This window comes from Coregonus lavaretus (genome assembly GCF_964263955.1).
Source record: "Coregonus lavaretus genome assembly, chromosome: 18".
Classification (NCBI taxonomy): Eukaryota; Metazoa; Chordata; class Actinopteri; order Salmoniformes; family Salmonidae; genus Coregonus; species Coregonus lavaretus.
In genome coordinates, this window is record NC_140005.1 from 17,201,529 (window position 1) to 17,332,049 (window position 130,521).

At 44.0% G+C, this 130,521-nt stretch overlaps 2 protein-coding genes and 2 pseudogenes across 7 annotated transcripts in view; 1 reads left to right on the plus strand and 3 right to left on the minus strand.

The window, feature by feature from the left end:
- Nucleotides 1–1,421, minus strand: part of LOC311145336 (monocarboxylate transporter 10-like) — a 5,511-nt pseudogene extending 4,090 nt beyond the window's left edge. Inside the window, exons 1-4 of the transcript in view lie at nucleotides 1,238–1,421; nucleotides 839–1,051; nucleotides 695–698; nucleotides 471–610 (exon numbers count right to left, since the gene is read on the minus strand). The product of the transcript in view is annotated as a monocarboxylate transporter 10-like (transcript). The remainder of the gene's footprint in view (nucleotides 1–470; nucleotides 611–694; nucleotides 699–838; nucleotides 1,052–1,237) is intronic.
- A 1,356-nt stretch (nucleotides 1,422–2,777) lies between these two features.
- Nucleotides 2,778–5,641, plus strand: lgals8b (galectin 8b; the record flags this gene model as incomplete). Its single annotated transcript, XM_084181821.1, has 8 exons — nucleotides 2,778–2,816; nucleotides 3,180–3,268; nucleotides 3,926–4,136; nucleotides 4,365–4,484; nucleotides 4,585–4,620; nucleotides 4,742–4,830; nucleotides 5,132–5,297; nucleotides 5,427–5,641. The coding sequence occupies 8 exons, from the start codon at nucleotides 2,778–2,780 to the stop codon at nucleotides 5,574–5,576; spliced, it is 900 nt and encodes a 299-aa protein (XP_084037947.1). The 3' UTR covers nucleotides 5,577–5,641.
- A 2,890-nt stretch (nucleotides 5,642–8,531) lies between these two features.
- Nucleotides 8,532–113,312, minus strand: LOC311146058 (palmitoyltransferase ZDHHC14-like). 4 transcript variants are annotated; one of them, XM_084182522.1, is made up of 10 exons: nucleotides 113,187–113,312; nucleotides 111,649–111,958; nucleotides 61,345–61,505; nucleotides 36,756–36,911; nucleotides 28,952–29,089; nucleotides 27,741–27,789; nucleotides 24,231–24,333; nucleotides 23,477–23,586; nucleotides 20,303–20,405; nucleotides 8,532–9,670 (listed from the first exon to the last, which is right to left on the minus strand). In XM_084182522.1, exons 2-10 carry the CDS (start codon nucleotides 111,891–111,893, stop codon nucleotides 9,281–9,283), a joined length of 1,455 nt encoding a protein of 484 aa, XP_084038648.1. In that variant the 5' UTR covers nucleotides 111,894–111,958; nucleotides 113,187–113,312; the 3' UTR covers nucleotides 8,532–9,280. The 4 variants fall into 4 exon arrangements, with proteins under 4 accessions (XP_084038648.1, XP_084038646.1, XP_084038647.1 ...); XM_084182520.1 differs by having other exon boundaries at nucleotides 8,532–9,715; XM_084182521.1 differs by having other exon boundaries at nucleotides 112,832–113,312.
- A 9,303-nt stretch (nucleotides 113,313–122,615) lies between these two features.
- LOC311145337 (AT-rich interactive domain-containing protein 1B-like) overlaps nucleotides 122,616–130,521 on the minus strand; it is a 91,155-nt pseudogene continuing 83,249 nt past the window's right edge. The window contains exons 5-12 of the transcript in view: nucleotides 129,516–129,659; nucleotides 127,310–127,488; nucleotides 126,400–126,526; nucleotides 126,169–126,288; nucleotides 125,991–126,066; nucleotides 125,032–125,857; nucleotides 124,771–124,901; nucleotides 122,616–124,544 (exon numbers count right to left, since the gene is read on the minus strand). The product of the transcript in view is annotated as an AT-rich interactive domain-containing protein 1B-like (transcript). The remainder of the gene's footprint in view (nucleotides 124,545–124,770; nucleotides 124,902–125,031; nucleotides 125,858–125,990; nucleotides 126,067–126,168; nucleotides 126,289–126,399; nucleotides 126,527–127,309; nucleotides 127,489–129,515; nucleotides 129,660–130,521) is intronic.

Below are 130,521 nucleotides of genomic sequence, written 5' to 3' on the forward strand. Positions count from 1 at the left end.
ATTAAGTCTGGAAAATGTCCCTGAATTATAATATAATAATAATAATATGCCATTTAGCAGACGCTTTTATCCAAAGCGACTTACAGTCATGCGTGCATACATTTTTTTTTTTGTGTATGGGTGGTCCCGGGGATCGAACCCACTACCTTGGCGTTACAAGCGCCGTGCTCTACCAGCTGAGCTTGTCCTTGTTTTACTATCGTTGTGAAGACTTCTCATCCCCAGTAAAACCAAAAACACACACATACAGGTATCTATCTATTTACTGAATGTATCCTGTACAGGTAGTACTAAGGGTATTTGTTGTCAGATTGTTACATCACAATAGCATCCCTTCCCTCTTTTTTAACCTAAACTACATTCACTCATCTTTGGGGTAAAGAATGAGTCAAATTACAGAATGTTTCCAAACTATAATGTCGTACTGTTGCAACTGAGCCTTCAGTTGTTTACATCAGTATGTAACTTACCAAGTGGACATATGGAATGAAGAATCCAAATTTACACAGTCCATTGGCTGCAACCCAGATCAGAAAGACTGTCTTTCCACAGGCCAAGGTCCACAACAAACTTCTTCAAGGGAGAGTTCTTCAAATTATCCACCACACTTCTGGTGACACTTTTCAAACACATTTGGAATTTAAATCACTCATAGCCCATCAGCAGCACATACAGTAGCTTTTGAATATATCACGTTTCTGTTTGAAAGGGTACACAAGGGTGCGCTCAGTCATGATGGGGTAAATGGTCCCATTACTGTATGCTCATCATTTTACATGGGGACCTGCAATGTAATAAAGAAATTAAAACTGTTGTGGGTCTGAACGTCCTGCAGTACCTTTGGGGTTGAGTGGCAGATAGGTGAAGCCGGTGATGACACAGATAATCATGAGGCCTGAGAACACTTGGAGACTCTGCCTCCAGCCCAGGGTGTCGATGAGGTACAGATGGAGCCGGGTCTGGACCAGGGCCCCTGCTGCTCCTCCTGACATCACTATCCCTGTGGCCAGGGAACGCTTGGAGGTGAAGTACTGGCTCACCATGATCATACCTGCCCCACAGGAGGAGGAGGGAGATGGAGGTGAGACGATGTGTTAGCTGTCCTGGCCTTGTGAATACAACAATGACCTTCCCTCTAATAAGCTACAATATGAACTAGAAAAGTTATGGATGGAAGTGTCAGTGAATCCATAGTGTAACTAACTGCTAGCTAATGTCCTCCCTCCCCTGTACCAACCTGGGGTGAAGGCAAAGCTGGAGCCCACTCCAGTGAGGAAGCTGTGTGTGAAGAACAGCGATCCTAGATTGGGTGCATAGGACGAGTACACTATGGAGATCATGATGATGAGGGATCCTAGAATGGAGATCTCTCTGGCCCCGTACCTGACTGACAGCTTCCCAGACAGGGGCCCACAGATCATGATGAAGCCGTAGCTGATGGAGCCAACCCATGCTACAGGCCAGCAGAGAGTGGGTCATAAGGTTAGGTAGCTAGCCGGTTTCAATGTATCTACTCTATAGCATGTGTAGGTCATTCATGCAGTTTGATAACTACTTGTTTATTACAGGTTTATCACCATTTACACATATCATGATCACAAAATCACTTTTGTAATACAAAATAGTTGTAATGTGTAGTTATAACAGTTGAGTTTACAGTGTAATGTTGCATTTTTTCAGTCTGAAAAACAGTTATTAACGGTATGTGACGCTTAGTGTAACTTGCCTGTTTTAGAACTTGTCTCCCCAAACTCATTGAGACTGATGAGCTACACTCCGAAGGAGTTGTGGTATCCCAGTACCAGGACATTATAGAGGAACGATGATAAGACAATCACCCATCCCCATCCTCCGGTCGGGGGAGGGCTTGATAGGTGGAGGTCTACGATGCTCGGGTTCCTCGGAGTAAAACCTCCTGAAGGGAATGGCAGTCCGGAAGATGTGCATCTTGATGCACAAAATACACGGACCTAGGGTGCTGCCCAGCTTGCCGTGTTCGAAGAGACCTCTCGGGCGCTAAATAAAGGTGGCTAGGCCGACATGCCTAGGAACATTTACGTTCCTAGCTACATGCACGTTTCACCCAGTTCTGTTTGACATCACAATTGCCATACAGGTGTTGCCCACGTAACTTACGCACTGAAGGCCACTGGTCCGTTCATTCTAAATGTCTAATTCTATGCCATAGAGATCCTTTTAAATTACATTCGAATTCCTAATTCTATGTTCTATGCACAGGCCACTACCAGCTCAACTTTTGTTTGAACTTCATATCCATTGACTAAAAGACTAATGGGCTGCATTGTAATACATTCGGATATTTATTTTCAGGAATTGATTTCCATTTTTCTTATCAATTGCAAATCGACTTTTTTTTATTTTTTTTTTATGGTTTTCCAGACATAGAAGCTGTTTAGTTTATATTTTTTGTGTATTTTTTTGGTGGTGTTTATTTTATTGTACCTCTTTTTACGACTATTGCTGTACAGATGTTGATGATGTGTGTTCAGCAATTTAATTGGTCTCCAGTCCATTTAATCTGACGTTATTTTGAATACAGTAGTGGCAGATGTCATCGCGAATAGGATGGATCACATGGTTACGCATAGTGCGTGTGTGACGTAGTAGGTTAATGGCTAGAAGATGAAGAGAAGATGTCTACTGCCATCCGAATATAGCAGAAAATAAAAACATCGACCCAATTCGTTCTACACTCCTTGTAATCATTTAGCGGTCTAGGCTACAACCACTGCATGGTATTGTTGCATAACGGCACAATGGCTGTGGCAAATGCGAAACAAACGGTCCTAAATCCGGTAAGAGGCTTTTTACTAGACTACCCCTATTATACTCACATCTTCACAGCGAGACTCTCCCTTTCTCTACTAACGTTATAGGAATAAAAACATATTAGTATACCACATGCATGTTGTTGTCTTCAATAGGTCTATGTGCAGTTATGGCCTTTATCGTCTGTCGTTATGCAGTCATTTCGTTGTATAATTGTTGGGCCGAAATGCTGTTGGCATGTTTAACGATTTTATAGGATCTGGTGTTTCAATAATGGGATATAAGATATTGATAAATAATGCTATAGGCCACACACACGGCGGATATGATTTGATTATGTTTGCCTACATATTTTGTCTTTATTAAGCCCATCTGACCCCTCCATCCAGGTGATTCCATTCACTGGGGCCATACCTGGGGGCCTACACCCTGGGGAGATGGTCCTTATCCAGGGCACTGTTCACAATGATGCTGACAGGTATGTGATAATGATAATGGGCGGCAGGTAGCTTAGTGGTTAAGAGCGTAGTGCCAGTAACCGAAAGGTCACTGGTTCAAACCCAGAGCCGACTAGGTGAAAAATCTGTCGGTGTGCCCTTGAGCAAGGCACTTAACCCTAATTGCTCCTGTAAGTCGCTCTGGATAAGAGCGTCTGCTAAATGACTAAAATTTAATTTAAATTTGTTGTTTTCAACCCTATCCCTAGCTTCATGTCCACATCCTGGTTGAATCCTAACCCTCAACCACAACCTTAACCCTAGCTTAATGTCCACATATCAGTTCAACCCTAACCCTAGCTTCATGTCCACATCTCGCTTCAGCCCAAACCCTCAACCACAACCCTAACCCTAGCTTCATGTCTGCATCCCGGTTCAACCCTAACCCTAGCTTCATGTTCACACCCTGGCTCAACTAGAAATAATATGTTTACCCAACAAACAAATACATCAGTTCAACCCACTCAAAAATAATAATTTTACCCAGCAAAGAAATATGTTTAGCTAACAAAAAATATCAGTTCAACAAAAAAATGTGTTTAGTGTGACTTCAGTCAGAGACCCTGACTCAAGTCCCCACCTCAGCCTTAAGACATTTAGAAACTCTTCTCTATTACATACCAATGTGGTAACTGCAGGTTCCAGATGGACCTATCCTGTGGCACCAGCACTAAACCTCGTGCGGACATCGCCCTCCACTTCAACCCCCGTTTTAAGGGATCGCTGTGCGTTGTTTGTAACTCCCTGGTGCAGGAGAGTTGGGGCAGGGAGGAGACCCTTCAGAAGCTGCCCTACAGACAGGGAGCAGCCTTCGAGACTATCATCCTGGTCCATGATGATGTCTTTAAGGCAAGTGGACCAATGTCTGGGAGTTACCTTATTTACCGTACCCATGTTTAAGGTGACCTAACCAGGAAATTAGGCCACATACAGGAAAAACTCCCTATCCTACATTTGCTTGCACATTCACTACTGTTGAGTCAAAAGAAGCTAGTATAGTCATGCAAAAGTCAAGCAACTCTAATGTAATGGATTTTTGTGATCCTGTGTGAATGCTGTTCTCCTTTGTACCTGCAGGTGGCAGTAAATGGTTCTCATTTGTTAGAATACAAGCACAGAATCCCACTGGACAGGATTGACACATTTTCTATATCTGGGAAAGTCAAGGTGCGCGCCATTGGCTTCATACCAAACTCAGTAAGTACCCCCTCCAATACGCTTACTATAAGTCCATAGAATAGATCATGTTTTCAGCTCGCTCTATAATGAATGTCTTCATTATTATTTTCTCCTGTAGGCAATATACTCAATCTCAGGTGAATCAGGTGACCTGGTGAGTTGTGTGTTATATTTGCCATAAACTATAAAGGATAGATCTATATTAGGCAACATGACCAATTGCATCAATATGTTGATAAGTGTACAGACATGGCCTATATCGGATGCATTTTCAGAGTCTCCCTTACAAAGGCAGTCTACTGAAAGGGGTGAGTCCAGGACAGCACATCACAATCAAGGGACAGGTCAGCATGTACCCACACAGGTAAGCAATTGGACAGTACTGAGTATTTAAACCATGTTCCAAGAAACTAGACAGTGTACCTTTTGAGGGAGTGTGTACTGCCCAATGCCCACTATCCATGACATCACAGGAGGCTGCTGGAATGGAGCAAATGTAATGGCATCAAACACATGGAAACCATGTGTTAAATACCATTCCACTAATTCCGCTCCAGTCATTACCATGAGCCCGGCCATCCCAATTAAGGTGCCACCAACCTCCTGTGCATGACAATGTAGAATAACCTGCATCATTGTTTTTCTGATGAACCTCTGTCTGGCAGCTTCACTGTGAACCTCCGCAACAACAGCAGTGAGAACATCGCTCTGCACCTGAACCCCCGGATGAAGTCGGCCATGTTCATCAGGAACTCCTACCTGAGTGAGTCCTGGGGACCAGAGGAAAGGGAGCTTCCCTTCTTCCCCTTCTCACCTGGGGAGTACTTTGAGGTATGCTTACTTTGTTCAGCTGGATGCTGTTTCTAAATAAGCGGTTCTCACACCATCTGCACATCGTGTTACCTGTATTATTGGAACTCTTACTAGTCTTTTTCACTGCAAGTACTCTCTCTGCCCCAGATGCTGATCCTCTGCCAGCCCCACCAGTTCAAGCTGGCGGTGAATGGCTCTCACCTGTTGGACTACAGGCACCGGGTGCAGGACCTGAGCACCATCAACCAGCTGGAGATCATGGGTGACCTAGAGCTGATGGATGTCAAGCTGTGGTGACCCATGACAGAGGCAAAGCTAGGCTACGCCCCAATGGGCTAAGCTAAGCCATATTCTGGATGACAGGCCCGTTTACAACTCCCCCACCCTGGGCAGTGAGCAGTGCTTGAGCCGGCTGGTGTTGAACTGGCCTGATTGTGGGCTCCAATGTCTGAGCCATGAGGTTTACAGCTGAGGTAGCCTTGGATCTGTTCGAGTGGATCCACAGGATTTTACAGTCAATATACTTGTATGCACTATCTGGTGCAATGTGTAAGGGAATCTGGTATGTGTAATGACAGGAGTATTATAGAAACAGCCTTGTTTACACCTTGCTCTAACCTGTGGGTTTTGTGATCTGATCAATATGATCCAATCACTATTTTATCAAGGTTTGTCATGTCTACACATGGTATTAAAATGTGTCTCTTATCCGTCCACTGGGTCCGCATTGTGACCGGATTTCCTGGTCCCTCCCTTAATTCTTTCAAATTAATTAATTAATTTTAAGACTATTATTAATGCCATAAGTCAATGGCGCTACCTGTCAATGATTTAGAGGCTGGTATGATGATGATGATGATTTAAATGGTTTGACCCTCCAGATCTGTTTACAATTGCTTGTCTGACTACCTCTGGAGGTGCGGGAAGATATGATCACAATGTGTCTTTTAATCAGCTACATCAGTCTAAAAATGTGGGCACAATCAAGACAAATGTTAGCACCAGGTATAAACGGGGCTATAAACTCATTGGTGGAAGGCCATAAAATGTCCATTTACATTGACCCTGATTTGGAAGGGCTCTACTAAAATATATCTTGGAGCTGCACTATTTTTCATCATAAAATTAAATGCTTAAGCCTAATCACTAAAATAATCCATAATAATTCTCATTCATCCATCTCAGGTTTTTCAGTGCTGAAACAAATTATAGGATGGTTACAGTTGTTGCTTAACACTCAGAATATATTTCTCAGGAATATGAAAACCCTGACCATATTTAATGTTCTGTACCTGAGGGAACATGTGGCTATTTATTTACCCTCTGTAGGATATGTGCTTCAAATATCATCCAATAGATGGTTTAAAGAGCATACATTAGAAAGGCAATATGACCTGAAAGGTTACATCACAAGGTCAAATACTCTTTCATGTGAAATCGCAGAAATGGCCAAATCAAGTTGACTAAGCTCACCCACCATATGACCTAGGGTAGGCTTCAATCTGTATCTCCGAAGTATCGCGGAAGATCCGAGATATAGCTTGATTGAAATGCAAAGGCAACGTTCATGGAGACTGCATTGGAAATGACGTTTACATTTTAACACGCTCTTCCGCGATAGGGATTAAATCCAGCCCCTAGTCTAGTGCACTTCAATCCAAGCACAACTACAATACAGGGTAAAACTAATTAAACTGGTTGGTGATGGTTCCAATGAAAATAATAAGGGCTGGATTCAATCTGTATCGCGGAAGATCCAAGTTAAAATGTAAAGGTCATTTCCGATTGAGCCGACATATGCAGCGTTTACCGTGAATGCAGTCTCAACGAACACGAGAACATTGCCTTTAAATTTTAAATCGAGCTATAACGTGGATCTTCCGCGATACTTCTGTGATACGGATTGAATCCAGCCCTAAATGTGTGCTAATCAATTAGTGTTGTATGTATGACTGTATGGCGAATCTTTTCTTGCTTGGCCAAAAGTCCAGCGCTATAGCGCGCTTGTAATTTAAAGGTAATTTCCGATTGAGTAGACATATGCAGCGTTTACCGTGAACGTAGTCTCCGCTAACGTGGGAACATTGCCTTTACATTTCAATCGCGCTATAGCGCTGAACTTCGGCGATACGGATTGGATTGAGCCCTAACCATTTGAGAGCTGGTAATTCCTGCCACCTCTATGCACGTTCTTTCAGTCAAGCATTTCACCCATTTTCAGCCTTATTATTTAGTTAATCAATTCTGTTTCACTGCTGAGATGTCATGCTAGTGATGCCTACTGTTTCCTTCTGCTGTAACCTACATTATATGAAGAATCTACTGTATGTAATGCATTATAAATAGTTAATGTGCTTTTAAATAAATGTATGATGATTGGGTTAATTTTTCTATTTGTTCATCTGTCTAGCAGGTCCTCATTTACCTGTGATATCTATGCACATTTATCACCGCTACGTAGGTGCTTTTCTCCTCTTCAACTAGCCAGATGGAGCTATAAGGTAAGCGGTACAAACGACAGCAGTCAACTGGCCCATTTTTCACACTCAAAACATGCAGAAGAAAAGGCACTAGTATAAGCAGAGAGATGTATAGCTCCTTTTCCCATCCGAAAGGCGGTACCCTACGCAGGACAATGTTCCCAAATGGAATCAAGGTTCGAAATGATTATGTTTTAGTCAAATATATCCGTTTAGGCTTCTTGCGTTCAATTTGCAGTCAAATTATACATTTTTGTATTATGTTCCGGCCCCCCGACTATCTGCTCAAGAAGAAATTGGTGTAATGTGATGCTTTCCCGATGAGCAGTGGTTTCCTATGGAGTTTGCTTTGCTACATAAAAAAATCCACGTAGCTTGGGGAAATGCAATTCGTTCTGAAGTAAGCCTATACCACAAGTCACTTCTTGACGTTAGCGTACACAAAGAGGTGAGTATGTCTGCTGGTGACAGAGGGCCCTTGTTTTCCTCTGTATCTCTATGATGCTGTGGCTGGAGGTCCCAAGGCCTCAGAACCCTGATGAATGGACCATTACAGGACCCTTGACCAGGACTCACCCTAAGTACATCATGTAGAATGATTTTATACTGATTTTGTGCTGTTGAATCGTTTGTGTTATTCTCATTTAGCTACACTTACCAAAGGCACTCGTCACAAGGCTACCATTAAATACCTACCGAAGGATGTGTGACGTGATAACGCATTGCTTTCAACTGGTCACCTTGAGGCTTGGCTTCAACAGATAGAATCTAGTTCCTTAAAAATATGTGATTTTATTAATATATCCACAGGAAATATAACTTGAGGAAAAGAAATTACCTTGGTATGGCACAACAATACAGAATCTTATTAACATGTAACTTAAAGAAATGTATGAATTAAATGATATGATATGCAACATGATGACAACTCTTGTTTGGTGATTGACTGTAAACCAGAATCTCATCAGATAGAAAGGCAAAGACCCTGTCCATCAGTGATCAACAAGCCATAGTCTGTTGTACAAAAAAGAAATGGCAGACCTGTGATTCACCACAGAAATAAAGCAGCTTTTCTTTAACATGTTAGGAATAACTGTCACAACACAACCTCTTTTCCCCTTTAAATAGCTGACACACAGCCATACTGTACATACATCCACCACTCCTTTCCTTTGTGTGTCCCCCTCCCAGGACAGTAGACTATGCTTCAGTCGAAGACAGGAGCACAGGACAAGCACAAGTCCCCTGGGCCCTTCACCGGCAACAACCCCCGCTATGATGCAGTTTGGCAAGTCGTTGGCTTAGGAGAGAAGGTCCCAGTTCAGTTCAGTTCAGTTCTGCTCTCAGCAGCCAAATAATACCACAGTCTTTTAGAGGCTCAAGTCCTGTGATTTTAAATGAAGGAGAGGATATTGGTTACAGGCATTTAGGGTTGAGACGACCCACTGTTTGGCACAGGTGTGGATGGAGGAACTGGGGGGAGTGTTTTAGGGATGGACGGATATTTGAGTGAACTCCCTGTCAGACAGAGCTGAGTTTGACCAGGCCTCTGACAGAGTCCTCGTGTAGAGAGTCCTGGCTGGCTGGGTTGTAGAAGCCCTGAATAGTGTGGCTGTGTCCCAGCGGGCTGCCACAGGGGAGCATGCCCGGTGGCGAGGGGGCTTCCTCGGGCGTGAGGAAATGGTGGTGGCCGCCGTCCGTGTGGTGGTGGTGGAGCGCTTCGCTGTGGTCGTTCCGGAGGGGCAGCATGCCATTGTCACAGCTGAGGTTGGGGGTGGAGCTGGGGGGTGTAGGCTGGCCCCCCAGCGGCAGGGCTCCAGAGCAGGGACCGCCTAACGATGTCCTGCCCGGTAGAGAGGCCTTGTCTGTGAGGATGACCGGCTCACTCTGCATCAGGGGCGTGGCGGCAGCCTGCAAAACGAATTTGGTGCTCTGAATGCACTGGTCTTGATCACACTGAGACAGGATAAATGGAGAAGGGTCGGAAAGGAGGAAGAGAGAAAGAGAAGGAGAGATATGGAGGAAGAGAGAGATGGAGGAAGAGAGAAAGAAGGAGAGAGATGGCGGAAGAGAGAAAGAAGGAGACAGATGAGGAAGAGAGAAAGAAGGAGAGAGATGGAGGAAGAGAGAAAGAAGGAGAGAGATGGAGGAAGAGAGAAAGAAGGAGAGAGATGGCGGAAGAGAGAAAGAAGGAGAGAGATGGCGGAAGAGAGAAAGAAGGAGAGAGATGGCAGAAGAGAGAAAGAAGGAGAGAGATGGCGGAAGAGAGAAAGAAGGAGAGAGATGGCGGAAGAGAGAAAGAAGGAGAGAGATGGCGGAAGAGAGAAAGAAGGAGAGAGATGGCGGAAGAGAGAAGGAAGGAGAGAGATGGCAGAAGAGAGAAAGAAGGAGAGAGATGGCGGAAGAGAGAAAGAAGGAGAGAGATGGCAGAAGAGAGAAAGAAGGAGAGAGATGGCGGAAGAGAGAAAGAAGGAGAGAGATGGCGGAAGAGAGAAAGAAGGAGAGAGATGGCGGAAGAGAGAAGGAAGGAGAGAGATGGCAGAAGAGAGAAAGAAGGAGAGAGATGGCGGAAGAGAGAAGGAAGGAGAGAGATGGCAGAAGAGAGAAAGAAGGAGAGAGATGGCGGAAGAGTGAAAGAAGGAGAGAGATGGCGGAAGAGAGAAAGAAGGAGAGAGATGGCGGAAGAGAGAAAGAAGGAGAGAGATGGCGGAAGAGAGAAGGAAGGAGAGAGATGGCAGAAGAGAGAAAGAAGGAGAGAGATGGCGGAAGAGAGAAGGAAGGAGAGAGATGGCAGAAGAGAGAAAGAAGGAGAGAGATGGCGGAAGAGAGAAAGAAGGAGAGAGATGGCAGAAGAGAGAAAGAAGGAGAGAGATGGCGGAAGAGAGAAGGAAGGAGAGAGATGGCAGAAGAGAGAAAGAAGGAGAGAGATGGCGGAAGAGAGAAAGAAGGAGAGAGATGGCGGAAGAGAAAGAAGGAGTAGAGATGGAGGAAGAGAGTGACAGTGAGAGTAGGGAGAGTAATAAGACGTGAGACAGAGGGAGATGTGGGGATAGAAGAAGAAGAAAAACAGATGAGAAAGGAGGAGCAAAAGGTTAACATGAGGAGTATAGTGAATGAAATAGAGAGAAGAGAAAAAGAGAAAAGATCTTGTTAGTAACCTTGTTAGAATGCACAGTAATCCAACACCAGAGAAAAACACACTAGGGCTGACCCCACTTAGTCGACTGGTCGATAGGCTGTTGGTCGACAGAGTTCTTTAGTCGAGCAGTAGCAAAACATTTTTTTATGTTATGGTGCACAAGACACCTGTCTGATTGGCACCAGTCAGAGTGGACTGATCCATTGCGGAGGCCGTGGGGATGGCACAGTCCATCACTAAGACATGCTACTGAAATTGTATATGGTTATATTATGTACAAACAATGGTGCAACACTAATAATAATGTAACAAATGCATTTTCTCCCACGTTGGATATATCAGTGCACTGTTGAATTGGCTCATTTTCCTAGACCATGTTGCTATGTGCATAATAGTAAAGTTCATTCATCATATTGGTGTTGAGAACAACGAGGCGGAGGCAGCAGCGGAGTGAGGAGACGAGAAAACAGCTCTTTCCTTAATAGTCTAAGAAAAGTGAGGAGAGAGGAAACCAACTTAATTAGGTCTATAATCAATAGCCTAACTGTTAAATGTGCCTGACTTTATGAATCATCCATATATATCTACAGAAATAAGACAGATCCTGCTTCTGTTGCGTGTTTGAGTGTTTGTTTAATAGCCTACTGATTCTGTGAGCTCCAAACCTCACGCAGCCACAACATGTCAGATAAAGCAATTTCTCAAATGTGGCTGTTTTTAATCTTTGCTATGCTGTAATAAAGGGCTCTCTGGTATTTACACTGTTCCAAAAGGTCCGAAAAATTATATTGTAATCTAAAAGCACTTGTTTGTCACACATAATGCGCAGCTCTCACTCCTATACCCTTCTTTTTCTTCATCTCCTACGATTGATCATCATTATAATAATAAGTAATGTCATTATCATTAGTAAGCTTAGTACAGCAGCCTTGAGCTGTAGGCCTAGAGTGCATCCTGTTTAGCGGTCTTAATACCTTAACTTACTTAGGCCTGTATTTCAATATATAGGCTACTGTATCAATCAATCATTCTTACGTTCGTTCATGTCATCACACAGCATACGAGTCATTCATGTTTTGAAATGCAATCAAGCATTTTAGTTTTAAAATGAAATAAAGCGACCCCTGAATAATTAGCGTTAACCATAAATAAACCGTTCCTTGTCGGCAATTACATTCACGAATGCAAACAAATGTTTTTTGTCTTTGCTGTAATAAAGGCTATACAAACTTAGAACAGACTCTCTGGTACGATTCTAATTTATGTAGTGTTGTTTACATTGTTCTAAACGGTCAGATGTTTATTTTATTTTAATCTAACAGCACCTGTTTGGCACACATAATATGCACTCAGCGCTATCTCCTTACCTTCTTTTTCTTGATCTCCAGTAGTTTCCACATCTAAATCAAATTTATTCCACACATTGATTTCCACTTTCCCTCCTGAGCAACCAGTAAACATTCCCCCGTTTCGAGTTTATTTTTCTTGTCCTCTGCATCCATTTTGCGGTCATGTGTTACGTTTTATTTTTTTAAGGGGTGGATTAGCTTTAATATTGCAGATAGATTGTGGGTTCTGTCAATGTAATTGTCTGCATCCTTTCCAATCCCCCATATATATATTTTTAAAAAGATTTCTTCCTTTATTATTTTACCCTAATCCTACCACTCCTCCCCTAAGTGGAGAAAAATAATGGTCAACATTACTTAGGCTTCTACTTACAGCTTATACATACTATATACATTTTACGGACACTGTATATTTTACATCAGTTATCTTTTTTTATTTGTGTTTATTTGTTTTTAGTCCCACCCTTCAGCTACCCTCAACCCCTCCCATCTATCTCTGAAAACCATCCAGTTTTGATTTCTAATTGCCATATTTTTCAACTGTGCTGTAATATTTCACAAAAGTACTGAACCTTTCTATTCTCATAGCTTCTACAGATTGTAAATTAAAGATTAATATTTTTACTAAAAGTATTATATTATTGATTGATTGACTATGGCTTTTCAAGTCACCCAGGAGTGCTATTTGCAGAGTTAGTTCCATGTAAATGTTGCAATTCTTCAGCCCTTCCTGAACCTGTGACCAAAAACAAGTTACATATGGGCAGTACCAAAATAAGTGATCTAATGATTCTGTCTCTTTGCAGCAAAATCTGCAGAGCTGGGATGGTTGTATCTCCCATATACATAACATTATATTGGTTGCATAATGTTGTATAATAATGTAAATTGAAAAACAATGTTTTGAATCCGGCGTTCTGTGTATCAGTTCATAAACCATGTGATATGGAATCGGCACATCGAAAAATACATATTTCAAACTATTTTGCAACCTGTATGGTGCAGCTGTCAATTTCTTTGTCCTTCAATTAAACTGATGTGATTATAACTAATTTATTGATGTGATTATGATAGGCTATAGGTCAGGCCCCATTAGTCACATAAAGAGAACAAGGATTGAGGGAATAGGGAATGTTTTTCCTAAACAAATGAGGGATTTCGGTAACAGAACTTTTCAGTCAGAAATGGCTGTAATTATGTTGCAGCTTCAGCAACACGGACAGCACGATAAACACTGTTGATGTTCTGTGGCGGTCACTGCAGCAGGCAGGAGAGAGGGGCAACGGTTGCTAGTCACAGAGGCACTCGCTGTCTGAGCCTGGCCCGGCACAATCAAATCAACTGCGGTCGGAATCTCTCTAGGGTCACTTGTGTGTCTTAATTATTTCATCAAACAGTGTGCTTAAAGCATCAGACAAGCTCAGTGCCTATAGTTGTTTTTATTAAAACACATAGGGCAGGGTTCCCCAACTGGCAGCGGTTTTATTTGCCCCCAACATTTTTGTTGTTGTCGGGGACAGCCCTAAAATACACAGTATTCAATGTGACTCAAATGCATAGTGAAGTCAATACATGGAGTTGAAACAGTAGGCCATTAAGTCAGCTAATGATTTAGCTCTGTATCTCTGTAACCTAAATAGTGTCCATGTAAATCAAACATCTAAATGGACTGGGAATCAGCCAGCAGTGCACTGTTGTTTTAGCCATTGAACTAAATGAGTCCTTGTCTAGCCTATCTAATAATAAGGACCCTGGGCCTAAACACCTCCCTCTGCAACTGGATCCTGGACTTCCTGACGGGCCGCCCCCAGGTGGTGAGGGTAGGCAACAACACATCTGCCACACTGATCCTCAACACGGCGGGCCTCTCAGGGGTGCGTGCTTAGTCCCCTCCTGTACCCCCTGTTCACCCACGACTGCGTGGCCAAGCACGACTCCAGCACCATCATTAAGTTTGCCGACAACACAACGGTGGTAGTCCTGATCACAGACAACGATGAGACAGCCTATAGGGAGGAGGTCAGAGACCTGGCAGTGTGGCGTCAGGACAACAACCTCTCCCTCAACGTAAGTAAGACAAAAAGGAGCTGATCGTGGACTACAGGAAACGGAGGGCCGAACACCCCCATTCACATCGCAAAACTGAAGGCAGGCAGAGTGCACTCAGACAGACAGAGACACAGAGAGAGAGAGCGAGAGACATTTTGATTTGAAAGTGATAGAAGGTCATCTGTCCCTCACATCTCAATCATCTGTCTGACTAAGCATAAACTAGGTTAAGAGTGTTTGTTTTAACTTAACAAGTTTATTTGATCACTTTCATATCAGTCAATCTCCTTTTATGAGCTTGGCTTCTTTTATAGCCACTCAGACAACTTAACCCCTGGACTGAAACTGTTTTGCTAGCCAGTACAGTAGCTAGATAGTAGTTCTGCTCCTAGAAGCCTGGCACGGGAGGCTATTCTCACATGGCAGGCTCCTAGTCTCTTCTTTGAAGCATAGCTACTGAAGGAGAATGCTCCAGCCAGTAGGCATCATCTGTATAGGAGGCAGAGATCTGAGCGCTCACTGACAGAGCCCTTATTGTCTCCAATACTGTCTGTCTGCTGGTACCAGCCAGGCCTGGCGACAAAGACACTTTTCAAAGAGCATTATACACAGGGATGAGAACATTAACAGCCAGGGCACCGGCCCCACCCCACCCCACCAGACAAACAGACATTGGGAGAGAAGAGAGACGCTGGAATCTACAGTACATTAACCTATTGGAAAACCATGGATACCGGTAGCTGAGAAAGCGTCACACTGTATTTGCCTCTTAGACCGACAGGAGCAAGGTCCATTTGGAGAGATCCTTTAACGTGGGCTATATTTCATCATGATTAGTTTAGCCCCAATGTCAGCTAGTTAAGATCGAAAGCTTCTCTTTGACAAATGCACAAATGAGCTCCACGATCCCATCACTTTTCCAAATCTAATAATAAGGGCCAGCTTTGGCAAAGTTGCACTCCTTAGGTTACTTTCTAAAAGCATTTATAAAAAGTTTTAGCTCCATACTGCCCTTTGGAAAAAGAGGCATTATTTACTAATGAGCTTTGACTATCTCCTTGGCTGTAATTACTTTAGAGGCTGGGGAGGGTGAGTTGCTGGACAAGGTTGGGTCTGGGACTGCTGCCCACTGTTCTGCCCAGTTGTGTGTGAAGGAACAGGGGGGAGAAGAGCCAGCTATTTCCCAAAGCACTGGCTGTCATTACCCATGTTGGCATGCTGCTCTGTGCTAGGAGCCTGTGAGGTATTGAAGTTGAGCTCTGAATTTTAGCCCTGGTCATGAACCGGTCATGGTCAGCAAACTACAGGAAGAGCAGCTGGCACAGCGCTAGGGAGAGAAGAAACACAACTAACCAACCCTGGCCTAGCCTAGCCTGAACGAAGCCCTGCATGTCTGCTCTTGATCTGCCTGACTGACTGACTGCATGACAATCTGACGCACATTTAGGATATATCTTAAGTGATTCAGGCAATTAAATGATGACAGCTGTCTAAACATTGATTCATTCTAGGGCTCTTCAAGCTAGATTATTAGTTTGACACATAGGTGAGAAGCATTCTATTAGTCATTTGTTTAATGAATTAACAATCACATGCCAAGTAGACACCACAGAGATACTGAGAGAAAGTGAAAGTCTGAAATGAGTTGTGTGTGTCATCATCCATTACTCGACAAGAAATGATCAAGTTGAAACAGCAGTCCATAAAATTCCTGAGTCTATATTTGTACCGCTCTGTAGTCTAAAAATAGCTGCCAGCTACAACAGAAAAGGAGAAAAAACATTACAAAATGAGATAAAGATGTGCTGGTAAGAAATAGAGAGAAAATGGACAGCGAGAGGAAGAACAAAGCTGATGGTGTTTTAACTAGAGGCCATGGCCACTGTTCTAGATGCCACGTCGCCCACAGATACTGTTCTCCCACGGTTCTCTCAGTCACTTCCTGACTGGGGCCTAATGTGACGGATGGTGTAATATGACATGACGTTATCCTTGTAATCTGTTGCAATGGTGAAGAAGCTTCTCTAGATCAGCCTACAATGGCTTTACAAAACAGATACATTGAAAAAACAGCAATACTCTACTGTACAGTACTGTCTTGTCCACACTCGATGATTATTAGTTCCCAATTTGCCTACGTACATTGACAGACTGCCTTTCACTATTACAAATCAAATCAAAGTTTATTGGTCATGTACAGTCGTGGTCAAAAGTTTTGAGAATGACACAAGTATTGTCTTCACAAAGTTTGCTGCTTCAGTGTTTTTAGATATTTTTGTCAGATGTTACTATGGTATACTGAAGTATAATTACAAGCATTCCATAAGTGTCAAAGGCTTTTATTGACAATTACATTAAGTTTATGCAAAGAGTCAATATTTGCAGTGTTGACCCTTCTTTTTCAAGACCTCTGCAATCCGCCCTGGCATGCTGTCAATTATCTTCTGGGCCACATCCTGACTGATGGCAGCCCATTCTTGCATAATCAATGCTTGGAGTTTGTCAGAATTTGTGGGTTTTTGTTTGTCCACCCGCCTCTTGAGGATTGACCACAAGTTCTCAATGGGATTAAAGTCTGGGGAGTTTCCTGGCCATGGACCCAACATTTCGATGTTTTGTTCCCCGAGCCACTTAGTTATCACTTTTGCCTTATGGCAAGGTGCTCCATCATGCATTTTCCATCACCAAACTGTTCTTGGATGGTTGGGAGAAGTTGCTCTCGGAGGATGTGTTGGTACCATTCTTTATTTTGGTCTGGAGACATGCTTGGCCAGTCCATCACCTTTACCCTCAGCTTCTTTAGCAAGGCAGTGGTCGTCTTGGAGGTGTGTTTGGGGTCGTTATCATGTTGGAATACTGCCCTGCGGCCCAGTCTCCGAAGGGAGGGGATCATGCTCTGCTTCAGCATGTCACAGTACATGTTGGCATTCATGGTTCCCTCAATGAACTGTAGCTTCCCAGTGCCGGCAGCACTCATGCAGCCCCAGACCATGACACTCCCACCACCATGCTTGACTGTAGGCAAGACACACTTGTCTTTGTACTCCTCACCTGCTTGCCGCCACACACACTTGACACCATCTAAACCAAATAAGTTTATCTTGGTCTCATCAGACCACAGGACATGGTTCCAGTAATCCATGTCCTTAGTCTGCTTGTCTTCAGCAAACTGTTTGCGGGCTTTCTTGTGCATCATCTTTAGAAGAGGCTTCCTTCTGGGACGACAGCCATGCAGACCAAGTTGATGCAGTGTGCGGCGTATGGTCTGAGCACTGACAGGCTGACCCCCCACCCCTTCAACCTCTGCAGCAATGCTGGCAGCACTCATATGTCTATTTCCCAAATACAACCTCTGGATGACGCTGAGCACGTGCACTCAACTTCTTTGGTCGACCATGGCGAGGCCTGTTCAGAGTGGAACCTGTCCTGTTAAACCGCTGTATGTTCTTGGCCACCGTGCTGCAGCTCAGTTTCAGGGTCTTGGCAATCTTCTTATAGCCCAGGCCATCTTTATGTAGAGCAACAATTCTTTTTTTCAGATCCTCAGAGAGTTCTTTGCCATGAGGTGCCATGTTGACCTTCCAGTGACCAGTATGAGGGAGTGTGAGAGCGATGACACCAAATTTAACACACCTGCTCCCCATTCACACCTGAGACCTTGTAACACTAACGAGTCACATGACACCGGGGAGGGAAAATGGCTAATTGGGCCCAATTTGGACATTTTCACTTAGGGGTGTACTCACTTTTGTTGCCAGCGGTTTAGACATTAATGGCTGTGTGTTGAGTTATTTTGAGGGGACAGCAAATTTACACTGTTATACAAGCTGTAGACTCACTACTTTAAATTGTAGCAAAGTGTAATTTCTTCAGTGTTGTCACATGAAAAGATATACTCAAATATTTACAAAAACTTGAGGGGTGTACTCACTTTTGTGAGATACTGTACATGGGACAGCAGAGTTGGCTGTGTGTGAGTGCGAGTGTGTTTGTGAGTACAGGAGTATGTGTCTGTATGAGGTGTGTGTGTGTGTGTGTGAGCTTGTGTGTGTTTTGTGTGAGTGAGTCTATCTTTGTCTCGTACTACAGGAGATGGCGTGATGGCTGTTCAACAGTATGATGGCCTGGAGATAGAAGCTGTCTTTCGGTATTTACATGACGACCAACTATGATTCAACGGTGCTATATTTCAATGGAAATTATTTATCTTGTTTAGTCAAGCAAACACATGCACATTCTCTTAAGTTGGTGACTAAATATAGATTTAGTTAGTGGCGACACATTTCAATGGTTCCCTGTGAAAATTAATAACTGTAGTATGTTACACATAACAATAACAACTGGTCCTAACAGATGGACTCTATTTCTACATGTGATAAAGCGATGGAATGTCAAACCTGTCTCCCAGCCAGCACAACCAGCTCAAGTATTCAACAGTTCCAGATGGCCATGACACATCTTTAGAACAACTCACTAAAACCAGAGCTACCATCCGGGACACTGGATTATTCTAACAGCCTATTGGATGAAAGTTCTGAGGAGTGTAGCGAGTAGTGACTGTTCATTAGAATGTAGGAGAAGGGAAACCGTCCTCTTTCTTCCATTCCCTGCAGGACTGGTGGGGTGAGGTTGACATTTACACTTCCACTCCCTTTGTTCTGAGACACTCCAACACCAATTACACTGTCTGCTGACAGGGCATTGTTTAAGTCAGACTCACTCCACCAGGGTACTGTAGGACCCTTCTCTCTAAAATAGCATTTATTCTCATTTCCTCTCCCCATGTCTGTTACTGTCTCTCTCCCCTGTCATCCCTTTCTTGCCATCTATCCATCAATCTGTTTTTGCCATGCCAAAACCTCCCAGCACAAGAGTTAGATTGTCAGCATGTCCAGTCAGTCTGCCTGATAAACTTGTGGGAAGCAGAGGGGGAAAGAGAGTGCACTGCACGAGCACAACACACGTCCCTCCCTAGGGATCTCAGAGATGTCAGAGAGGGGGAGAGTGTGACGAGGGGGGGGAGCCAAGGAGTCACACAGCATGAGCACGGTCCATAATGACATTGCATGTCGCGCACACACACCAACACCCACCCACCCAGCCCCTCCTCCCTGCAGCTGACCTATTTCCCAGCCATAATGCCAAATCACTGAGCACCATGGGTAAAATCTGTGTGAATAATAACAGAAACAATCCACTATTTGGAATCCCAGCAGTTGACTTGTTCCAATCTGTTGACCAGATATGGAAATGAGATTGGCAAAATAGATTTGGCTTTTTAGATTGAGAGGAGCTGGAGGGAGAGAATGAGAGATCAACAGCCTTGTCAGTTGGCTTGCTAGCTTGGGATGAGGGGAGCAGTGGTATTTATTCATCAATCCTAACTGGGGGAAAAGAAAGAGAGAGAGCGAGAGAGAGACTCTAAACCTACTCTGCCCTTGACCCCATCGCGTGGAAACAGGGCCATGGTCCAACTCTAAATCAATTACCAATGTTGATGATTGCAATAATACACCATGATGCTGCTGGTCATCATAATTCCCCAGAGTTTGATTGGGATAGTTTATCTATCTAGATGGCAAGGCAGACAGTAGAGCCGTTTGTTTACAGATGAAAAAAAGAGCAGGATATAAGACAACAGCTAGACAATCAGGCTACTATGAGAGGAGAGCTGGAGAAGCTGGCACTGCCACACAATCAGGGCCTGGCACAGCAACCGCTGCCATACCCTTTCCTGGGTTTTTCAGGTTGAGTCAGCCAAAGATGATCACTGTGCAGCCACCCTCCACTCAAGGCCCGGAATGGCTGACCCAATGATATCACTGTTCAACATGCTTGATCTTTCATAAGGAACCTATAGCTATCTAATCTTCAAGAGGCCAAGTGATATATGGTAATAAAGGCAATACATAAGCCATATTAAGATGGTGGGTGTGGTTTGGTTTGGTTTGCACTGACATGGTCATAAGTAGGTTTGGAAAAGACACAGAGTGGAGAATGGCTCACCATGTGGCTCTGTGATTGGGTGGATCCATACATGGTGATGCCATTGGTTGGCGGGGTGGGCTGCGGCGTGTCTGATTGGACAAAGCCTCTTCTGTCGATGAGACTGAGGAGAGAGAGAGAGAAATATCTGAGAAAACCATTCAATAATATCAGAATATTTTAGATCCCTTCCTCGACAAGTGAATAGGGCTACAGCCCAAGTCTATTTCAATTCTGTACTTTGAGGCAAGGCAGACACTTGTGAATTTGCAGAGATTTGTGAATGAAATACTTTGCTTTCCTTGCAGACATCCTTACACAATGTAACTCAATGTTTATTTTTATTTTTTAGTCATTTAGCAGACACTCTTATCCAGAGCGACTTACAGTTAGTGAGTGCATACATTTTTCATACTGGCCCCCCGTGGGATGTTAAGAGGATACAGAATACAGATGAAATTAGATGACTTTCTGAGAGTCAATACTGTGAGTGAATAGGAGGGCCAAAAGAACCACACAGAGAAACCCACTAAAGGAGCGTTGTATCTAATGTTTCACTCTGTATGCAGGCTCTCCTCTTGGTATTCAATCATTGAGGTCATACAACGATCAGCGGAGTGAATCATTATCTCTGTTCTATCATTACCATTGCTGGGCTGGCACATGGCTGGTTAGACATGAACCTGCTGAGGTTAAGCAAGATGATTGTCTTATAGTGTGTGTGTGTGTGTATATTTTTGTGTGGCTGAGCACGTACAGTAGCAATCAAAGGTTTGGACACACCTACTCATTCAAGGGTTTTTCTTTATTTTTACATTGTAGAATAATATTGAAAACATCAAAACTATGACATGTAGTAACCAAAAAAGTGTTAAACAAATCTAAATATATTTTATACTTGAGATTCTTTAAAGTAGCCACCCTTTGCCTTGATGACAGCTTTATACACTCTTGGCATTCTCTCAACCAGCTTCACCTGGAATGCTTTTCCAACAGTCTTGAAGGAGTTCCCACATATGCTGAGCACTTGTTGGCTGCTTTTCCTTCACTCTGCCGTCCGACTCATCCCAAACCATCTCAATTCGACCATGAAGGCCTGATTCACACAGTCCCCTCTGAACAGTTGATGTTAAGATGTGTCTGTTAATTGAACTCTGTGAAGCATTTATTTGGGCTGCAATTTCTGAGGCTGGTAACTCTAATGAACTTATCCTCTGCAGCAGAGGTAACTCTGGGTCTTCCATTCCTGTGGCGGTCCTCATGAGAGCCAGTTTCATCATAGCGCTTGATGGTTTTTGCGACTGCACTTGAAGAAACGTTCAAAGTTCTTGACATTTTCCGGATTGACTGAACATCATGTCTAAAGTAATGGACTGTCGTTTCTCTTTGTTTATTTGAGCTGTTCTTGCCATAATATGGACTTGGTCTTTTAGCAAATAGGGCTATGTTCTGTATACCCCCCCCCCCCCCCCCTACCTTGTCACAACACAACTGATTGGCTCAAACGCATTAAGGAAAGAAATTCCACAAATTAACTTTTAAGGCGGCACACCTGTTAATTGAAATGCATTCCAGGTGAGTACCTCATGAAGCTGGATGAGAGAATGCCAAGAGTGTGCAAAGCTGTCATCAAGGCAAAGGGTGGCTATTTGAAGAATCTCAAGCATAAAATATATTTTGATTTGTTTAACACTTTTTTGGTTATTTCATAGTTTTGATGTCTTCACTATTATTCTACAATGTAAAACATTTTTAAAATAAAGAAAAACCCTTGAATGAGTAGGTGTGTCCAAACTTTTGACTGGTAGTGTATGTGTCTAAGGATGCATGTGTGTTTGTATAAGGGGGTGTGTGGGTATGTGTAAGCACATAGAGAGACTAAGTCACGGGCTAACCGTGTAAGGCAACATCCATTAATCAACATGGAGGGGCTGTGTGTTGATATGAAACAGTAACAGCTCAGCTCTAATGGAATGTGTGTGTGTGCAGGGTAATCAGTAACAGAGAGCCTGTTGACTCAGAGCTAGCTAGTCTCTTACAGAAATTCACCAGACAGGCAGGTGGAGGTGGAATTGTGAAAACTGAAGACAAATAGAATGTACACACACACAGCTGCCCCCCTCCCTTGCCCACCACCTGCCCAGTGAGTACTGTCCCTTGCCACCCAGTAGAGTCATTACCAGTGAGTAATGATGTGGGCAGTGGAGGCTGAGTTGGGACTGTTACACAGAGTGCAGGCAAACACACTGACAGGCCCAGAGCTAAAAGCTTTTTTAATTTCTCTCCACTGTTTATCCCCCGGTTCCCCCTGGCCCTGTACATATGTTTTACCTAGAAGAGACTGTCTTGCCTCACTGTTAATAACCTGCTACAGACGCACTGTACCATGCCTTTAGGCGTGTCCCAAATGGCATCCTATTCACTATAGAGCCCTATGGGCCCTAGTCAAAATAAGTGCACTACATAGGGAATAGGGTGCTATTTGGGACACAACTTAGAGTTAAACCACCCGGTCAAGCCACAGAGGAGGTTCTGCATGTCGTGTTGTCTCGTCAGAGATGGGAAACCTGGGCTGTAAAGATAAGGGGAGATAGAGACTGAGTAAGTGTGAAGAACCAGAGCCTTCACCACAGAGAGTGTGTAGATTGTGAGGGGAGGCACTTAGGGTGTTGGGAGAGAGACAGAATGAGACCATAGGTCGTAACAGTCATGGAATGGGGTTTCAACTATGAGTTATACACACAGTGAGGTAATCCAAATGAAAAGGTTACATTGATGATGTGTCTGAATGCAAATTCTGTCGAGAAGGAAGTGTTGGATAAGACCAGCTAATAAGCAACCAATGGCTATGATTCTATAGATACAATGACTATGTGCATAGTTTGAGAGGTGCTGGAATCCTTTGTACTATCAGAGGTCTGAATGAGAAAAGCTGCATGCAGATGATTTCACAGCAGCAGCTCTCTAGAGACATCAAGATGAGCTCTGTGTGACAGACCTATTTTAGCTTTCTGACAATGCAGCAAATTACAGTCACGGGAAAAACAGTTTTCTCCTAGAATGAGAAGAACTATTGGATTTGAGATTTCTCTATGACAGAGGATGATTGCGTGCCATATGTTACATTCTGAGTAACTCCAAATATACAGAGCCAGATAATGTCAGACTCACATGCAAACACAGGCCTGTCCTTACCTGGGTGGTAGGGGTCCACACAGCGCTGCACAGCAGTTGGTGAAAATGTTTCCGTGGCTGTAGGGGTTATAATTGTCTTTCCCTTTTTTAGACGACCACAACCCTTTTATCTGAAACAGAAAAAGCCACAGTCAGAGCAGTAAACGAGGGGTTAAAAACATATTTGTATTTAAAAGGGAAGATCAATTTTCTCAGACTTTTGTCCGGGGGAACATTCGGTTCCTTCTGTATGTGTGTCTGTAATGTCCCAGGCAGCTCTACAGTGGTGAGTGATGAGGCAAACTGCCTGGAAATAAATGAGATCAGACTCAGATCTGGCTGTCTTCCACTAAACTCAACCATCCACTAGAGGAAAAACACAAACTGCTGCCTGGGTTTAGTAGTGTCTGTGTAATCTGGTAGGAGACAGGAGAAGGCTGGGGGTTTAGTAGTGTCTGTGTAATCTGGTAGGAGACAGGAGAAGGCTGGGGGTTTAGTAGTGTCTGTGTAATCTGGTAGGAGACAGGAGAAGGCTGGGGGTTTAGTAGTGTCTGTGTAATCTGGTAGGAGACGGGAGAAGGCTGGGGGTTTAGTAGTGTCTGTGTAATCTGGTAGGAGACAGGAGAAGGATGGGAGTACGGATGAACCCTGCAGGTACTGGATGTCTTACACATGAGAACTTCAGCAATTTAAGAGAAATCCAGTTAAACACTTACCAATCCTCTTAACTCGTGAAGCAGAGAGAGAGTGTGTGTGTGTGTGTACATGTACTCACATCTTCGTTTGTGGTCTGGTTGGAGCTGATCAGGTATGTGTGGAACCCAGACAGCCCCACTATGGACCAGATAGAGAAGAAACACACCACCACCTCCAGCACAGTGACCAAAGGGTTAAGGAAAATCTGACACACACACAGTCAATATGCTACAGCTCAGTAACAGGTGCATGGTATTGAAACAAGTTTGCTTCAAACCCTCTCCTTGCCCCAACCTGGGCTCGAACCAGGGACCCTCTGAACACACGAAGCATCATTACCTATCACTCATGCAAGGGGTAAATATACTTCAAGGTCTCAGAGCGAGTGACATCACCAATTGAAACGCTACAGGCGCGCACAGCTAACTAGCTAGCCATTTCACACCGGTTACGCTCTCTTATTGACAGACAGAGACAAACACACATCCGCTCTCCCTCCCTCACATACACACATCAAACACACAGAGCAGAGGAAAGGACATGTATACACATAGTACTAACAGCAGTAATGCCTGTCCTTTCTCTAGCTAGCCTGGCCCTCTGTTCATTTGGTAGTACAGCGGAACAGTGGTCTCAAAGAACAGGAGCAGCAGGATCGGAATCGGGATCAGAATCAGGAGCAGCGGCAGATCAGTGTTAGGGCTGGGCGATATGGCCAAAAGATGGCAGTATTTTTTTCACATTTCTGACGATATTTTATGTTTTTTGAATAATAAGTCCTAAATTTGCTTTATAAGTGGTGCGTGATCCTAGGGTGGCAACACATATATTAAGTGATTTTGATGGGTCTTTCTCCATAGTTTTTTTTATACTGTTCAACTAACTTAAACCAACAATTTCTGCATTTTCATCCATTTCTGCATTTCCTGAACTCATTTGAGATAATTTCCACACTGCCACGTAGGGCTGCGTGATATGGGCAAAAAAATCTAGGCCTTGTGTTTTTATTATTTTTGTTTGATTGTATTTTACCCACTTTTTCTCCCCAATTTCGATCTCCCCAAGGTCGAGTCATGCGTCCTCCGAAACATGACCCGCCAAACCGCGCTTCTTAACACCCGCCCGCTTAACCCGGAAGCCAGCCGCATCAATGTGTCGGAGGAAACACTGTTCAACTGACGACCGAGCCAAGTAAAGCCCCCCCAGCCAAACCCTCCCCTAACCTGGACGACGCTGGGCTAATTGTGCGCTGCCCTATGGGACTCCCGATCACAGACGGTTGTGATACAGCCCGGGATCGAACCCGGGTCTGTAGTGACACCTCTAGCACTGCAATGCAGAGCCTTAGACCGCTGCGCCACTCGGGAGGCCCTAGGCCTTATTTTTTACCAAATGTTGCAATTGCGATATGACTCACAATTTAGATCAAAACACTTGGGTGAACTATTGGAATCATGGAAATAGAATGCTTATTCCAATTCTATAGTTAGAATATAATAGTGGGCACTTTGAATACAGTGTTTGACATGACACCAAATGAAAATGCCAGGGAGGAGTAATTGTGACAGGTTAGGAACCAAAGTGTTGGTCAGTGTTTCCTAGGGGTCCCTATAATATTTGGCTACATTAAATGTTCTCTTAGCTACTTTATGGTTTCCCGGACACAGATTAAGCCTAGTCTACTCTATGTAGCTAACATATTCATATAGCTTTATGTAGCTAACATATTCATATAGCTTTATGTAGCTAACATATTCATGCTATGCCTATTCCTCTTTGATTTAGAAGATACTATTGCACAAACACAATGCTGATTTAGGCCTACACCATTACTGCTATCAGGCTGTATAGCTAGCTACGTTTACTCTGACTCAGAACATTTATTAGCTAGCCAGCTAAATAGCGTTAGCGGCTAACGTGATTCAGCCACAACTTGCTAAGAAAAGACAAACTGTTTGCAGATGTAAGAAACACAAACTAATAGTGTAATTATAGAACGCTTGTGAATTTATATTAAGAAGCAAAGAAACAGCATCGTTGTCATCAACATTGCTGCATTGATCATGCAGACTGAACGCAAGTGTCTCGTGGTTGAGCAACAACAAATGCGCTCCTTGAGTGACAGGGGGCAGGACTAGGTCTGTGTGGAAAGCGGCATGGAGAGAGAGAGAGAGAGAGAGAGAGAGATGACTCAAGTAGCGGAGTAAACTTTAAATGGACGTTACAAACGGTGTATCACATTTAACAAACTAAACATTCAAATACCGTTATAGAAGGTAAAGTAAAAAACCAAAATCGGTCTGTGCATCTATACCGGTATATTGTAAAATAGGGTATACTGCCCAGCCCTAATCCGAGTGAGAGGAGTTATGCAAAAGTGCTTCCCCTGGACTGCTGCTACTACTGTCATTCTGTCCTGACTCCTGAGCCAGCCTTGCATACACACACAGCCACATACAGAGACACCAGAATATATACACTAAAAGAAAAGAGACAACACACACGTACACACCACACACACACACAAACGTACACACACACGGGCAGGACAGAGTTAATCCAACTACTGTCTCCTCCATGATGACTTTCTGCCCCCTCTGCGGTCTCTCAAGGACAAGCAAAGGATGTCATCATTCACATACAGGAGACTGGTGAGATAGATGTTATCAGACCTCATTCCCCTGCCTGCCTTTTTAAAGCGCTGTGATGCTGTACAACATTGGGCTGCTGTGTTATCAGCTGAACCTGCCACGTGGTTCCTCACCAGAGGGCCTGACGTGCTTCTTATCTCCCTGAGAGAGGAGAGAGCAGCAGCTGCAGCATGCCTACAGACAAATGAAGCCCTACAGTCAGAGATACAGACACTCACACATCAAGCAGCCTGGCTGGCAGATTATAGATTACCCTAGGGCCGGGCCGTTGAAATGGAGAATACAGTCTACAGTTGTCTGGGAGATGAGGGGTGACTAGCGACACAGTTCTATGTTGAGGATTTGCACTTTTGTTGCTGAAAACTGAAAAGCATTCTAATAAATAAAAAATAAATCTATTGTAATAACTATTTGATCTGTGCAGAAAAAAATGCCTGGCCGTAAAATAAAAGCAAAACTACTGTTCCTCTGCAGTTGTGCAGAGACTATGGGTTGGCTAGCAGCTAGCTTCTAGTAGACGTTTGAATAGTAGTGGCCACAGGGTCAGCCACAGGGTCAGCCACAGGGTCAGCCACAGGGTCAGCCTCTTCACCCCAGGCAGCTGTCAACCTCTCGGAGGACACAACAAGACAAATCCTGCTGTTTGGAACACAACACCACTGAGAGAGGGAGGGAGGGAGGGAGGGAGGGAGGGAGGGAGGGAGGGAGGGAGATAGGATTGAGAGAGAGAGATACTGTACAGAGAGATAGAGACAATTTAGATGGAGAGGGAGGGAGGGAGCCACATAGAGGCCAAGTTGAGACAGCATTCATGCACAGCAGAGCTGAGGAACAGAACAGGTCACAGCATGGAAGAGGCAGGGACTGGTAGGAGAAGGGAGAAGAGGAGAGAGGAAACACACAACTTGCATCCATCACACCATTGTGAGAAAGGATATCTGGCAGGAGTGTCTTTGAGTGCGTTGAGGAACCCTTCTCGATGGGATCCTGCAGTGAGAGACAAGAGGAGAGAGTTTAATAACAGTTAAACATTCTAAAGAATCTAAAACTTCAATCAGAAATAAACCTTTAGACTGAGTGAGGTGAAAGGTCAGCTGCAGAGCTTGGCTTTGAATGGAGCTAAGCCAGATGTACTGTAGGCTGCTAGGGGATCGAGCCCAATACCTTCAAAGCTGACAACATACAACAATACCAGTTGGAAGGTCAAAATACCATGGCACCTACAATATATCTGACACTATGTTAGGGAGTGAGAGCCCTTCTCAAAAAGAGACAACATCGTTAGTCTACAGCGAAATGTTTTGACTAATAGGCTAGGATTATGAGAGCAGCAGAAGGGAACCTGTCTGTATTGGCACCCAAGATGATGATAAGCCTTCAGAGTATAAAGTGGCTTCCAGCTCTCCCTGTGCTGTGTATAGGCCTACACAGAATAATGCAGGGCGGATTGGATATCATACACCATAAACACTTAGTAGCTTTTCTATTCAGTCAGCAAGTTTATGCTGAAGCTGAGCAAGACAGAGCGCACCCACTTTAATTGCCATTCCATTTTAACTGCCATCTGGGATACAGGATAGAGAGAGTGGAGGAGAAGGAGCACAATCCAATACGGCCGTCTTGCCTAATTCAGTCACCAGAGACATTGATCTCTGTGCTGCTCGTCTCATCCATAACAGTGACAGGTGTTTCTCGCTAGGTGCCCTTCACAGCTACTCTGAGAGGACTACTGTAATTATATGGGCTGTACAGGAGAGATGCTCGTTAACCTTGTTATAGTGACGTGGGCCGACTCAATCTAACACTTTGTAAACAGAGCAGACTTCTCTTCAGAAGGAGACTAGAATGTATATTTCGCCCACAAAGTCAAATTCAAGAGAAGGATACAAAAGGAGATCAACTGAAGAGAGAATTCTTTGTTGGTTCATTTGTGACTTTCGTTCTTTTCTCCATTTGTTTTCCCAGTTCAGCAGTCATCCATCCACTCTCCCTCACCCACACACAGACTCTACTATCTGCTCACTCTGGGGGGGATGGTAAGGAGCCAGAATACTGCTGGGCTTCACAACGCCCGCCCACTTAGAGCCTGCTGGCTAGCTGCTCTGACACAACCAGAACCAGGAGGAAGAGGTGTATATGGGTTACTTACGTAAGATGACATGTGTGATGACGAAGGCGAAGATGAAGATTGTGAGGAAGGAAAGGGAGAGGATGAACATGTAGAAGAAACGGTAGTTCCTCTTCCCAACACAGTTCCCCACCCAGGGACAGTGGTGGTCAAAACGCTCTGCGGAGGGAGAGAGAGAGAGAAACTCGCATTAAAGACACATTAAGCAAGCGCAATGATGCTTGGGAGAGAGAGATACACAGCGAGAAAGGGGGAGGGTGCAGAGAAAAGGGGAGGGTGCAGAGAGAGAGAGAGAGAGAGAGAGAGAGAGCGAGAGAGAGGGAGGGAGAGAGAGAGAGAGAGAGATGGAGAGGGATGAGAGAGAGAGGGAGGAGAGAGAGAGAGGGAGGAGAGGGAGAGAGAGAGAGAGAGAGAGACAGACATAGACAGAGACAGAGACAGAGAGAATGACAGAGACAGAAAGAATAAGCTGTAGCTGGAATTTTTATATTGAGCGTACTAGAGCTTTGAGACACTGCCTACCCGCCAGCGAGAGGAAGCTGGCTACAGTCAGGTAAAAACGCTGGTAGAGGCATTACATTTACATTTTAGTCATTTAGCAGACGCTCTTATCCAGAGCGACTTACAGTTAGTGAGTGCATACATAATTTTTTTACTTTTCATACTGGCCCCCCGTGGGAATCGAACCCACAACCCTGGCGTTGCAAACAACATGCTCTACTAACTGAGCTACATCCCTGCCGGCCATTCCCTCCCCTACCCTGGACGACGCTGGGCCAATTGTGCGCCGCCCCATGGGTCTCCCGGTCGCGGCCGGCTACAACAGAGCCTGGATGCCTCTGAAATACAGCAGTGCATTCAAAGACACACAGTATGTAAGCCACACCCACACACAGTTCACTGTTTCCACCTTGATAGCAAATTAAAGGTTGCTATTTTTAGGTAAAGTGCCTGTCCCTGGGGTGGGTGGGTAGGCGGGCGCGCGCACACACACACACAGCAGTGTGCCTTCTTGGTACCTTAACCACACTCTTACCTAAACCACCCTGGCAGAATGTGAACTGTGATTATAATGGAAATTATCCATATTCCACATTACATCTAAATTACAGGAAGTGAGCCTTCCCTTTGAGCCCTGGCATGATTAGCTACTGTTTCAGACTGCTGCTGCTGTCTATTCAGTAGGTCTGTGAATGAGTGGTACTGTGGGCACATGGATAATAGCATCCTGAGAGACCTCCATTAGGGACTTGTGTGACTGTGTGAGGACTTGGAGCTGACAGGAGGCAAATGACCACTATAGTAGAGTCAAGTGTGCCAGTACTGTTACCATGTAGACTGCTTCAGACACCACTCAGTACTGTTACCAGGCAGATTGCTTCAGACACCACTCAGTACTGTTACCAGGCAGATTGCTTCAGACACCACTCAGTACTGTTACCATGTAGACTGCTTCAGACACCACTCAGTACTGTTACCAGGCAGATTGCTTCAGACACCACTCAGTACTGTTACCATGTAGACTGCTTCAGACACCACTCAGTACTGTTACCATGTAGATTGCTTCAGACACCACTCAGTACTGTTACCATGTAGACTGCTTCAGACACCACTCAGTACTGTTACCAGGCAGATTGCTTCAGACACCACTCAGTACTGTTACCATGTAGACTGCTTCAGACACCACTCAGTACTGTTACCAGGCAGATTGCTTCAGACACCACTCAGTACTGTTACCAGGCAGATTGCTTCAGACACCACTCAGTACTGTTACCATGTAGACTGCTTCAGACACCACTCAGTACTGTTACCAGGCAGATTGCTTCAGACACCACTCAGTACTGTTACCAGGCAGAATGCTTCAGACACCACTCAGTACTGTTACCATGTAGACTGCTTCAGACACCACTCAGTACTGTTACCAGGCAGATTGCTTCAGACACCACTCAGTACTGTTACCAGGCAGATTGCTTCAGACACCACTCAGTACTGTTACCATGTAGACTGCTTCAGACACCACTCAGTACTGTTACCAGGCAGATTGCTTCAGACACCACTCAGTACTGTTACCAGGCAGATTGCTTCAGACACCCCTCAGTACTGTTACCATGTAGACTGCTTCAGACACCACTCAGTACTGTTACCAGGCAGATCGCTTCAGACACCACTCAGTACTGTTACCAGGCAGATTGCTTCAGACACCACTCAGTACTGTTACCAGGCAGATTGCTTCAGACACCACTCAGTACTGTTACCAGGCAGATTGCTTCAGACACCACTCAGTACTGTTACCATGTAGACTGCTTCAGACACCACTCTTTCAATATAAATAAAAGACTGAGAAGGGCAAAAAATAAATGGTGGCTTTGATGTTTGGTGATGAGGCTGTGTGTGTGCGCACACAAGCGTGTGTCTGTGTGCACGTCTGTGTGTGTGTGTTATGAATCTCACAAAGCCAGATTTCAGTCTCAGAGAACCTAATGTCAGGATTCAGTTCTGGCAACATGCCTCCAAGATATGCCTGGGCATGCATGAATACAATACAATACAATACAATACAATACAAGGTGCATTTCGGAGCTTAGCTTTAAAATGTTGTGAAAACAATCGATATTTGGAACACTATCGAAATACACAGCTTTGGGATATTTGCCATTTAAATCTCCATGCTAGGAGCTATGTCAAGATAATCAAGAATGTGCATGCTGTATGATGGAGCTGGGAGAGGAGCTTAAGGAAGAGAAAAGTAAACAGAGAATGTTATGAGTAGGGCTGTGACCGTCATGGAATTTTGGATGAAGGTTATTTTTCAGCCAAATGACTGCGATCACCGTTCTAATCGTTTGAATAGCAAAAAACAAACAAAAAAACAAGCACATTTTATCCTCTTCTCAGCTCTTCTCCGCTCCTGACTACATGTGCTGCTGCAGGGAGACGCGCTGCCTAGGCAAAGAGTCCATGACACGGAAGGGATGATATGGAGGAGAGGAGATAAGGAGTTGGCAGGGCGGAGGTGTATGTTTCATGATGAACTACTCATGGTGTGATTGTGGTAACGTACATGAACTCAAGTCCTTTTGTTCTCCCGATTTGGAATACCAAATGCCGACAGCATTACCTCCCGAGAGAATTCTCTTCGGTCATCGTCACGGTCGTGTATATTCCCCCTCAAGCAGACACCACGATGGCTCTCAAGAAACTACACTGGACTTTGTCCAAACTGGAAAACACATTTATTGTAGCTGGGGACTTTGATAAAGCAAATCTGAGGGAAAAACTACCAAAGTTTTATCAACACATCGCCTGCGCTACTCACTCATCGAGGACTCTTGACCATTGCTACTCCCCCTTCCGGGACGGCTACAAGGCCCTCCTCCGCCCTCCCTTCGGCAAATCAGATTACGCCTCCATTCTGCTCCTCCCTTCCTATAGGCAGAAACTTAAAACAGGATGTTCCTGTGGTAAGGAAATTCAATCAATCTTTATTATTATTAGCTCTCGTTCTCCATGGCTGACGTGAGTAAGACATTTAAGCGTATTAACCCTAGCAATGTTGCTGGCCCAGACAGCATCCCTAGCCGCGTCCTCAGAGCATGTGCAGACCAGCTGGCTGTAGTGTTCACAGTCATATTCAATCTCTCCCTATCCCAGTCTGTTGTCCCCACTTGCTTCAAAATGTCCACCATTGTTCTTGTACTCAAGAAAGCGAAAGGTAACTGAACTAAATGTCTATTGCCCCGTAGGACTCACTTCTGTCATCATGAAGTGCTTCGAGAGGCTTGTTAAGGATCCTATCACCTTACCTGACACCCACTAGCGGTTGAGAAAAGCCCTTGGCCAGTCACAGAATCTCAGACAAGCCAGACAGCGAGAAGCCTAGAGAGAGCATGCTCACTGCTCATCTGGAAGAGAGAAGCAAATCCTCCTGCTTCTTCCTCCACTGCTTCAGGGAGTGGCCTGTTATTCCACTACAAAAAGATAGGGAGAAAGGGACAGACAGGCTGCACTGCAGGGGGGGAATGAGGGTGTAGAAAGGGAGATGGAGGAGGATGGGAGAAAGATGTTCAGTGAAAACAATGTCCCTCCTCTGAGTGTTGTAAAAGCTCCAATCTCCCCACAACAGAACACACCTGGGGGGGGGGGAGTGATTCAGAGCGAGTTATGAAACAGGGGGGGGGGGCTCCAGATTTCATAATAACAGTTGGGTCATCCATCTTTCTCTGCTCTGCTAGGCGTTAATGAGCCCATAAATCCCTAGCCATATGGGGTCTCAGGAAAAGAACAGGAGAACACAACAAGAGGGAGGCTGTGTCTCTGTGGAGGCTGAGCAGTGATCACTGAGTCTCAGGAGGGAGGAACGGCTGGAAGGCGCATGCTTCATCTGTCGAACACCATAGAAGTAGATACATCTTAACATTCCTATGGAGGAATGTTACTCCCCATGACATGACATGACATAGCTTTTAGCTACGTGTATACAGTGGGGGAAAAAAGTATTTAGTCAGCCACCAATTGTGAAAGTTCTCCCACTTAAAAAGATGAGAGAGGCCTGTAATTTTCGTCATAGGTACACGTCAACTATGACAGACAAAATGAGAAAAAAAAATCCAGGAAATCACATTGTAGGATTTTTAATGAATTTATTTGCAAATTATGGTGGAAAATAAGTATTTGGTCACCTACAAACAAGCAAGATTTCTGGCTCTCACAGACCTGTAACTTCTTCTTTAAGAGGCTCCTCTGTCCTCCACTCGTTACCTGTATTAATGGCACCTGTTTGAACTTGTTATCAGTATAAAAGACACCTGTCCACAACCTCAAACAGTCACACTCCAAACTCCACTATGGCCAAGACCAAAGAGCTGTCAAAGCACACCAGAAACAAAATTGTAGACCTGCAACAGGCTGGGAAGACTGAATCTGCAATAGGTAAGCAGCTTGGTTTGAAGAAATCAACTGTGGGAGCAATTATTAGGAAATGGAAGACATACAAGACCACTGATAATCTCCCTCGATCTGGGGCTCCACGCAAGATCTCACCCCGTGGGGTCAAAATGATCACAAGACCTAGTGAATGACCTGCAGAGAGCTGGGACCAAAGTAACAAAGCCTACCATCAGTAACACACTACGCCGCCAGGGACTCAAATCCTGCAGTGCCAGACGTGTCCCCCTGCTTAAGCCAGTACATGTCCAGGCCCGTCTGAAGTTTGCTAGAGTGCATTTGGATGATCCAGAAGAGGATTGGGAGAATGTCATATGGTCAGATGAAACCAAAATATAACTTTTTGGTAAAAACTCAACTTGTCGTGTTTGGAGGACAAAGAATGCTGAGTTGCATCCAAAGAACACCATACCTACTGTGGAGCATGGGGGTGGAAACATCATGCTTTGGGGCTGTTTTTCTGCAAAGGGACCAGGACGACTGATCCGTGTAAAGGAAAGAATGAATGGGGCCATGTATCGTGAGATTTTGAGTGAAAACCTCCTTCCATCAGCAAGGGCATTGAAGATGAAACGTGGCTGGGTCTTTCAGCATGACAATGATCCCAAACACACCGCCCGGGCAACGAAGGAGTGGCTTCGTAAGAAGCATTTCAAGGTCCTGGAGTGGCCTAGCCAGTCTCCAGATCTCAACCCCATAGAAAATCTTTGGAGGGAGTTGAAAGTCCGTGTTGCCCAGCGACAGCCCCAAAACATCACTGCTCTAGAGGAGATCTGCATGGAGGAATGGGCCAAAATACCAGCAACAGTGTGTGAAAACCTTGTGAAGACTTACAGAAAATGTTTGACCTGTGTCATTGCCAACAAAGGGTATATAACAAAGTATTGAGAAACTTTTGTTATTGACCAAATACTTATTTTCCACCATAATTTGCAAATAAATTCATAAAAAATCCTACAATGTGATTTTCTGGATTTTTTTCTCTCATTTTGTCTGTCATAGTTGACGTGTACCTATGATGAAAATTACAGGCCTCTCTCATCTTTTTAAGTGGGAGAACTTGCACAATTGGTGGCTGACTAAATACTTTTTTCCCCCACTGTATACAGAGCACACAAACATGCAGAAAACAAACAAACGGAGACATAGGCAAACACATTTGCACACACAGGAGTACATACATAAAGTGAGGGAAAAAAGTATTTGATCCCCTGCTGATTTTGTACGTTTGCCCATTGACAAAGACATGATCAGTCTATAATTGTAATGGTAGGTTTATTTGAACAGTGAGAGACAGAATAACAACAAAAAAATCCAGAAAAACGCATGTCAAAAATGTTATGAATGTATTTGCATTTTAATGAGGGAAATAAGTATTTGACCCCTCTGCAAAACATGACTTAGTACTTGGTGGCAAAACCCTTGTTGGCAATCACAGAGGTCAGACGTTTCTTGTAGTTGGCCACCAGGTTTGCACACATCTCAGGAGGGATTTTGTCCCACTCCTCTTTGCAGATCTTCTCCAAGTCATTAAGGTTTCGAGCCTGACGTTTGGCTACTCGAACCTTCAGCTCCCTCCACAGATTTTCTATGGGATTAAGGTCTGGAGAGTGGCTAGGCCACTCCAGGACCTTAATATGCTTCTTCTTGAGCCACTCCTTTGTTGCCTTGGCCGTGTGTTTTGGGTCATTGTCATGCTGGAATACCCATCCACAACCCATTTTCAATGCCCTGGCTGAGGGAAGGAGGATCTCACCCAAGATTTGACGGTCCATGGCGCCGTCCATCGTCCCTTTGATGCGGTGAAGTTGTCCTGTCCCCTTAGCAGAAAAACACCCCCAAAGCATAATGTTTCCACCTCTATGTTTGACGGTGGGGATGGTGTTCTTGGGGTCATAGGCAGCATTACTTCTCCTCCAAACACGGCGAGTTGAGTTGATGCCAAAGAGCTCGATTTTGGTCTCATCTGACCACAACACTTTCACCCAGTTCTCCTCTGAATCATTCAAATGTTCATTGGCAAACGTCAGACGGGCCTGTATATGTGCTTTCTTGAGCAGGGGGACCTTGCGGGCGCTGCAGGATTTCAGTCCTTCACGGCGTAGTGTGTTACCAATTGTTATCTTGGTGACTATGGTCCCAGCTGCCTTGAGATCATTGACAAGATCCTCCCGCGTAGTTCTGGGCTGATTCCTCACCATTCTCATGATCATTGCAACTCCACGAGGTGAGATCTTGCAAGGAGCCCCAGGCCAGGGGAGATTGACAGTTCTTTTGTGTTTCTTCTATTTGCGAATAATCGCACCAACTGTTGTCACCTTCTCACCAAGCTGCTTGGCGATGGTCTTGTAGCCCATTCCAGCCTTGTGTAGGTCTACAATCTTGTCCCTGACATCCTTGGAGAGCTCTTTGGTCTTGGCCATGGTGGAGAGTTTGGAATCTGATTGATTGATTGCTTCTGTGGACAAGTGTCTTTTATACAGGTAACAAGTTGAGATTAGGAGCCCTCCCTTTAAGAATGTGCTCCTAATCTCAGCTCGTTACCTGTATAAAAGACACCTGGGAGCCAGAAATCTTTCTGATTGAGAGGGGGACAAATAATTATTTCCCTCATTAAAATGCAAATCAATTTATAACATTTTTGACATGCGTTTTTCTGGATTTTTTTGTTGTTATTCTGTCTCTCACTGTTCAAATAAACCTACCATTACAATTATAGACTGATCATTTCTTTGTCAGTGGGCAAACGTACAAAATCAGCAGGGGATCAAATATAATATAAATATAATCAAAAATAATTTCCCTCACTGTACATACATACACCCACTTCACCTTCAGTCCGCCCACCCTCCCAGCATGTGTGGCCCACACAGTGACTCACCGACACAGTTGTCACAAAGGCTGCAGTGAGAGGCACGCGGTGGTCTGAAGATCTTACAGGTGAAGCAGTACTTGAGCTTGACCGTCTGCCCATTGATGACCACCTCTTTCGTCCTGGGGGGCGGCCGGTACCCCGAACTGGAGCCCTTGGCTACGTCTGTCAGGGAGAATCATTAGACTTAATCATCGGGAAATTAAATTGCAGTCTGCTACTTTTGACAAACAATACACTTCAACCCTCATTCATTGTCATGCTATTGAAGAGTAGACTAGTTCCAACATATATACGGTATGGGAGGAGGGTACTACAGTCCTGCACAAAGCTGGCACTGTAGAGCGTTACAGGGTCTCCGTCCATACAAGCCTCTACAGGATCCAAAGTCAAGTCAAAATGGAACTGTCACAATAAACTAGACCTATTTGTTAGTAGTGTACTGGTCATGTGAACAGTAGAATGAAAAGCCTTTTAAAATGTTGGTTCATTACTAAATTCATGTCTGGCTCTGAAAGCAGAAAGAGAATCAGAACTGTTCAGCACCTGCTCTCCTGACGTCACACTGTGACTCATCTATTCTGACCTGCTCAGAACAACATGCACTTCACTCTGCACTCCGCTCACTGTAAATGTCTCAGCTGGAGGAAACCCAATTTGGCAAGTCACAGGTTATTTTCTCAGCAGAAATAAATAAAATAAAATCCCTCATAGTGGTAAATGTAGTAAAACGGCGTTGCAGCAGGGAGGATGATCACGATGAGAGAAATTGCTGTGTGGATGATTATGTAAAAATGATGATGTAGGTAGGGTATTCACCCATAAAATGATTATTTCATTCAAATGTATTGATTCAATAGAGAATTGCATCAGAAAAACAATAGTCCAAACCCTATGTCTCTACCATATATGGTTCAAAGGTTAGACAATTTACTTGATTTACTAGATGAATTTAGCATGTTTAGAGTGAATGGAATTTCATCACAGGCATGATCAAAAAGTGGTCACTGCTCAATAGAACTCTGTGGCGCTGCTCCGCGGCAGAACGGCGCTTACTTCGAATGACAACTGACAAGCTAACTAATGGCTGCAGGTTTCTGAGTGAAAACATGGGCTTTTACTAAATGAAATCCGCAGAATACAAAACACATTTATTTACACATTTCAATATCAACCCTCCGCGAAGACAATCTGTTCCTATTGTTTATTTCAAGTATTTTCCTTTAAATCGCCATAGAAACACCCCCTCAATGTAGATTGATCACCAATAAAACCAATGAAAGCCAAGGATCTGGAGATGAAAATGACGTGGGTATCAAGTTGATTTTGATTGGTCCAACATGCGGAAACACCTCCAAATGGTACCACCTCCCAAAGCCAAATATGGAAGAGATACAACCAAGAGAGGCGTGGTCTAAACTAGCAATGGTCACAGCGAATTAACGTTATTTCATCAACACTGTCAAATACAAGTACAGTTGAAGTCGGAAGTTTACGTACACCATAGCCAAATACATTTAAACTCAGTTTTTCACAATTCCTGACATTTAATCCTAGTAAAAATTCATTGTCTTAGGTCAGTTAGGATCACCACTTTATTTTAAGAATGTGAAATGTCAGAATAATAGTAGAGAGAATGATTTATTTCAGCTTTTATTTCTTTCATCACATTCCCAGTGGGTCAGAAGTTTACATACACTCAATTAGTATTTGGTAGTATTGCCTTTAAATTGTTTAACTTGGGTCAAACGTTTCGGGTAGCCTTCGACAAGCTTCCCACAATAAGTTGGGTGAATTTTGGCTCATTCCTCCTGACAGAGCTGGTGTAACTGAGTCAGGTTTGTAGGCCTCCTTGCTCGCACACGCTTTTTCTATAGGATTGAGGTCAGGGCTTTGTGATGGCCACTCCAATACCTTGACTTTGTTGTCCTTAAACCATTTTGCCACAACTTTGGAAGTATGCTTGGGGTCATTGTCCATTTGGAAGACCCATTTGCGACCAAGCTTTAACTTCCTGACTGATGTCTTGAGATGTTGCTTCAATATATCCACATAATTTTCCTTCCTCATGATGCCATCTATTTTGTGAAGTGCACCAGTCCCTCCTGCAGCAAAGCACCCCCACAGCATGATGCTGCCACCCCTGTGCTTCACGGTTGGGATGGTGTTCTTCGGCTTGCAAGCCACCCCCTTTATCGTCCAAACATAACGATGGTCATTATGGCCAAAAAGTTATATTTTTGTTACATCAGACCAGAGGACATTTCTCCAAAAAGTACGATCTTTGTCCCCATGTGCAGTTGCAAACCGTAGTCTGGCTTTTTTATGGCGGTTTTGGAGCAGTGGTTTCTTCCTTGCTGAGCGGCCTTTCAGGTTATGTCGATATAGGACTAGTTTTACTGTGGATATAGATACTTTCGTACCTGTTTCCTCCAGCATCTTCACAAGGTCCTTTGCTGTTGTTCTGGGATTGATTTGCACTTTTCGCACCAAAATACGTTCATCTCTAGGAGACAGAACGCATCTCCTTCCTGAGCGGTATGACGGCTGCGTGGTCCCATGGTGTTCATACTTGCGTACTATTGTTTGTACAGATGAACGTGGTACCTTCAGGCATTTGGATATTGCTCCCAAGGATAGTTTGTTAACAAGAAATTTGTGGAGTGGTTGAAAAACGAGCTTTAATGACTCCAACCTAAGTGTATGTAAACTTCCGACTTCAACTGTATATTAAGGTTATAATACTGTAGAGAACAATCTAATGATTATTTCTATGTGATATATAATGACATTGGGCAAAGAAAACAAAGTTTTGACATTAATTTCATAGCTCCCTCTTGAATTGCCCAGTTTTTCTCTACATTCTAGAGCAGTGAGTGAACGCCCTATATGATCATTTGAAAAGCACAAAAGGTATAACTGCGATGCTTGTTTCTGTAGCCCTCTCTCGTGTGGGAGTGTGTGTGGGAAAGTGTGTGTGTGGGTGGATCATTGCGTGCCTCTAAGCACAGTGGCCGAGCTGGAGTGGTGTGTGTGCACAACTCAACAGGAGCACTCTTTTCAGCCCATGTTCAACGTGATCAATGCACTCCCTCCATCTTCTCCTCTCCTCCTGTGTACAGAATGAGAGATAGTCAACCAGGAGGTGAGTGAATGAGTGGGAGGAGAATTAGCAACTCTAAATCCGTCAAAGAGCTTCCAACAGAGAGTAGAAAGGTCAGGTGATGTTGCTGAACTGAACTGCATGCTATTCATACTGCGTAGAACAGTAACACATACTGTAATGTACTGTGCTCAATAGAGACCCATCATCATTATTCTATTTTCATTGTATTGACGTCTATGAAAACATCATGTCCATAAATGCCATTCAAGGCCATCAAGCCGCCTCTAAAATGTGAAGCGTCACAGCATAAGGACTGTATAAAAATCACATCTAGCCTCACATACATTAAACAGCACCCTAGTTCTCCATTATATGTCTTTCAAGCACTACGACACCGTCTGTGATGAACAGCTAATGAAATGTTCATGGACTGACTGGGCATGGAGCCCAGACTACTGCTGCTGCTTCTTACAAACATAACTCACTCATTTCACTCAGCTAGACCACCAAAAAAAAAAAAAATCTATACAGTTACATACTGTAATATCATTTTTGGACGATATTATAGAGATATGACTTTTTTTGCTACTGTAGGTAGCGTTAGCTAGCGCTAGTCGGCTGTACCTGCGCCAAAATTCCAGTATTTTTATCCTATAGCTTGTTCTCCATCTTTTTAAAAATAGTGAACCAAAATGTTTTCAGAGAAAACTCATTTTCTCATGCTCTCGTCTCTCTGCAGCAGACATATAGTGAGCAATCCTTGGGCAGGCCGCCTAAGCGCTTTTTCGGGTCGCTTAGTCCAAATGGTGTAAAAAATATATGTTTTATAATATAATCTTTCAGAACTAACAATCACCAAAATAAAAGCTAGACAAGTCAGGGAGAATTGAAAATTCCAAAAACAATGAATTTGCGGTATTCATTTTGTTATGCTTGAGCAAAGGACCACAGCATTATCCGTGGCAAAATGCATAGAATTGCAAGAAACTGGCTTTAAAATTGCAAAATGTTCTCTTAGCTCCATTGAATAATATGTAGAATCGCAGGAAATTAGCGTTAAAACTGCAACATTTTCTCTCAGCTGCATGGCAAAATGTGTACAATTTTAAGGAAATTAGCTTTAAAACCGATGGCTGACCGCGCTCATTGCCAAGCCCCAATCCACGTCCCCTGCCTCGCCCACCACCTAAGCCCCTTTTTGAGCCAGAAATAACCCTGGTTTGGAACGTCAAAATTGCAATAAAACCGCAGTATCTAATCGCAATACATATCGTATCGACACCTAAGTATCGCGATAATATCATTTTGTGAAGTCCCTGGCAATTCCCAACCCTAACCACCAGCATCAACTGTAAAGCACTGTCTAGCTAAAACTGTATCAACATGTACTGTAAGCTGAACGATTAATAGACAAAGGAGGAATAACATTGAGTGTAGCCTAATCCTTTTCTATTGTACTATTGACTGTGAAATAAACATTCACCTACTTCTCTCTCTCTTGTCTAAAATATCAAATCTAACGCACAAACACACCCAGGCAAATACTGAAAGCTCTAAATGTCTGGATCTCAATAGCTAGTGAGGTTAAAGGCCATGCTGATTTATGATCAGTGCTGGGTGTGTTTGTGCTGATCTATGATCAGTTTTTCCTTTTACATAGATCATAATAAATATAATTATGGACAGATCCTAGATCCACACTCCTACTCTGAGAGGCTTTGTGGATAGGGCCCAGGGCACCTGTATCCTCATGCATCATTTGGAGCCAGATCTGCTGACAGCAGATAGGCTAAACAAGTTGAACCACCTTTACAAGGAAAGAATCCCAACTAATTTCTCTAAATTTCTGTGAAAACAAGCCTCTACATCAGCCAATGATGTGCTCCTTCTCCGCTCTCAGCCACAACTTCTAGTTTATGTTCACACTTCAGACACCTCCAGGAGGAAACGGGATGTCAAATTAGCTTTTCTGCTGACTGGGAGTGTTTGTATAAGGTGTGATCATGCCAGAACATTTAATATTTCACAGATTGGATCTAGTAGTTTTTCTGTCCGAGACAGAGAGGATGGAGTTGGAAGGAGGAGGGTAGTGATAAAAGGGGTTGATGAGGGAGGGCAGTGGTACAGCTTAACCAGCACACAGAGAGGCAGAGACTGAAGGAGGATTCAATGTCGGCCAAAGCATCCAGCCAGCCCCATCTCGACGGGGTATAACGAGAATGTAATTGCTATCCTGCAGGGATAGGGAGGTGATGGGGAGAGGATGAGAACAGGGCATTAGCAGATGGACCTTCACTCACAGACAACACAAAAGAACACTGACCGCAGGTTTAATAAGACCCCTTTATTCAAGAAAGACTCTGGACTTAAACTATGAACAAAGAGAAGGGTAGCCTGTACAGACAAGTGCTTACTTCTGATTTCTGAAAGTCAAGTCGACATCACAAACAAGTAATGGGATAATAATAAGTGATATTTGTGATCTCGATTTTCCCCCATTACTTTCACACCCCTGGGGAGCAAAATATGAATAACCAGCCAAACATTCCAGACCCCATTTTATCTTGACAAGCCCTGGAGTTGTGTGCCCTTAGAGCAGTTGGCGTCAATTTTAAATCATCACATTAGAGGCTGCTTTAAAGGAGACTTCACATGAATGTGCCATTTACATCACTGCAGATATGAGAAAGGGGACAAGTAGAAGAAGCTCTGTTATTTATTACTATTGAGGAGCATCCATCCTCTGTACAGGACAGACAGGACTTCCCAGGCAGATGCTGTTGGTTCCTGTACGTCTGCATGACGAGAGGTAATGAGGCCCATGAGCCGCACAGGGGGACTAGGAGAGCACAGCCAGACACACTATCCCTGAGTAAGCACTCACTCTGCCTCTCAGATACAGGCATACTGTACAGTGGTCTGTGAGAGAGAGAGAGTGTGTGTGTGTGTCCAGTATGCAGAGGCGAACAGTAGACAGGGGCCTTCGGTAACAGCAGAGGCCAACCCAGGCCACTAATTGCACTTATGGTTTCCTTTCTCTCTTTGTCTGGTCCCATTGGGTAAATTCAGCTGGCTGTAATTAATATCCCAGCAGCAGCATTAGAAGCAGCAGGTCTATTCATGGGCCATGCGGCCACATCCAAAAGACCTCATCAGAGCCCTTCTATCTCCCCGTCAGGAGGACTAATCATAATCCTCAAGACAGGCCAACAAAAACTCTGAGAGAGACCAGAGAGACAGGAAACCATCTCCCAGAGGAAGCCTTCACTGGCTGGACATAAAGGGAGTGAATACACATTAAAATGCAGAAATAGGCTATCGAACTGGAGAAAAATATTATGTAAGGTGGGTTTTATTAAAATGGTGTGTGTGTGGTATGTGTGCTGGTTGCATAACATAACTCCTGTCCTGGATAGAGGCTTCGGCAGGCATTTAAACTGTTAGTTGAAGGAAACTTTCCTCTTCAGTGGGTAACAAAGAGCAGGTTTCCTAATGGTGATAACACTGAGCATTTACTATGACACACACACTCTCACAAACATTCACTTCCTATCGCCGCAGGCACACACCCTTGCTACTTCCCCTCGTAACTCTGGGCCACAGATTGCTGTGTGTGTGCGTGCGTGTCAACCACTAATATCCAACCGCCATTGTAACATTAAAAGGATAAGATGTGCTTTTAGCGATTACAGTTCAAAAAGGAATACAATTAAACAAGATTAACTTTACTGAAGTGGAAATACAGCTCTGTAACGTAGGGCTGAGTTATTTTTGTGTAAAAGGGTTTCTTTCTGGACTGTTTTGAAACCATTACTCAGCCCCAAGATGACAGTCTGTCCTAAAGGGTTCAGTGAGCTTTCTGATATTCCATTCCACCCTGTTTTGCTTAGTTTTAACAATGAAAAACTGTGAAGGATTTTTCAGTTCAGTACATTTCTGGGGAACTGGTTTTGATTTGTTCCCAGAGAAGAGTATCGGGTTTAAGGACGTGACGAGGGGTAAGGGAAAGGGAGTGTCTAGCCCACAGAGACCATCAATCTAGGCTTTAGCCAGAAGAACACCTCGCTTCTCTTCCAACTCCTCTCAGAGGACATAACTTTTAGGCCTATATTCCTCCTCATTCCCTTTCTCAACATTATAGGCCTACAGCCTAACTGATCTCAAATTACAGGATTGGTGAAAGTATTATGGTGGAGACCTATCCAAGTCTGTCAGATTAAAGAAATCCTTACGCAGGGGTTAGGGGTTAGGGATAGTGCACAGTTAAAGTATTCCCTATTCAACCAGGGCCACTGTGTGGTGTGTAATAAAGGTAGGCCTATGTGTACTGATACGGTGGTGCTGGTGCTCGGGTGGAAACAGCATAGTATGGTTCCAGCTTACTGTAGTAATTGGGTAATGGAGTGGGAATGGGATGAGAGTCAATAGCCATGGTGTGGACCTGGCAGTAACATTCTGCGAGTACAGAGTTCATCGACGTACACACTGGATAGGGAGGGGTGAGAGACAGAGATAGTAACAATCAATTCAATATGGTTGTTCAGCTAATTAATATGATTATCAAAACATACGCTAATTAATAAACTATACTGGGCACACCCCAAACCCTCTCATTCCCCCCCAAAAATATCATGCAAGTGGGTGTGTTTAGGGGGGCGCGACAGTGCATTTTTATATGATGAGGCAAGCAGCCTGAATACCAACTGTAACAAGGACATAACCGCTCACATACAATTTGTCCGTCAACTATGACAGACAAATTGAGAAAAAAAATCCAGAAAATCACATTGTAGGATTTTTAATGAATTTATTTGCAAATTATGGTGGAAAATAAGTATTTGGTCACCTACAAACAAGCAAGATTTCTGGCTCTCACAGACCTGTAACTTCTTCTTTAAGAGGCTCCTCTGTCCTCCACTCGTTACCTGTATTAATGGCACCTGTTTGAACTTGTTATCAGTATAAAAGACACCTGTCCACAACCTCAAACAGTCACACTCCAAACTCCACTATGGCCAAGACCAAAGAGCTGTCAAAGGACACCAGAAACAAAATTGTAGACCTGCACCAGGCTGGGAAGACTGAATCTGCAATATGTAAGCAGCTTGGTTTGAAGAAATCAACTGTGGGAGCAATTATTAGGAAATGGAAGACATACAAGACCACTGATAATCTCCCTCGATCTGGGGCTCCACGCAAGATCTCACCCCGTGGGGTCAAAATGATCACAAGAACGGTGAGCAAAAATCCCAGAACCACACGGGGGGACCTAGTGAATGACCTGCAGAGAGCTAGGACCAAAGTAACAAAGCCTACCATCAGTAACACACTACGCCGCCAGGGACTCAAATCCTGCAGTGCCAGACGTGTCCCCCTGCTTAAGCCAGTACATGTCCAGGCCCGTCTGAAGTTTGCTAGAGTGCATTTGGATGATCCAGAAGAGGATTGGGAGAATGTCATATGGTCAGATGAAACCAAAATAGAACTTTTTGGTAAAAACTCAACTCGTCGTGTTTGGAGGACAAAGAATGCTGAATTGCATCCAAAGAACACCATACCTACTGTGACGCATGGGGGTGGAAACATCATGCTTTGGGGCTGTTTTTCTGCAAAGTGACCAGGACGACTGATCCGTGTAAAGGAAAGAATGAATGGGGCCATGTATCGTGAGATTTTGAGTGAAAACCTCCTTCCATCAGCAAGGGCATTGAAGATGAAACGTGGCTGGGTCTTTCAGCATGACAATGATCCCAAACACACCGCCCGGGCAACGAAGGAGTGGCTTCGTAAGAAGCATTTCAAAAGGTCCTGGAGTGGCCTAGCCAGTCTCTAGATCTCAACCCCATAGAAAATCTTTGGAGGGAGTTGAAAGTCTGTGTTGCCCAGCGACAGCCCCAAAACATCACTGCTCTAGAGGAGATCTGCATGGAGGAATGGGCCAAAATACCAGCAACAGTGTGTGAAAACCTTGTGAAGACTTACAGAAAACATTTGACCTGTCTAATTGCCAACAAAGGGTATATAACAAAGTATTAAGAAACTTGTTATTGACCAAATACTTATTTTCCACCATAATTTGCAAATAAATTCATTAAAAATCCTACAATGTGATTTTCTAGATTTTTTTTTCTCATTTTGTCTGTCATAGTTGACGTGTACCTATGATGAAAATTACAGGCCTCTCTCATCTTTTTAAGTGGGAGAACTTGCACAATTGGTGGCTTTTTTCCCCCACTGTATACACACAAACATATAAATATACATACATACACACCACACACAAAAATGTGGGGCTCAAAAGCCCTGAATGACGGCTCGCCACTGCTTCCTACCTAAGCAGTCAGACTTCTCCTTCCATTACAAGGACATTATGAACATACTGTTTGATGTTAGCACATATGGAGATGTACAGACAACGTGTGAAGACATCAAGTGTGAGACATCAAGTGTGAAGCCACATGATGTAAAGAACACATGGTAACCCCTGGCAACGGCACACTGGAGAATTCTGACAGTAAATTAAAAAGAAATCCTGGTTGAATTCTGAATCCACATTCCACCATGGGGGAAGTCAGTCTGTGGATAATGTGACACACTGCTATATCCTACCTCTGCATAACGCACTGAAGCTGAGAGGAAAGAGACTGCTGTGGATGACAGAGAGCTCCTACCATTCACACACACCTTTATCAGCACCTCTCACTCTCTCCATCTCTCTTCCCTGTTCTCCCTGAGCATCTCTCTCTCTCTCTCCTCTCGCTCTTTACCTTTCTCCCTGTGAGAGTTAATAACCTCCGAGTGCCTTAGAGAGGAGAGAGGAGCTACAACGGATTAATGGAGGGTGGCTGTAAAGAGCTCCACAAGCCCACTTACACTAACAGATCGGATCAAGCGGAGGGCTTTAGAACCCACTTCATTCTCACACTCTGCTCCAACCGGCCATTGTTCAGGTTCAAACAATGGAGCCAATGTATCAATTAGTGTTGGGGGGGAGGGGGGGGGGGGGGGGGGATAGATAGTTACATATCGTGATATTCTTTTGGATTATATAATATTAATACTTTGACTCCAAGTATCGGTAGCATTAGCTAGCTCTAGTCGGCTGTTCCTGCGCAAAATGGTATTTTTCATCCTATAACTTGTTCTCCATTTTAAATAGTGAGCAAACATGTTTTCAGCAGTTTTATTTCCATTACTGATCAAAACTCATTTTCTCATGGCTCTCTCTTGTCCCTCTGCAGCAGACATAATAGTGAGCAATATGTTTAGAACATCAAATCGTAATAAAATCGCAGTATTGAAACATATAGAATCGTGAGAAACGCAATACATATCTGCACCTAACTATCATGATAATATGGTATTGTGAGGTACCTGCCAATTCCCAGCCCCAGTATCAATGTGACAGTAGTGTAGGGGAATACAGTAACGTAGGCTGTGTTTTAGAGCTATGCTGATCAGATGTGAAGTGAGATTACCACTCATTCGGTAAAGGTTTGAGGCAGTCTTGCTGTTGAGAAAGTTTGTGTTGAGTCCGTGTGTGTGGCAAGCAGTTCCTCACTCTGGTTTAGTGAGACAGGTTCTATGTCCTCACTCTGGTTCAGTGAGACAGGTTCTATGTCCTCACTCTGGTTCAGTGAGACAGGTTCTATGTCCTCACTCTGGTTCAGTGAGACAGGTTCTATGTCCTCACTCTGGTTCAGTGAGACAGGTTCTATGTCCTCACTCTGGTTCAGTGAGACAGGTTCTATGTCCTCACTCTGGTTCAGTGAGACAGGTTCTATGTCCTCACTCTGGTTCAGTGAGACAGGTTCTATGTCCTCACTCTGGTTCAGTGAGACAGGTTCTATGTCCTCACTCTGGTTCAGTGAGACAGGTTCCCTGTCCTCACTCTGTAAATGAGGCAGTCTTTCTTGGCTGTTACTCAACTCTCTCCCTCTCCTCCTCTACCAGAGCAGCTATCAGTCAATCAGACTCTGGAACCGTATCTAGCCACAAAATACTAACTAAAATGTTGCCAATATTATGCAGGAGCAAAGAGAAGAGGTTCGTCATCGAGAGTTTTCTATTCCATATTCTAGTATAACTTGTATCTTGATAGAAACCTGGGTGTCAGTCAAACACAAACAGCACTGTATAAATCAAATCATGCCCAGTCACAACATGTGGAGGAAACCATTTACATTTTAGTCATTTAGCAGACGCTCTTATCCAGAGCGACTTACAGTTAGTGAATACATATCTTTTTATACTGGCCCCCCGTGGGAATCGAACCCACAACCCTAACTGAGCTACATCCCTGCCGGCCATTCCCTCCCCTACCCTGGACGACGCTGGGCCAATTGTGCGCCGCCCATGAGTCTCCCGGTCGCGGCCGGCTGCGACAGAGCCTGGATTCGAACCAGGATCTCTAGTGGCACAGTTAGCACTGCGACGCAGTGCCTTAGACCACTGCGCCACATTTGGAGTGCATCCTCTGAGGACTAAAGACATGTATGACAGGCAGACAAGAGTACAGCGGTGACACTATGACACAGGTTCCACTGCTCTGGCTCTCCTCCACTCTGCCTGTAACAGGATGGTCTGTCTGCCAGCGTGGGCAGCAGGAGAATAGAGGGATAGAAGGGTGGGAGGATGGAGAATGATGGAGAAGAGAGCTGTGAACTATAAGTAGAGCCCGCCTGCTTGAATGCATTTCAAATCAAATCACATTTTATTTGTCACATACACGTGTTTAGCAGATGTTATTGCGGGTGCAGCGAAATGCTTGTGCTTCTAGTTCCGATAGTGCAGTAATATCTAACAATTTCACAACATATACCCAATACACACAAATCTAAGTAAGGAATGGAATTTAAGAATATATACATATATGGACTAAGATACAGTAGAATTTTATAGAATACAGTATATACATATGAGATGAGTAGTGCAAGATATGTAAACATTATTAAAGTGACTAGTGTTCCATTTCTTAAAGTGGCCAGTGATTTCAATAGGCAGCAGCAGCCTCTAATTTGAGAGACTGCTAGTGATGGCTAATTAACAGTCAGATGGCCTTGAGATAGAAGCTGTTTTTCATTCTCTCGGTCCCAGCTTTGATGCACCTGTACTGATCTTGCCTTCTGGATGATAACGGGGTGAACAGGCAGTGGCTCGGGTGGTTGATGTCCTTGATTATCTTTTTGGCCTTCCTGTGACATCAGGTGCTGTAGGTGTCCTGGAGGGTGGGTAGAGTTCCCCCGGTAATGCGTTCGGCAGACCGCACCACCCTCTGGAGAGCCCTGCAGTTGCGGGCGGTGCAGTTGCCGTACCAAGCGGTGATACAGCCCGACAGGATGCTCTCAATCTGTAAAAGTTTGTGAGGGTTTTAGGTGCCAAGCCAAATTTCTTCAGCCTCCTGAGGTTGAAGAGGCTCTGTTGCGCCATCTTCTCCACACTGTCTGCGTGGGTGGACCATTTCAGTTTCTCAACAACACACAGCATGCACTCAGACGCACATACACACGCACAAACAATCACAAGCATGGATTATTTGATATCTCAGCAGCATTGATGGAAACCCTCTAAATAATCATATAGTGCACCCAATAAAAGCATTAAATGTCAGTGCATCCTCATCCTCAGCATATTAATCTCCATCATACACACAGTATCCATCTCCTCTGCAGGGAGAGGAGCAGGAGTTTAGCATGGCCATTGGCTTTAGAAACATCCGCTGACATTTACTGGCTAGCCTATAACTCGGTCTCTGGCACGCACAGCAGAAGAGACCGGAAGGGAAGAGAAATATCCTGCCTGGTTCCGGTAATGAGAGCCTTTGGAGTTGGCATGCTTCCGCCTGGAGGATGCCAGTCTCTCAGTCTCTGCAGCGTTGCCACGTCTGACCAGGGCCTGCACTGCTAACCATGGCAGACAGACAGAACATGATGCATGGAAAGACAAGCTGCAGTAACAACAGTGGTGATCAATATAACAGCGGAGGCTGACTGTGCTGAAGAGTTCCCGTTACAATGCTATTCCTCAGTTCACAGTCACACACAGAGCAGGGACAGGACAGGTGCCCATTGATTTACACAGCAGGCTTTATCCACTGAGCCCTTTCCTCAAGAGAAAGTTGAGGACAGAACAGAACAGGACAGAAAACGCAACACTTCCTGTAATTGGACACACTGCATCCCAGACATAGGGCAGCATTGAAGAGGCACCTTGTTCTGTCCCATTCAGTATGTAGTTTCACAACATATCAATACCAGAGGTGAACTTGAGCCCTGTACCACTTTGAATAGAAGACAACACCATTACTTATTAATGAGGGTGCTGGGAATAAAATAACCTCCAGTTCAGTTGCGGTCAAACATTACTTCACCATGTGATCTTGTCTAATTTAGCCTGACTGACTGTCATCTTTCCAAGGAGTAAGGAAGAACTTACAGCACACGCTCTGATAACAACATAAGCTAAACAACATAACACAAGCACTTGAGCCGCAATCAACAGCCTGATCAACTCTATGCGAAGGAGACGTGCTGTGCTGCATGAGGCAATGGTGGTCACACCAGATACTGACTGATTTTATGATCCAAGCCCCTGCCTTTTTTTTTATGTATCTGTGCCCAACAGATGCATATCTTTATTGCCAGTCATGTGAAATCCATAGATTAGGGCCTAATGAATTTATTTCAATTGACTGATTTTATTATATATATATATATATATATATTTTTATTTTTTATTTTTTTACCTTTATTTAACTAGGCAAGTCAGTTAAGAACAAATTCTTATTTACAATGACGGCCTACACCGGCCAAACCCGGACAACGCTGGGCAAATTGTGCGCCGCCCTATGGGACTCCCAATCACGGCCAGTTGTGATACAGCCTGGAATCGAACCAGGGGGTCTGTAGTGACGTCTCAAGCATTGAGATGCAGTGCCTTAGACCGCTGCGCCACTCGGGAGCTGTAACTCAGTAAAATATTTGACATAGTTGCATGTTGCATTTATATTTTTATTCAGTGTATTTACCATGCTTGTTTCCATGTTTATATATATATATATATATTGCTATTGAGGACTGATTCTCAATTTACTGGCATGGTTAAATAAATAAATGAAATATATGGCTGATGTGGCTGTTTCTATCACATTACCTTGAACAGGTTCAACGGATCACATTTTGTTTTCCTCCTTTATTCTATTTCACCTTTTGACGGCCTGTCTCCCAGCATTGCTGTTCCCCCGTGGAGTGTGTGTATGGTTCTTGACAGAGCAGAGTGTAATGTGTGATAGATCGCACTTCAGGGACCTGATAATCACATCACCCTCTATCGCCTATCAGCTGGCCACCGCAGGACACCCTTCACACGGACACAGGGAGCCCTCACACCCCCCTCCTCTCCCTATCTCTTTCCTCCTTTCCAAGACCTCAGTATCTGTCTCTCTTTAATTCATTCTTTCTTTGCCGTGTTTCCTTCTGCAAATTGCAACTGACCACAGAGCCATAATATAAACAAAGTGGAACACAGCATGCAGAAACTATAAGCTAAATTCCTTCCTCCTCTCACACCATGAAGGGCACTGAGGCAGGGAAATACCCCGCTTTCAAATCAATAAAAAAATGCTTTATTGACATGGGAAACATGTTTACATTGTCAAAGCAAATGGAATAAACAATAAAAGGGAACTAAACAAGGAAAATAAACAAAATCAGTAAACATTACACTCATAAGTTTTACAAGAATATCGACATTTCAAATGTTCTATTATTGACTATGTACAGTGTTGTAACAATGTGCAAATGGTTGAAGTATGAAAGGGAAAATAAACAGATAAATAAGTTGTATTTACAATGTTGTTTGTGCTCCACATGGTATTTCACCTAACCGATATGGGAGTTTATCAATGTTTGATTTGTTTTAAAATTCTTTGTGGGTCTGTGTGATCTGTGGGAAATAATGTGTCCCTAATGTGGTTATACATTTGGCAGGAGGTTAGGAAGTGTAGCTCAGTGAGCACTTAGCCTGTCTTCTATTGAGAGCCAGGTCTGCCTGTGGCGGCCTCTCTCAATAGCAATGCTATTGGTTGCTCTGTTTTTTTGTTGATTATTTTCAGTGTATCAAATAGTTATCTTATCCCTTTTTTATAATTTGGTTGGGTCTAAATGTGTTTCGGTCCTGGGGACCAGCTGGCTGAGGGGACTCTTCTCTAGGTTAATCTCTCTGTAGGTGAGGGCCTTGTGGTGGCATGTGTGGGCATCACTTCCTTTAGGTGGCTGTAGAATTTAACAGCTCTTTTCTGGATTTTGATTCTGGATTTTGATAACTAGCGGGTATAGTCATAATGCATTGTTTGGGGTTTTGCGTTGTACACCAAGTATATTTTTGCAGAATTCTGAATGCAGTCTCTCAATTGGGTGTTTGTTCCATTTTGTGAATTCTTGGTTGCTGAGTGGACCCCAGAACTCACAACCATAGAGGGCAATGGGTTCGATAACTGACTTAAGTATTTTTAGCCAGATCCTAATTGTGATGTTGAGTTTTATGTTCCTTTTGATGGCATAGAAGGCCCTTCTTGCCTCGTCTCTTAGATCGTGGTCCTCTGTAGCTCAGCTGGTAGAGCACGGCGCTTGTAACGCCAAGGTAGTGGGTTCAATCCCCGGGACCACCCATGCACAAAAAAAAATAAAAATGTATGCACGCATGACTGTAAGTCGCTTTGGATAAAAGCGTCTGCTAAATGGCATATTATTATTATTATTATTATCGTTCACAGCCTTGTGGCAGTTACCTGTGTTGTTGATGTTTAGGCCGAGGTAGGTATATTTTTTTGTGTGCTCTAGGGCAACGGTGTCTAGATGGAATTTGTATTTGTGGTCCTGGCAACTGGACCTTTCTTGGAACACCATTATTTTTGTCTTACTGAAATTCACTGTCAAGGCCCAAGTCTGACAGAATCTGTGCAGAAGATCTAGGTGCTGCTATAGGCACTCTTTAGTTGGGGAAAGAAGCACCAGATCATCAGCAAACAGTAGACATTTGATTTCTGAGTCCAGTAGGGTGAGGCCGGGTGCTGCAGACTGTTCTAGTGCCCTTGCCAATTCATTTATATGTGACCCACCACCTGGATTCGCTCCTATGTAGCAACATTTGAAATTGTGTTTTTTACATTGGATAAAAGTAGAGACTCCAAGCTAGAAAGTGGTATATCATACACTGCAGTTGAGGAACAATGGAAAAGTAATTCTGTTTTGAAAGTTGATAAACTTGAGAAAATGGCCCTTGAATGTGTTGGTACACCTACTGGAGAGCTCCTCTTTGTCTACACCCATTCAGCATCGTTCATACCCTCTTAAGTCTTAGCCCCACCCATATCTTTAAGGATTCACGTGAGGCCATGTGCTAAACAGAGTGAGTAGTATTGTAAAGAACCAAAGATTTCAAGACTAAAAGTGGTAAAAGTAGTAGCCTGCAATAAGGAAAAACTCCAAGTAAAAATACACCATCTAGTCCTTGGCCTATATCCTAATCTGACTTTGGTGCAAGTCATGTTGTTCTTCACATTACCGTCTTTGATTTTATTTGATATAGTGTGTGTTTACCAAATTTTATTTGTCACATGCACAGGATACAAAAGGTGTAAACGGTACAGTGAAATGGTTACTTGCATAATAGAAATATCAAAAACAGAAAGTGTCCAGATACAAATATTTTATGACGCTTACCCAGATACACTTTTCTAAATTGATGGGTCATGTGAAATAAATGCTATAACCACCCACCCAGACACATCTAGCTAAGTGGATTGGTCACTGTTGTCTATACATTTACACATGTTCATGAAATACAATTAATGGCTGTAATCATCCCCAGACACACCTGTATAACTTGATGGGTCATGTAGTCATCTGGCAAAGTGTAGTCTTTTGTTTAGACATGTAGCTAAACAATGAACCGACAGTCCCACTCCTCTTCAATGGCTGTGCGAAGTTGCTGGATATTGGCGGGAACTGGAACGCGCTGTCGTACACGTCAATCCAGAGCATCTCAAAACATGCTCAATGGGTGACAAGTCTGGTGATTATGCAGGCCATGGAAGAACTGGGACATTTTCAGCTTCCAGGAATTGTGTACAGATCTTTGCAACATGGGGCTGTGCATTACCATGCTGAAACATGAGGTGATGGCGGTGGATTAATGGCATGACAATGGGCCTCAGGATGTCGTCACGGTATCGCTGTGCATTCAAACTGCCATTGATAAAATGCAATTGTGTTCATTGTTCGTAGCTTATGCCTGCCCATTCATTTACATTTTACATTATTTAGCAGACGCTCTTATCCAGAGCGACTTACAGGAGCAATTAGGGTTAAGTGCCTTGCTCAAGGGCACATCGACAGATTTTTCACCTAGTTGGCTCGGGGATTAGAACCAGCGACCTTTCGGTTACTGGCACAACGCTCTTAACCACTAAGCTACCTGCCACCCCATAACCAACACCACGGGGCACTCTGGTCACAACGTTGACATCAGCAAACCGCTCGCCCACACAACGCCATACACGTTTGTCTGCGGTTATGAGGCCGGTCGGACGTACTGAAAAAATTTATGGTAGAGAAATGAACATTAAATTCTCTAGCAACAGCTCTGGTGGACATACCTGAGGTCAGCATGCCAAATGTACACGCCCTCAAAACTTGAGACATCTCTGGCATTGTGTTGGGTGACAAAACTGCACATTTTAGAGTGGCCTTTTATTGTCCCCAGCACAGGGTGCACCTGTGTAATGATCTTGCTGTTTAATCAGATTCTTGATATGCCACACCTGTCAGGTGGATGGATTCTCTTGACAAAGGAGAAATGCTCACTGACAGGGAGGTAAATCAAATGTGTGAGAAATATGCTTTGTGTGTATGGAACATTTCTGGGATCTTTTGTTTCAGCTCATGAAACATAGGACCAACACTTTACATGTTGATTTATATTTTTGTTCAGTGTAGGTTGAATGTTAGCTAACATTAGGCTATAACTAGCAAAACTAGCAAATGGGTTTCTGATTCGAATAATATTACTACACAGATCATACATGTAACGTTAGCTAGCGAGCCAGCAAGCTAACGTTTGCTAACTAGCAAACAGTACGCTTTAACTTGCAATGAAAACAACTTTGACAAAATTAGAAACGCATAATATTTGAAAATGTAGCTAGACCCTTACCCGTATACGTGGATGAACGCTTCACGGCAGACTGGAACCATTTAACTCTGTTTTGTTTGTATCTACATTGTTTGGCCAGCATTGTGTCAAGTCGCTCTGGTTCACACTGACCGTGGCGTGTACAGAAGGTAGCCCATCACAACTGATTTGTCGATAACACCTACTAAATTCAGGGCATCAATGTTGTTGAGAAAAGTAGCAAAACTTTTGCAGTTCTCGATGGCTAACGTTCTATCTTTCAAAAAAGCTGCGGTAGAAAGGATTATCAACACATACTTGCCCATTTTAACTGCACACTTGTTTTTCGTGTACATTGAATATATAATGTAATATGCTTTCACCCCAACACCACTTTCCATCAATTTGTATAGCAGACCCTCAAGCCAAATTGAGTCAAAAGCTTTTTTGAAATCAACAAAGCATGCGTTTTGTTTGTTTGTCAATAAGGGTGTACAAGGTGTATATGTGGTTTGTCGTACGGTATTTAGGTATGAAGCCAATTTGACATTTGCTCAGGACATTGTTTTCACTGAGGAAATGTTGGAGTCTGCGGTTGATGATACTGCAGAGGACTTTTCCAAGATTGCTGCTGACGCATATTCCACGTTAATTATTGAGGTCAAATTTGTCTCCACTTTTGTGGATTGGGGTGATCAGACCTTGATTCCAAATATTAGGGAAGATGCCAGAGCTGAAGATAATGTTTAAGAGTTTAAGAATAGCAAATTTGAATGTGTGGTCTGTATATTTTATCATTTTGTTTAGTATACCATCAACACCACAGGCCTTTTTGGGTTGCAGGCTTTGTATTTTGTCCTGTAGCTCATCCAATGTAATTGGAGAATCCAGTGGGTTCTGGTAGTCTTTAATAACTGATTCTAGGTTTTGTAAATTAGCATGTATATGTTTTTGCTCTTGGTTCTTTGTTATATGGCCGAAAAGATTGGAGAAGTGGTTTATCAATACATCTCCATTTTGGATAGATAACTCTTCATGTTGTTTGTTTAGTGTGTTCTAATTTCCCAGAAGTGATATGATTCTATGAATTCATCAAAATCAATTAGCTGTTTTCTGTCATGCTGTTCTTCCTTTTTCTTAGTGCTTTTCTGTGTTGTGTTCATGTTTCACTATAGTGAAGGCATTGGATAGGTTTCTCAATTTCTTAGGTTTTTGCATTTTTAATCAAACCATTTTTCATTGTTAGTTGTCTTAGGTTTTCTGCTGGAATTAAGATTTGATATATTAGCTGATAGTTCAAATATATTGTTCAGGCTTTCCTACTGCTACATTTACACATTCACTATTGCAGGAAAACATTTTGTCCAGGAAATTGTCTAGGAGGGATTGGATTTGTTTTTGGTCAATTGTTTTTTGGTAGGTTTCTACACTACCCTCCTTCAAGCTATAGCATTTCTTAATAGTTTGCAGTTTGTTCGGCTTCGATGCCTCATGATTGATTATTGCTGCGTTCAAGTAGATTGTGATTTTGCTGTGATCTTATAGAGGTGTCAGTGGGCTGACTGAACGCTCTGAGAGACTCTGGGTTGAGGTCGGTGATAAAGTAGTTTACAGTACTACTGCTAAGAGATGAGCTATAGGTGTACCTACCGTAGGAGTCCCCTCAAAGCCTACCATGGAATATGTACATACCCAGCGTGCGAGAGAGCTGCAGGAGTTGTGACCCGTTTTTGTTGGTTGTGTTGTTGTATGTCTAGGGGGGCATAGCTCTCTTTTTCTCTGTCCCTCTGTGACCCAGTCCCTCCACTATTCCAGAGGAACCAGATCCATGACTCAATATGCCTATATTTAGTCATTCACTCACCCCAACACCAGACCTGGTCCTTTGAACCCACGGCTCATTACCTTCAACAACACTAGCTTTCAAATGGAATCAAACTGATCAAAATCAACTTAAAAGAAACATAACCAAAATATGGTGAACAATAACAGCTTTTGGGTGTGATACTGTGTTTTCTCGTTATCTTTCATAGGCCTGGGAGTATGTTTCAAACATCAACACTGCTAGACAACGTAAGCTTGTAAATAAAAAAACACACATACATTTGAGTTGGAGTGGTGGCTGTATCAGCCCATTTAGAGACTGGCTGCCAGACTCTGGCATTTTCCCACAACATATTAACCCAGGCAGGGAGGGAGATGATGACAGTGAGCCTCTAGTCTGTCTCGGCACAGTTACAGCTCTGTTAACACTGACAGTTAAAAACCATCATCAGCTTTATAACACCATACACTGTAAAGGAAGAGACTATTTCATACCAGCAGCAGAGTGGGCTGTGGAATGCTAATCAATCCAGTGAAAAAGAACAGACATAACACACCATGTTATGTCAACACTGCATACACACATGTTCTCATAATGCTGTGAAGCACAGAGAGAGAGATCAAGAGAGAGAGAGAGAGCTCCACTAATGAGAGAATACGAGGCTTGCTCCTCCTCAGAGACTTGCAGTCAGTGTGTGTGTGTGGTTATGTAAGGATGCTTCACTACTGGAGGAGAGGACAGCATGGCTGTCTTGGCTGAGGAGGGACAGGAGCAGTACAACAGTCTGGAAATGTGAGGAATGAGCCCTGACGTACGTGTGTGTGTGTGTTTGATGGAAAGGGAGATGGAAGAGTTGGTGAACGACAGAGATTAATGTAATATAGTGACAGAAAGAAAGATAGAGGGGAAAGATGGATCGAGAAATATAAAGATTGAGTGAAGACGGAGAGATAAAACAAAGAAACAGAGAGAGAGAGAGTCCAGAGCAGAGGATCTGGATTAGGATAAGAGCTAACAGATGTGCTCTAATGCATCTGCATGTCATCCAGCCATGCCTAGAGCATTACAGGGAGGGAGGGAGGGGGGAGGAGAGCGAGAACCAGAGAGTCGCAGAGAGATGGCATTTAAAAAGGGGCAATCAGCAGTTGCTACAGCCATTTCTAGACTTATAAATTAATTACATTTACTCTTTGATTATTTTATATTTACTCAAGAATATAACTTATAAATGCCTCATGATCTCAGTTGAACTGTCCTACCCCATCAGAACCCAAAATATAAGCTTATTTTACTCCAATGTTTGCAAACAAAGTAAATGTTAACAAACACTGTATAGCCTCAAAACATAGTCAAAACTATCATTTTGATATCATGGATGGTCAGTCCTTGCATCCATAGCGGTCTATGAATTTGAGAGTGAATACATTTCTCCAGCCCAATCCCTCAGCTTTTTAACAAAACAGTGGCAGTGAATGCGCTTTGTTATTGTTTAAATAGCTGATTGGACCTTTAACAGGGATTTTTCATCTCTCCTCACTATCAGAAAAACCAGTGACCTTTTTCTGTCAGTAGGTTGAACCTGGCATTCCTGAAAAAGGAGCTATAGCCAGTAACCCGAGGGCCTGAGGTGGTTGTATGGGTAGCGTTAGTCAGGACTGCAGCTCTAACAAACTTGAGGAATGCTCTGTACTTGGGCTGGATGGGTATAGCGTGGCCCAACATGCTCCTAAAATCATCATTGTGCAATAGCTGGATCCAGAGGTTTCTATCAAGAAAAGGTAAATAGAAAGTTCTGGCTGGATCTAGCCAGCAGCAAATCAATGCTTGGTACACCAATACAGATATACACTTGAATCTGAGCATGAGGCAATTTGTTTGGACGCTGACAATGGCAGACATGGGCATGGTAGTGGTAGGTGCTCCTGGGATAGACTACAGCGCTGACAGAGCCACTGCGCTGAAAGATCATGGGAAATGTAGTTTTGAAGAGGTGTAATGGGTTCACAAGTTCCCACAGCAGATGCAGGGCAGAGTTCATCCAGAGTGCATCCTCTGATGCCAGGTGGTCATTATTCATTCAGCATCAAGCCCTTATCCACACACGCAAGACAGACACTGACACAGAAAAACACATGTTGACATTAACTGAAGGAGGGGCAAGTGTGTTACCTCCCCTCCCTCCCAAAGCTTTTAAGTCTTCAAACAAGATTAATACAAACATCACAGGGCCGGCAGTCAGAGAGGCAGAAGAACAACTCCTGAATCAGAGTCCCAGAATAAGAGCATAATACACTGTGTATACAAAACATTAAGAACACCTTCCTAATATTGAGTTGCACCCACTTTTTCCCTCAGAACAGCCTCAATTCGTTGGAGCATGGACTCTACAAGGTGTCGAAAGCATTGCACAGGGATGCTGGCCCATGTTGACTCCAATGCTTCCCACAGTTGTGTCAAGTTGGCTGGATGTCCTTTGGGTGGAGGAAACTGTTGCGCGTGAAAAAACCAGCAGCGTTGCAGTACACAAACCGGTGCGCCTGGCACCTACTGGCACCTAAATATTTTGTCACCTTCTGAATGGCACACATACACAATCAATTGTCTCAAGGTTTAAAAATCCTTCTTTAACCTGTCTCCTCCCCTTCATCTACACTGTTTGAAGTGGATTTAACAAGTGACATCAATAAGGGATTATAGCTTTCACTGGTCAGTATGTTATGGAAAGAGCAGGTGTTCTTAATGTTTTGTACACTCAGTGTATATAAGGAGTTAATGTATATAGACTATCATATAAGAAATTCACAGGAGGAAAGTACAGTAGCTAGGTTCCACCAGAAGCTGCTGAACATGAGTCTATCAACAGTGAGAGAAAGGATATAGGCCTATCCTTCCAAATGTATTTATTGTCTTAAAGTTGATCACGTCTCGTGTCAAAGGTGAGGTCTCAATGAAAGATGGAGAGCAGAGCGAGGAGGTTTGACTTTGTGTCTGCTCTCTTATCTCTCTCACACAGTTGTGACTCTGGAGATGTCAGAGGAGTAGGGGAGTTCCTCCTGGCTCAGCCCACAGCAGCAGAAGAGGCATCAGACTGTCAGAAGCTTGCTCCATAGTGAGATATGATGACCTGTGACCTGCCAGGGGCCAACCGGCACACCACCCGAGGGGGAGAGGCATCAGTCACACAGCTAACAACATGACCACTGGTCAAGGCATAGCAGATGGAGGTCAGGGAGAGAGGGAGGGTGGAAGGAGAGAGGGAAGGGGGTGAGACAGTGAAAGATATGGAGAGGACATGAGAGAAGGTGGGAAGGAGGCAGGGAAGAAGAGGGAGGAAAAGAAGGACGTGTGCGAGACACGTGTGGGAAGGAGTAGGGATGTGACAAATGGAATATTTTTCATAACGTTTAAACTGCCATTTTTTAAAATCGGTTCTGTTAAAACCGTTAAAAATTCATAAAATTCCACGTGTTTGGGTCTCAAGGTGAGTCCATTTCAGATGGTTAAGCATTGCACCTGTACTACCCATTACTGTACCTTAATTCCACCTCACAATGTTTACATTTCCTCATTTTGTAATGCCATACAGGACTTTGCTGCTGTCGCTTGCCTTTCTCTGCCATTTTTCCAACTGTTAACGACGATGACGTAGTGGTGGAGAGTCGACTCCAAAATAATTGATTCCTCAACTCCTTGCACATCGACTCCCGGTGTTAACTCCCATTTTTGAGTGTCAAGATCCGATTCAGTATTTTGGGGATGGAGGAGACTGATTAGTTGCTGCACTTCCGAGAACACAAACACTTGCATCTTTCATAGCGAGCTAGCGAGGGAGGGACGGAGAGAGAGGAGAGGGGCACAGTATAGGCAGGTCAGCCACCAGTCATACAGAATCAGAACTGTGCACTAGGCCTATCTATCGGCAATCAACAGCAATGGAATTCTGTACCTCGCAATTTCTTGGCTTGCAATATCACGCAACAAGGCCTATCATCAATGAATAGGCTTTTGAGATGAGCGAGATCTGCGAACGTGCACGGGTTTGCGTCACGCTGTTCACAGCGTGGTAGCCAGGGCACTAAAACAGAGAGGTTGAGCTTCGCGCTTCAACGCTCTTAGTTGTTTCTGAAATTTAACCACTATGCCAGGGCTATTAAAAACTCTTACCCTACGAGGTCCAGAGCCTGCTGGGTTTCTGTTCTACCTGATAATAATGAATTGCAAGCACCTGGTGTTCCAAATCTAAATCAGTCCCTGATTAGAGGGGAACAATTATCAAATGCAGTGGAACTGGCTTCGAGGTCCAGAGTTGCGTTTGAGGGCACTATGCTGTTTACTTTTTTAAAACGTAGGTTAGGGATTTTTCTTAACGTTAAGGATCCCAATTTCGTTTAAATGTTTTAACTTTCACACCCCTAGGAGTGAGTGTTTGTGAGACAGGGATGATTGTGAAGGAGGGAGAAATACAGTACATGGAGCTAATAGGGAGGTCTTCTTACCGATCTGTCTCTCCAGGTCTGCAGCCTCGTCAGGTGTTGCTCGGGGCAGGACCCCCGGGTCACTGAAGCTGGTCCTGAAGAGAGTCCCCAGCACAAAGACAAACAGCACACCCCCTATCACTGGGATGGCTGGGGTGAGCTGCACCGACAGGAAGGGACAGCTAAGGGAGAGAGGAGAGAGAGGCAGAGTTAGACTCATACAGATCTTCAGTGTATGCAAGTACTGAAGTATTCAAAGCAGGCTGCACTAAGTCAAACACTTGACCATCATGAGAATCGGTGGCACGTGTTTGTAGGCCAAGAAAGTGTAGGTTCGGAAGTGGGTATGGGTGAGCAGAAGTGAGGCATTCTGTTACTGTAAGTCGGACACTTACTATGAAAAACTGTACTATAGAGTTGAGCCTTGCTCACAAAGTTCTCTACCACACCAGGCATGATGTGACCACTGTAGGCCAGGAATATAAGGAAGAGGGACTGCACCTGATCAGACTGGTAAACCGTTCATAATGTCACATATGTGTCAAAATGTCATTAACAAAACACTCAACATTGAACTGTGCCCAAATTCACAACATAGAGGGAGAGGTGATCCTAAACATGCATTATTGTCTCTCAGAGAGGATTGATTGCTGTGAGGAGGCAAGATGACATGGAACAGGGCACAGAGAGGTGAGGGGGCACCATTATTATATTAGTATGATGTTCAACAGCAGGAGGGGAAATGCCTGCAACGGGAGGACAAGCATTACTGCCTTTCACAGAGCACTTACGCTACTTACACTCTCATTCATTGATTGTGGTTTGAAAGTCAATGCCAAGCAAAATCCCATTCGATCATAAAGGCCACGCTATGGCCTCTAAAATGCAGTGATAGGTTGCTGAGAGTGGTAAGTGGGTGAGAGGTAGCATACATCCCTGTGTGTGTGTGTGGACAGAGGTGAGACGAGAGGTAAAACTATCTATAGTCACGTTTTACATCAGTCTTAGTTCGCACTATGTGAGAACCTGAAAACATGGCATGCTAGGAAAGACTAGGTAATAGGGGTGTAGATAACATGTCACTCATGTGCAAGGTTCTACGTGGTCTAAATAACTCAACTGGCTAGTTTGCCTGTCTGTAAAGAACAGGGTGGCCTCTACGTTCATCCTACTGCTCTGATTGGATAGAGTGAAGTTGTATTTCTCCATCCACTCGCTTAATAATTTATCCCGATCACTTTTCCTCCATGTTTTTGGTCTGATAATATAGATTGCTGCTGCCTGCTGCTATGATAAACCACACGGCGAGGACGTTTGCTATTAAGCTATAAATGTGTATAATAAGCGGGGCAAGTGTAAAACTAAAAGATGAAAACGCTGAGTGACAGCCAACTTGTCTGCCCGCTGCAAGTTGAGGGAGGACACAGAAACACACACACACCTCCACGCACTGCTTCTAATCTGCAGCTTTTTTGCAGTGAGGTATTTTGCCAACATCAATTTAGGCATATTAAAACATGTTTTTTTTCTCCGATAACGAATATAATCTGATCTGACTTCAAACTGTCAATTTCCGGATACGATTACGAGTATGGCCATGTCAGCACAACCCTACTAGGTAAGCAAAGATATTGTGAATCAGGGAGCTGTGGTGGTTGACTATTCAGCAGAAGCATGTTCCTTCCAGGCGGATGTAGGTCATCCTGAATGTATAACCATCACCCTTCTCCAGATGGCAACACCTTGGGAGACCGCTGTGCTGCAGAGCCAGGGTGGAAGCCAGGGACAGAGGGTGGGAGCCAGCACTCCCACCAACCTGGCCACACTATTATAAGCCTGCCATTCTTTGGTGCTTGAGTGGAGGATGGGAGTCCAAAGCTGAAGCTAAGGATCCACCAATGTTCAAACAATGGCTGGTAAAAAAGTAACCATCTCAGCTTTCAGATGATCTCACGTCGACTAGCCAAAATGAATACAGCCAAAACTATACAAAAAATGTGGCCAGGATGTGAGAGGTGGGTATTGATCGCCAGATTGGGGGTGTGACTGACAGAATCTTCCGATCCACTGGCTGTTCTTCTCCTTGTGTGTATCAGGTGTTTGTATCAGGTGTCTGCATGTGCCTGGCTTGCTGGCCTGCCCCGCCCCCAGGGCACACCCTGGTCCATACCCATCCCAAGTTCCCATCCCTCAGTAGGGCTGCTGCCAGGCCAGCTGGAGGACAGTACATCCTGTAGGCCTTATTAATACCACGACTGGGCAGCAGTTGCTGCCTCCAGCTGGCTAACATGCCAAATCGCCTAATTGGGACCTGCTATAGAAAGTGATAGTGAAACAGCGAGAGTAGCTCCTGTTTCACCAAGGTCCCTGAGCAGCAGAGAAAAATGAGATCCCACAGAAAGCGAGGGTAAAAGTAGAGCCATGTGGATGAAACAGGGTGGTAGTGTCCTCTGTCCTGCTGTCAGGGACATCAGCTAGGGTCTACTTTGCACAATGATGGGATAATAGCAGGGCTGGCTGGACTAATATCCCACGGTTCCTGTTCTGCCAGAGATGGACTGAATGTGATCTGCTGTGTGCTTGGAAATTGTGTGTGTGAGTTACAGACCAGTGGCAGGTCATAGTGAAAATCTTTCTACAGCTCATCCAAGGGTGAGCATACCAACTCACTGACATCAACACCCTCTCTGACACAGTCTGGAGATCAAATCAAATCACATTTTATTTGTCACATACATGTGTTTAGCAGATGTTATTGCGAGTGTAGCGAAATGCATGTGCTTCTAGCTCCGACAGTGCAGTAATATCTAACAAGTAATATCTAACAATTCCACAACATATACCCAATACACACAAATCTAAATAAGGAATGGAATTTAAGAATATATACATATGGACAAGCAATGACAGAGCGGCATGGACTAAGATACAGTAGAATATTATAGAATACAGTATATACATATGAGATGAGTAGTGCAAGATATGTAAACATTATTAAAGTGACTAGTGTTCCATTTCTTAAAGTGGCCAGTGATTTCAATAGGCAGCAGCAGCCTCTAATGTGCTATGATGGCTAATTAACAGTCTGATGGCCTTGAGATAGAAGCTGTTTTTCATTCTCTCGGTCCCAGCTTTGATGCACCTGTACTGATCTCGCCTTCTGGATGATAGCGGGGTGAACAGGCAGTGGCTCAGGTGGTTGATGTCCTTGATAATCTTTTTGGCCTTCCTGTGACATCGGGTGCTGTAGATGTCCTGGAGGGCGGGTAGTTTGCCCCCGGTAATGCGTTCGGCAGACCGCACCACCCTCTGGAGAGCCCTGCGGTTGCGGGTGGTGCAGTTGCCGTACCAGGCGGTGATACAGCCCGACAGGATGCTCTCAATTGTGCATCTGTAAAAGTTTGTGAGGGTTTTAGGTGCCAAGCCAAATTTCTTCAGCCTCCTGAGGTTGAAGAGGCTCTGTTGCGCCTTCTTCACCACACTGTCTGCGTGGGTGGACCATTTCAGTTTGTCAGTGATGTGTACGCCAAGGAACTTGAATCTTTCCACCTTCTCCACTGCGGTCCCATCAATGTGGATAGTGGGGTGCACCCTCTGCTGTTTCCTGAAGTCCACGGTAATCTCCTTTGTTTTGTGGTGTAGCAATGGAGTTGCAGAGAGACGGTGACTATGAATGCAGACAACCCATTACATGATGAAGCTCTCATTCCCATGAGTTAGTACAGACCCAGCGGATCCCCCTCCACCTCTGTCTGTTGAGAGATCATGTCGTTCTGAACACAGCTGTCCCTGTGGGGAGAGATTACAGTGAGGGAGATGTACTCCAGAGGCCTGCTCCTTCCCTGCCTGACGATGTAATCCATTACCAGGCCAAATCCCCCGAGCCAAGCTCGAGTCCTGCTAGAGCTGGAGCTTTAGATCTATAGCCCATCACCACCATGACCCTGCAGTTTAGCAGGCCTGAGTGGAACTAAGGGTCATTCACTCTGACATGTTTACATGTTTACATGTTAGTCATTTAGCAGACGCTCTTATCCAGAGCGACTTACAGTTAGTGATTACATCTTTTTTTTATACTGGCCCCCCGTGGGAATCGAACCCACAACCCTGGCGTTGCAAACGCCATGCCTTAGACCACTGCGCCACTCAGGAGATAATAGTAGTCCAATAGTGTGTCCATCAATCCAGTGCCGTTGTCAGCTTTTAATTATGGAAACCGCTAAGCAAGTTGGAATGAAACTACAGTTTCTGCTGTTATCATATGGATGGTACAGATACCTGTGGACCCTACCTGCTCCCTCTGTGGGAGGGTTAACCCAGGCTAGGATGAGCAGAGTGATTGTTCCTTTCTGCTCTTGATGCATCCAGGGCTTGTTAAACAGTAGAGATCCCTGCACTGAGAGCTAATCTCCACAGCCTTGGAGAGAAACAAAGGTCAAATTGCTGTTGTATTGTCATGGTGGAGCGCCAGAAAGGAACAGAATGTATGTACTATTTATATGTGGCTTTTTTGGCTTGATTGCAGGAGGGGAAATAACAAAAAGACACCCAACCGATTCAGCCCACTTATCCAGGGTCCAACACACAGCCCATACAAAACCATGAGACAACTACTGTAGGTAGGCGGTCTGGTTTTCACATAGCTGAACAGATAAGTGGATCAAACAAAGTCAAAATCAATTGTGTCATATTAAAAAGTGAGCTTTAGTTCTCAGCGCATCAAGAAAACAACAGACAACCAGAGGCCACACTAAGCTTATACTGTTATTGTTTTGGGATAGGCTATTATCACTACTGATGTAGGATTTTAATTTGATCATTCTTTTGTTGCTGATAATTTTCCTGCACCGCAGGAAATGCAGATGAGCTTCATGATTTACATAAATTCACTGAAAACACTCAATAACACAAGGTTATATTAATAACATTATTGCACTTTTTATGTAGCCAAATTTTGGCCAGCTAATCGCTACAGGATTATTTTGCTGCGACAATACTGGTCAAATTAAGATTCTAGATATGTAGTAGTACACCAGAGTGGGCAGAATAATACATCTCACAGATGACCTGAATCTCTGGTCCCTACCGCCAGTACTTCTCCTTGCTCTGGAGAGCTCACACAGTAATGGAGGGTGATAAAGCATTCTGACCCATAAGCACTCGTGTGTTTATCCCTGTCAATGCAGGCCAGATGCAAGGCTTGCTGATTGATTCAATTTACAACACACAGCAGGCTGGAGAGGCCTAATCCCTGCCTGTTTTGCTCCAGCTAAAGTGAAGGGAACCCCACAGGACCTGCTGTGACATGAAATCCATTCAAGGTGAGCTGGTCTCATCTGTAGGGAATAGACAAGGTTTAACGGTTCAACGCCTTAGAAAGAGACAGGTGCCTGAAAATGTAAGACATGAAGAGCTAAGGGAATCACGACGAGCAGTAAAACATGGTAGGCCTAATTGTTTGAAAAGCACTAGGTTACACTACTGACCAAAGCGGTTTGACACAAGAAAAAAACCCAATCCAAATGCATTGAGTGGAAAGGTTTTAGGGGCAGTCTCTCAAGCCCTACACTGTGAGTCCATTTAGCCAGAAAAAGCAGACAGAGACATGACAAATCTCTAGGAAATAAAAATGAATGTCCAATGTCATTACTGGAGCTCTTTTCTTCTACCCATTCAGTCTGATTGATCACACATCACATTGATGAATCCAGCAATTACCAGAGCTGAGAAATCACTAAGAATGTGAAGCGCTTTACAAGGCTCAGGTGAGGAAATATCTCCACAGCCCATCTCTGCGAAGCAAGGTTGGCGTAGCTTTCAAGTAGTCTGTGTCTCATCCTAAGAATTTGAAAGCATTTCTGCTCTGTGCTTTTCATGTCAAAGTGTTCATGATGTTCTGACCCAAGGACAGCCAGAGGGTAATTAGTAAAGCTTTTACAGACTGTAGGCTATGTTGGCCAGGGAAACCACCGCATAAAACCCTTGGACAGTTTGTTTGTTCTTTGATGACTTGTTTTAATTCCAAACCACTTAAGCCTGTCACGTATCCTAAAATATAACTCATTAACATGACATCATGGTTGAGGGAGGGAGGCAAGCCTGCTTTGGCTCGAGTGTTTAGAATGTCGAGGTAACAATTGATGCCAACTGCATGAAAATAATTGTATCTTCTTTAGCATAGCCTAACATGCTGGTTAGGTGTTTTAACCACTTGTGGATGGAGTGATCAAACATTGACTTTCTATTTTAAGTTTTGTCAAGCTTTTATGAAAGTACACAAAAAATATAACACACACAACATGCAACAATTTCAAAGGTTTTACTGAGTTACAGTTCATATAAGGAAATCAGTCCATTGAAATAAATTCATTAGGCCCTAATCTATAGATTTCCCATGACTGGGAATACAGATATGCATCTGTTGGTCACAGATACCTTTAAAAATTGGTAGGGGCTTGGATCAGAAAACCATATTAGTATCTGGTGTGACCACCATTTGCCTCATGCAGCGCGACATCTCCTTTGCATAGAGTTGATCAGGCTGTTGATTGTGGCCTCTGGAAGGTTGGCCCACTCCTCTTCAATGGTTGTGCGAAGTTGCTGGATATTCTTTGTCCTCCAAACACGACGAGTTGAGTTTTTACCAAAAAGTTCTATTTTGGTTTCATCTGACCATATGACATTCTCCCAATCCTATTCTGGATCATCCAAATGCACTCTAGCAAACTTCAGACGGGCCTGGACATGTACTGGCTTAAGCAGGGGGACACGTCTGGCACTGCAGGATTTGAGTCCCTGGCGGCGTAGTGTGTTACTGATGGTAGGCTTTGTTACTTTGGTCCCAGCTCTCTGCAGGTCATTCACTAGGTCCCCCTGTGTGGTTCTGGGATTTTTGCTCACCGTTCTTGTGATCATTTTGACCCCACGGGGTGAGATCTTGCATGGAGCCCCAGATCGAGGGAGATTATCAGTGGTCTTGTATGTCTTCCATTTACTAATAATTGCTCCCACAGTTGATTTCTTCAAACCAAGCTGCTTACCTATTGCAGATTCAGTCTTCCCAGCCTGGTGCAGGTCTACAATTTTGTTTCTGGTGTCCTTTGACAGCTCTTTGGTCTTAGCCATAGTGGAGTTTGGAGTGTGACTGTTTGAGGTTGTGGACAGGTGTCTTTTATACTGATAACAACTTCAAACAGGTAGGTGCCATTAATACAGGTAACAAGTGGAGGACAGAGGAGCCTCTTAAAGAAGAAGTTACAGGTCTGTGAGAGCCAGAAATCTTGCTTGTTTGTAGGTGACCAAATACTTATTTCCACCATAATTTGCAAATAAATTCATTAAAAATCCTACAATGTGATTTTCTGGATTTTTTTTCCTCATTTTGTCTGTCATAGTTGACTTGTACCTATGATGAAAATTACAGGCCTCTCTCATCTTTTTAAGTGGGAGAACTTGCACAATTGGTGGCTGACTAAATACTTCCCCCCCCCCCCCCCCCCCCCCCACTGTATACCCCGGGTATGGTACAGAAACGGTATGAAGATATGGATACCGCCCAACCCTAGCACAAAACACATCATCCAATATCTCACCCCATGAACGCCCTCCTGACTGTGTAGACTAAATGCTAAGTTTACTGACAGACAGTAAAGGAGTGTGCTTCCCTAGAGTGTATGATGAAATTCATTCCAACAAACCAAGTTAAAGGGAAGTCCGTGAATTCAGCTTTAGCTTTGATATCGAAATTGTAGCAGCAAACAAGATGGAAGTAATTACAGCGTAGGGAGACAATTTGTCTCTTGGCATAACTTTCCTCTTAGTTTTCAAGACATGTTTTTTATGTGGTTTAGCACAAAGGGAATTGAGTTACTTTTTCCCTGCCACATGTCATTACACAGAAATCTGATAAACATTACAGCAGTCTGACGATCATCGACTGAGTTGTTTTGTGTATTTGTGCATGACTTAATGTATGATGTTGCCTAAGGGTAATATTCCAGCACCCCACCCAGTTTACGTTCCGTACAGTGATCAGGTTCTCAGAGCAGGCTGTTTTAGCCCATGTTGAAAGGTTTAGACTGAAATCTAAACATGTCTGTATAACTCTCTCACTGAGCTGCTTCTAATATTGTTCTAAGTCTGCACTGGTCCAGGATATTTCAAACACAAGAACAATGATCACGATAAAGGTCCACTGTCTCATGCAAACTAGGCATACTGAATTTGGATTCTCATACCAAGAATAAAGAAAATAATATCCAAGTAGCCCAAAGTTCCTGTATTTCTCTACATGAGCGCTCTGGGAATAGAAATAAAACATTTCCAACCGTGGGACAATGTTCTGCCCTGCATGAAGTTATGACTGACAAATCAAAACAGAGAATACAAAAATAAACAAACTAGGTCACTTATCAAATTCTGTGCAGGAAAGGGTGAACTTGTTTCTTGGCCTGTGAGATCAGTGTGTGCAGAGGTCAGTGATAGCAAAAAATCATGAGTGAAGCAGTTGGTCCATTTTGACCAGAGCAGCAAAACTCTTTCCTCTTCTAGGGCTTGCTCACGACACATTCCAGTAGTGTGACATCTCCAATAGGAGGCTATTGTAGGGTAGAGTCCTGCATCAGGTTAGATACCCACGGTTCCCTGCGGTTGACCCGCCCCGCCCAAAATAAAACATTGATAAAATAAAATCAGCTGGCGGGTGGAATTAAAACATTTCAACCCGTGAGCCGGCTCGCGGTTCAGAACAATTATTTTGCGGGTCGTAAATGTTTTAAAATAAATATATTTTTTGACAAACCCAAGAGCTAGTTGAATTGTGTTGCGAAAACCATTAGGCTATGTGAGCAGTGAGGCAGACATAACCTAGGCTACCAGCCATGCAGCAAGAGAGCGGAACAGGGAACTGTCCATTAGTAGGCCTATTGTGTGGAGCTGAAACATCAACATTTGTCCACATGCAGATAAATATTCCCACCCGCCACGCGACAATACATTGCCAAGTAAATTTTCCCTGACTCCTAGCTCAGGCGAAACAGAATAAATAAAAAGAACGTTTATGATGGTGAAATACACTATCATGGAAAGTCAAATCCCCGGTTCGGAACGAATTTGGAGGACAACAACCCGGTAGATGTTTACACAGCCTGGAGAAGCGCAAGCAGGTACAGTGAGGGAAAAAGGTATTTGATCCCCTGCTGATTTTGTACGTTTGCCCACTGACAAAGAAATGATCAGTCTATAATTTTAATGGTAGGTTTATTTGAACAGTGAGAGACAGAATAACAACAACAAAATCCAGAAAAACGCATGTCAAAAATGTTATGAATTTATTTGCATTTTAATGAGGGAAATAAGTATTTGACCCCCTCTCAATCAGAAAGATTTCTGGCTCCCTGGTGTCTTTTATACAGGTAACGAGCTGAGATTAGGAGCACACTCTTAAAGGGAGTGCTCCTAATCTCAGCTTGTTACCTGTACAAAAGACACCTGTCCACAGAAGCAATCAATCAATCAGATTCCAAACTCTCCACCATGGCCAAGACCAAAGAGCTCTCCAAGGATGTCAGGGACAAGATTGTAGACCTACACAAGGCTGGAATGGGCTACAAGACCATCGCCAAGCAGCTTGGTGAGAAGGTGACAACAGTTGGTGTGATTATTTGCAAATGGAAGAAACACAAAATAACTGTCAATCTCCCTCGGCCTGGGGCTCCATGCAAGATCTCACCTCGTGGAGTTGCAATGATCATGAGAACGGTGAGGAATCAGCCCAGAACTACACGGGAGGATCTTGTCAATGATCTCAAGGAGGCTGGGACCATAGTCACCAAGAAAACAATTGGTAACACACTACGCCGTGAAGGACTGAAATCCTGCAGCGCCCGCAAGGTCCCCCTGCTCAAGAAAGCACATATACAGGCCCGTCTGAAGTTTGCCAATGAACATCTGAATGATTCAGAGGAGAACTGGGTGAAAGTGTTGTGGTCAGATGAGACCAAAATGGAGCTCTTTGGCATCAACTCAACTCGCCGTGATTGGAGGAGGAGGAATGCTGCCTATGACCCCAAGAACACCATCCCCACCGCCAAACATGGAGGTGGAAACATTATGCTTTGGGGGTGTTTTTCTGCTAAGGGGACAGAACAACTTCACCGCATCAAAAGGACGATGGACGGCGCCATGTAGGAGTGGCTCAAGAAGAAGCACATTAAGGTCCTGGAGTGGCCTAGCCAGTCTCCAGACCTTAATCCCATAGAAAATCTGGAGGGAGCTGAAGGTTCGAGTTGCCAAACGTCAGGCTCGAAACCTTAATGACTTGGAGAAGATCTGCAAAGAGGAGTGGGACAAAATCCCTCCTGAGATGTGTGCAAACCTGGTGGCCAACTACAAGAAACGTCTGACCTCTGTGATTGCCAACAAGGTTTTTTTATTTATTTTTACATGCGTTTTTCTGGATTTTTTTGTTATTATTCTGTCTCTCACTGTTCAAATAAACCTACCATTAAAATTATAGACTGATCATGTCTTTGTCAGTGGGCAAACGTACAAAATCAGCAGGGGATCAAATACTTTTTTCCCCTCACTGTATTTGTTTACAATATTTCAGTGAATTATCAGTTAATTATTTCATTAATTCAGGCTTTCATTCATTTAGACTATACAGCGGTCATATCATGTTTAAACCTGTGCAGCTGATAAACCTTTGAGTAGCTATTAGCCTACTAAATAAATGTAAGCTACTTTTGCAGCCTATAGCCTATTCGATTCTGGAAATTGATTATTTAAGTTTCAATTAAACTACTTGACCATCTAAACAATATTGAATGTAAAGGTATTGTTTTGTTATGTCGGCTATAGGCTTTCATTAGGTAAGAAGGCTTTTTTTCCAAAGCAATTTGAGTTGTCAATGTGCCGCATCGTGAAAATAAAACAGGCCTATCGTTCTTAATTCATGGCATGGTTTCCTTTCATCCAAATGTTGAATAGACATGCAGACAAATTCATTCATGCAGGGAATGGAATTAGCCTAATAGCCTACTACTCTGGATTTCTAAAAATAATTACATACATTTATGTTATTTGTCGGGTCATGGATCGGCTCTCGGAACAACTATGCAGGTGGGTCGGGTTGCGAAGAAAAATCTGTCCTGATGTCGGATATCGGGTGGGGCTCGGAATTGTTGTGGCCAGCGCGGGGTGGGTGCGGCTCCAAAAAACTGACCCGTGCAGGACTCTACTGTAGGGTAAGACAGGGGTGGGTGACACAGTAGATGTCCCACTGGGTTGAACGATGGCAGTGTAGACAGGACAGGTCCCCTAGAGACAACTAAATGCTCATTCAGGCTGAGAGATTGGGTCCAGAGAACACTCACTAGTCATGTAGCCTAGTACATGGTCGTCACTAGTTACCACAGCCAAAGTCATAAACCCCACCTATTTCTTCAATTGATATTCTTAAAATGTGATTTAACCCTAAACCCTAACCACACTGCTAACCTTATGCCTTACCGTACCCTTAAATGAAGACCAAAAACTACATTTTTGTTTTCATAGTTTCTACGATATCGCCAATTTTGACTTTGTGGATGTGCTATCTAGTAGAAACCCTAGTACATGCATGTGTGCATGTGTGATAACAGTCCTCTTTGACATAATAATAATAATAATAATAATATGCCATTTAGCAGACGCTTTTATCCAAAGCGACTTACAGTCATGCGTGCATACATTTTTTTTTTTTGTGTATGGGTGGTCCCGGGGATCGAACCCACTACCTTAGCGTTCCAAGCGCCGTGCTCTACCAGCTGAGCTACACATGTTTGTGTAACCACTTGTGTGACCTATTATACAACTTGATTGACTATTTTACAGCACTGTTATTTATAAATTGACAGTCTGTGGCAGAATACAATATCGCTGACTGAATGGAGCATATGGACTTTAATTGTCAAATGGAGAATGGCGCTGTTGTCGAGGTAACAAAGACTGGTCATACACATGCTTCACGTGCTGAAGTCATAAAGAGACAACAGTGCACTGGCATTTGCAGACAATGCTGGTCTTGACATTTCAGTCTTGTTATTGTTTTCATTGTGTAGAGACCGTCCATCCCCTCACCAGCATGTCTCCAATTAGAACACATCTATGGTGGAATAGCACAGTGTTTGCAACTATGGTGACCCAGAAGGTTAGTCCATGTTGGCATTGTCTACCAAGCATACCGATGACTCAGTCCGGGAGTAGGGCTGATGACTCAGTCCGGGAGTAGGGCTGATGACTCAGTCCGGGAGTAGGGCTGATGACTCAGTCCGGGAGTAGGGCTGATGACTCAGTCCGGGAGTAGGGCTGATGACTCAGTCCGGGAGTAGGGCTGATGACTCAGTCCGGGAGTAGGGCTGATGACTCAGTCCGGGAGTAGGGCTGATGACTCAGTCCGGGAGTAGGGCTGATGACTCAGTCCGGGAGTAGGGCTGATGACTCAGTCCGGGAGAAGGGCTGATGACTCAGTCCGGGAGAAGGGCTGATGACTCAGTCCGGGAGAAGGGCTGATGACTCAGTCCGGGAGAAGGGCTGATGACTCAGTCCGGGAGTAGGGCTGATGACTCAGTCCGGGAGTAGGGCTGATGACTCAGTCCGGGAGTAGGGCTGATGACTCAGTCCGGGAGTAGGGCTGATGACTCAGTCCGGGAGTAGGGCTGATGACTCAGTCCGGGAGTAGGGCTGATGACTCAGTCCGGGAGTAGGGCTGATGACTCAGTCCGGGAGTAGGGCTGATGACTCAGTCCGGGAGTAGGGCTGATGACTCAGTCCGGGAGTAGGGCTGATGACTCAGTCCGGGAGTAGGGCTGATGACTCAGTCCGGGAGTAGGGCTGATGACTCAGTCCGGGAGTAGGGCTGTGGCGGTCATTACATTTTGTCAGCCGGTTATTGTCATGCAAAAGACTGCTGGTCTCACGGTAATTGACCGTTAATTATCAAACACGTGTAGTATCTCCAGGCCTACAAGCCGCTGATGCGCACCTTTGCAACATCTACATTTTTTAAAAGTCTAATAAATCAATTGAATATACACCATCACAATAAATGCATTATTTATTTTAGGCAGGTCTAAAGAAACATTATGATATGAAGAAAATGTATTTCAGAAGAACAGAATATGAGTTGGCCTACTGTATGTTATCTGGCTATGCACCATGCCATAGGCAGTAGGCTTGTTCGTTTAACAGATAAGATACACTTATAAGTTCCATGCCATTATTTTATATTATATGATTTTATAGTAAGAAGAATATAACTGAACTTAGCTGAATAAAATCAAAACAATATTTTTCCCATTCCGGAGTGAGTGCTATGTGGCTATGTCGAGCGTGAAGGTGATCATTTGAAAAACAGGTCCTATACGATAGTTGTGAATGATACAAACCTTAGAATATCTTAGAAATCAAAACATATATGGGCTGCATGATGCGACTATAGGCTATTGATGAGAAAGTAGCAAAAAAGATTGCGCTCTGTTCCTTGCCTCAGGCTGCACAGCTGTTCTTTCATCAAGTGATCGTATTTTCACCCATCAGACTATTCTCAATTTAATCTTGTCTTTACTAATATGTAACATTTGTTTAGAATTACCCATTATCAAATGAGCAAGAACAGGGGCAGGGGAAAAAATACGTCCTCTGTATGCACTCGAACAGCGAATGGAAGCCGGGTGCTTTCCCGCCGGTCTGTTTTTTAATGCTGCCTGGCAGGCTACATCGGTTTTAAAGCGGACCATGTGCTTAATATGAACAGCTGAGAAATAAATATAAAAACACTTATTTCACTCCAGGCGTTAACCACTTTTTGAGGAGCATGCTCTCGCTGCGCGACAGGTGATATTCCGTCCAAACTCTTTATGCCGTGGGCTCTCCAACCTTGTTCCTGCAGCTACCCAGTGCTTACTTTGGGAAACCAAGTGAAATCTGTTCGGGAACATCAATACTAAAATGTTTTTCGCAACAAAACATTTCACTAAACAGTTGACTGCCCGTCTGCGCGCTCAAGAAAGGAATAAAGGAGAGAGAGGAGGAGATGGAAACGCATGGTGGTGAGATATTCTGTATAGCTAAAGTTAAAGTCACCAAATTAATTATGAAAATAAAAAATCCCTATTACTAGGCTATTCAAAATCGCCCCGCATAATCAAGGAACCAACTGCATCGCCTAGGGCTATACGTTCTCTCCCAGACTCGTGGATAGACATTTTGGAGCATAGCATAAGGTAACCAGTCCATCCTCAAAGGCGATTACTCAAATTTGTTTCATTTTGGAGTATAGGTTGGACCAATTATGTACCAAAGACATCTTCAATCAGTTTTGTTTTATGTTTTGCTGCCATGCGTAATATGTGGTAGGCTATGTATTGTATAGTGGCACAATCATTTTAATTCCGTATTTTTTTTTGGGGGGGGGCGTATGCATAAGCTCTAATATGTGTATGGGTGTTTTGAATTAATAATCACTGTAGAAAGCTGTCCATTTCGTTGCGTTAGGCTTTGAAACAACATCCACAACAACCATGTTTTACACTCAGTTTCAACCTGCTTTTGAACTTCTTTCTTCAAATTGATCACAGTGAGGTGAGTTTTAAAAGCATGATACTGTTTATACGTTTTTGATGTGATTTTCGATAGCATTTGCATTGATGTCAAAGTGGTTAGAGGGACAATAGAGACCTGAGTACCAGGCCATTAGGACCTGATGGTCGTTAGCGAGTTGGGTTCTACCAACGCATGTCCAGACTACATAACAGGAGATTACCGCAACTCAACAGTCACATGGAATTATGCTGCGGTCATGACTCATGACTGCCGGTGTGGTGGTAATACGGTCACTGCAACAGCCCTATCCGGTACTGCAGTTGTAAAAACTAACAAAAAACAGATTCAAGGAATTGCCGCATAGCTAGGCCACCCAATCACCCAAAATAACACAAAGAGTTCAGTCTAAACCTGCAATCTTATTGCCCAGAGTAACTCAAGGCAGTGTCACTAAATCCTTTGCCCACCCTTCCAAGTACTTAAGAGAGACCTCACAAAAGTGAAACAACAACGATTTCAGGCATCATTAAATCGGGTTTCAGGAGATCTGATCGCAAACTGTGGCGGGGTCAGACCCGGTGCCTTCTGACAGTCTTTGGACGGGTTGTTAACTGGAGTCTGATTCCAGGGAATGATGTTCCACATCTCCCTCCATGCATGGTGCACCAAGCCTCAGGTATGTTTCGTACATTTTTTCAATGTTTTAGCACTAGTTTTCCGCCTCCCTCGGCTTTAGGGTCAAACTGCCTTCTCACACACACACACACACACACGGACGCACTGACACACCGACACACACACTGACGCACCGACACACACACACACACTGACGCACCGACACACACACACACACTGACGCACACCGACACACACACACTGACGCACCAACACACACACACTGACACACACACCCCTGGAGTTTATCCATTGGGTATTATAGCACTGACCTACTTTATCAGGAGGGAAATATTCCATCCCAGAAATGATTGGTCTCCAATGAACAGCATACCAGTAGAACAATTACACCCACAGAGCCCTCTCAGCTTGCACATGTTCTCCAGCTCTTTCTCCGATCGCTCCACTCAACTCCCTCAGAGCCCACTGCGAGTGCTGGTAGCTGGTGAGGCGAACCAATGCTGAATCTGGAGGCTTAGCCTAATTGTTATGGAGACCTTTCTTTCTCTTTTCTATGCATGAGGAAAGCCCATTCACATAATTCTGAGATTGACAACCAAAGAGGCTATCCAGAGTTAACTAGTTAGGGCAGAGGATTTGGGCTTGTCAATTCACTGCGACTGTGGCTTGAATTATAGCTGTGGGCTGTCAAATTAGTGAAAGGGAGTAGAGGGTTTTAACGATAACAGTGTGGGAATACACTGGCTTTAGAGGAATGTTTCATCCATGACAAAAAAATAACATTTAATCACAAACCAACTGAGGGGTCCCGAAAAATGACATCACCATCTAAACTTACATTTGCACAGAGGAAATTGGCTGCTTTTGAATAGCAGAGTCAATTAAAAGTTCATGACAGTTCACTGTAGGAATGCAGGAAGGGAGCACATCATGTGACTAACTTCCTAATATGATAGATGACAAAAACATTTTTGGGCTGTACGCAACAGAAGCTAAACACAGCCTTAATAGAATTTCACTGGCAGATTTGATTAAATATTTTTCTCATTGTCCCAAAAATGTTTAGTCCTAATTTAAGAGGGATTTAGAAAGATAATTGAACTTCAGGCTAATCAACTAATGATCTGAAACTCAAAATACAGTATGTTAGACAGCCCATAATCAAAGGATGTCAATATGACTGTGAATGATACACTGAAACATTAGTGAGAAATAATTATGTGCAGGCTTAACGCAAACTGTACAAAACCATATGTTACACTAAAGCCTAATGCAAGTTAGCCTACTGCTCATTGAATTTGACAGCTCAACACTTGAGCAGAGCTCACAGGCTTGAATGGGATGGAGGATGATGTGGGTTAGGATTATGCACTGCTGCGTACCATATGGGGAGAGTTTATTTGAGTTTCAGAGCTTGCCACCACTTTCAATTTTAAAAGCTTCAGACGTAAACATGCATTTACATTCCATGTGTGACATCTTGACTCCATCGTATGTTTACCACAAGCAGACTGTTTCCTGCCTTTCACCAGAGGAACCTCCACGTCTGGTGCCATCATGTTGAAACGCTGAAGTTCTACAGAAGTGACATCAACCCATCAGTCAAAAACCCCAACACTGCTTCAGACCAGCCTATGGCCTAGATAGACAGTTCAACACTCCTTGTCTAGGCTAATGGTATGCATAACACTAAGTCTCAACTCAATCTTCCAGTTTTAACTGACTGTCAACATCACATAAACACAAATTATACTATAGGTACACATCACCCCTCTGCAATATAAACAAACAGTTGGGTAATGAATCAAAGGACACAAACAAAATGAATGAACTTGGTCCTCATTACTATAACTGACGAATTGAACACAGCGCTGTGAGCTTAGCGGTTTGAGCCAAGAGGTCAAAGGCCAACAAAACACCAGAGATGCTTGAATCTGAGCCAGGTCCACTTCCCCTCCTCCAACCGACACTACAGTCTACAGACATTTAACATTCATTTGTGCTGTTTTCAGTAGGAAGCAATACCGTTCTGAAACAGGAAGAGGAAGCCAATTAACAGTCAATCAGGGTTCTGTTTGAGCACAGTCTCTTGGAAATACTCTGAACGTGAGCCAGGAGTGTCAGTTCAACAGTTATAGACCCTGGAGAGTAAGTTCATTATCACCAGGGGCATCTCGCGCAATATCTTTTACCTCAGTGAGGTGCCTCAAGGTCTTCCCACTCATTTTGGCTCCAGCTTAGAACAATCGCAACAATAACCAGACCCAGGTTACGGTTATGACGTCCTCCCACATGTCCCCTATACATTATCTACCCCTTTCTCACAGATCTTAAATGGAAGGCTCCCATTTTACCAGTGTACCTACATTGTCCAGCAGACTAATGACAATTATCGCCTACGCTCACAGGACTGCATCTCCTTGACGGTGCCTAAAGCATAATGTCCACCAGATGCGTCAAACTCTTGCCGCACTAGACTGTGGTGCGTTTAATATTTTCAACTTGTGCGTTGCTTAACCGTGCGGTGGTACAAACAGAAGTTCATAAACAGTCAAGCCTGTTAGCTAACTACAAAGCTAACCACTGCTATATACGGTTGAAGTCGGAAGTTTACATACACTTAGGTTGGAGTCATTAAAACTTGTTTTTCAACCACTCCACAAATTTCTTGTTAACAAACTATAGTTTTGGCAAGTCGGTTAGGACATCTACTTTGTGCATGACAGAAGTAATTTTTCCAACAATTGTTTACATTCAGTTTATTTCACTTATAATTCTCTGTATCACAATTCCAGTGGGTCAGAAGTTTACATACACTAAGTTGACTGTGCCTTTAAACAGCTTGGAAAATTCCAGAAAATGATGTCATGGCTTTAGAAGCTTCTGATAGGCTAATTGACATCATTTGAGTCAATTGCAGGTGTACCTGTGGATGTATTTCAAGGCCTACCTTCAAACTCAGTGCCTCTTTGCTTGACATCATGGGAAAATCAAAATAAATCAGACAAGACCTCAGAAAGAAAATTGTAGACCTCCACAAGTCTGGTTCATCCTTTCAGCAGTTCAGCAATTTCCAAACACCTGAAGGTACCACGTTCATCTGTACAAATAATAGTACACAAGTATAAACACCATGGAACCACGCAGTCGTCATACCGCTCAGGAAGGAGATAAGTTCTGTCTCCTAGAGATGAACGTACTTTGGTGTGAAAAGGGCAACTCAATCCCAGAACAACAGCAAAGGACCTTGAGAAGATGCTGGAGGAAACAGGTACAAAAGTATCTATATCCACAGTAAAAACAAGTCCTATATCGATATAACCTGAAAGGCCGCTCAGCAAGGAAGAAGCCACTGCTCCAAAACCACCATAAAAAAGCCAGACTACAGTTTGCAACTGCACATGGGGACAAAGATCGTACCTTTTGGAGAAATGTCCTCTGGTCTGATGAAACAAAAATAGAACTGTTTGGCCATAATGATCATCGTTATGTTTGGAGGAAAAAGGGGGTGCTTGCAAGCCGAAGAACACCATCCTAACCGTGAGGCACGGGCTGGCAGCATCATGCTGTGGGGGTGCTTTGCTGCAGGAGGGGCTGGTGCACTTCACAAAATAGATGGCATCATGAGGAAGGAAAATTATGTGGATATATTGAATCAACATCTCAAGACATCAGTCAGGAAGTTAAAGCTTGGTCGCAAATGGGTCTTCCAAATGGACAATGACCCCAAGCATACTTCCAAAGTTGTGGCAAAATGGCTTACGGACAACAAAGTCAAGGTATTGGTGTGGCCATCACAAAGCCCTGACCTCAATCCTATAGAAAATGTGTGGGCAGAACTGAAAAAGCATGTGCAAGCAAGGAGGCCTACAAACCTGACTCAGTTACACCAGCTCTGTCAGGAGTAATGGGCCAAAATTCACCCAACTTATTGTAGGAAGCTTGTGGAAGGCATTTCACATTCTTAAATAAAGTGGTGATCCTAACTGACATAAGACAGGGAATGTTTACTAGGATTAAATGTCAGGAATTGTGGACAAACTGAGTTTAAATGTAGTTGGCTAAGTTGTATGTAAACTTCTGACTTCAACTGTAGCATACCTAAGAAATTGCCAGCACCTAGCTCCCACTTCCCAGCTAATTATTTCACATTCAACTGACCAGGTAATCCAATCGTATTGGCAATGTGTCTCCCTGCAGCATTTTTAGCATGGAGGTCCCAGCAGTAATCGGCACTTTGGTCAAACAAGGCAGGGAACCCAGAGACAGCGAAAACGACCTTCTCCATGCTGCAAACCATTCTCCAGGCTTGCAAAGCACATGTACGTCAAGTATGGAAAATGCGGACGAGACATCTGGCAAAAACATACAGCAAAACTCATGCGCATCTGGTGGACACACGGCGTAAGGCCCGTACAGAGCTAGATAGAAAAGTGTACATGGAACGAGCTACAAAAAGGACTTAAACTACAGGAGCTCGTCTCCTTCAATTATTTTAGTTCGATTTTACCCTATGGTGAAAAATGATTTAGGGGGTTGTCAATCTTTTGACCCCTACACTAGTAACCAAAAGGTTGCTGGTTCGAATACCAGAGTAGACAAGGTGAAAAATCTGTCGATGTGCTCGAGCAAGGCACTTAACCCTAATATGCTCCGGGGCGCCGTACTATGGCAGACCGTGTAAAACAACACATTTCACTGCACCTGTATGTGACAATACAAAAAAATGTTTTTCTGTTGAACCACTCCTCCCCAAAACCAATATGCCTGTTCAATGTGTGTAAAGTGATGTTTTTAAACTGTAGTGCTTTGTGTTTTATGTTGTAAATGTTTGAAACTTTGTGTGCTACTATTTTGGCCAGGTCTCTCTTGCAAAATAGATAAAGTATTTCATCTTCCCAGCAGCTTGTTGTGAGGAGATGTGGCGATGCACTTTCACAGTTGCCTAGTGCCTACGTTTCATCCCTTCAAGTCACTAGAACCCCCCCCCCCCCCCCAGCACGAGGAGCATCCATCTCTAAAGCCGAGTAGCATCTTAAGAATGGGGGGGGATGACAAAATGTGCATAAGTGGGAAGCTATGCATAACTGCTTGCATGAGAAGAGAGTTGATGCTTCCCTTTAGAAGTGTTTGTTTTGTGAGAGGTGAAGGCAGACGATGTAGTGCAAGAGAAGCTGCTATGTGAAAGATAGCTAAAGCACTGAATGCTGCATTTGCAGGACAGAATGAAAATGATTAAGCAGGCTAGTTAGCTATTAAGCAAGTTAATAAAAAACATTGCTGAAAGGTCCATTAATTACTCTGAGAGTAGCCCATTAAAACCGCAGCCTTAGTGGCCTTTAGCACAGGGTATTCATTACTTTTTAATCTATAGCCTATGGATTCAGAGCTTTGTCAGCGTTATGTTTAATTGCATTCTCGTTGCACTTAATTGCATCTACACAAGGGCAGGGCATGAACCTACCCTGGCTGAAATAATTTGTCTGTCAAGCACAGTGAAAGCAGTTATGTATTAGTTGTCATGTCCTCATGTTGTTTCTCACATTACTTGGGCATGATGTGCTCCCAGCGGAGCAAAATCAAAGCTTTGCAGAGCAGAAGTGTGTGTGCATGTGCACACGCGTGTGAAAATCCTTCCAAATGTGTTAGTATAAGCCGCCGACACATGCAATGCACTCAATTACCCCCATCCAAGTGAATGGACATGGGTAGAATGAGAAGGCTGTGTGACACACATTGGGGACCAGAGGTCAGTGAAAGGCTGGGGGTGTTGGGATGAGAAGGAACACTGAACTTGATTCCTGCCTGGTTGGACTGAGCATAGCTGACAGATCTGACAGAGTAGCCTCTCGCAATGCACAGGAAAGAGACAGAAACAGGAAAGGAAAGTGCGTGACAAGGAGTGACCTGCGAGAAACGATCTAATGTCCTAAAAAGGGAAATGTTTGGTAAACACACAGATGTGACTGGATGATCTTTAGCATAGCTTAGGTTAGTATTCTACCTCCCTTCGTCCTGGTTCAATTATCAGTTATGCAATGCAGGTAAGTGTGTCAATAAAGTCCAGCTTATGAAATGTACAGTAATGGAAAGCAATTTCAACTCTTCTACGGTTGGGGATGTAGTGAAAGGCAGGTTATTGTGTATGTTGTGGTTTCTTGCTGATTCCATGTGAGACTTGATGTAGGCCTAGAACAAACCCCCCTCTTCAGAAAAGCTTTCAACAAGGCCTTAGTCTCAGGAAAGCGTGTGCTTTATTGTCAGGAAAGTGTGTGTGTAATGCAGGTGTGGTTGTTCCGCTCCAAGCTGCTGCCTTCAGGAGGTTCAGCCAAACTTTTTCCACAATTCACCAGCATTAGGCTGCCACCGATGACTGACTTACCGGTTAAAGGAGTTCTGCCTTTGTATAGTCCTCCAAAAAACATATTACCTTCTCTCTAAGCACTGGGCAGAACTAATAAGATACATAAAGAGGATGCATCTTATGTAATACTGTAATAAAAAATACAATTTCCAACATTCTTTCCTGGGGGAATTTTGACCTGCAGTATTCTTTGAAGGAGTCCGTTACACTAATTTACTACTAATGCTTTGCCTGGGGTGTTCAATTAGGTATAGCCAATCTGCAAACAGTCTCTGAAAAGGAGAAGTTCACAGTTTTAGCTTTGGACAAAGAGCTATATTACATAAATGCAGCAAATGTTGTCAGACTCAATAATTGAAAGGCTATATCAAATGAAAGTCGAGTTGAATCCTATTCCACACCCCACTGAGTTACCGTGCCATCCTGTCAGAGCTAAATGACTGCTACCTGCCCAGTCACAGGCAGGCCATGCAAATGAGAGAGCATGATGATTCACTACAGGGTTGGATAGCTGCAACAGCTGCTCTACGGGATCATTTGCATAATGACAGAGCACTTCAGCATGATGAGAAAACAGAACTTAAACAAATTAGCATGCCCTGGCATTAATGCTGATGCGGGGGTGGAGAGTAGCGTTATGATCAGAAGCTCCACTGGTGGTGTGATCACGTAGAGATGTTATTTGCGTTGGTTTCTAATGCCCTGCTATGATGGGGACTGAAAACTGTGATCTAGGCCCACCTGTTTTGTACAGCTCTGAGCTCAGACTGTAATGGAAGTGGTAGAGGTGGTACAAGCAGATAAGGCTCTCTTATTTGTGGATGGCAACTTAAAACCACACTCGTAGTAGCACTGCCTGCCATTGAAAAAGGCTTGTCAAGAGGGAGCTATGATGAAGATTTAGTTGTCCTTACCTCTCCTTTCCTCAAGGCAATGTTTCTGTCCCACTCTCCTCTATCTCAAGTGGAGACTCAAAGAACTTAGTGCTGATGGCAAAATCTCTTTCCTGTTGCCTCCCCTACTTCACAGCAAAGCTTACTCACTATTCGAAAACTGCTGAGCTTTTAGTCAATCCTAATCGCATGCTTTAAAGCGGTTTATGAAGGCCAGTCAGCGAGGCAGGCACTGAGGCACATACTCTGGGAATGTCCCCCCCCTCCACATGGACTCACTCCTCAGACACAGCAGAGAGCTGCAGCTGTTAGGAGCCAGGATGCAGAGCTGGATTAGATTATGGTAAGGAGAGCTTGGGGGTGTGTGAGTGGACAAGACTCCCACATAAAAACCACACTGCACACACTCACCATAACACAACGGGTTAAACATTTCCATTATATTTACACTGAACAAAAATATAAAAACGCAACATGCAACAATTTCAATGAATTTACTGAGTTACAGTTCATAGAAGGAAATCTCAGAAGCTCCCACAGCTGAAGAAGACGGATGTGGAGGTCCTGGGCTGGTATGGTTACACGTGGTCTGCCAAATGTACAGCCAAATTCTCTAAAACGACGTTGGAGGCAGCTTATGGTACAGAAATTAACATTACATTCTCTAGGAACAGCTCTGGTGGACCTTCCTACAGTCAGTATGCCAATTGCACACTCCCTCAAAACTTGAGACATCTGTGGCATTGTGTTGTGTGACAAAACTGCACATTTTAGAGTGGCCTTTTAGTGTCCCCAGTACAAGGTGCACCTGTGTAATGAGCATGCTGTTTAATCAGCTTCTTGATATGTCACACCTGTCAGGTGGATGGATTATCTTGGCAAAGGAGAAATGCTCACTAACAGGGATGTAAACACATTTCTGCATAAAACATGTCTGGGATCTTTTATTTCAGCTCATGAAACATGGGACCAACACTCTACTGTGTCTTGCATGATTCTCAGAGTGAAATAAAGCAGCAGTTATAATAGCAACCATACTTGTCTGAGCAGCATAAACTACACACACAGAGAGACAGAGAGACAGGGAGCGAGCGAGCGAGCAATGTTCCTCGTGTTCTCCAGTCGCTGAATATCGCCTGCTGTCTCTGCTGATTTGCTACACGTCCTGACACAATCTGCATCGAAACTTGCAGCGCCTTTTTCATTTGTCCACATTTCTTAGCTCAAAAGACAATCCACCATCCATCAACGCTGGCACAGACACACACACACACACACTCAAACGCAGGCACACACAGCTCCAACCACAGACTTGCTGCCCTTTAATAACTAAGCTTATATTCAGTGTAGATTAGACAAAGATCATAGACACAGATCATCTCCTTGCACAACAGAAAATGCTGTGGAACTAGGCCTATAGTACTTTCTAAAGAAAATGAACTATAGTTGCTCAAAAGTACTACTTTTTCTGGGTAAAACTTTAACAAAACAAGGGGAAACGGGGGACATGTGCAAGTTGTAACAACAGGACACATGGGAGTCTGGGAGAGAGCAACAGAACAGAATAATAAATAGATCGGAGTCTGCCTTTCACTAAGAGGGCTTACCATACATGCATAGCTGAGCATCTCTCTGAGATGGGGACAATAAAGAGGGATGAGGAAGATATCTGCTTTTCCTGCTGCCTTGTATCCGTCTCCATCCCAGGCTTTACTGCTTCATAACTACATCTCTGCTTTCTCTCCCCAGCTCTCCACATGAGACCAACTGAAAGAAAGTCTGGAGAAAGCAGAGGAACAATGGCTGATCTCACCAGGACCTCTAATCAGAGTTCAAGGCCAGTGTTAGAATGACAGTCAAGTCCCTGCTGTTGGGCAAGAAGAGGAATTCCTGGTAATTACACTCATGTCCTGCTCTGATCATTAGAGAAGTCCTGTTAGGGACAACACACCATCTTGATACAGTGTTTATGAAGTAGACCGAGGAATGAGGGCTTAGCGTTATGACAGCCAGGCAGGCATCAATAGGGATTAGGCTAGAAGTTTACCACAATGCCTTGGGCTCGGCTGAGACTGGCAGAGGGTGAAAGGTAGGAAATACACTGCAAATCTAAAACACATTAGAGTTGAGGACAGCAGTTGAGTACTGTACTGACTAGCACCCTGTCTGATAGATAGCTGGTTCCTCTCAGCTGAACAGAGGGGACAGAGAGGACAGCCAGGAGGACTCCAATGGCCTGAGGGGCTGGAGAGAGACAACAGTACGGAGCTCTCTGTATATGAGCTCTGTCGTCCTCCGGTGTTCCTGTGAACTGAAACCTGCAGTCATAACAAACATAGGCAGCAGGCGACACAGAGAGGGGGCTGTGGTTCCACTGTGTACGCAGGCAGGCAGGCAGGAAATGATGCCCTGAGGGGTGTCTATCACCAGGAAGCAGCTGGTATCCTCCAGGTGTGTGGATGGTGGTCCTTGTGTGGGGACCAGGCTATGCCGCTTGCATCTACAGTATACTGAACAAAAAAATAAACGAACATGTAAAGTGTTGGTCCCATGTTTCATGAGCTGAAATAAAAGATCCCCGAAATGTTCCATTCAGACAAAAACCTTATTTCGCTCAAATGTTGTGCACAAATTTGTTTACATCCCTGTAGTCCTTTGCCAAGAGAGTTTTCATCTATATTTTTTGTAGCCGTCTATTTACCACCACAAACCGATGCTGGCACTTAGACCGCACTCAACGAGCTGTATAAGGCCATAAGCAAACAAGAAAATGCTCAAACAGAACCAGCGCTCCTAGTGGCCGGGGACTTTAATGCAGGGAAACTTAAATCCGATTTACATTTCTACCAGCATGTCACATGTGCAACCAGAGGGAAAAAAAACTCTAAACCACCTTTACTCCACACACAGAGACGCATGCAAAGCTCTCCCTCGCCCTCCATTTGGCAAATCTGACCATAATTATATCCTCCTGATTCCTGCTTACAAGCAAAAACTAAAGCAGGAAGTACCAGTGACTCGCTCAATATGGAAGTGGTCAGATGAAGTGGATGCTACGCTACAGGACTGTTTTTCTAGCACAGACTGGAATATGTTCCGGGATTCATCCAATGGCTTGAGGAGTATACCACCTCAGTCACCGGCTTCATCAATAAGTGCATCTACGACGACGTCCCCACAGTGACCGTACGAACATATCTCAACCAGAAGCCATGGATTACAGGCAACATCCACACCGAGCTAAAGGCTAGAGCTGCCGCTTTCAAGGAGCGGGACACTAATCCGGACACTTGTAAGAAATCCCGCTATAACCTCAGACGAACCATCAAACAGGCAAAGTGTCAATACAGGACTAAGATTGAATCCTACTACACTGACTGACACTCGTCGGATGTGGCAGGGCTTACAAACTATCACAGACTACAAAGGGAAACCCAGCCGCGAGCTGCCCAGTGACGCGAGCCTACCAGACGGGCTAAATTACTTCTATGCGCGCTTCGAGGCAAGCAACACTGAAGCATGCATGAGAGCGCCAGCTGTTCAGGACGACTGTGTGATCACACTCTCCGTAGCTGATGTGAGCAATACCTATAAAAATGTCAACATTCACAAGGCTGCGGGGCCAGACGGATTACCAGGACGTGTACTCAGAGCATGCGCGGACCAACTGGCAAATGTCTTCACTGACATTTTAAACTTCTCCCTGACAGAATCTGTAATACATACATGTTTAAAGCAGACCACCATAGTCCCTGTGCCCAAGAAAGCAAAGGTAAACTGCCTAAATGACTACCGCCCCGAAGCACTAACGTCGGTAGCCATGAAGTGCTTTGAAAGGCTGGTCATGGCTCACATCAACACCATCATCCAGGAAACGCAAGACCCACTCCAATTCGCATACCGCCCCAACAGATCCACAGATGACGCAATCTCTATTGCACTCCACACGGCCCTTCCCCACCTGGTCAAAAGGAACACCTATGTGAGAATGCTGTTAATTGACTACAGCTCAGCATTCAACACCATAGTGCCCCACAAATCTCATCACTAAGCTAAGGACCCTGGGACTAAACACCTCGCTCTGCAACTGGATCCTGGACTTCCTGACGGGCCGCCCCCAGGTGGTAAGGGTAGGCAACAACACAGCCACGCTGATTCTCAAAACGGGGACCGCTCAGGGGTGTGTGCTTAGTCCCCTACTGTACTCCCTGTTCACCCACGACTGTGTGGCCAAACACGACTCCAATACCATCATTAAGTTTGCTGACAACACAACAGTGGTAGGCCTGATCACCGACAACGATGAGACAGCCTATAGGGAGGAGGTCAGAGACCTAGCAGAGCGGTGACAGAACAACAACCTCTGCCTTAACGTGAGCAAGACAAAAAGAGATGATCGTGACCTACAGGAAAAGGAGGGCCGAACACGCCCCCATTCACATCGACGGGGCTGTAATAGAGCAGGTAGAGAGTTTCAAGTTCCTTGGTGTCCACATCACCAACAAACTATCCAAACACACCAAGAAAGTCATGAAGATGGCACGGCAACGCACTTTTCCCCCACAGGAGACTGAAAAGATTTGGCATGGGTCCCCAGATTCTCAAAAAGTTCTACAGCTTCCCCATCGACAGCATCCTGACTGGTTGCATCACCGTGTGGTTTGGCAACTACTCGGCATCCGACCGTAAGGCGCTACAGAGGGTAGTGCGTACAGCCCAGTACATCACTGGGGCCAAGCTTCCTGCCATCCAGGACCTCTATACTAGGTGTCAGAGTAAGGGCCAAAAAATTGTCAAAGACTCCAGTCACCCAAGTCATAGACTCTTCTCTCTGCTACCGCAAGGCAAGCGGTACCGGAGCGCCAAGTCTAGGTCCAAAAGGCTCCTTAACAGCTTCTACCCCCAAGCCATAAGACTGCTGAACAATTAGTAAATGGCCACCCGGACTTACACTGCTGCTACTAGCTGTTTATTATCTATGCATAGTCACTTTACCCCTACCTACATGCAGTGGCGACCCGTCATTCATGGCAGGTGTGGCAGATCCCCACCTGTTTTGAGCCCCACCTGTTCAGCTAAGACATTTTTTTAAATAATAATTGTTGCCTGTTTTGAATGTTATTTTGTCATTAATACGTGTCACATATCAGTTAAAAAGAAAAAAAAGAAATCTAGTTAATAAAGCCACATACAAACAAACAGTCTCTTTTTTGCTTTCTTGAGTAAGGCAGCTCCAAAATGCAGGTGTTTCAGCCTAGCTCAGTGCTTTCTGTGGTGGTGGGGCAGCCAACGGAAAATACGGAGCGTAAGAGTTGGCAATGTTCTCTAGTTGCGCCGTGATTGGCTCAGTGTTCTGTCACTCATGGGGACACTACGTCACCACTAAATCTACGGGTAGAGGTAGAAAATTCAAGTCCCTTGGGTGCTGCCATAGAATTACATTAGAAGTGCCCATCCAAGAAGGCTGAAGGTCATTGTCCACAGATAAAATTATGTCAAATCACATATCTACCATAGCTTTGACTGGACTGAACATGTCAATGTCATACTTTCAAAATCTTAGCTAGCAAGCTAGACAAGCAGTCATCATCATGAATCACGTCGACAATCTACTGGCAAAACCTTTTCAATCCTTGTCATATGAAGATAAATTATAGATAAAACGTATCTGTGCTCAACGGCCTTTGGACATAAACATTACACAACAAGTTGGAAATCGCAAATTCAACAATGAGTGGTTTGGAAGGAATCAGTGGCTACCTGCAAGCATTGCAAAGCAATCACTAGCCTGCTATTCAGTGGAGTGAGTGTGTGGTCCAAGTCTGGGTATAAGGGTCTCTTTTCCAAGCTTAAAAAGGATAAACGTTCAACACCATGGGCCAGAAAAGGTTGAATACATTGGCCATGCTGTCAATCCAGCATGACTTCTGCCCATTGAAAACATCACATCTCAGACTTCAGTGAGTTCAAGACAACTGGGAACTCTGAAAAAAAAAAAATCAAAGTCGGGAACTCAGCCCTCTTTCTAGAGCTCCGACCTGAAGATCACTGACGTCATGATTCAACCTTATTGTTCCCAGTTGTCTTGAAACCACCATAAATCCAGAGAATGCCAGACTTTGATGACAAAGTTTGATTACAAATTGTGCCCACAAGAAGGACTACCGTGCCACCTTCCTGTTCAAGTGAGCACAGCACAACAAGGCGAGTCCAAAAATGTATTGTATACTGCTGCATAAATGATGTAATATACCAGGGAGATATGTATACTGTAGCTAAGAAAGTAATACTAAGTGTATGTTTTGTAGTAAGCTGTTAGTAGCCCATGTGCCTCACCCTAATAATTTGGTCCCTTTTCCCCCTCATAACTTAGCCTACTGTTCTGACTTGGTGGTGCACATGTAGCCAATAGCTTGTTTTAGAGAAATATAATCATCGATATATTGTAAGAGCTTTCATTGTCTGCTTATATGCCCCCTTGTACATTTCAAAAGTGCTGAACAAATAGTTACATTGACTACGTCCGTCCTAGCTCACTCATTGTCTTAATCGAAATCACGATTGCCTCTTATCCGCTCGTCGTCCCCTTATGCCATAGTTTGTACATCTCAATTGTCAGTAGAAACCACATTTGTTGAAGCTAGTCAGCCATATCAGCTATGTTTTTTTTTTAAAGGCAGTAAATGAGGCTGAATGAACTGCTTCGCTGCCAGACAAGGCTCTGCTAATAGCCAGGTGTAGCAGTGGGAAGGATTTACATTTACTCCATGGTGCTGAAAAGAAAGTTCTGCTTTTGGGACAACTTTATGTAGGCCCTAACCGTTTGTGGGCACCGTTTGTCACCGTTATAGTGCAATTCATGTATTGTTTAGTGTTGTGTAGTGACTTTCCTGGCATGTATAAAAAATAAATAATTGTTGACTTTTTCCCACCAAGATTTACATGTTAAAATCGCCACTGCCTACATGTAGAAATTACCTCGACTAACCTGTACCCCCACACATTGACTCGGTACCTCACGTATATAGTCTTGTTTTTATTATTTTGTGTTACTTTTTATTTAATTTTTTACTTTATTTTTTACTTTAGTTTATTTAGTAAATATTTTCTTAACTATGTCTTTAACTGAATTGTTGGTTAAGGGCTTGTAAGTAAGCATTTAACGGTGTTGTATTCGGCGCATGTGACCAACAAAATTTCATTTGATTTGAAGATAATCCATCCACCTGACAGGTGTGGCACCTTGTGCTTGGGACAATAAAAGGCCACTAAAATGTGCAGTTGTGTCACAAGATGTCTCAAGTTGAGGGAACGTGCAGTTGGCATGGTGACTTCAGGAATGTCCACCAGAGATGTTGCCAGAGAATTTAATGTTAATTTCTCTACCATAAGCCAATGTTGTTTTAGAGAATTTAGCAGTACATCCAACCGGCCTCCCAAACGCAGACCACGTGTATGGCGTTGTGTGGGAGAGCAGTTTGCTGATATCAACATTGTGAACAGAGTGCCCTATGGTGGCGGTGGGGTTATGGTATTGGCAGGCGTAAGCTACGGACAACAAACACAATTGCATTTTATCGATAGCAATTTGAATGCACAGAGATACCGTGACGAGATCCTGAGGCAAATTGTGAGGGCCATTTTTTGTAATGGTATCTGTGACCAACAGATGATATCTGTATTACCAATCATGTGAAATCCATAGATTAATGAATTTATTTCAATTGACTGATTTCCTTATATGAACTGTAACCTCAGTAAAATGTTTGAAATTGTTGCAGGTTGCGTTTATATTTTTGTTCAGTACATACACACACACACACACACACACACATACATACATAAATACATACATACATACACACGCACACACACTACCGTTCAAAAGTTTGGGCATCCCGGAGTCGCCGCTTCACTGTTGACGTTGAGACTGGTGTTTTGCGGGTACTATTTAATGAAGGACCTGTTTCTCAAACTAGACACTAATGTATTTGTCCTCTTGCTCAGTTGTGCACCGGGGCCTCCCACTCTTTCTATTCTGGTTAGAGCCAGTTTGCGCTGTTCTGTGAAAGCAGTAGTACACAGCGTCGTACGAGATATTCAGTCACATGGAATAGCCTTCATTTCTCAGAACAAGAATAGACTGACGAGTTTCAGAAGAAAGTTATTTGTTTCTGGCCATTTTGATCCTGTAATCGAACCCACAATTGCTGATGCTCCAGATACTCAACTAGTCTCAAGAAGGACAGTTTTATTGCTTCTTTAAATCAGCACAACAGTTTTCAGCTGTGCTAACATAATTGCAAAATGGTTTTCTAATGATCAATTAGCCTTTTAAAATGATCAACTTGAATTAGCAAACACAACGTGCCTTTGGAACACAGGACTGGTGGTTGCTGATAATGGGCCTCTGTACGCCTATGTAGATATTCCACAAAAAATAAGCTGTTTCCAGCTACAATAGCCATTTACAACATTAACAATGTCTACACTGTATTTCTGATCAATTTGATGTTATTTTTAAATGGACAAAAAAATTGCTTTTCTTTCGAAAACAAGGACATTTCTAGTGACCCCAAACTTTTGAACGATAGTGTCTATCTATCTGCGGAAAAAATTAAGAGACCACTGCAAAATGATCAGTTTCTCTGGTTTTACTATTTATAGTAAAACATGTATGCACTCACTAACTATAAGTCGCTCTGGATAAGAGCGTCTGCTAAATGTAAATGTAAAAATGTATAGGTATGTGTTTGGGTAAAAATTACATTTTTGTTTTATTCTATAAACTACTGACAACATTTCTCCCAAATTCCAAATAAAAATATTGTCATTTAGAGCATTTATTTGCAGAAAATGACAACTGGTCAAAATAACAAAAAAGGATGCAGTGTTGTCAGACCTCGAATAATGCAAAGAAAATAAGTTAATGTTCATTTTTAAAACAACACTAATGTTTTAACTTAGGATGAGTTCAGAAATCAATATTTGGTGGAATAACCCTGATTTTCAATCACAGCTTTCATGCGTCTTGGCATACTCTCCACCAATCTTCCACATTGATGTTGGGTGACATTATGCCACTCCTGGCGCAAAAATTCATCCATCTTCCTCTTGATCACATTCCAGAAGTTTTCAATGGGGTTCAGGTCTGGAGATTGGGCTGGCCATGACAGGGTCTTGATCTGGTGGTCCTCCATCCACACCTTGATTGACCTGGCTGTGTGGCATGGCGCATTGTCCTGCTGGAAAAAACAATCCTCAGAGTTGGAGAACAATGTCAGAGCAAAAAGGAAGCAAGTTTTCTTCCAGGAAACAACCTTGTACGTGGCTTGATTCATGCGTCCCTCACAAAGACAAATCTGCCCGATTCCAGCCTTGTTGAAGCACCCCCAGATCATCACCAATCCTCCACCAAATTTCACAGTGGGTGCGAGACACTGTGGCTTGTAGGCCTCTCCAGGTCTCCGTCTAACCATTAGACGACCAGGTGTTGGGCAAAGCTGGAAATTGGACTCATCAGAGAAGATGACCATACTCCAGTCCTCTACAGTCCAATCCTTATGTTTTTTTGCAAACCTCAGCCTGTCTCTTCTTTGCTTCTCATTGATGAAGGGCTTTTTTTCTAGCTTTGCACGACTTCAGCACTGCCCCTAGGAGCCTGTTTCGAACCGTCCTCGCCGTGCACTTCACCCCAGCTGCCATTTGCCATTATTTTTGTAGGTCACTTGATGTCATCCTACGGTTGTTAAGTGACATTCGAATGACTTGGTGGTCATCCTGGTCAGTAGAAAATCATTTCTGCCCTCTGCCGGTCTGTAGCTTTGTTGTCCCCAATGTCTGCTGCTTGACCTTGTGATAGATTAATTTGTGTATTAAAAATAATGACTAAAGGATTTCACCCCAAATACAGTAGAAATGTGTATACGATATTCAAATTATCATGTAGTGTCAACCCACTAACAGAGGGGGTACTAAACATTCAAGGGTAAAGAAGAAGGCGGGAACTGTTTAAGAAAGCCACCTAAAGGTGGGAGGAGCATAGTGCCTTTGTTTGTCAAGAAGTATAAAAACAGTATGTATGTGTTTTTAGCGCCAGAGCTCTCTCCATGAATAAATATACAGATAATACTTGTTGGTTGTGGACCTTGAATCATTGATGATTAAAACCAGAGCCTTACAACCTCTGGTAATGATTCAAGCTTAGGTTGAATTAGAGATAGAAATTCACATGACAGATTGGTCCTTCGAGCCGGATCTTAAATACATCTTTATCATTCTGAAGACACCGAAACCTGTGCACGGGCGGGTGATAGCATCCGTGAATGAGTCCTGGCCTTCGACGTTAAGGTTATAAACAGGCCGGTGATTACTCTTTATGAACGATAAAGACGTTAACGAGTTTGACAAATTATTTGAATCCAAACTACAAGGAAAAGGTCAGTAATTTTTATTCATGGTTTTTGGTGAAATGATTTGAACTTGTATAAGAATAGTGATTCTTGTGAAAGGGCAGAGAATAGTTACCAAAGTCAAAGGAAGTAATAATTATTACGAAACAGGGAGGGTCCGCAATTGATCCTAGGTAAATAGCTATTACAAAAATAAACTAGTCCGAAATGACATGGAGTGAATTGCAATCACAAATGTAAACTAGTTAATATTGTCATTGTACGAATTGCAGTATGACAGTATAAACAGGGAAATAATTATCATCGTGTGAGATAGATGTGTCAGGAGTAGCGTATACGACTGGGGATTTGCTAGAACTTTGCAAACAAGTTTAGCAAATGATTGTATAAGGTCGTATATGTGTGAGACTTAATCCATCGGGAGACGTGATCATTATTTCAAGGAAGGAGAAAAAAATAAGTCGCGTGAGAAAAATTGGGTAACACTCTTTTCATGAAACCGGAGTTTTAAATAGAAACTCTGGGTTAGGGGTTAAATAATTTTAAATGGTTAATTACAAAAGCAAGAGGCGCACTAAGATATTAGCTCCTACGAAAATAATTAGGGAGTGAATTATTTAAAAAACAAAAAGGGGGGGGGGGGAATTTCTTATTGTTCCACCATGGGAAAGACATCTTCTAAACAAGTCCAAGAATTAACGGGAGATGAAAGATATATGTTAGGAAGAGATCGAAGAAATATGTTTTATGGATCCATTTGGGAGAAGAGGTATGGATTTATTGGGCATCTCGATGTTGCAAAGTTAGAAAATATGATTACGCAAATGCATATCAACTGTGGAGCAAATGTTAAAAAACAGCAAGCGGAGGGGCTAGAGACAGCGAGGGTATGGCTTTTTGAAGCGCAAAGGAGAGAGGAAGGAAAAAAGAAAAAAAAGTTAGAGATGCAGAGAGAAAGGGATATACAGAAAAAGGAAGTTTCAGGACCTCCCCCAGAGCAAAGAGGTTATATCCAGAGTTGGTAGAGCAAGCTTGGAAAGAAAGCCCAGATGATACCGTTGTCATGTGTTAAAGAAGATTAGGGGTTATCCCCGTCCCTCCCCCACCATATGACGGCCAAGCCGGAATGTTGGAAGGGCGGGAAGACGGGGGGCAGAGTAAAGAGGCCAGTGAAGAGAACAAAGAGGGGGAAGTTTTACAAAAGGAAATAGTCAGGTTAAGGGTAGAATTAGATAGAGAGAAAGAGGCAGGAAAAACTAGGGAGAGTAAACACAGAGAGTTTAAGAACAGGGAGTTAAAAAGATTAGAAAACTACAATAAGCCAGGGAAGAAAGAGTGGTTAGATGATGAGGAAGGGGATGACCAGTACCCTTTGATAGCCTTGCCGAACCCAAGGGCTGGGGAGGAGCATGCACCAGACACACTGGATGTATATAGGGCATGGACACAGCGAGATGTAGTGAGAGCTGTAGAGGGTGTAGTGCACCCTAAGACAGGAATAGAGGGGTTCAGGAGGGATTTGGAGAGTCTAGCAGCAAGCTTTAAGTTAAACACAGGGGAAATTGAGAGGGCAGTCAGAACCCTAGTTGGGAAAGATTGGGCAGCTGTTCGGGGGCAGTGGGTTGCAGGGGATGCCAATGGAGCAGTCCTACCATGGGCAGATGATGGGCAATATGTTGGGAAAATAACTGAATTGTGTAATAATTTAAGGGAACATTACCATCGACATGCTGACTTCTCCAAAGTACATGAATGTAAACAGGAAGACAGTGAGACCATCAGCCAATACTTAGAGAGACTGAGAAATGTATTTAATGCAAATAGTGGGATACCTGAGCCTCCCCAAGGGCAGGGTAATGATACTCTGTACCATCAGCAGTTAAAAATAGCATTCCTTAGTGGAATGAGACCAGAAATAAGCAGGAATATTAAGAGGACTTTAGTGGGATGGGGAACTACATCGTTAGCCGAGGTCAAGAGATATGCAATCCATCATGAGCAGAATAGTAGACAGGATAGAGTAAGAAAGGAACAAAGGGGAGCAGAGTATTTAATGGCTACTCTAGGGGAGATAGCTGGTAGAGGTAGAACTCCAGAAGAGGGGGGAGCGAGGCTTCGCTCTTTCCTGCCCTATGGGAAAGGAAGTAGGTGCTTTAACTGTGACAAAGAAGGACACTTTGTAAGGGAGTGTGAGGGGCCGTGTAAATACTGTAACGAGCCAGGTCATAACTATCGCGGCTGCGGCAATAAAAGAAGAGGCAAGCAAAATAATCGGGGGGGGGAAAGAGAAAGGGCCTACAAACACCCACCACCCAGTTCCGGTAGGGAGGAAGAGGAAGATGAGGCATGACTAGAGCAAGGGGAAGATAGTAAGACAGATAGTGAAGGAGAGGGGTCAGAGGATACCATTGATACGGGGTGTGAAGTGTTTGAATTGGAAACGATTGAATTGGCTCTGCAGCAAGAACAGAAACCATACCTCACCTTAACAATATTGGGGAAAAATATTAAATTATTGTGTGACACAGGGGCATGTCGCACAGCGATCTGTGTAGCCGACATACCCAAAGGAATTAGAATTAATGGGGAAAAAAATCATGGTACACTCGGCCTCGGGCCATCAATTTATAGAGCGATTATCGGCCCCGGTGACTTTAAAACATGAAGATTCAGGGGGAGAGGTATGCATACCTGTACTTGTATCAAGCCTGTGTCCGGTCAATTTGCTAGGAAGGGATGCCATGACTCAGTTGAACGTAGCTGTAAAGCCAACGCTGAGGGGTATGAAGGCATATGTCGTAAGGGATAATATGGTATTGAGCGGGGAGGGAAAACCATGCTATTGGTATAGCCAGGATCTGCTAAGAGGGGGACTCACAGACATACCGAAGTCACTAATAGACCTAAGTAATGAGTTAGTGATTGGATCAACCAAGATGACAGTAGATGACTTACACTGTACATTATGGTGTAATGAGCACCCAGGCCCTAACACAGATTATGAGGAAGAATTGTTAAAAACCACAGAAAAAACAATTGGGTTAAAATGGGTTCACTATGATAAAAAACGGGCAGCTGTAGAGGTGGAGTTAGGACCACAAAGCCAGAGACTGTACAGAGAAAGGTGGAGCCCCCATGTTTCCCTAGTGAAAGAACCTTCAGAGGAATGGTTATCACTAGGTAAATGGATAAAACAGGGGAAAAACATCACTGACTGGCAAAATACACCAAATGGGGATCAGTATAGCCACTCCACGGGGAGATATAGAAGAAAATTGAATTGGAGAGCAAAAACCCAGCCCGGGGTCCACCTGGAGACAAATTTTAACGGATGACAGGAAGAGATTTTCTTAACTCAGGAACAGGAGGATGAGTTGGCAGCAATTCCGTTCAAATTATGGTCACAAGGACCAGCCGATGTGGGACTAATTAAGGGGGTAGCTCCAGTACAAGTGATTCCTCGATCCGATCATAGACCATACCAAAAGCAATACCCTATGAAACCAGAAGCAATGAAAGGGATAACACCTACATTTGAGCATTTACTTAAGGGAGGGGTGATAATTCCTGGAGATTAAGCACAATGCAACTCTCCAGTATTTCCTGTTAAAAAGGCGGCACCTAGCGCCGACTGGAGGATGGTAATGGACTTGCAGGGGGTTAATAGAAATATAATTCCCAGAGCTCCATGTGTACCAGATCCACATACATTGCTGAACCAATTGAAACCAGAAAACTCCTATTTTACAGTGATAGATTTAGCTAATGCTTTCTTTAGTATCCCAGTTCATCCGGATAGTCAGGGGTGGTTTGGCTTTACTTTTCAGGGAAGGAAATGGACATACGCTAGGATGCCTCAAGGCTACTCGGAAAGTCCTACAATCTTTGCCCAGGCTATAACTAGGAATTTGGGAAAGTTTGAACCTCAGGAGGGAAGCCAAATGTTAGTTTATGTAGATGATATTCTATTGGCTAATCCCACTCAGGAGGGATGTAAGAGGGATACAATCCAATTGTTAACCTTCCTGTCAGAACAGGGACACAAAGTGAGCAAAAATAAACTTCAACTTTGGCAGAGCGAGGTGATTTACCTAGGACACGCTATAACTCAGGAAGGACGAATGTTAAACTCATCCAGGAAAACTGCTATACTTGAAGCACCAAAACCATTGAAAAAAAAACAAATGATGAGCTTTTTGGGGATGATAAACTACTGTAGAGCTTGGGTACCGCATTATGCACTACATACTGGGAAGTTAAGTGATCTTATCTATGGGAAGGCAATGGCAGCCCATGATGAAATCATTTGGAACTCTGAGGCGGAGGAACAATTTATAGAGATAAAAAAGTTGCTCACTTCCCAAACAGCCTTGGCTTTTCCTAGATATGACAGGCCTTCTACCCAGACGGTAGATTGTAGGGAGGGATATATGACATCGGTTTTGACTCAAAAACATGGGGATAAGAACAAACCCATTGCATATTATTCATCTAAATTAGACCAGGTAGCACAAGCAATGCCACTATGTTTACAATCTGTGGTAGCTACAGCTCCGGCAGTGCAAGATTCGGCATCAATCGTTTTATACCACGATTTAACACTAACGGTTCCGCATGCAGTATCCATACTGTTGTTGGAGCATAAAATGGCCTATATGTCACCTGCTAGACATTTATCTTGTATGATAATCCTGTTAAATATGCCTAATTTGACCATTGAACGGTGTACAACTCTAAACCCCTCTACTCTAGTTCCTATTGCGACAGATGGCAGCCCACATGATTGTATAACTGAAACTGAGAAACTTGTGTTGCCAAGACCTGACTTAAAAGACCTAGCCTTAGTGGATGGGGAAGTGACTATGTTTGTTGATGGTTCATCTAGAAAAAACCCTGATGGTACGAATGCTACAGGATATGCAGTTGTAACAGAGACTGACGTCTTGGAAGCTGTATCATTACCTAGAAATTATTCTGCACAACAGGCAGAGATAGTGGCTCTCACTCGGGCATGTCATTTGGGTAAAGGGAAAAAGGTTACTATTTACACCGATAGTGCCTATGCATTTAATACAGTTCACGTATTTGCTGCACAATGGAGAAACAGGGGAATGGTAACCACTTCTGGCAAAACCATTACACATGCCCAGTTAATTTTGAATCTTTTAGATGCTGTACTCCTACCAGAGAAGTTAGCTATCTGTAAATGTGATGCTCACACTAAAGGTGTAGATAGCATAAGCAACGGCAACAGAAAGGCAGATGAGGAAGCGAAAAAGGCAGGTGTCAAACCACAATCACCCACATACTTACATCTAAAAGAGGAGGTAGACATTGATAAAGCATTACTGATAGACAGCCAGTTAAGAGCACCGATGAAGGAAGTGAGTAGATGGGAGAAAATGGGAGCAGTCAAGAAGGGGGAAATGTGGCATCAAGGTAATTTACCTATATTACCAAAATCTCTGTTTAGATATGCAGCAATTTTGATACATGGGCAAAGTCACATATCAACCAGGGGGATGGTGGAAATAATTAGAAAGCACTTTGTAGCGTACGGGATAACAAATTACTTGAAAAAAATTTGTTCTAGGTGTGTTATATGTGCACAAAGTAATCATCAAGGAAAGCAGAGAGCACCAAAAGGGGAATTTCCCCAGGCCAGATATCCATTCCAACAGTTGGAAATTGATTTTATAGAACTTGCAAGAAGTGAAGGGAAAAAATGGTGTTTGACTGTGATAGACAAGTATACCAAATGGGTAGAAGTCTTTCCAACCTCCTCCGCTGATGCATTCACAGTAGCTAAAGCTTTATGTCAGGAAATAATCCCTCGATTCGGATTGCCAGAAACTATTTATTCCGACAATGGGTCTCACTTCGCCAACCAGGTAATAGATAATATTGGACAGAAGTTACATATTAATATGAAAAAACATTGTTCATATCATCCGGAATCAGCGGGTTTGATTGAACGCACTAATTCAACGATTAAATCACGTTTAAGAAAAACGCACATGAGTACAGGAAGAAATTGGGTACAATGTCTACCAATAGTATTAATGACGATTAGGGTAACACCGGATAAAGATGGGTTATCCCCCTTTGAAAAAGTGTTTGGGAGACCATATAGAATGCCCGAGTTAGGCAGACTAGAGGAGGCAGATATAGAAGTAGAAGGGACGTTGGCGGGACATATGAGAAGACTGTTCATTAACCAAACACGTATGTCAAAGATTCTGTGCCCCACAGGAGAACTAAAGGAGAGGGTAACCCACTCTATCCAACCCGGAGACTGGGTGTGGATACAATCCCTAAAGAAGAAAGACTGGAAGCAGCCCCGTTGGGAAGGCCCCTACCAGGTTCTATTGGTCACCGCCTTTGCCATTAGAATAGCAGAGAGAGGAACCTGGGTCCATGTTACCCACTGCAAGAAGGTAGGACCACATACAAGCACCGCTTAGCACACGCAGAGTTGACGAGCGGAACTGGGCCACAGGGTCCGGGGGTCACCTCTGTCAATGAAGATCTCCTACCCAGACCTATCATCACTGTAGTGTGTTCCTAGGGTGTGAGTATGGGGTGGTACCGAGCAGAAGGACTCAAGACAGGAGAGGGTTGGCGGTTTTTGGGAATATGGGTGACCCTGAGCTGCATCATAGTCTCGGCAATAGTCGTGGTAGGTCAAAATCCACCACCACCTCGCACCAATTACGCTATGGCCTTACCATTATTAAGAAATAAAGGGAAAGCGACCCGACATACTGACCGTCAAGGGCGAGTGATCTACAAAATAGGAGTCAGAGAAGGGTGGGGAGTAAGATTCAAAATTATGATTAGGGATCTTATCAGAGCGGATAAGCAAGCAACATGGGATTATAAGATCCCGTTGTATTTATGTTCAGCTCCCTCGGCGGATTGTTCCTGGGCTCAGGTATTTAGACATACTGGGGGAAGGAGATATGAGACGGGGGGGGCTGGACGTCCAGATGGAGGATAAGAAGGTATAACGACATCCCCACGGAGATGGTAGTAACGATAGTAAAGGTCACTAAAGAGGACATGAAAAGAACTTACTGGGCTAGCGCGGACGTATACGGACGGGATACTTGTCTAAGATTACATTTAATGGAGTCAAAAGATATAGAGGGAGCAGGTACTGTCATTAATCCATTAATGGCAATATACCGAGTAAATCAGTCAAGGGATGACGGAGTCAATTTGACTAACCCGTCCACTATGAAAGATTTTCTCCTCCAAGAATGGAACAATGGGGAAGTGGAGGGGGTCCCTGATGAGAATCTCTGGTTAAAGTGGATGAAATACACCGCTAGGGCCTTGGGGGAGACCAATTGTTATGCATGCTCCATTGGGCGACCGACAATGTTGACCGCCCCAATGCCAAAGGCAATGTTTCCCTGTGTATTAGACCTGGGGTCCAATCAAAAAGAGCCCAATTGCACAGGGATTGGGCTGGCAAAATTGACATACTCGGCCAGCCCACCTAGATTCACTTTAACTCCTGGCGAATACCAGTGTTACAGACATAGAAATGGCACCCGTAACTTGGGTGATTTTGATGGCTGTAAGGAGATAATTAATGTGACTGATTTAGATAAGGAAGGAAGGAAAAAAATTAGGAACCTAACCATCCCTCTGACTGATGTGTGGTGGGCATGCACTAAAAAAGGGAGCATTCGGCAGACATTACCAGAGGGATGGGTGGGTACTTGTGCACCAGTATTGTTGGTCCAGCCTGTAAGAATTAGTCATCAAAGACCAGTGACAGGAAGAATAATCAGAAGGAAAAGGAATATAGGTCAGGAAGGAAATAGCCCCATTTGGATAGATGGTATAGGCATCCCCAGGGGTGTTCCAGATGAATACAAAGCTATGAATCAGATATGGGAGGGGTTTACCACAACATTTTTCTGGTGGGTGACAATAAACAAAAATGTGGATTGGATTAATTATATCTATTACAACCAACAACGATTTATTAACCAGACTAGAGATGCAGTAAAGGGGATCTCCGAGCAATTATCCGCCACCTCACTTATGACCTGGGAAAATCGGTTAGCTCTGGATATGTTGCTGGCAGAAAGGGGTGGAGTCTGTAAAATGGTGGGGGGCCATTGTTGCACATTTATCCCTAACAACACCGCACCGGAGGGGACGGTGACCAGAGCTCTTGCAGGATTAACTGCGCTAAGTAAAGAATGGGCTGAAAACTCAGGAATTAGTACATCTTGGACAGGATGGTTTGATACCATGTTTGGTAAATGGAAAACCATAGCAGCAACCATCTTAGGGGCAGTCAGTGTTTGTATGGGAATTCTTGTATTATGTGGTTGTTGTCTTGTTCCCTGTGTCCGAGGATTGGTGAGCAAGGCGTTGGTGAATGCAGTATCTCACCAAATGATAAGAGATGGACCGACTCCGGACTCTGACCAGGAGAGCGGGAAATACGATCCTCCAGGCTTGGGGGATAACGACGACTTTGACCCTGAAAGACCGCAATTGGCTGAAACGTTTATTGGTTCTGATGTATGAAGGTCATAGGGAAAATCCTAAAAAGAAGACCTATGATTGGAAGTAGATAAATAGAACTGATCTCTGAGATTAAACATGTTTGTAAATACATTTATCCTGAAGATGAAACCATTTAGTCAAAAGGGTGGATTGATAGTCATTATTTTTAATGCACAAATTAATCTAAAGGATTTCACCCCAAATACAGTAGAAATGTGTATACGATATTCGAATTATCATGTAGTGTCAACCCACTAACAGAGGGGGTACTAAACATTCAAGGGTAAAGAAGAAGGCGGGAACTGTTTAAGAAAGCCACCTAAAGGTGGGAGGAGCATAGTGCCTTTGTTTGTCAAGAAGTATAAAAACAGTATGTATGTGTTTTTAGCGCCAGAGCTCTCTCCATGAATAAATATACAGATAATACTTGTTGGTTGTGGACCTTGAATCATTGATGATTAAAACCAGAGCCTTACAACCTCTGGTAATGATTCAAGCTTAGGTTGAATTAGAGATAGAAATTCACATGACACCTTGTTCTTATGAACCGCCATTTTTGAAATCTTAAGGATGGAAGCAACCTGACGCTCACTGTATCCCTCTGCCAGTAAAGCCAGAATTGAACCCTTCTTTTCCTCACTCAAAACTTCCCTTTTTAACTCTTTTGGCATGGTCAATAGTTCTTTTTTATTAATATTACTTTTGAGGTACTATTAGCACTGTTTTTACCATCCAGTTGGTCCTATTGCAACAGGATAGTGATGACCACAGCAGTGGTTTTTATACTTTTCCTCGTTAAATAAGATTTGGTTCATGTGATCACCTAATCAGTACCTAATTCAGTAGAATGAGGTGTGCCTGTGTTGGAATTCAACAGACACTGGAATGGAATGGCTGTCATACATGTAGAGATGCTGATTTAAGAAACATTTGCAGTGGTCTCTTAATTTTTTCAACAGCTGTATATACACTGCTCAAAAAAATAAAGGGAACACTTAAACAACACAATGTAACTCCAAGTCAATCACACTTCTGTGAAATCAAACTGTCCACTTAGGAAGCAACACTGATTGACAATACATTTCACATGCTGTTGTGCAAATGGAATAGACAACAGGTGGAAATTATAGGCAATTAGCAAGACACCCCCAATAAAGGACTGGGCAACAACCCAGCAGCAGGACTGCTACCTCCGCCTTTGTGCAAGGAGGAGCAGGAGGAGCACTGCCAGAGCCCTGCAAAATGACCTCCAGCAGGCCACAAATGTGCATGTGTCTGCTCAAACGGTCAGAAACAGACTCCATGAGGGTGGTATGAGGGCCCGACGTCCACAGGTGGGGGTTGTGCTTACAGCCCAACACCGTGCAGGACGTTTGGCATTTGCCAGAGAACACCAAGATTGGCAAATTCGCCACTGGCGCCCTGTGCTCTTCACAGATGAAAGCAGGTTCACACTGAGCACATGTGACAGACGTGACAGAGTCTGGAGACGCCATGGAGAACGTTCTGCTGCCTGCAACATCCTCCAGCATGACCGGTTTGGCGGTGGGTCAGTCATGGTGTGGGGTGGCATTTCTTTGGGGGGCCGCACAGCCCTCCATGTGCTCGCCAGAGGTAGCCTGACTGCCATTAGGTACCGAGATGAGATCCTCAGACCCCTTGTGAGACCATATGCTGGTGCGGTTGGCCCTGGGTTCCTCCTAATGCAAGACAATGCTAGACCTCATGTGGCTGGAGTGTGTCAGCAGTTCCTGCAAGAGGAAGGCATTGATGCTATGGACTGGCCCGCCCGTTCCCCAGACCTGAATCCAATTGAGCACATCTGGGACATCATGTCTCGCTCCATCCACCAACGCCACGTTGCACCACAGACTGTCCAGGAGTTGGCGGATGCTTTAGTCCAGGTCTGGGAGAAGATCCCTCAGGAGACCATCCGCCACCTCATCAGGAGCATGCCCAGGCGTTGTAGGGAGGTCATACAGGCACGTGGAGGCCACACACACACACACACACACACACACACACTACTGAGCCTCATTTTGACTTGTTTTAAGGACATTACATCAAAGTTGGATCAGCCTGTAGTGTGGTTTTCCACTTTAATTTTGAGGGTGACTCCAAATCCAGACCTCCATGGGTTGATACATTTGATTTCCATTGATAATTTGTGTGTGATTTTGTTGTCACCACATTCAACTATGTAAAGAAAAAAGTATTTAATAAGATTATTTCATTCATTCAGATCTAGGATGTGTTATTTTAGTGTTCCCTTAATTTTTTTGAGCAGTGTATATACACAGTTGAAGTCGGAAGTTTACATATACCTTAGCCAAATACATTTAAACTCAGTTTTTCACAATTCCTGACATTTAATCCTAGTAAATATTCCATGTCTTAGGTCAGTTAGGATCACCACTTTATTTTAGGAATGTGAAATGTCAGAATAATAGTAAGAGTGAATGATTTCAGCTTTTATTTCTTTCATCACATTCCCAGTGGGTCAGAAGTTTACATACACTCAATTAGTATTTGGTAGCATTGCCTTTAAATTGTTTAACTTGGGTCAAACGTTTCGGATAGCCTTGCACAAGCTTAACACAATAAGTTGGGTGAATTTTGGCCCATTCCTCCTGACAGAGCTGGTGTAACTGAGTCAGGTTTGTAGGCCTCCTTGCTCGCACACGCTTTTTCAGTTCTTCCCACACATTTTCTATGGGATTGAGGTCAGGGCTTTGTGATGGCCACTCCAATACCTTGACTTTGTTGTCCTTAAGCCATTTTGCCACAACTTTGGAAGTATGCTTGGGGTCATTGTCCATTTGGAAGACCCATTTGCAACCAAGCTTTATCCTGACTGATGTCTTGAGATGTTGCTTCAATATCTCCACATAATTTTCCTTCCTCATGATGCCATCTATTTTGTGAAGTGCACCAGTCCCTCCTGCAGCAAAGCACCCCCACTGCATGATGCTGCCACCCCCGTGCTTCACGGTTGGGATGGTGTTCTTCGGCTTGCAAGCCACCCCCTTTTTCCTCCAAACATAACGGTGGTCATTATGGCCAAACAGTTCTATTTTTGTTTCATCAGACCAGAGGACATTTTTCAAAAAAGTACAATCTTTGTCCCCATGTGCAGCTGCAAACCGTAGTCTGGCTTTTTTATGGTGGTTTTGGAGCAGTGGCTTCTTCCTTGCTGAGCGGCCTATCAGGTTATGTCGATATAGGACTCGTTTTACTGTGGATATACAGTGAGGGAAAAAAGTATTTGATCCCCTGCTGATTTTGTATGTTTGCCCACTGACAAAGACATGATCAGTCTATAATTTTAATGGTATGTTTATTTGAACAGTGAGAAACAGAATACCAACAACAAAATCCAGTGTTTATACTTGCGTACTATTGTTTGTACAGATGAACGTGGTACCTTCAGGCGTTTGGAAATTGCTCCCAAGGATGAACCAGACTTGTGGAGGTCTACAATTCTTGGCTGATTTATTCTCATTTTCCCATGATGTCAAGCAAAGCTTCTAAAGCCATGACAATTCTCTGGAATTTTCCAAGCTGTTTAAAGGCACAATCAACTTAGTTGTATGTAAACTTCTGACCTACTGGAATTGTGATATAGTGAATTATAAGTGAAATAATCTGTCTGTAAACAATTGTTGGAAAAATTACTTGTGTCATGCACAAAGTTGATGTCCTAACCGACTTGCCAAAACTATAGTTTGTTAACGAGAAATTTGTGGAGTGGTTGAAAAACGAGTTTTAATGACTCCAACCTATGTGTATGTAAACTTCCGACTTCAACAGTGTGTATATATACAGTGGGGAGAACAAGTATTTGATACACTGCCGATTTTGCAGGTTTTCCTACTTACAAAGCATGTAGAGGTCTGTAATTTTTTACATAGGTACACTTCAACTGTGAGAGACGGAATCTAAAACAAAAATCCAGAAAATCACATTGTATGATTTTTAAGTAATTAATTTGCATTTTATTGCATGACATAAGTATTTGATCACCTACCAACCAGTAAGAATTCCGGCTCTCACAGGCCTGTTAGTTTTTCTTTAAGAAGCCCTCCTGTTCTCCACTCATTACCTGTATTAACTGCACCTGTTTGAACTCATTACCTGTATAAAAGACACCTGTCCACACACTCAATCAAACAGACTCCAACCTCTCCACAATGGCCAAGACCAGAGAGCTGTGTAAGGACATCAGGGATAAAATTGTAGACCTGCACAAGGCTGGGATGGGCTACAGGACAATAGGCAAGCAGCTTGGTGAGAAGGCAACAACTGTTGGCGCAATTATTAGAAAATGGAAGAAGTTCAAGATGACGGTCAATCACCCTCGGTCTGGGGCTCCATGCAAGATCTCACCTCGTGGGGCATCAATGATCATGAGGAAGGTGAGGGATCAGCTCAGAACTACACTGCAGGACCTGGTCAATGACCTGAAGAGAGCTGGGACCACAGTCTCAAAGAAAACTATTAGTAACACACTACGCCATCATGGATTAAAATCCTGCAGCGCACGCAAGGTCCCCCTGCTCAAGCCAGCGCATGTCCAGGCCCATCTGAAGTTTGCCAATGACCATCTGGATGATCCAGAGGATGAATGGGAGAAGGTCATGTGGTCTGATGAGATAAAAATATAGCTTTATGGTCTAAACTCCACTTGCCGTGTTTGGAGGAAGAAGAAGGATGAGTACAACCCCAAGAACACCATCCCAACCGTGAAGCATGGAGGTGGAAACATCATTCTTTGGGGATGCTTTTCTGCAAAGGGGACAGGACGACTGCACCGTATTGAGGGGAGGATGGATGGGGCCATGTATCGCGAGATCTTGGCCAACAACCTCCTTCCCTCAGTAAGAGCATTGAAGATGGGTCGTGGCTGGGTCTTCCAGCATGACAACGACCCGAAACACACAGCCAGGGCAACTAAGGAGTGGCTCCGTAAGAAGCATCTCAAGGTCCTGGAGTGGCCTAGCCAGTCTCCAGACCTGAACCCAATAGAAAATCTTTGGAGGGAGCTGAAAGTCCGTATTGCCCAGCGATAGCCCCGAAACCTGAAGGATCTGGAGAAGGTCTGTATGGAGGAGTGGGCCAAAATCCCTGCTGCAGTGTGTGCAAACCTGGTCAAGACCTACAGGAAACATATGATCTCTGTAATTGCAAACAAAGGTTTCTGTACCAAATATTAAGTTCTCCTTTTCTGATGTATCAAATACTTATGTCATGCAATAAAATGCAAATTAATTACTTAAAAATCATACAATGTGATTTTCTGGATTTTTGTTTTAGATTCCGTCTCTCACAGTTGAAGTGTACCTATGATAAAAATTGCAGACCTCTACATGCTTTGTAAGTAGGAAAACCTGCAAAATCGGCAGTGTATCAAATACTTGTTCTCCCCACTGTATATATATCCAGACAGCACTCCACTGACCAGAATAGAATTCGTAGGCTATTGAGTCGGTTGTGCTGTTGTTCTTTTCTGTGATGAAAGCTCACAACCAGGCTTGTTCTTGGGTTATGACAGCAGCAGTAACAGCATTGAGGTGAGTTTACATTGTCAAGTCTCGCTGAAAGGTTGGTGGAAGGCAAGAGGTCAAAATCTCTCACATAATGCAGAGGGCTACTAATGCAATGGAACTGGCAGCAGGTCAGGATTTGCAGGAATTACAACACAAAAAAAAGTTGTTTAGAAGGGCATGACAAGTGTGATGTAGCAACAAACATAAAAACCATTGCTATGACATACAGTGCATTCGGAAAGTATCCAGACTCCATTATGTTACGTTACAGCCTTACTCTAAAATTAATTAAATACATGTTTTTCCTCATCAATCTACACACAATACCCCATGATGACAAAGAAAAAACAGGTTTAGACATTTTTGCAAATTGATAAAAATAAACAGAAATACCTTATTTACATAAGTATTCAGACCCTTTGCTATGAGACTCGAAATTGAGCTCAGGTGCATCCTGTTTCCATTGATTATCGTTGAGATGTTTCTACAACTTTATTTGAGTCCACCTGTTGTAAATTAAAATGATTGGACATGATTTGGGAAGGCACACACCTGTCTATATAATATCCCACAGTTGACAGTGCATGTCAGAGCAAAAACCAAGCCATGAGGTCGAAGGAATTGTCCGTAGAGCTCCGAGACAGGATTGTGTCGAGGCACATATCTGGGGAAGGGTACCAAAAAATGTCTGCAGCATTGAAGGTCCCCAAGAACACAGCGGCCTCCATCATTCTTAAATGGAAGAAATTTGGAACCACCAAGACTCTTCCTGGAGCTGCCTGCCCAGCCAAACTGAGCAATCAGGGGAGAAGGGCCTTGGTCAGGGAGGTGACCAAGATTCCAATGGTCACTCTGACAGAGCTCCAGAGTTCCTCTGTGGAGATGGGAGAACCTTCCAGAAGGACAACCATCTCTGAAGCACTCCACCAATCAGGCCTTTATGATAGAGTGGCCAGATGGAAGCCACTCCTCAGTGAAAAGGCACATGACAGCCCGCATGACAGCCCGCTAAAGGACTCTGACCATGAGAAACAAGATTATCTGGTCTGATGATAGTCCCCTGTAGCTCAGTTGGTAGAGCATGGCACTTGCAAAGCCAGGGTTGTGGGTTCGTTTCCAACGGGGGGCCAGTATGAAGATGTATGCACTCACTAACTGTAAGTCGCTCTGGATAAGAGCGTCTGCTAAATGACTAAGATGTAAGATAATGAAACCAAGATTTAACTCTTTGGCCTGAATGCGAAGCGTCACATTTAGAGGAAACCTGGCACCATCCCTACGGTGAAGCATGGTGGTGGCAGCATCATGCTGTGGGGATGTTTTTCAGCAGCAGGGACTTGGAGACTAGTCAGGATCGAGGGAATGATTAACAGAGCAAAGTAGAGATCCTTGATGAAAACCTGCTGCACAGTGCTCAAGACCTCAGACTGGGGCGAAGGTTCACCTTCCAACAGGACAACGGCCCTAAGCACACAGCCAAGACAACGCAGGAGTGGCTTCGGGACAAGTCTCTGAATGTCCTTGAGTGGCCCAGCCAGATCCCAGGTTTGAACCCAATCTAACATCTCTGGAGAGACCCATCCAACCTGACAGAGCTTGAGAGGATCTGCAGAGAAGAATGGGAGAAACTCCCCAAATACAGGTGTGCCAAGCTTGTAGCGTCATACCCAAGAAGACTCAAGGCTGTAATTGCTGCCAAAGGTGCTTCAACAAAGTACTCAGTAAAGGGTCTGAATACTTATGTAAATGTTAAATGTTCAACATTTTCTAAAAACCTTTTGTTGCTTTGTCATTATGGGGTATTGTGTGTAGATTGATGAGGGGAAAAAACAATGTAATCAATTTTAGAATAAGGCTGTAACGTAACAAAAATGTGGGAAAAGTCAAGGGGTCTGAATACTTTACGAATGCACTGTACAGAATATACCCAGGGCTTGATCATGCATACAGAACGCACACAGTGAGAAAAGCTGCCGCTCTGAGTGAGCAACAACATCCAAGGTAGGAGGTAGAAGCAGATTGTTATCTTCCTAAGCACCACAGGAGGTTGGGTGGCACCTTAATTGGCGAGGACGGGCTCATAGTAATGGCTGGAACGGAATAAATGGAATGGTCTCCAACTCATCAAACATGGCTTCCATGTGGTTGATACCATTCCAATCACTCCATTCCAGCCATTACTATGAGCCGTCCTCCCCTCAGCAGCCTCCTGTGCTAAGCGCTGTCTGGCTCCTGGACCACAATGAGTGATTAGTCAGGAGGACTAGCAGGGGAAGAATGACTGACTGGTCCAGAACAGTGCTGCTGAGACATCCCTCATGCTAATAGCACTGAGTGTCTAAATATAATAATAATAATAATAATAATAATAATAATAATAATAATAATAATAATAATAATAATAATAAGCCATTTAGCAGACGCTTTTATCCAAAGCGACTTACAGTCATGTGTGCATACATTTTTACGTATGGGTGGTCCCGGGGATCGAACCCACTACCCTGGCGTTACAAGCGCCATGCTCTACCAATTGAGCTACAGAGGACCACATATGCTCTCCCCTTGTACTCCATGGGACCTGGCAGTCACTGAGGGCCATTTCACCATATTAAATATAGTAATAAACAAGAAAAAAAAGAGAGAAAATGGTTGAGAGAGAAAGATGCATGCCTACAACAGAAACCTCTGTTGTTTAGCATCTCTTACCAGCTAAGTGTGATCAGTAACAATGAGAGAGAGGTTGTCTATAACAAATATGCTAACGAAACTGAAATTAATTTATTTGGAAGGACTGACCACCTCAGGCTTATATTGATTCTACATGAATGGACATGTATCGTATGATAGATTCATTCAAACACAGACCCTGTGATGACAGAAACTAGAACAGCCACACCTTTTCAAAAGAAACCAGACAGGTGTTACCATGATTAGTAACTCAGGAGACAAAAGGACATCAAGTGGGCTGTCCCTGTCAGTAAGTGTGATGCATGAGAGTTAAGACAAGTAGCCTATGCTATCTACACCATATTGATTGCTATGAGAGACTTCCAGAAAAAAATTCTGAGACTAAACATTAAAGCTGAGCTAACAGAACGAAAAGGCTTTATACCACACTGCCAACTCCTAGACGAGATGCTGCTCAATGTGACAGCTCAAGGTGAAAGAGCACCTTGAGGGAGAGTGAGTGAGGGAGCCTGTCTCATCCACATACAGGCTACCACTGGCTAATCAACAGTGACAGGTTGGGCCATAAACCCTGGCTCTTTGTTAGCTACAGCCCCAATGCCCTGTTCATAGGCAATGTGAGCCAGGCCAAAGGATGGCGAAATTATAGGGCAAAACCTTTAGCTACTTACTCAAAAGTGAAGAAGAGTCCGCTTGTGATGAGAATGAGGATGAGGGTGAGGTAGAAGACCCCTGTCTGTCTGGCCATCATGATCCTCCCATTGCAGTAAAATTTATTCCGCCCTGGGAAGGCTTGCCACTTCCTCCTCTTGGGGGTCCTCTTCTTGTATGGAGTCTCCATCGGGGTCGAGCTGCGAGTGCTGATCTGGCTGTATTCGCACTCTCGCATAGGCTCAGCCACCCCGAGTTGCAGCATCAATGGCCACTCAGTGAGATCCCCCCACAGTTGAAGCAGTCCAGGGCCAGGGGGCAGGAGCACCGCTGTAATGAAAGCAACAGAACTGTGATATTAGCCTACTGGAAAGAGAGTGGTCTGATTATAGCCTGGTCCCGGATCTGTGCGTGGTGTATACAGTCAACTCCTATGTTTGTTGTCATGCCAGACAGACAATGAATAGGCAAAACAATATAAACAGATCTGGGATCAGTCTGATTATAGGATCACATTCAATGTTTTGCTGATGATGTTGAAATTATCTAGTATAGGGTTAGCTTGCTACCATTTTAGAGTTCATGTTTTATCAGCTAGCTAAGGTTTTATTAGTTTATGGGCTATAGTGAGTTTATATAGCTAGTTAAATGACGAGCACACAAACGTTTCCAGCATGACAGCCATACCTACTTGGATATCCATCTTACCACTAACTTACTAGGCTACACAACTAACTAGCTAACGTTAAGTAGTTGGCGACCAGTGACAGCTTCTCACATGCTTCAAACTTTTCACTAGCTAGCAACTAGCACGCTTGCAAATAATGGTTTAATCAAACATACTTAGCTAATAAGTATTGGCCCTAGCTAGCTAACTGAACTAGCTAGCTAACTACCTACCTAGCATTACCTAGTTAACTAGCTAGCTTGGTAATGTTACCTACAAAATCACCCAGCAACATTACTTTACTATTGGCTAGGTATAGACAGCTAACGTCAGCTAGTTGGCAAAAAAGAAAATGCAGCAAAGTAACTAGATCTAGTTAGCTAGGCTAACGTTAAAATGTAATGGGGCAAACTTTTAAATGTTCTGTCGTTTCCTGTGAGCCAACACCCGTTCAGTCACCAAGCATTACGGGCACATCCCCAGCCGCATACCATCACAGAAACCCTCCAGTTTTGCCACCCCTCTGGACAGCTCACCAAAGAAAGTCGACACTGCTGGTACGCCACCTTTTTCCGCTCTCCTTATCCTTGTTTGTTGCGAACTGCAGTCGAAACCAATATTATTCTTTCTCTCGGAATTACAATAATTACAAAAGGCTTATGACTGGTATTAAAATATCAAACGCTTCAAACATGGAAAGTCAGAGGATAGGCTGGGTCTGGGTCGGTCCCACGCCACACCACTTCAAATTCAACCGCAGCAGAGAGACAGCGCTAGTAATTTTCAGACATGCTCGCGCGTGATACGAAAGATCAGAACGCCGCTTGCAGGTCTAATTTCCATCTACAGATTTGCTAAATCTGGGGATATTCCCATAATTCTATCACGTACTCGTTCGCTTGCGTCCTGAAAAGTTGCACCATTCCCACCAAGGCTGCTGAAATATCAGGATATCCCACTGTGTTTGTTCCGAACGCAATCACACTGTTTTCTCCATCACGTTGCGCTGCTCATCGCAACTAGCAAACAACAACATACCGCGCACACAACCCGCCCTCCTCTAAACGCCTTTTTCTTCGAGTGAATTTTTCGGCAGACTAGACGCTGTGTTGAGTATTGCTGCCTTTTGCAGGTCGGAGTGCATATTGCACATTTTTATCACAAGAGAAGGGGGACATTTTCAATTGCACCACCATCTAACCCTACAACTTACCTATATACTGTCTATCCCCAAAACCCACCCCACTATTTTGGCCCTAAACGATCCTACACCAGGCCATCAGCCTGGGAGGATGGAACCCCTTCTCTCAAAACTCCCTGTAGATCTTCTGCACTAAAAGCTCTCACACCCAAATATGTATCTGCTGCTGCAACTACCACACCTATCTTCTGTGATGTCCGCTCCATGCAGTGCAGTTAGTCACCATGTCTATAATAAAGCACTGCTCTGCTTTCTTGACATAGCTATCAACAAAACAAGTCCTACAGGCTCTAGTTTTGTCGCCCCGGGACTACTGCCCAGTCATATGGTCAAGTGCCACAAAGAGGGACATATGCAAATTACAGTTGGCCCAGAACAGAGCAGCAAGGCTGGCCCATAAATGTACATGGAGAGCTAACATCAATGACATGCATGTCAATCTCTCCTGGCTCAATCTAGAGGAGAGATTGACTGCATCACTACTTGTATTTGTGAGAGGTATTGACATGTTGAAAGCACCGAGTTGTCTGTTCAAATGACTAGCACACAGCTCAGACATCCATGCATAACCCACAAGACATGCCACAAGGGGTCTCTTCACAGTTTCCAAGTCCAGAACAGACTCTGGGAAACGCACAATACTACACAGAGCCATGTCTACATGGAACTCTATTCCACATCAAGTAACTCATGCAAGCAGTAAATTCAGATTTAAAAAACAGATAAAACTACACCTTAGGGAATAACGCAGACTGTGAAGAGACAGACAGGCACACACACACTAGCATACACAATCTACACACACGTACATTGCAATATTGTTTTATGTTTGTATTATAAATGTTGTATTGTAGATATGTAGTGGTGTAATAATGTTATATGATGTACTGTTACATTTGTTGTGTGTGATGTAAGTGCCTTAATGTGTTTGGACCCCAGGAAGAGTAGCTGCTGCCTTGCCAGCAGCTATTGGGGATCCCTTGAAATACAAATACAGACACAAGAAATCCAACCTTACTAAAACTCATCCTCTCTGGATCTCTCTGTCTCTTTAGGCCTACTCCCTGGGGGGCTCCCACTCAAATCCCTCATCCTTGGGCTATCCTCTACTCTCCTTACATTTACATTTTAGTCATTTAGCAGACGCTCTTATCCAGAGCGACTTACAGTTAGTGAGTGCATACATTATCTTTTTTTTATTTGTATATCTTTTTTTTTTCATACTGGCTCCCCATGGGAATCGAACCCACAACCCTGGCGTTGCAAACGCCATGCTCTACCTACTGAGCTACATCCCTGCCGGCCATTCCCTCCCCTACCCTGGACGACGCTGGGCCAATTGTGCGCCGCCCCAGCAGGTTTTCATCAAGGATCACTCTGTACTTTGCTCTGTTCATCTTTCCCTCGATCCTGACTAGTCTTGCAGTCCCTGCCGCTGAAAAACATCCCCACAGCATGATGCTGCCACCACCATGCTTCACCGTAGGGATGGTGCCAGGTTTCCTCCAGATGTGACGCTTGGCATACAGGCCAAAGAGTTAAATCTTGGATTCATCAGATAAGAGAATCTTGTTTCTCATGGTCTGAGAGTACTTTAGGTGCCTTTTGGCAAAATCCAAGAGGGCTGTCATGTGCCTTTTACTGAGGAGTGGCTTCCGTCTGGCCACTCTACCATAAAGGCCTGATTGGTGGAGTGCTGCAGAGATCGTTGTCCTTCTGGAAGGTTCTCCAATCTCCACAGAGGAACTCTGGAGCTCTGTCAGAGTGACCATCGGGTTCTTCGTCACCGCCCTGACCAAGGCCCTTCTCCCCTGATTGCTCAGTTTGGCCGGGAGGCCAGCTCTAGGAAGAGTCTTGGTGGTTCCAAACTTCTTCCATTTAAGAATGATGGAGGCCACTGTGTTCTTGGGGACATTCAATGTTGCATAAATGTTTTGGTACCCTTCCCCGGATCTGTGCCTTGACACAATACTGTCTCAGAGCTCTACGGACAATTCCTTCGACCTCATGGCTTGGGTTTTGCTCTGACATGCACTGTCAACTGTGGGATCTTATATAGACAGGTGTGTGCCTTTCCAAATCATGTCCAATCAATTGAATTTACCACAGGTGGACTCCAATCAAGTTGTAGAACCATCTCAAGGATGATCAATGGAAACAGGATGCACCTGAGCTCAATTTCGAGTATCATTGCAAAGGGTCTGAATACTTATATAAATAAGGGATTTCTGTCTTTTATTTTTAATACATTTGCAAAAATTATGATGGAAACTATGCCATGTTAGATCCTGAATTCTAGTCTACCATGTTTACTTCAACAGCAGAGTCATATTTGTCATATTTAAGTACCCATAAGGTAGTCCAAACCAGCTGTCATACAGACATGCCCCCTAATGCCAGCCTCGTCATATGATGCTGCAAGTTCCTGAGTTCCTGCTTTGGTCATGGTGATGTCATTTTCCCGGGTTTCTCACTCTCCCATACCACCTACACACCATAGACATCCTTAACATCTCCTAGTCTGAACAATGCCTCTGGCTTCCAGCTTGATTCACTCAATCACTCCCACTGTCCTACAACCATCTCCTTGTTCAGTCAATGCTCCTCTTTCACAGGCAGGCTTAGAGAACTCTCTATCTGAGTCATTGGGCATACATACGTATTATCAACAGGGCTCTCAGCGGTGAGAAATATACTCAGAGAGAGCACAGAAAGTTGTTTTTCATGTACTGTATGAGAATCTGAGAGGGCGTATATCACTACTTTCCTCGATTGAGTAGAAAAGAGGGACTATTAAAAGCGTTTTAAATTAGTTCTGAGAATTGAAAAAGAGCTCAGTCTGCTCAATAGACTCTCAGAGTAGTGGTACACATAGCCTATATAGCATTCTGTATGGCTTTAAAGACATCTCCACAGGTTTCTCATTCACAACACAATGGAATTACAATTTTATGTTCATAGTGAAATGTGGGTATAGTGCCTTTAGAAATTATTCATAGCCCTTGACTTATTCCACACTTAGTTGTGTTACAGCTTGAATTCAAAATGGATGAAATTGTTTTTTTTCTCACCGATCTACACATAATGACGAAGTGTTTTTAGAAATGTTAGCTAATTTATTAACTACAATGTTGTTGATCCATCCTCAGTTTTCTCAATTCACAGCCATTCAATTCTATAACTGTTTTAAAGTCACCATTGGCCTCATGGAGAAATCCCTGAGTGGTTTCCTTCCTCTCCGGCAACTGAGTTAGGAAGGACGCCTGTATCTTTGTAGTGTCTGGGTGTATTGATACACCATCCAAAGTGTAATTAATAACTTCACCATACTCAAAGGGATATTCAATGTCTGCTTTTTTTTTCATCTACCAATAGGTGCCCTTCTTTGCGAGGCATTGGAAAACCTCCCTGGTCTTTGTGGTTGAATCTGTGTTTGAAATTCACTTCTCAACTGATAATTGTGTGTGTGGGGTACAGAGATGAGGTAGTCATTCAATAACCATGTTAAACACTATTATTGCAACTTATTATGTGAGTTGTTAAGCACATTTTTATTCGTGAACTTATTTAGGCTTAATAATGGGGTTGAATACTTATAGACTCAAGACATTTCAGCTTTACATTTTTTATGAATTTGTAAAAATTTTGAAATACATAATTCCACTTTGACATTAGGGGGTATTGTGTGTGTAGGCCAGTGACACAAAATCTAAATGTAATCCATTTTAAATTCAGGCTGTCACACAACAAAATATGGAAAAAGTCAAGGGATGTGAATACTTTCTGAAGGCACTGTACATATTTACTGTACATATAGATTGAGCAGCAGTCTCAGGAGGTATTGCCATATAACACATTTCCAATCAAACAGCATTTGGATGTTATAATCCTAAACACTTTCATACTAGTGGATTATATCATCTGAAACGTATATACAGAATGATGAGGCTGACATAGTGGATAAAGCTGTTGTATGCATTCTCAAAAATCTGTACCAAGCCATGGATGTTTTCAATGATTTCTACTGACCCTTAATCCACGAGGTCAGATTTTAAATCCTGGACTCGCAGCATGGTTGACCAAAGTGCTGACATATGATTACGTTTTATTTGCCTTAGAAAATGACTGGATATGATATCCCTTTCCTCCAGTTTAAGAACAACATGGGGCTGATTTAGAATCTATCTGGGCCTTTGTCCAGGGATGTATTCTAATACATAATAGAAAGGGAAGGATGGTCTGTGCTGTGACCAAGTCCATTCAGTATCAGAGTTGTCAAACATAATCAATACCCACTGGGCACACACTGGTTGAACCAACGTGGATTAGATGTTGAATTGACATCTGTGCCAATTGGCTAGTCTTTGCGTGAGGATGTGATGATAGAATTAGCATTTACATTCAATGGGGTGAACACACACATTTGTTCAACTAAATATACCAGCGTTTCCCAAAAAAGTGGGTTTTGCCTAACACTACACAGCTAATTCAAATGATCAAAGCTTGATGATTAGTTGATTATTTGAATCAGCTGTGTACTGCTAGGGCAAAAACCAAAACGTGCACCCCTTGGGATCCGAGGACCGAGTTTGGAAAACCCTGAAATATACAAAGAATCCCCATTTCACAGACTGATTTCCCCCACAAGATATTCAACAACTACACACATGCAAACGCTCACACACACATGCTCTCACACACACACGCACGCACCCACCCACCCACCCACCCACCCACACAGGCTGGTGGGAGGGAGCCAGCCAGGTCAGCAGCAGCTCTGGCACCACTTCCAGCCTTGCTGTCAGAGCTATGACTCAGCCACTCAGAAGCAGCGCTGTGTGGGAGAGGCCTACTGCTGTGGTGGTGGGCCCTGAGTGAAAGTCAGCCACCAACGCTAAAATCCAATACATTTACAGTACAACTACCCACGTTCCGACACAATCTGTGCCATGTTCTACATTCTGAACTAAGGTATCTTAAATGGTGCTCTGAATCATAGTATTTCATTCAAACATGACAATCTGCTTACAATCAACCAACACAGACTGCCAAAGGACAGGTACAGTAGTTAGAGAATTGTAAGGAAGGACATTTTAGGTATACGAAGTACCTCACAGGCACTATTATAGAAAAGTATATAGTGTGTGTTCATATCTGCTTTCCCAGTTTGGCACTGCAGAAGAAGCCTTATAATTGTCCCTTTAAAATCAAACCTGAAATGAGATGATGACGTCTAATGAGACCATCCGTGTCAGTAACTGGAATGGTGTTATTAAGGCAGTTTAAAAGAAGATCATCAACTATCATCCAGAGGGCAAATTACAATTTTGGGAAAGATGTAAGTGCTTTATTTGAGCAATAAATAACCACAGAGGGTAAGCTTGAAAAACAGGTTTTTCTCAGTCCGATTTGCTTACCTGACCCCCACATTTATCAGTGACGTTGTGGACAAGGAATGATTGATATGAAGTCACGAGTCTTGTGCTGAGTCACACTAGGTAGAGGGGGCATACTGCACATACAGAGAACGTGGCCTAAATCACATAGAGCAGTCAGCATCATGTCATTTCATCCAATTTCATCATGATTGTGATTGTGGTTGGTGAGTGTGCAGATCAGAAAAATGCAACCAGGTCTCAGAGCATTTCGAATTATTCTATATGTAAATTGGAGACACTCCATTTAGTATGATATGTTACGAATAATGAAAAATGTATGCACTCACTAACTGTAAGTCGCTCTGGATAAGAGCGTCTGCTAAATGACTAAAATGTAAAATGTAAAATGAATAAAAATGTGTATTATATGTTACAAATTTGCAAAACGTACAACATGTTACGAATTTGCTAAAAGTACAATATGTTACGAATTTGCAAAACGTATAATATGTTACAAATTATAGCTAGGTGGTTAATGTTAGCTAGCTGGCTAATGTTAGCAAGGCTAGGGGTTAGGGTTAAGGTTAGGGTTAATTTAGGAGTTAGTTTAAAGGGTTAAGGTTTGTGTTAGGGCAAGGGTTATCTAAAAGAGTTAAGGCTAGGATTAGGGTTAGCAAACATGCTAAGCAGTTGCAAAGTAGCTAAAAAGTAGTAAGTAGTTAAAAAGTTGCTAATTAGCTCAAATGCTAAAGTTGTCCATGATGGCTATGCACACTCTTGGATTGCATCCTACCTGGCAGGCCGCTCCTACCAGATGACATGGAGAGGATCTGTGTCTACACCACGTACTCTCACGACTGGTGTCCCCCAGAGCTCGGTTCTAGGCCCTCTCCTCTTCTCTCTATACACCAAGTCACTCGGCTCCGTCATATCCTCACATGGTTGCTCCTATCATTGCTATGCGGATGACACTCAACTACTTTTCTCCTTCCCCCCCTTCTGACACACAGGTGGCGACACGAATCTCTGCGTGCCTGGCAGATATCTCAACTTGGATGTCGGCCCACCACCTCAAGCTCAACCTCGATAAGATGGAACTGCTTTTCCTCCTGTGGAAGGACTGCCCGCTTAAAGACCTTTCTATCACGGTTGACAACTCCACAGTGTCGCCCTCCCAGAGTGCAAATAACCTTGGCATGATCCTGGACAACACCCTGTCGTTCTCTGCAAACATCAAAAGAGTGACCCGCTCCTGCAGGTTCATGCTCTACAACATCCGTAGAGTACGACCCTACCTCATACACGAAGTGGCGCATGTCCTAATCCAGGCACTTGTCCTCTCCAGTATGGACTACTACAACTCGCTGTTGGCTGGGCTCCCCACTTGTGTCATCAAACCCCTGCAACGTATCCAGAATGCAGCAGCCCGCCTTGTTTTCAACCTTCCCAAGTTCTCCCATGTCACCCCGCTCCTCTGCACACTCCACTGGCTTCCAGTTGAAGTTCGCATCCACTACAACACCATGGTGCTTACCTACAGAACAACCCTACACCCCAACCCGAGCAATCCGTTCTGCCACCTCAGGTCTCTTGGCCCTCCCACCCCTACGGGAGGGCAGCTCCCACTCAGCCCAGTCCAAGCTCTTCTATGTCCTGGCACACTTAACCAACATTTGCACTTGACCCCCACCCCACCCCCCCTTCTAGCTCTGACTCTACTGATAGCTACGTTATTGAGGAAAAATGTACTTAAGTAACCATCTGTCTTATTTAACCATACCAAACGTAACATATCATACTAATTTAAGTATCCCGGATTTACGATTACTATATTACTAATCTGTGAGACCAGGCTGGGAATATTATGAGTTTAGGTCAGTTTGAAGGGTTGCTTTACAAGTGGGCTTCAGCAGTGATTGTAATGTTTCTGGCATATTTGTGTGTGTTTTTTCTTTTCAATTGAGAAACAATAATAGTAAGTTGTTGATGTTTGTTTTATTATCCTAAGATTGTCTGAACACAAATGTGATTTTCCTGTGTTTTATATATATTTCCACATTATGTGGTTGGAATAATACTGTGAAATTGTGAAAATGATGATAATGCCCTTTTAGTGTAAGAGCTGTTTAAAAAGACAGCCTGAAATTTCAGCCTGTTTTGGTGGGATGGAGTTTTGGCCTGCCTGGTGACATTACCAGGTGGTTAATTAGTTAATAGACCAATAAGAAAGAGAGTTCCAAACCTCTCTGCCAATTACAGCTAGTTTCCCGTTTTCCTCTCCCCAGTCAGACCACTCCCAGACAGTCCTAGCAAAATTGATGACACCCTTCAAACCAATGAGGGTTTGGAATTTTTAAAGCCAATTATCTCACAATCATCTTTTTGCAGATAGAACCTTACAGTCCCAAGCTCTCAAATAGTCAATGTACATTTTATTCATAACATGTGGAACATAGAGTATAAAGATGTATATCAAGTCAAAGATAGTCATTAAGTCAGATGAAAAAAAGCAGAATGTACAATGAGTTGTCAAATATTTTGTGTGTTGTGGGTTCTTTTCTGAGTTTTATTTTTGAACTACATTGTCTTGGCTCAAAAATATACCCATTTACATGAATGGAGGACATAAAATAAAAGAAATATATTCACAAGTTCTGTAACCTCAGCTAGTTGTCCCTGACCCTGGCACTTCCACATTTGATCACCAAATATTGTTTTGATCAGCTTGAAGCTATAGTACAATGCGTACAGGAACATTATACATACAGAGACCTACACAACCTCCAGGTTCAAATATTTGACCCCAATAACAAAATATGTATAATAACAATAACAAATCTCACCAATAATAAAAAGTAGTTGTAATAATCAGAAACTTTTTTTGATAGTGAATGTAGAGAGTCAACCAAAACTCAAAGAAAAGTGAAGGTGGTTCCAATGTACAACAGTCTATATACAGTACATAGTGCCAACTTGGGTTAAAAAGCAACTGAAAAAAATGCAATACAAGGGCTTAAGATACGGTTCCTTTGTGAAAGTTGACTCCCAGATGTAGTAGCAATGATTGACAACAATGAAGCAAGTCAAACATTTGACACTGTTAAAATGAGGACAATATTTTCAAATTATTCTGATTGGCTGATGCAACACTGCCTACCCATGGTCAAAATCGCATATTGCAAGTGCCATGAACCGACAACTTGCACTAGGCCTATTGCACAATTTCTCCAGCAATGGAAACATTTACATGTTTGTGTAAAATCAGTGTTCTCTTTTTCTGAAAGTGTGGCAAGTTAAGTTTTATCTACAATATTTTTCACAATTTAAATAAATATGATCTTTGTAAACAAAACAAACCACATACGGTCAATACAGATATAAACATTTATACAATTCCAAAACATTTCAAAAGAGAAAAATGAAATGAAAGAATCCTCTCCTAAATCTGGCACCAGCTTTGATCAAACAAAATAAAACAAAGGAAAAATGTGTATATAAACAATATACATTTAAACAACAGCAGGTATTCAATATCAGTATTAAAATCATCTTTCAAATCCCAAAACCAAAGCGTTCATGGGGGAAGAGGAGCTATATATATTTATATAATGTTAATATATATATATAAAAAAAAAAAAAGATCTTCCATTTCATTTAAATAAAAATATAAAACCACAGAATAACGTTTTCCTCTCATCGTCTCTCTGTCCATCTCTTGGCTCAGGTCCGTCTATCCTCCTGTCATAATTTTTTTACAAACTGAAAGAGTACTTCACATATGATGCTGGCCACCCCCTGGTTGAGCACAGAGGAGATGGAGATGTCCAGGAGTCGGCCCTCGTACAGGACAAACTCTGGCCTGTTCTCCTCCACCTTGGCCATAGCCAGCAGAGCATTGGCAGCCCGACACATCATGTTAACGCTGGGAGGCTCCATGGGTGGATGGTGGACCATGTGCAGCAGGCTGTGGGGGTTCTGCTGGTACTGGGCTATGCTCACCCCATCCTCCAGGAAGCCCATCAGGTTACCCACGCTGCTCTTCTGTACGGCGATGGCGCGTGCTGCCGTAGAGTCCCCCTGTGCCAGGTTGGATAGGGTGGCCACGGCCATCTCGCGGTACACCTGGTTCTTACGCTGTCCCACGTAACGCACCAGGATGGCGTAGAGCTTCTCCTGGCGGCTGAAGGGCGGCGTGGCCAGCAGCAGGTCCACGTTGTTGTCCTGAATGCTCAGCTTGCACAGGCACTCCAGCACCAGTCTCTGGGGGGTGAGGGGCGAGTGGGGGGTGGCTGAGGGGAAGGGGTCCTGGGCCTCGGCAGAAGGGCACACCATCCAGTGGAGCAGGCCGTCCAGGATGGGCAGGCAGATGGTCTCAGGGTAGAGGGACAGGTCCAGCTGGCCAGAGATGTTAGCCAGAGTGACCAAGGTGTTCTCCCTGAGTGTAGTGAGACAGTTCCACCACCACTCGTCCTTACTGCAGGCCAGGCCCCGCTCCTGCACCTCCTCTCTCTGGTAGCTAGGGGGCGTCCTCTTCCTCTCTGGGTGCTGGTGGTGGAGCAGCAGCAGTCTGCCCAGGATCAGCACCAGGCCTGGGTGACGGGACATGTCTGAGTCATTCCCAGGGATGAAGGAGAGGCTGCGGATGATGTTGGACACACAGAGGCAGCGTTTGGCCAGGGAGTCCTGCCAGTGGGAGGCCGTGGAGAGGGGAGCCTCGTCCAGACAGCGGGGCTCGTCCTCTAGCAGGGTGATGTGCTGGTGGCCCCCTCCCTGGTGCAGCCTGAAGGGGTAGGTGGGGGCAGAGTGGGTGGGGTGGCCCTCTGACAAAGCCCCTAACCGGGCACACAGTATATCATCGATGGTGGCAGTGATACCCTTCTCCGTCTGCTTTCCCCCCTCCTCTGTGTCCTGATCTTTATTGAGACTGGCACATTTCTCTCTCTCTCCCTCCGTCATGTCAGGGTGCTCTCCCCTGCGCTCAAAGTGGGTCTGGATGTGGACAGTGGAATCCCCCCCGCCTGCCTGCCAGTGGAGCAGTCCGCTAGTGAACTCTGTCACGTGACCCAGCTGCTCGGTCATGTCCTCAATCAGGTCCTCTTTGTGCAGGATCTTGATGGGGAATTTGTCGTATTTGCTGGCCTGTTGTGGCCTTGGCTCGGGCTCTGAAGGAGGCTGATAAGGAGAGTCTTCCTTACTCTCAGCTGAGGCTTCCTTACTCTCGGTTGGCTTTTCACTCTCCTCTTCCTCTTCCTCTTTCTCTTTCTCTTTCCCCTCTTCTTTCTCCCCATCCTCTTCTTTCTCCCCCTCTTCCTTCTTCACCTCGGCTTCAGATTCCTCCTTCATTCCCTCAGGGGCTGGTTCCGTTGCACTGGGGGGTGACATCACCTCCACTGTCATTTTCTTTGTGATGTCAGCAGGTTTCTCCTCCCCCTTCTCCACCTCCCCCCTCTCCACCTCCCCCCTCTCCATCTCCTGTTCATGCTCAGGCTCTGGTTGGCTGTCCTCACAGTCGATCTCAGGTTCAGTCAGCTCCTCCCCCTGGTCACAGGCTTCAGCCCCAAGGAGGCTCTTTTGGCCGATGGTCCCTATCTCATACTCCTCCAGGATGCCAAAGATCTCCATCACACAGCGTCTGAAGTACTCCACTATCAGCTCCAGGAAGCCAGGCAACTGCAGACACAGCAAAATAACAAATGTCATTAGGGCTTTGGTTTTGAAACACTTCAGCGTCCCTTAATATCTACAGCGTAGTCTGATAATGATGTGTTGGTTTGTGTTGGGGTGGAGAACTGTCAAGCATGACAGAATGTAAATCATTTCAGAGTGACATCAAGTCCTGGTATGGTTGAGAACAATAGTAAGAGAAGAGTAGAGTGTGTAGAGTGTCTCCAGTTACCTGTGTGAGGGTGAAGGAGGCCACAGTGCTGTCGTCATACAGCAGGATGTTGATGGTGTCCAGGGCCCAGGTACTCTCACCCAGCAGACCTGACTTCAGAGACATCATCACTCGCCACGCCTCTGGGGTTCCTGTGGAGAGGACAGGGGTTAGAGGAGAAAGGGTTGTAATTAATACCTGTCACAGATATCAAGACGATCACCGTAATCCCAATGCTAGTTTGACTTTACAGGAAGTTAGAAAGACTTGTTAATCTCTTACCAGTGTCCTTTGAGGTAATTTTGCGACGTGGCTTGAAAAGGGGCATGGTGGCCTCTACAGATCCTAGAGGGTAGTTGAGATCTCTCAGCAGGTTAGGTGTGACCTGGCTTGGGTGCCCATTACCCTGCCCTGGCATGGGCATGCCCGGTTTGCCCGGCATCTTCATGGAGCCCATAAAGACAGCTTTGTTGGGGGACATGCGTGCCTCCATGGAGCGCTGGAAGGAGCCGGGACTGGGGGCTCGGGGTAGGTGGTTGGCCATGGAGGGGGAGGTCTGGTAGGCAGAGGGGGGCTGGCGGGAGGACATTGGGGTCATACCACCTGTCATGTAGGAGGACTGGCGATGGCCTCCGTGTCCGAGCCACTGACCATCCTGGATGGGTCGGCCCTCCAAATCATCTCCTCTCCCCATAGGACCATATGGCTGTACCTGGGAGGGTGCCCCCTGTCTGTTGGGGTAGGGATAACCCATGTCTGTCCTGGAGGGCCACATGTTGGGCCCCTGGGGTCCTTCCACTCCGTTGTTGGAGGGTGGCCCCCCGGACATCATCTGGGGGCCCATGGAGTGCTGGGGGTGCTGACCCTGGCTAGAGGCCTGCATGCGCTCCCGGCTGTAGGGAGAATGGTAGGGGAACTGGCCCTGCATGGGCCTTCTCTCAGGCCCAGAGTAACCAGTGGTGTACTGGTTGTACATGTCAGGCTGCTGGCCCCTATACTGCATGGCATACATCTCCCCCTCGTGTCTCTTTGCTGGGGGGCCGTACATCTCCCCCTCATGTCTCTTGCCTGGGGACCCGTACATGCCCTCCATGGGGCGCTTGTAGCCCTGTGGAGAAGCAAAAGATTCCAAGGTGATTATTTTATTCCAATAACATTCAATACTAAACCAATCATAAAACTCTGCTGTGCCTGTATCACAAGGCCTGCTCAATGAGCTCCTTAGTGTGTCTGTCTCTCACCTGTTGTTGAGGGTACATCCCTGAGGGGTGTATTCCATATGGCATGCCAGGGTACTGTTGCCCATAGCCTTCGTGTCTGCAGAGGAGGAAATCAATGAGTCGCTGATGAACAGAAAGGACATTTCTAGACATCAACACAAACACAAACACTATTATGGTGGATGGTGGTGCTCCTCACCTCTGCTGGGAGGGGTATCTGTTGGGAGAGTATATGCTGCCCTCGCTGTTGGAAGGTCCCATGTTGCTCTGGTTCCCGGGGGGGCCCATGGTCCCTTCCATCCCCATCACATGGTCTGGTCTGAAAGACAGACAGTCAAGCCATCAGTTTGCATGAATACATGTAAACAAGGCAGAATTGGTTTCTAAACCATGTCTGATCAGTTCAGATCTCTGGTGCCCCTCTGCTTACCTCCTGTCGTAGCATGGTCCATATGGGTACTGGGAGCGCTGGCCCATGGCTGATGGAGGCCTGCCGTACATCTCCTGCATGCCACCACTGGGCATCTGGCCTGGCATGTAGGGCTCACCTCCTGCCACTGTGGAGAATGACCAGAGGAACACAGTATGAATGGATAGTTTGCTTGAAACACTGTGTTGTTGACGTAATGGTTTATTCACTAGGTGGCACTAGTCTCCTACTAATAATCTCTTTCAGCATGATCAGGAAATCCTGCAATGTGCTGTGCTGACAACCCAGCTAAGTTATTCACTCAGAAACAACATTTCTCATAACCCAGCTTCCAAACTCCAACCATCCTCTGCTCTCAGAGGTGAACAAATCCAAATTAACAGTCAGTCAAAACAGCTGTTGCTCCGAAAGACAGGGAAAAAAAACAGCATAGGTAAAAAAGGTCAAATGGAAAGATGAAGTTAGGATGAGAGACAAACAATGACATCAGAGGGATTAATAAATGTAATAAAGGTAAAGTGCCTTTGACAAAAAGCCTTGATGTTCCAGTCACAGCAGTAAAACACAGGCATCTGTCCCGCTCTGTAAACCATCAGCCAGCCTGCCCGGCACGGCCATGTGCTCAGACAAACAACTAACCCAGAAAATAACCACCAACAACCCTAGTAGAGGACACAAAGTGCCCATCGCACTGCTGGAGTTTCAGTTGTAAGTTCCTGTAAAACATTACAATAACGTTTTTTTTATGTAAATTGTTGTCACAGGCGTCAGGCGTGATGTTCTTAAAAAGTTCTGAGAAAGTCGCAGGACTATGCTCTGCATATGCCATGTTTGTACAACTCATCAGCTTATTGCTGTGTACTGCATGGTGGTAAGTCTGTGCCAGCGACTGGGTCCATGGTCTACTCACCCTTTCTCATGCCAGCGAAGGGGTCCTTCTCGTACTGCATCCTCATCATCATGTCAGGGGGCATGTTGACCCCCTGCTGGTACGCACCCCCAGAGCCCCCCAGGGGGAGAGAGTTACGCTTCTGGAAGGCCGGGTCGCTCACCTCTGAGAACGGGTCCTGCACACTCACCACACTGCTCCTAGAGACAGAGGGAGAGGGGGTAAAAGGTGAGGATCTAGACCAGGGCTGTCAAAATCAGTTTTCCCTGGGGGGCGCATTCGGTCTTCAACGAGGTCCGCAGGGCCACACTGAAAATGTGCCATATTTCCTTGCTGTCAAAATTAGCTAAAAATAGTCCATTGTTCTTGGAATTTATTTTGGGTGATTTTGAGTGAGCTGGACACGGTCAAGAAACTGTGTGAATCAAGGTCCATTATCATTTCTACACAGTTTCCATTAGGTTTTAGTCATTTTAAAGAATATTGAGTTCGTTTCCCTCACAGTTTTTTTATTTTTTTACTCAAACCACCCGCAGGCCGGATTGGACCCCTTCGTGGCCCAGATATGGCCCACGGGTCATATGTTTGACACACCCCTAATCTAGACACTTTAACATACCTACAGTGACTTTTTCCACATTTTGTTACGTTACAGCCTTATTCTAAAATTGATTAAATTGTTTTTTCCCCTCATCAATCTACCAACAATACCCCATAATAACAAAGCAAAAAAGTTTTTTATTTTTTTATTTTTGCAAATATATGAAAAATATATATTTTTTAATATCACAGTATTCAGACCCTTTACTCAGTACTTTGTTGAAGCACCTTTGGGAGCGATTACAGCCTTGAGTCTTCTTGGGTATGACTCTACAAGTTTGGCACACCTGTATTTGGGGAGTTTCTTCCATTCTTCTCTGCAGATCCTCTCAAGCTCTGTCAGATTGGATGGGGAGCATCGCTGCACAGCTATTTTCAGGTCTCTCCAGAGATGTTTGACCAGGTTCAAGTCCGGGCTCTGGCTGGGCCACTCAAGGACATTCGGAGACTTGTCCCGAAGCCACTCCTGCATTGTCTTGGCTGTGTGCTTAGGGTTGTTGTCCTGTTGGAAGGTGAACCTTCACCCCAGTCTGAGGTCCTGAGGGCTCTGGAGCAGATTTTCATCAAAGATCTCTCTGTACTTTGCTCTGTTCATCTTTCCCTCGATCCTGACTTGTTTCCCAGTCCCTGCCACTGAAAAACATCCCACAGCATGATGCTGCCACCACCATGCTTCACTGTAGGGATGGTGCCAGGTTTCCTCCAGACCTGGCGCTTGGCATTCAGGCCAAAGAATTCCATCTTGGTTTCATCAGACCAGAGAATCTTGTTTCTCATGGTCAGAGAGTCATTTAGGTGCCTTTTGGCAAACTCCAAGCGGGCTGTCATGTGCCTTTTACTGAGGAGTGGCTTCCGTCTGGCCACTCTACCTTAAAGGCCTGATTGGTGGAGTGCTGCAGAGATGGTTGTCTTTCTGGAAGGTTCTCCCATCTCCACAGAGGAACTCTGGAGCTCTGTCAGAGTGACCATAGGGTTCTTGGACACCTCCCTGACCAAGGCCCTTCTCCCCCGATTGCTCAGTTTGGCCTGGAGGCCAGCTCTAGGAAGAGTCTTGGTGGTTCCAAACTTCTTCCATTTAAGAATGATGGAGGCCACTGAGTTGTTGAGGACCTTCAATGCTGCAGGCATTTTTCGGTACCCTTCCCCAGATCTGTGCCTCGACACAATCCTGTCTCGGAGCTCTACGGACAATTCCTTCGACCTCATGGCTTGGGTTTTGCTCTGACATGCACTGTCAACTGTGGGACCTTATATAGACAGGTGTGTACCTTTCCAAATCATGTCCAATCAATTGAATTTACCACAGATGGACTCCAATCAAGTTGTAGAAACATCTCAAGGATGATTAATGGAAACAGGATGCACCTGAGCTCAATTTCGAGTCTCATAGCAAAGGGTCTGAATACTTATGTAAATAAGGTATTTCTGTTTTTTATTATGGGGTATTGTATGTAGATTGATGAGAAAAATGTTTTATTTAATCCATTTTAGAATAAGGCTGTAATGTAACAAAATGTGGAAAACATCAAGGGGTCTGAATACTTTCCGAATGCACTGTATATGGTATGTATACACACATACACTCTCAGCAGTGAGAGTGCCGGAATGAGAGGGGATCATGGTGTACCTGCTGGCTGGGATGGGGGTGACCTGTCCCTGTCCCTGGGGGGTGGTGGCTGGGGTGAGGGGCTTCAGGTCACCTGACATCTCTGCCATGGAGCTGCTGCCTGATGACTGGGGGTCTGGGGACCCTGAAGAGACCCTGAGTTAGCTGTTGGAAAGCGAGAGAGAGAGAGAGAGAGAGAGAGAGAGAGAGAGAGAGAGAGAGAGAGAGAGAGAGAGAGAGAGAGAGAGAGAGAGAGAGAGAGAGAGAGAGAGAGAGAGAGAGAGACACACAGAGAGAGAGAGAGAGAGAGAGAGAGAGAGAGAGAGAGAGAGAGAGAGAGAAAGAGAAAGAGAAAGAGAAAGAGAAAGAGAAAGAGAAAGAGAGAGAGAGAGAGAGAGAGAGAGAGAGAGAGAGAGAGAGAGAGAGGGGATGAGTTCAGAGAGAGGGGGGACCCAATAAATCACCTTTATTGGGTCAAAACCCTACAGTACATAAACATTCAAACCTCAGACGTCATGCACCACCATGCTCATGTGTAGCAGCCTGTAAGAAATACTGACATTTGAGAGAGCGAGAAATGGAGAGAGAAATTGAGTGAGAGAAATGTAGAGAGAGAGAGGATAGAGAGAGAAATGGAGAGAGAGAGAGAGGAGAGAGAGAGTGAGAGAAATTGAGAGCGAGAGAGATAACATACATAACATACAGTTGGTTATAAAATGAATCGGAAATCTCCTATGGAGTCCATTAAAACAGTATTGAGGAACTGAGAAGCACTTCCACACTGCCATCCTATGCCAAGCCTCTTTGATCTTAGAGACCAGCGAGGGGGCTGAAGAGCGGGGGGGGGGGGTTGGGTAATGGCCAAAACCTCTCTGAGCGAAGTCAGTTCAGATGGCCCTGAAATCCCATTTCCAGTGTTTCCCTTATTCCAAGTAACAACCATGCCACAGCCATGGCCAAGGACAGGGTGACATATGTGAGGCCTGGCAGGGGGACCAGCACCCCCAAATCCTTTTAGCCTATCAGA

What these genes read in the sequence shown, in the direction of transcription:
- LOC311146058 (XM_084182520.1), bottom strand. Translation starts at nt 111,893, where the DNA reads ATGCTGCAACTCGGGGTGGCTGAGCCTATGCGAGAGTGCGAATACAGC. An exon ending in AGACCTGGAGAGACAGATCG is followed by an intron (nt 36,912 to 61,344) that starts GTAAGAAGACCT and finishes TCTCCCTGACAG; the next exon opens with ACGTAGCCAAGGGCTCCAGT. An exon ending in CTCAAAGACACTCCTGCCAG is followed by an intron (nt 24,334 to 27,740) that starts ATATCCTTTCTC and finishes CCCTTTGGTCAC; the next exon opens with TGTGCTGGAGGTGGTGGTGT.